Here is a 131443-nt window from a genome sequence, read left to right on the forward strand (position 1 = left end):
AAGGACAAGAAGACATCCTAAGGACTTGTGAAATACTGAATGCCATTGCTAAACTCCTGCCTAAACCAAGGGAAGCAGAGAAGAGGGTAGTGTCAATTAACACAAACTTCTGAATAGTTCTTTTCTCTTTCTTCTCCCGAGTATTCTAGGTCCCTAGGAGGCCACCCTACTATAGCTCTGGTTCTGGCCCTTTCTGTTTCTTGCAGATTCCACTGGGAAGTAACTTTTCCAAGGTTAGCACTCTGTGTACATGCAAATTCACAAGGAAACAATTAAGAGTGTGTGTATATGCACAGAGTTCACATAAAACCCATGTTAGAAAAATTAAAAGCCCAAGGCTATTAGTGAGGTTTGAGCACAATATGGGAACATTACAAGTATCCTCATAACCAGGGAGCATGGCCTGTGATGTCATTCTCTATGATCAGTATTGGGAATGTCTGAGCTTCAGTCCCAGCCAGGAAGTTGGGACTCATAGCATAAACATTCAAGAAACACAAAGTGTCTCAAGCATGACAGCCAGGGTAGCTGTATCAGTGAAGACCAGGGCTTCGTTGGGCTGGGCCTTAAAGAAATAAGGCTGCAGGCAGAGGTATGTTGGAACTCGCTTGACTAGGGGAGTAGATGGTTACATTTTCAGTGTGAGCATTTCTGCCTCAGAAATAGGTAGAAGCTATAAATTGGACTTGAGTTATTAATTTTTGTTTTTAAGGATTTTTTAATTGTCTAAATTTAAGAAAGCAATGGAGAAAATGTTAATAATTCAGATTATTATGTATGTGTGTGCCTTTTTTTTACCTGGAGAGACAGTTGTTAAACATTTACTAGCACACTACTCACTTTGGGACAAGTGAAGATGTAGGGGAACAGCTTTCAGTTTATGAAGCTGACAAATCTGTGTGTGTGTGTGTGTGTGTGTGTGTGTGTGTGTATGTGTGTGTGTGTGTGTGTGTTTCATTACCAGGGACACTGCCTAGCTGTGTGACCCTGAGCAAGTCACTTAACCTCTGCTTTCCTCAGTTTCCTCATCTGTAAAATGGGGATCAATAATCCTACTTCCCAGGGTTGTGGTGAGGATCAAATGAGACAATAATTGTAAATCACTTAGCATAGTTCCTGACACATAGTAGGAACTGTATAAATGTTAGCTACTACTGTTATTATTACTGGGAAACAAAGAAATAGCCCATGCTTTGGAGGCTGTGTTCAGTTATAAGATTAATAGATTAAAAATTATATTTGTAAACATGATACTTGGGGATGCCATTGGGAAATGTTCAGTTAGTTGGGGGCTCAGTGGATGTTTAGGGGCATTTTTATCATGCTCTATGTAAAAGGGATTTTTTTTTCCTTCCTGAAAGCATCATGCTGAAAGCCTAACATGTTCTGACTAAATTCTGTTGAGGTGAATTAGTCCCTCAACTCTCCCGGCATAAAGAAAGTATTAAATAAGTTACTTGTGTAGAAAGGGTCCGCAGTCATAGATACAGATCCAGAAGGGACTTTTAACAACCATCATGTCTAAACTCCCTCACTTTAAAAATGAGGAAACTAAGCCTCAGAGAAGTTAAATGACTTGCCCAGCTAACCAGTGTGAGAGGCAGGATTTGAACCCAGGTTTATCATAACTCCCAAATACAGAGCAATATGCACTCTACCTTGCTGCCTCTTCCTGAGCCCAATGTAATCTAGAGCTGAGAAACTAAAACTTATTCAGAAATAGATTTTACACTTCACATTTTGTTAGGGCAGCCAATCTCTGGGAACATAGCTGAGGGGATGAAGCGGGTGGAAAATATGATACTTTGTGGGCACCCTGCACCCAGGACATAACAATGCACTTAGAAATAGACTTTAGGGTATTCAGAACCATGGAAAGAAGTATGGGATCACAGGTTTAGATATGGAAAGGCTGTTAAAGTCCCTTTGTTTTATAGGTAGCCTTCAGAAGTCATCTCACACAGCCCTTTGCTTTTAAACTCTCCACTTTCCATTTGCTTGCTTGGGACCCCAGGAAACATGATCCCCTACCCAGAAGAAAAGCTGATCATCAGAAAGCTTGTTGTCATACTGATTAACTCAGCTTTGGATACTTAACCCCTCAGTCTCCTCTTCTGATTGGTGGGCTGGAGGATGGGACACTAAACTCCTCCCAAAGTTTTTCTTTATATCTGAACTTTCCTAACTAATATTCCACTTTCCTACTGCATCTCTGCTTGGTTTGGACTCCACAAAACATGATGCCCACCCTGGAGGGCATCCCCTTGTGATTCCCTGTGTTGCCTTGCCCCAGTAGATTGTAAGCTCCTTGAGAGACCATTTTAAGGAGACTTATCTTGAGACTGTCCTTCTGTTTCTTGCCTTGTATCCCCACACTTAGCACAATGTCTGGCACATAGTAGATGCTTAATAAATGTTAGCTGAATTATTGAAACAAAGTTATAATTAAGTCATTGCATATAATTCTTTTTAAAAATTCTTCAGAGAAAGATGTTCAACAGCTTCTCCCAGGAGACTAATCCAGAGGATATGTATCACTAACAAAAAGGCTTTTTTAGGAAAACAAGTTTTTAGCTTCTTCCAAATGAAACCAAATCCATGAAAAAAACAGCAGTCAAAGCTATTGGCAGTTAGCTCAAAAAAAAAAAAACCTGTTGTTGTGCCAGAATTCAACTTTTCAGCTGGTTGCTATTAGGATATACAGCCACAGCCTTAGAAATTAAGATCACATGTTAGCACTGGTACGTCTTTATTCAGGAGTGTCAATGATAAACAGACCTTGAGTCACAGTTGCCTCTTAAAACCACATCTTCCCTTAAAGAAAAGTTTGTTTAACAAAAAGTGATCCAGTTGTTCAGAAACTCGTATCCATGTGTGCTTCAACATGGTACAGGGAGTTTGGGTGTTTATTTCAACGGTTGTGTAACCTCCCCACCCCAAATTCAAATCAAACATTTTCAACTCATCAGACCTATATGGTTTCCATCTGTACAAGTGTCAAATGTGCTATTCTCTCTATTACTCTCTTCCCAGCAAGAGGCTCATAGTTGTAAGTCTTTAAAGGAGTTTCTAGGAAAATAAGAAACTTTTATTTCATCCCCCTTTTCCCCAGACATCCTCATGGTATCTTTTGGGAACCAAGTGGTCTGTCCATTTCTCAAAATGGCAGGACCAAGATGGGACCCACTAATCTAACAACTGTTTCAGTGGGCCATGGACAAGTAGAATCACTTTCAAAATTCATTAAAAATGTACTTGTACCAAATAGCAGGAAAGGCCTACATTAAGTTACAGGGAGAAAAAATGTTTTAAAACAACATATGTAAAAAGTGCAGCTTGACAGAAACAGAAGATTTGAGGACAATTCACATGCTATGGCAATAGACTTGCATTTGTGCAAGTCTAGGAGACATCTCAGAGCCTGGTTTAGGGAAGAAGTGTTGTATCCCCTGTGAGGTGAAAATCATGGAATGGTCATTTGCCTAATACTGCAAATCTATTATCACAAATAATTCCTTATAGATTTTCCACTTGATGACCTACAAAAGATAAGAGTTCATATCCTTGATGACTTTTTTTTCCTTAATGAATAGCTATCTCTCTATTGGAGCTCTTCCCCAAACGTAATTCTAAATATCAGCTCCTTGATTTCTCCCATATTTATTTATTTTTCCTATCCAAAGCTCAATTAATTTCACTGGAGGCTTTCTTAACAATTTGAAAGGCTAAAAAGAACACATCTTAGGGTTCAGACACAACACCTAGATTGGGTCCGTTTTGCTGGTTTATAATTAGTAATATCCACAGTCTGTGAAGGTCCCTCAGCTCTCTGGCGCAAAATTATTGGTACCATCATATCAAAAAGGGTTTCAAACACGTGGTCCACATTGTAGCCTGTCTTTGCACTAGTTTCAAAGCACATCTTTTCAGCAGCTGGCACCTCGTTTTCATCTAACATTCTGTATTTCAGAATCTTCTTATAAAGAGCCATGGCATCATCCAGGCAAACTCGTTTTGGGGCTCTGGCTGAATCACAGCTGCTGATGGTCTTCCCAGGGTCATTCAGATCTTTTGCACCATCCTTCACATTGACCTCATCAGTGAGGTCAATCTTGTTCCCCACGATGGCAAAGAGACAGTCTGTGTTGGCTGTGTCTGTCAGAAATAAGAACCTGTCTTCCAGTTCGGTAAGGCTCTGCAGGTGGTTCACATCATAGGTAAGGATGATAGCAGCAGCTCCTCGGCAGTACATAGAGCCAAGACCATGGAATTGCTCCCTTCCTGGCAGACAGAAAAAAGATAGGGAGAAGAAAAGAAACACCCAGTTACACCCAAAAACACCCAGAGGGTACCATTGTTGTTGTTGGTTTTAATTTATTTATTTTTAGTTTTCAACATTTACTTCCACAAGATTTTGAGTTCCAAATTTTTACCCCATCTCTCCCCTCTCCCCACCCCAAGATGGGATGCATTCTTAATATCCTTTCCCCTAGTCTGCCCTCCCTTCTATCTCTCCCCTCCCCTTTCTCTTATTCCTCTCCCCTTCTACTTTCCTGTAGGGCAGGATAGACTTCTGTACCCCATTTCCTCTATTTCTTATTTCTCACTTTTATGTGAAAACATTTTTTAAAACATGTGTTTTTAAAACTTTGGGTTCCAAATTTTATCCCTTCCTCCCTCCCCACCCACCCAGAGGGTACCATTGTTAAACAGAAATCCTGCTGGGAAGTGGAAAGATGAATGTAAACATTTCTCTTAGTGGTTGTTATAAAACCATCACAATGAGGCAACCCTTACTCATATTCAAGAGCCCAGGGAATGACTTTTACTATACTTTCCTCTTAAATCAATGAGATTGAATAAGCTGCCATAGATTATTTAGTAAAGGAAGACCTTAAATAAAATGACCTACATCATCACAGATCTTGAGGTCCCTGGTCACTATATCTATCTCATAACATTTATCAAATGCTAAAATAGATGCCTTCACTTCCTTTTCTCTCATTGTCTTCTTAACTCTTTACAGTCTGTCTTAGGACCTCATTATTTAACAGAAAATGTTCTCTCCAAATTCACTAAAGATGTCTTAATTGTGAAATGCAATAGGCTTTTCTCAAACCTCATCCTTCTTGACCTCTCAAGGTCAAGTCAATCGTCCACTTCTCCTTGATACTCTCTTCTTTCTAGGTTTTCATGATACTTCTCCCTCCTGGTTCTTCTCCCACCTGTCTGACTTCTCCTCCTCTGTCTCCTTTGCTGGATCTTCAGGTCATGCCCACTAACTGTGAGGATCTCCAGGGGTGTGCTGGAGCCAGCCCGAATTGGTTCATGAGAGAATTGTTACCTTTCTTCAGTGTATTTATACTTTAGAAATCAGCAAATACTACAAATGAGAGCTTGTTTATTATTTTGTTGCTTGCTTAGACTTTAAAAAGTGAATAATGCAAATAAAACTTAAATGTGTGCCCTGTATAATTTTTTTTTCTTTCTGAGAGCTAGCTGTTAAACATTTGCCAGCACATTGCTAGATGTCCCTTGAGGTTCTATCCTAGACCCTCTTTTCCCTCTACACTACTTTTCACTTGGTGATCTTAGTTTCAATGCTAATCTTTACGCAAATGACTCTCAGATCTACTAGTCCAGTATTAAACCCTCCTCCAATCTCCAGTCTTATATCTCCGACTGTCTATTAGACATCTCAAACTGAGGTCCCACAGACATTTTAAACTCAACATGTCCAAAGCTGAACCCATGATCTTTCCCCAAAAGCTGTCTCCTCTTAACTTCCCCATTATTGTGGAGGTTACCACCACCATCCTCCCACTTACCCAGGCACCATCCTAGACTGCTTGCTCTCTCTCACCCTCAATATGTAATCAGTTGCCAAGTCCTGTCATTTCTGCCTTTATAACATCCCTCAAATATGATCATTTCTCTCCTTCCATCACCCTAAGACCCTTATCACCTTATGCCTGAACTACTGAAATAGTCTGCTGGTTGGTTTCCCTGTCTCAAGTCTCTGCCCACTCCAACCTAACCTCCAGTCAGAAGTCAAATTAATTAATTCATAAAGCTCAAGTCCGACCCTGTCACCCTCTGCCCCCATTCAATTAGCTCCAGTAGCTCCTTATTGCCTCCAGGATCAAATACAGTATGAAATCTTCTCTTTGGTGTTTATAGTCTTTCATAACCTGGCCACTTCCTACCTTTCAATCAAGAAATTGACACAGCCACCCCAATCTTTAGCAACCACCACCCTGATCAATCAGCAGCCGTCAATGTTAAAGAAGAAAGAGCCTCTACCAACAAAAAAAAAAGTTATGACTTGCAGAAGTTTCAAATGATGGTTAGCATTTTTTTAAATGATGAAATATTTTTAATTAAGGTATGTAAATTGGGGTTTTAAAAAATATAATACTATTGCACACTTAATAGACTACAGTATAGTATTTAAAAAATAACTTTTACACACACAGAGAAACCAAAAGATTCATGTGACTCATTTTATTGTGGTAGTGTGAAACCAAACCTTCAATATCTCCAAGGCATACCAGACTCTTATCAGAAATAGCTGTGGTAAAATATTTCTCTCAATCAACATTTTCCCTTTTTACCCTGGCTGCATTAATTTTGTTCAGGCAAACAACTTTTCAATTTTGATAATTAATCCTATTTTATTTTTCTGTGTGATCACCTCTCTTCTTTGCTAAAGAATTTCCATCCTAGCCATAACTATGAATGATATCTGATCTACTCTTCTAAATTTGAAAAAAAAATCCATTTCAAACTTAGCCTAATTATTGTCGACTATATTTCCAGGCTTAATAGAAGTCTTGTCAAATAGGGAGATTTTGCTTCAATTAATTTATGCCCTCTCATTTATTGAACACTTGGTTACAGACTTCAATTGTTTCTGATTCTTTTTTTTTTTAACCTGTATCAAATAGTTGTGATGATCGCTGCTTCCTAACCTAAATTTGAGGTTGGGAAGTACTGTTCTTGGGATCCAAATGGAGAGCTGGAAGGAGCCTCGCAGATGATTTAGTTCAAAGCCCTTGCCTTCTTCATTCCTATGGTTTTCTTTCATTATTGCCTTGAAATTCTAGGTTTCTTGTTCTTCCAAAATTTACATTAAGTTGTTATTGTTCATTACTTCTTAAAATAATTTTGGAGTATTTTGTATTTATCTTTATACATTTTTGTATCTTCCCCAAAAAATGTAAGCTTCTTAAAGGAGCGTTGCTTCTTCTCCTTGCAGCCACAGCACTTAGCCTAGTGCCTAGCACATAGTAGGCCTTGGCAAATATTTATTGAAATGAATTGTCTTAGGGGAGGAGCATATTGGGAAACTTAGTTGAAATAAGAACAAAAGATTTCAACAACAAAACTTTAATTGGAAAAATAAAAATTGTCTCCCAAGTAGATAGTAAGTTCTTACAGGTCAGGGATCATATCTTATACTTCTTTGTATTATGATAGTGCCTGGGCCAATGACTTGCAAGCCATGTCAACTCTAGCATTATTAAATGTATTGATTTTCTTTTCATATATTTAGTTTCTTTAACTAAATCATGAGCTTCTAAAAAGTAGTTTTGTCAACTGTGCATACCTTTTGTTGCAGAAATACCACTACTAGGTCTGTATCCCAAAGAGATTTAAAAAAAAAAAAGGAAAAGGACCTATGTGTACAAAAAAAAATTTTATCGTAACTCTTTTTGTTGTGGAAAAGAACTGGAAATTGAAGGAATGTCCTTCAACTGAGGAATGCCTGAACAAGTTGTGGTATATGATTGTGATGGAATACTATTATTGTGCTATAAGAAATGAGGAGCAGGATGCTTGCAGAAAAACCTGGAAAGGTTTATATGAACTAATGCAAAGTGAAGTGAGCAGACCCAGGAGAACAGTATACACAGTAACAACAACATCATATGATGATCAACGTGAATGATTTAGCAGTATCATGATCTAAGACAATTCCAAAGGACTCTTGATGAAAAGTACTATTCACTTCCAGAGACTGAAGGGAGTCTGCATGCAGATTGAAAGATGCTATTTTTTACTTTATTTTTCTTGGTGTTTTTTTGGGGGAGGGGGAGCAATAGGGAGGTAAGACAATAGTGCACTAGGCTAGGTTAATGGTAACAGAGAATTGGGAGATTGGGCATAGGCAATAATGAAAGGCCAGTTGATAGGATCATAGCCTCAGGCAAATGCCAGAGATTTGGCAAAGTGGGAAAGCCCAGGGCTTTTCTTTTTTGAGGTCCAGATCCCAAAGCTATGGTCTTTTCCTTTTAAGGGTGCATATCCTATTCCTATCACCCCCCAAAAATCCTAGTAGAACATTCTACGTGTAGTAGTCAGTCAGCTAACATTTATTAAGCACCTACTCTGTGTCATTCGCTGTGCTAAGTGCTGAAGGTACAAAGAAAGACAAAAAAAAAAATCAGTCCCTGGTCACAGGGAGCATTGTTATAGAGGAGACAACATGTTAACAACTATGTACAAAGAAGATCTATATAAGACAAATTGGGAGTAGTCTCAGAGGAAAGGCATTAAGATTAAGAAGGGCTGGGAAAGGCTTCTCGCAGAAGGTGGGAAGTTAGCTAAGGTTTGAAGGAAGCCAGGAAAGTCAGGAGGTGGCAGTGTGGAGGGAGAGTTCCAGGCATCAGGGGCAGCCAGTAAAAATGTACTGAGTTGAGAGATGAAGGATTGTGTGGGAGTGATGAGGATGGGATCTGGACCCTGGAAAAACCCTGGACTTTCCCACAAGGTCAAATATCTGGTGTTGCCTGGGCTATAGTCCTATCAACTGGCCTTTATTATCAATGCCCAATCTACCTCCAGATGCCCCCACCCATTTCCTACCTGGTCCAGGTACCAGGAGTTCTGTTCACCCCAGCTTACTGTCCACTCCCATCCAGATCTTACTTAGACCTCTCCTCCAGTCACCCCAAACTATTTGGCCACTCCTAGATCCCTCCCACAGTCTTTCTGTATATAAGGTCCATTTTGTCTCTGTTAAGGTGCTCAGATTCTTAAAATCTAGCCACTCCTCAATTCTTAGCTAATACCTCAGTAATGTTCAGATTCCTTAAGAGTCTGGCCAATATGGTGGATAGTCTAATAACCCTGTCTTTGGCTCAAAGAAAGCTTGGGTGAATTCACAGGCAGGACTCACATGTTGTGATTTCGGGGTCCAGCACCCCTAAAGCTGAACAGGAGGATCAGCAAGAAAGCAGTAGCACCTGATCCCAGAATACAATGGAAAGAAATAAGGTATAAGAAGGCTGGAAAGGTAGGAAGGGATCAGGTTATAAAAAGCTTTAAAAGACAAAAAGAGGATTTTATATTTGATCCTGCAGGTAACAGAGAGTCACTGGACTTCATTAATTGGCTGTTAAGGGTGATGTGGTCAGACCTGAGCTTCAGAGTACACCTTCAATAAATATCTGCTGATTGACTAAAAGCTAAACTGTTCACAGTTTTTTGCCTCACTTCTCACTGAGGAGATTCATTCATCCAACTAAAACTAAGAAATCTATATATTATCCCTTGACAAGCTACAGAAGACTGTTTCAGAAACACTTTTCTATTACATCATTAATTTCACAGCACACAACCAAAGCCAATAAATCCTGGCAAGTCAGTAACATCATGAGCATCTGCCTGATTCCTGGGCTCCTACAGGAAAGGCAAAGTTCAAGGTAAGTAATAGTGATTATACCTTGTGATTATACCTTGTGCTTTTTTTTTTTGGCCTCTTCTGAAGATCTCAAAGTGCTTTCAATTATATCAGAATTTCCACATAAACAGAAAAGGGTACAGCTATTTCTAATTTTCCTGAGGGGACTTTCTGATGGGTAAGTGATAGCCATTAAAAAACTGAACAAGAAACTTGTCCAAAGTCATTAAAAAATAGAAAAGTGGAGCTGGGGTACATAAACCACGATGCTTATTTAAATGTTCCATTTTAACCACTACTCCAGAGGACTCATGCTGAAACCTGCTACTCACCACCTGAAAGAAGTGATGAATTAAGTGCAAATTGAGACATATTTTGGGGAGAAAAGCCAATGTGGGAATTTGTTTTCCTTGACTTACATGAGTTTGTAACAGGCGTTTTGTTTTTCTTTATTTCTCTAGGAGGAAGGGAGGGTGAGTAGGTAGATTTTTATCTTAAAAAAGGAGATTTAATTTTGATTTAAAAAGGGAGGATAAAGACATGTTCTGTAAAGGAATAAAACTTCCAGGAAAGAAATGCAGAGAACTCTGTGCATATCAATATGTACTCAAAGTCTGAAACTTTACAAAGAGACAATGCTGATATTTGTATATATTATATGCACATCCATGCCTGACTAACAAATCACCCTTTATAGCAGAACTCAAGCCACCAAGTGCTACAATGCTTCACCAAGGCCACTAGCTCACTGCAAACATGTAAATTTAATGATGAACTTTAGATGAGAATGATTTCTGATCTAGTTTTCTAACTTCTGGCCTGATGCATAAAGTATATAATATATATATGTATATATATATATATATATATATATATATATATATATATATATATATATATATATATATATATATATATATATGTATATATGAAGTCCCAATCAGAGGGTATTTGTAATGAATTTTTTTCACTTTGTTATAAAAACCCCAGGCTCAATTCAGAATTCCACCTGAGACTGAGCTCAGTGAATTCCCCTAACAAGAGTTAGCTGGGTCATAAAGAAATCACAGTTGTGGAGTGAGAGAAGAGATACCTTTATTAGCAATTTTTGTGAGAATTGGGTGTGTTCCCTCATTGGAATCACACACCTATACAGGAGCAGGGCAAGTGGTTATATAGGATCTCTTGGCTTTAACCCCCAACTTGTCCCAACATTCTTGCACATCCTATTTAACATCTGTGTTTGCAATGCAGTATCTATCGTTTCTATAGAGTCAGTGAAAACCAATCTCCCCCTCATCTTGTTTACATATTTGTGTAAACTAATAAACCAATAAACCAATCTCTTCCTGCCCTATTTACATATTTGTGTAAACCAATAAACCAAGAAATTAATTAATTAATAACCTGATCTCCCCCTGTCCTGTTTTCTTATCAATTCTGTGGGACCGAACTGTTAGCATTTCTCACAACTTAAAAATTAATTCTCTTTTTCTCCCTTCTACACTTTACCCCACATTGGAAAAAAAAGAAAAGAAATAAAACCTTTGTAACAAATATATATAGCCAAGCAAAACAAATTCTGTTACTGGCTACATCTAAAAGAAATATGTCGGATTCTGTACCCTGAACCCATTATGCCTCTGTCAGGAGGTGAGTAAAATTTTTTATCACAGGTCTTCTGAAATCATTAGTCATCGTACTGCCCAGAATTCTTAAGTAGGAGCCATATTCTTTGAAGATCCAAAATTAGGGCTGTGACAAGTGTTACTAAAAACATGAACAGTCCAAATCACAGTATAGTGTCTACTATATAAACATGCAGGGCAATGACATTTTCAGTCAGATTGCATCATTGAGGCTGGAAATTCCTTGCAAGCATGAAAATATAACTTTCAAGTTGATAAGAGTAGGAGACTTTGGACTCAGTTCTTTAACTTCTGGCCTGCTGAATAATGCAGGAGTGAACTAATTACTTAGGGGATATATTCTCAAAGAGCCAAATTAGGACCCATCATGACAGGTCACCAACTGATTTGGAGCAACACCAAACACAGGAAGTTAGACATTGGAGAGTTGCCTGGGGCACAGAAAAGTTAACTGACTTGTCTAGGGTCATACAACCAGTACCCCTCAGAGGAGAGACTTGAATCCAGGTCTTCCAAGCTCTCAGGCCAACTCTCAGCCCACTCTTCCAAGTTGTGGCTCACCTGCCTAGCTGCAAAGGGAAGGAGCAATTTTTAAGAGCAGATGAAGTCTTCAGTAGCTCCCTGCACTCATGAAGTCAAAGATCTGATTAAAGAAAATAATTTCAACCCTTGTTGGGGTCAGCAAGGGATGCTGCTTTTAGGGGTTCTTTTTATAAGTTTCATTTTTCTTTTTAATGTCTAGAAGCAACATAACTCTGTCACATATAGAACCCCATGCATCTGGATTCCAATCCCTCCTTGGTTCAGTTGTGAATGTACAGCCTCCTCCAAGCTGGTACAAGCTATAAGTCTAGGCAGCATCAAGAAAAATTACAATAATAATAGGTAGCGTTCATATAGTGCTTGCTATGTGCCAGGCACTGTGCTAATAGGCTCTTAAAATTATTTGATTACTATTACAATTCTTTGATACAACAACCCTGGGAGGTAGGTGCTATTATTATCCACATTTTACAGATGAGGAAACTGAGGCAAATAGAGGTGACTTGCTAAGGTTACCAGCTAGTAAGTGTTTGAGGCTGGATTTGAACTAAGGTCTTTCTGACTCTGGATTCTCTATCCACTGCACCACCAGAACAAATTTAAGAGCCAGGATGGGCCAGATTTTAATCCCAGCTCTGTTATTTACTACTCTGATCTACTGTTCTAATATCTATAAAGTGCTTTGTGAAATGTAAAGTACTACACAAATGAGGATGATGATGTTTAATATTACCTAAATTGAGTAGACTGAGTCATGACCCAGCCCATCAACCCATCACTGCTCTCTGTCTGAGTTTCAGTTTTCTGCTCTATAAAGTGAGAGGAATTGAAACTGAGAGTTCTTTATTGTACTGAAAGCTATGAATACTTTCTAAAAGCAAATCCTCCTTAACCAGCCTCTTAAATCCCCTTCTCTGGATCCAAGCCGAAAAGCACTGTCCTGAAAGTATTGCCTTATTTTTAGGCTTTCTTACTCCTTCTCTACACTGATTCCTTTCCTGCTTTTTTTGTGCTCTTGTGACCATCTAATCTTATCACTAATAGATTGAGTGATATGAGTGATCACTGAAGAGAGGGGGAGTTGGGAATGGGGGGTCAGAGGTGGTGTTACGTCTTTAAACACACTTAAAGAAAGTGACTTGAAGCATTGCAACTACTGACAGCAGCTCTGGGAAATAGCATCTATATGTTATCCCATGGTTTCTATATTTTAAAATACCAACATGCCTGTATACATGGACCCTGCATGTAAAGACCAACTATCGATTTCAGCCAAGCAAGCCAGGAAACAACAAACAAAACCATCCTGAAAACCGGTCACATCCATAATCGATCTGTCCGTCTGTCTGCCTGTCCTTGAAAACAGGTAGCCTGCCCAGTAGTGGATAGGAGTTGCACAATCTGAGCATCCTCTCTCCTCTACCTACTCCTCTTACCCCTACTGTCAACAAAAATTTCTAGCATTTCTGTTCCTCGGGTTTTTCCATTATAGAAAATATGAAGTGTTCTTATGATATGTGAGTAGACTAGGAGAAAGAGGAAGAAAGAAAAAGAAAAATGAGGAAGAGAGCGAGCGAGCCTGCCCCCTCACCAAGCATACAAACATGCACAGTGAAGTAATTCTAATGGTCTTGGAAGAGGGTCAAAGATTACAAGGGTCGCCTTCCACTTTTGCAGGCAGACTAGGCAAAGTTCTGGACTACTCTGTTGACTGCTCATAGACCTTGAAGATCCAGGAACTGACTCTTCCCATTTTAACACCACTGCCTTGCATTTCTTAAATATTAAAAGGCAAGGTTTCTAATCTAGTTACAATAGGCTACAAGTAATTTGTACTGTAAGTGAGCATTCTGATACTATGTAGTATTCTTCAGTTCTACCGTCTACTATCTGTCATCATCTATCATTATCTGCTATTATCTTTTAAGGGAAGAGATGATAAAAATCACAGAATTTAGGATTAGATGGGATGGTAGAGATCACGGAGTCCAACTCTTCCATTTTATAGACAGATCAAAAAGTGGAAATGACTTGGGTTAAGGCCACAAAGCTCCTTAAATTGGCAGGGCTGGAATTCAAACCCAGGGTGTCCGACTCTGACACCAGTGTTCTTTCCACCAAGAAGGAAGGGCTTAATCAGAACTCTTAGCAAATTTAATCCCACTAACAAAAAAAAATGACTTTTTTCCTATTGTTAGTTACCAACTTAAAGCACACAGTTTTTAGTCAGATGTAATCCTTTATGTATTAAGCTAAGAATCATGAGGTTTTCCAACAACTAAAATTATTATCAGGTCCTAAATGCTGTCCAAGATGTCACAAGGGAGTAGCTGAGAAGATTGGTCAATATACCAATCTTACACAAAGAATACTTTGCAATGTTTTATGGTTATTCACTTTTTTAAGACAAAAGAGGAACTATATAGTTTTCTTTCATAAATAAAATTTCTGCTTTCTATTTTAAAAGAAGAAGGAGAAGAAAAAGAAAAGGAAGAGGAAGAGGAGGTAGGGAGAAAGGCTATGGCAATTATAGGAAAAAGATCCTTAGCTGACAGACAGGAAGTTGAGGCAATAAGAATTAACATTTGATTCTAGAAATCTCTAGCTACCCTACACTCATCGAAACACCAGGAAATAGTGGAATAACTTACCCTTCAAAATTCCTGTAATTTTCCTACACAAAGAGTTAATGATTCAGTAAGTAGTTTTCATATTTTAAGGTTCTCATAGGTTTAAAGATTTGCACTAAAATAAGACTTTTCAGAGAAAATAGAGAAGGAAATGGCAGGCATCTTTGCCAAGAAAATCCCAAATGGGGTTATAAATAGTCAAACACGACTGCAATAGCTGAACAACAACAAGATTTTTTGAGTTCAATCAATTGTTTGTATTGTACTTTATAGTAAAATTGATACAACATTCTCAATCCACACTGACTTTGAACTGATTTCAAATCAATTTTTTCCTCCCCCATTTTCATCTTAGTTTCTTTAAAATTCCTCCTTTTTTCACTTTCTTAGCGTAATTTCAAATTGGCTTTCCAGAATTGTTGGACCAATTCACAGTGGTTCTAAAAACACAATTTCCATATCTAAAAAAAATTCTCCTCCCAGCAGCACTGTGAAATCGTTTACATTCATATATACCACTCATATCCATCATTTCTGCATTTTAAACCCCTGCTCATTCAAATAAAAAACACAGAAGGCACTGTCATTTCCAGTTAGTTACAGATTGATTCTTTCTCTTCGAGTAAGAGATACACTAAGGGCTTATTCTCAAAATGAAATGGATTGCCTTGGAAGGCAGTGGGGGTCCCCCTTTCTGGAGATCAAACAAAGGCCAGATGAATGCATATTGGGTATACTATAGAGAAGATCCTTCTTCAGGTAGACAAGATGGTCACTAAATTCCTGCCAGTTATGATTTCTTTTATATAATGATTTCACTTTTCTCACTTAATGCTCAAAAGCTGCATAAAATCTGCCCTTTAACAACACCATTGTAAGATGTTACAAAGACTGTCATTTAAAGACTTAAGATTTTGATACCCCCTACATTTGGATGTAGATAAAATAGCATTGGAACTAGAGGGAAAAGACCTGGGTTAAAATTGTCACACTTACTAGCTATGTGACCTTCTTATTGTTGTTCAGTCTCATCAGACTTTTTGTGACCCCATTTGGGGTTTTCTTGGAAAAGATACTGAAGTGGTTTTCCATTTCATTCTCCAACTCATTTTACAGATGAGGAAACTGAGGCAAACAGGGTTAAGTGACTTGTTCAGGGTCACACAGCTAGTTAGTGTCTGAGGCTAGATTTGAATTTGGGAAGATGAGTCTTCCTGACTCCAGGCCCAGCACTCTAACCAATGTACCACCTACCTGGCTTTGTGGGAGACTAAAATTTCTCTAAGCCTCATTTTCCTCATTAGTAAAATGAAATAACTGTTGCCTACTTCACAGGAATGTGATAAGGATAAAATGGAATAGCATGTTAAAGCACTGAGCCTATGCCAATATAACAATATAAATAAATTTCAACAAGCATTCATTAAGTGCCTACTGAGTACAGAGCATGGTACTGATGGCCTCTTCAAACCCTCTTAAAATAATTTCTGATGCTCCATTAAAGTCTTATTCTGATGTCTCATTGTGGTCTGGCAGTGAGCCTGGGAATCCAAGGGCCATCCAGCAAAGTGCCAACTCTGGTCCTACCAAACTAGAAAGGCTTCGAATAGGGAATCAGTGTCAAACTATATGCCTGTTGCCTCAGAATCATCCTAGCTAAGGTGGGAGAGGCTCATCATCAAAAGGATGGCTATGGTAAATCTCATCAGTGGAGGTATGTGAGATTGTTGTAGGCTGGGTCCAAACCGATGAAATCAGAGCAACTCCAAAAAGTGAGTACAGACACACCTCATTTTATTGAACTTCACTTTAGTGCACTTCACAGATACTGTGGGCATTTGCTTGTTTGGGGTTGTTTGGGGTTTTGTTTTTCGGGGTTTTTTTTTTACAAATAGAAGGCTTAAGTCAAGCATGCCTATGGGTGCCATTTTTCCAACAGCATGTCCTCACATTGTATCTCTATGTCACAGTTTGATAATTCTTGCAATATTTCAAACTTTTTAATTATTATTATATCCGTTATGGTGATCTGTGATCAGTGATCTTTGATGTTACTATTGTAATTGCTTTGAGGTGCAACAAGCCAACCCCATAAATGTTGGGTGTGTTCTGACTGCACCACCTACCAGCTGTTCCCGTCTCTCCCTTTCCTCAGGTTTCCCTAATTCTTGACACATAACAATATTGAAATTAGGCCAATTAATAATCTTACAATGGACTCTAAGTTTTCGAGTGAAAGAGTCAATAGATACAGTGAACCTCATTGTTATCTTATTTTAAGAAATTACCACAGCCACTCCAACCTTCAGCAACCACCAGCCTGATCAGTCAGCAGCCACCAATGTTGAAGAAAGACCCTCCATCAACAAAAAGATTTGACTTGCTAAAGATTCACATGATGGTTGGATTTTTTTTAACAATAAAGTATTTTTAAAATTTTATTTATTTGTTACATTTTAAGTTGGGAACTATCTCCCTCCCTCCTTTCCCATTCCACGCTAGAGAAGGCCATCATTTGCAACAGACATATATGTGTGTGTGTTTGTGTATGTGTGTGTAAAACCATACTATGCAAACTTCTATCAGTTCTTTCTCTGTAGGCGTATAGCATCTTCCTTCATAGGTTCTTTGTATTTATAATACTCAGAATAACTTAGTCATTCAGTTATTCTTCAAACAATAATGCTGTTACTGTAGACAACATTCTCTTGGTTCTGCTCATTTCATTCTTCATTATTTTGTACAAGTCTATCAATCTTTTTCTAAAATCACAGAGTTCATTATTTCTTATAGCACAGTAGTATTCCATCACAATCATATATCCACAACTTGTTCAGCCATTCCCTGATTGATGGGCATCCCCACAGTTCCTAGTTCTTTGCTACCATAAAGAGAATTGCTATAAATATTTTAGAACATATAAGTTCTTTTCCTTTTTTCCCTAATCACCTTGGGAAGCAGATCTAATAGTGATATTGCTCAAAGGGTATGCATAATTTTATAATTCTTTCTGCATTAATTCCAGATTGTTCTCTGAAGTATTTTTTTAATTAAGGTATGGATATTTTTTGGGATTTTTTTTATAATATAATACTATTGAACGCTACAGCACTATTATATCATACTATGATATAATACTATTGCACATTACAGGAGGGGTGGGCAACCTGTGGCCTTAAAGCCACAATATAGTGTAAACACAACTTTTATATACACTGGGAAACCAAAAAAATTGTGTGACTCACTTTATTTGAATATCCACTTTACAGCAGTGGTCTGGAATGGAATCCAAATATCTCCAGGATATACCTGTATGCTTTTACATTGGACCAAGAGCAGCACAGTGTAAGGATGATGATAGCTCTGTTCTCTTCTACCCTGATCTGTCCATATCTGGGGTAGAGAACATTTTAGGAAGGGTGCTGAGATAAGATTGAATGTATCCATAGAGTATGACTAGGATGATAGCAAGATTTAAATTATATCATAAAAGATTCAACTAAAGGAACTAAGGCAGTTTAGCCTGAAAAGAGAAAATGCAGGAAGAACATAAGGGTTTGGAGGGCTGTTGCATAGGAAAGGGGTTAAACATTTTGACAGAAGCAAGACTTAGGGGTAGCAATAGGTAGAAGCAAAGGGATAAATTCGGCTGATAAAGGAGGAAAGTTCTTAAATTACATCATTCAAAAGAGGAATAGGCTGCCTTACAAAGCAGTGGATTCAACAATTCAATAGATGTGTACACAACACATTTTGCCATGTCCTAGGATTTTCATTTTGTCTAGATCTGTGATTTCATCTCTTTATGGAACTCACCAATGAGTTTTCCCAATGCAGAAATACAACTATTCTGCAACTTAATCTTAAGAGAGTTGTCTGAGAGCATTAAGATATCACATGACCTGCCCGTGGTCAACACAGCCAATATTTTTGAAGAATCAGGACTTGAACCCAGGGCCTGGGTCCAAGGCTATCCTCAAACCACGCTGCCTCTCATGTCCTGGCATATAATGACAAAAAGGAAAGAGTCCCTTCTTTCAAGAAGCTTATTTGGGTTTTTAACGGCCTTCAAGTAGGATTCTGTTGTGTTCCCAATGACTTGAAACCTCTAAAAGGGTCCAATTGACCCCTTGTCAGAGATGTTGAGGAGGAAAGTCCTATGGCACCCTCTAGGATCCTTTGTAACTCTGAGATACCATGATTCTATAAGCCTTGAAATGCTTACACAGCATTTGAAATCCATTAGAAATAATTATTCAGTTCCATGAAATCATGTCATAACCACCAAAACAGATTTAATAATAATTAATGATGATAATAATAATAATAGCAGACATTTAAATGGTGCTTACTATGTACCAGGCACTAAGTGCTTTACAATTATTATTTCATTTGATCCTCACAACAACCCTGGAAGATAGGTACTATCATTATCTACATTTTACAGATGAGAGAACTGAGTCAAACAGAGGTTAAGTGACTTTCCCAGGGCCACAGAGCTAGTAAGTGTCTGAGGTCAGATTTCAACTTCTTGACTCCAGGTCTGAGACTCTATCCACTGTGCCATCTACATGCCCCAATATAATAATGCTCTGGATACTCTGCAGCAGTATTGGACTTACCTTTCATTTACTGAAAACAAGATGCCTGGGAGCCTGAAGGTGTCAAACATCAAAGAGAGAACAAAGCTATGATGAGGAAACAAAGCTGGACCTTCTTAGTAGGCCCCCTCAACCTCTTCACAAGTGACCCGAAACAAAAGAAGCTCACTACAGAGATCGCCAGAGAAAGCAAACTACATAAGGAAAGTATGGTGGTGGAATGGGAAAAGCACTAGATTGGGGGCTGGAAGAGCTGGGTCCAAACCACTGGGTCTCTGTTTCGTCATCCATAAAGTAGGAATTGGAGGGTAGGGCCAATCAATATCCCTTCCAACTCTAAAAGTCTATCATCATGTATGTTTTCCAATATAGTTTGAACAATAATAACAATAATTAACATTTATAAAGTGCTTACTTATATGGGATGCCTAGCACTGTCCTTTTTAATTATTATCCCATTTGATCCTCATAACAACCCTGGGAGGGGGGTGCTGTTATTCCCATTTTACAGATTAGGAGACTGAAGCAAATAGAGGTTAAGTGACTTGCCCAGAGATGTAATTGTCAAAAATAAACAAAAAAAACACCTTTGAAATTAAATTCTTTGTTTAATAAAAAATATACATAATTACATGTTGAAGAGATATAGAAAATTCTGTTACTTGCATTGCATGGGGATTTATCTAGGATTGAGCAATTTTCTGACCCAAATTCCCATAATACCAGGCTGCTATAAAAAAAGTTTCCCAAGCCTGACAGACCACTGTTGTTTTTTGTTTGTCCTTGGAAAAGTGTATAGCAACAGGTTAGCCCAGAGTCAGCTGACAAGACTGGTTGCCCTCTGGCCATGGTCCAATTCTGATAACATTTCAGCTCAACTTTGGTTCCACGCCATGATCAATGTGATTCCCCTTGCCACTTCTTAAAAGTTTCAGAAAACTATCTCCTATTTCCTAGAGGGAAGATAGAGATTCTCCTTTTTTGCCTTTGAAGGGCCCTAGGGGCAAGCCTGGGTGTATAAGTGAAAAAACAAGTTTTCTCCTATATGGTTACTGCTATTATAAGAAATAGAATTTTTCCCTCTTTACTCACATTGTCTGTGTTTTGTATTTATCAAGGCTCTTGGGTAAACAAAGACAAAAACTCATCAAATTCAGACCGTCTAGTACTATAAATGGGGAATTATAAATTATTCAAGGTACTTGAACATGGATGAAAAAGGCCAAAATGCCTCCAGCCTTCCCACCACAGCTTCACTTGAGACAACTGATAAATAGAAAAACTGACTTGAGTTTCATCATGATGGATATGCTCAAAAGCATGGAAATGGCCAAAAAGTCCAGCACCAAGGGAAAGGAAGAGAAACCATGAACCTTCATAATCCACAAAGAGTATAATAAAGCTCTAGATAATTGAGAGTTAACTCACTATGGCATGTGCTGTGATATGATATGGTATGATATGGTATGGTACGGTATGACACTCCATTGCTCAATCTTCAAACTAAATGCTAACAGAACCCTTTTTACTGATATTTCACAAAATAGATTTTTCTTTTTCCCACATGGAATTTATGATTTCCCCCAAAGAGGCAAACTAGTTCTTCTACATCAACAAACCCACCTAGTGAAAATGAGCAATAACATAAAGAAATGTATGAGGTAGAGGATTATTTCAAACTGACTGAAAAATTATACCTAGGAGTGTAGATGTATAATTGGAAAAGACACCACAGTCCAACCCCCTCCCTCATTTTGCAGCTGAGAAAACTGAAGTCCAGGGAAGTTCAATGACTTACTCAAGATCACATAGATAGCTTTCGGAAGTAGGATTTAAATCAATCAGAGATCTAAAGCTGAAAGGAATCTCAGGGGCCATCTCATCCAGTCCCCTTATTTTATTTTATTTTTATGAATAGCATTTTATTTTTTTCCAATTACATTCATTTTTTATAAGATTTTGAGTTCCAAATTTTTCTCCCTCTCTCCCTTCCCTCCCCCTCTTCCCCAAGACAGCAAGAAATCTGACATAGATTACACTGGTGCAATCATGTTAAACATATTTCCACATTAGTCATTTCAGAAAAGAAGAAGGAGAACTAAAGGGGAAAACCACGAAAAACAAAAAAAACAAAAAAAAGTGAAAATAGTATGCTTCAATCTGCATTCAGACTCCATAGTTCTTTCTCTGGATATGGATAGCATTTTCCATCATGAGTCTTTTGGAACTGTATTGCAATCCCTTTATTTTACAGATAAGAAAACTTTCAAATTCATACTCAGAAAGTTAAAGTAACTTTTTCAAACAAAATTAAGAGCTATGGATAATTAACAATATTATTTATGTTTCTTAATTTAAAAAAAATCCCTGCCTATAAATATAAGAAAGTAAAGATGTATTTATCAATTCTCTGACCAGCTCAAAGAAGCATTTTTCATTTTATTTTTAAAATCTAGATAATTTCTAATGTGAATTGATAAGGATCCCATTTTCTGTGGGCAAATAAGTTAAATCTGGTCTTATTCCATCTGAGCAAGGGCAGTCAATAGACTTGTTTTGTGATACTACCTTGAAACAAACAGTTTCACCTGAAAATCTTACTATATTTTTTTGCTATAGATAAAGAGTTTAACAAAGTAATATAGATTTGACTAGAATTCATAGCATTTTATTTACATAACATCTTTTCTTTTGCTATTGTTGTTATAAAGACAAAATGCCAATCTCAATTAGTGGTTAAAAGTAACAGTAGCCATATGGTAGCAATAGTATTATGTTTTGAGAAATTCAGTGCTGAAAACAAGCCCAATCTTATTAAATTTTATTATCTTAGTTATTTTATGATATAAATATGAAAATTATTAAGGTTGTATCAATAAACATCTGTATGTTATGTTGATTTGTATGTTTACAATTTTCATGTTATGAAAGTTGTAATACATTCTTAATTTTATTTGAATAAAATACAAAGTAAGAAATTTATTAATAAAGATTGTTTAATGACAAGGAAGAGTGACAATATTTTTGTTTAACAAGTGGCAGATATTGCTAAATGAACCTTAGAAACCACTCCCTTACAGATTTAATTTCTATAACTTTGCTCCTCATGGCTTCTTCCTCCTCCTGCCCATCAATGTTGTGCAATAGAATGAGTGATGGAATAGAAGTCATTAGACTTCTGGGTTTGAATTATAAATCTCTTCTTATGACTTCAGGGACTTGGAGCAAGTCATTCAACTTGTTCTGGATTTCAGTTTCTTCTTGTCAAATGAGGGAGCTGCATTAATGTTCTACAGAATCTTATAGCTCTAAAACTATGACTCCTTAAGCCTTTGCCGAGTACCCCAGCCACTGTCAATCACTCTTTCTTCTTAGTGCTGGTACCAGTTACTGTTAGTGCCATTAATTTAATACTTACTACATTGCTATATGTTATTAACTTTTCACGGGTTGTCTCTAACTAGACTGTAAATGTCTTGAGGACTAATTAGCTTTCTTACACTTACTTATATTCCTCCACAGTTCTAGCATTCTCTTTATATACATGTTCAGTATGCATTTGGTTGATTAATTGAATTCCCTCACTCAACAATATGTCTGAGAAAATTAATATCTCCAAAAGCCTTGGGGTAGAGGCCAGAATCAGCAACAGGAAAGACCTGGGGGTGAGGATATGGAACTCTTGTGACATGTGATGAAAAGGATAGTTAAAGGAAGAAATAAAAGAAGGCTACAAATTAAAACAATTAAGTCATATCTTAATCTTAAACCAATGCAAAGAGCCATGCAAAAATGCATGCATCTCAAACCAATCAGCATAACAGACAACTTCCTGAAGGGGAGTGGGGTAAGTGAGCCATAAATTATATAGATCTGCTGATTTTGACAGGAACATCTAAAATTGTTTTACCATTTGGACCTCAGCCTGGTGCTTTCTGTAAAGAGTGACTTTCCACCTCTAATCTGATTCCCAAGATAAGAAGTGAATCATCCAGTTCCACCCTGCAGTTGTCTTTCTTGAGAAATACAAGCAGTAAAAAATAGTTACCATTGAGAAAGATTTTAGGCATAATCTAAAGAGCCATCCAGCAAAGCAGATGAATCAGCTGAAGCTTGAGAAATTAAGCCATTATTAGATTGATGGGGCGGGGGAGAAGCATAAGGGGTACTTGGATTGGTAGAGAAGCTTCAGAATGACTGTAGCTTGGCTCCTGAAGTTCAGGACACCAACTCTACATAAATGCCTTCTGGCATACAAGCATATGATGTTGTAACAGATTTTTGTGTGTGTGTCTTTACAATCTCAATAGCCCTGGTTGATCAATCAAGAGCACAGATATACAATAAAATAAATCATAATAACCTGGAAAGACTTACATGAACTGATGCTGAGTGAAGTAAGCAGAACCAGGAGAATACAGTAACAGCAACACAGTACAATGACCAATTGTGATAAACTTAGCTCTTCTCAGCAATAGGATGATCTAAGGCAATTCCAAAAGACTCATGATGGAAAATGTTATCCACATCCAAAGAAAGAACTATACAGTCTGAATACAGATCGAAGCATGCTATTTTTTTCCTTTCTCATAGTTTTTTCTTTTGTTCTGATTCTTTTTTCACAACATGGTTAATGTGGAAATATGTTTAATATGATTGTACATGTATAGCCTGTATCAGATTGCTTGCTGTATTGAGGAGGGGAGGGAGGGAAGAAGAGACAAAAAAATTTGGAACTCAAAATCTTATAAAAGTGAATGTTGAAAACTTTAAAAAATGCAATTGGGAAATACTTAATGAAATAAATAAAGACAATGTAACAAAAATGAAACTCCAACATACTTCAGGCCAAACCAAGTAGAAATGATTTTCTGATTATCTACTGTTTTCGGTTATCCATTGTTTTGAATGACTCAAGCCTTTGATGTCCACAATCAAAATTGTACTGCAGGTACACTATAATACATATTTTATGAAAGATCATTGTTAAACACATTTCTAAAATATGAAGAAAAGTACAGGCCTCTCATGAAGAGACAGTCAGCAAAATCTTGACCTTTCACCTACAACAAGGAAAGTGTGCCCTCTCTACACGGTGAACCAGAAGTAAAACTTCCTTAATAAGGTCTTTGGCCTCAAAGAATAATACTGTAAGTACATTCCACTTTAATTGGAAGATGACAGTGGAAATGATTATGCTGAGGAAAATGTATAAGCTGACATCTATATATATTCAGAAATTAAGATCACGCATTTACAGCTGGAAAGGATCTTCTGAGGTCATTTAGTTCAAGGTCCCCATTAGTAGGCATTGGATTTTCTTAAAGGAGTCTGCACAAAGATATAGCTGTTTTTCTTGAGTCAACTGATATGAGTAAAACTATATTGCTTACTTCTGACAGATTATTCAATTATATCATTCCTTTATTGAGGTCACTAAGGTAGAGTAGGAGACACAGAGAGAGAGAGAGAGAGAGAGAAGAGAGAGAGAGAGAGAGAGAATGAGAATGACAGAGACAGAGACAGAATGAGAGAGAGAAAGAGAGAATATGAGAGAGAGACAGAGAGAGACAGAGAGAGACAGAGAGAGACAGAGAGAATGAGAGACAGAATGAGAGCATAAGAGTAAGAATAATAGACATGAGTGCAAATCCTAGGCAAGTCACTTAATCTGTCTCAGTGTCCAAATCTGCAAAATGGTAACAATAACAACACTTACCTGTCAGGGTTGTTATAAGGATCAAATGAGATAACATTTAGATTATCAATCCCCTTTATTTTATAAAACATGTCTCTATTATAATGTTTTCTACTAGTCATAGACTCATTTATAGAAATGAAGAAAAAATATAAACGAAAGCAACTAACTCTTTAGGTTATTCACAAGGCTATGCTAATGTGTTTAAAATTCACCTTTGCCCTAACTTGTAACCATTAATTCGAATAAACTTATGCTCAGTAGACCCCTCCTGGATTACTGCCTTGTTGGTGGAGGGGCTTGCAGAACTCATCGAAACTATGAGCTGTGCAGTGCAGGGTTATCCAAGACGGACAGGTCATAGTGAAGAGTTCTGACAAAAGGCGAACCACTGGAGAAGGAAATGGCAAACCATTTTTTATCTGCAAATCATGTTATTTCTCTGAAGCTATTTATTTATCTGAAAAATGGTGGTGGCAAGATTTGTACCACACACTTTTGAACAAATTGTTCTAGAAACCTTGAAGTACTATGTGAATGCAAGTTATTTTTAACTAGGTTAGTTGGCAGGATGAAAAACTGTAACTGTAAACCTGAGCCAATAAAATAGGAATTATAGCCCATGCTTATGGGAAGCAACTAAAATCCAAAGCACAAACATTAACCTACCTACTTTCATTGCATTGGTTGGCAGCACAGAGTAAGGTAAGGAATTTGGGACATTGATGCATAAGCATTTTGGAAGTTTGCAAAGATGTCATTGGAAAAAAATTGATTTAAGTAAATGTCATTCATATTTAATATTTTGAAGCCTTAAAGATTCTAGGAGTGTCATATGCTTTAATTCAGAGGCTCATAGGTCCAGAGCTGGAAGGGACCTCTCTAGTCAAACCCTCTCCCCCTAATTTTACAAATGCAACAAATGAAGCCCAAGGAGGTAAATGACTTACTCAAGGTCACATAAGTAGTAAGCATCAAAGGGGGGAATTGAAACTCCATCCTCTGACTCCACAGTCATTATTTTTTCCAATGTACCACATGACCCTGTATTTATAGACCTACATACTATATAATTCATAGAATATAAGATCCTTGAGGCCAGAGACTTTTGTTTTTATATCCGTAACACCTATCACAATGCTTGATTCATTTTGACCTCGGTCTGCACCTATTTTCTCACTTATGGAAGGAATACTCTCTTTACCAATATTAGGTTAACAACTTCTCTGCAGCCTTGTCTTAGAAAGTTGCTATGGTGCCAGAATGGCTGAGTGACCTGCCCCAGAGTGATTGGCCAGTATATATAACTGAATCCTTGGGAACTGTCCACTCTCGTTTAAGAGATTAATTTTAAATATGTTACATTCACAAATGCAATATATAGAATCTAACTAAACAATCCCCTAAATCAATTAAACTTTTTCAAGCATCCAATTTTACAAGAAAGCAGAAAGTCAGAGGAAAACAAACTTATTTCAAGGATACTTCAATGCTACAACGACCTGTGATTCCACTGGTGTAGTTACATGATCTGGAACACAGATCTAAATTTTTTCATGCCTCAGTAGAAGGTCTTTGAGAGTTTCTATGGTCTATTTAATACTCTATGTGCAGTCAATTTAATGATGACCTTCTCCAAATTATGCTAACTCTTTTTTTTTTGAGGCAAGTGGGGTTAAGTGACTTGCCCAGGGTCACACAGCTAGTGAAGTGTCAAGTCTGTGGTCTGAGACCAGTTTGAACTCAGGTCCTCCTGACTCCAGGGCCAGTGCTCTATCCATTATGCCACCTAGCTGCCCCTATCCTTTTTTTTTTTTAATGCTAACTCTTAAAGGACAGGGATCCAGTCCATCATTGGGCCCATAGTCTAAGCCTTTCCACCTTGGCTGGACTTGTCTAAAGTTCCTTTAGGAAATCAGAATCATCTCCACACCACAATGAGGTACCAGAGTATGATTTTACCCACTTTGGTGCCATCTACCTCCCTTTACCCTACCCTTCCCCCTTGCCCAACTGTATTGAAGTAAAGGTGTAATTTTTGCCTAAATTCAATAACTCCCCTCCCAAAATCTATCTCCTAGGTTAAGCAACCCTGATTAAAAAGAAGCATCAATGCTGAAATCACCAGATGTGTGGGCGGAAGTTGGCGTAGAGGGGAAAAAACCACGACTAAGCAGTAACCAACTGCAGTAACACTTTAGTAAACCAGATCTAGAATTAATCTACCTCGAATTTTGACCTCTGGCTAAGTAAGGCCGAAGACTGACAGAATTCAAAACGAAAGATTCACTAAAAGAACAAATGCTTTCCAAACATCTCAGTTAGCCATTGACTTAAAAACAATGTGAACACAACAGTGCTCTGGGTAGGAGAGAGTTTTGAAATATTAATTATACATCATTCTTATTTATTCAATTAAAAAGAATTCCAGTGACTATAAGTAATGGGTAAAGAAACAACATGATTTTACTATTCTAGAATTCAGACCTTTTTGTTGTAGTTGTTGCTCTGTCATTTCAGTCATGTCACACTCTTCGTGACCCATTTGGGGTTTTCTTGGCAAAGATCCCGAAATGGTTTACCATTTCCTTCTCCACCTCATTTTACAGATGAGGAAAACTGAGACAAACAAGGTTCATTGACTTGTCCAGGGTCACACAGCTACTAAGTGTCTGAGGTTAGATTTGAACTCAGGAAGAGGAGTCTTCCTGACTCCAGCCCTGGCAATCTACCCAGTGCACCACCTAGCAGATTTTTTTACCCACATCCCAATTAGTCTGAATTAGGGTATTTTTTTAATAGCAATCAAATAATAATAAAAAAAAGTAGATCTTTTACGTCAGAGTGATACTACCAAGAGACCTTTAGAGGTCATCTAGTCCTCCATTTTACAGATGAAGAAAAATGAGGTCCATAGAGATTATTAGACTTGTCCATGGTCATGAAAGGAATAAATGGTAGCAGAAGGATGTGACTACCGTCGTCTAACTCCAAAAACCAGCCCTCTTGCCTCATTCAGTTGGCTTGGCTTTCTAACTTAAAGAGGCTTTTAACCAGGATTGGGTGAAGGGCCTCTCCATCACCATTAACCCATTAAAAGCAATGTCTGTCGAGCATACTAAGGACTGATCACACAAGGAACACTCTAAACAGGGAAAACAGCAGAGATATAGACAATGAGGCCAAAACGGTAGTGCAGAAGTCTAAACTTGAGATGCTTTTACACAGATTTTTTTAAAAACAATTTTATCTCTGCTGTTAGCTTGCCTTTAGCTCTCTGACATGGATGCTGCCCAGGAAATAAAAGGTCTTCCCTAATGGTCCAAAGTGAGTTGATGCTCTGCTTTCATCACAGTTCCATTTCAGTGAGTGTTGTCTTTCTGGGATTTAATAAACTCATGTGGCAGACAAATTAGTGTAGAGAACAGAAATCAAAGGGCAAGGAAAGTCTGAACTATTCTACAATGTTGCCTAACGAGAGGGAAAGGCAAGGAAGCATTCATGCCTGAAAATTCTATAGAGAATATCACTAAATCAATGCTTAACACATTAACCACTTTCCATCCTGAAAGCCTGGTAGTAAAGGGCAACAATTTTTGTGCATCTGCTTGTCACAGGATTCAGAAAACCTTTCACACAATGATGCAATTATTCATTCACTTATTAATTGAGCCTGTATTGGTGTATACATCATATTTATGCTGTGTGCATAACAACACAATCACAGAATTTGAGGGCTCAAGAGAAACCATAGAGGATGTTAGAATTAAAATCAGGGGATGGGTGGAAATCTTAGCTTCAACCACTCCTATAGTGTTAGCTTTCCCCGCTAGTTGGGAATAATAATACTCCCACCTCACAGGAGTCATCTAATCTAAACCATTCCATTTTATTATCAAAGAAACTGAGGCCCACTGAGCTAAGCCCTATGTAGAAGACAAAGAAGTTGGGGACAAATCTCTCCCTTTGAGGAACTGAGGAATTTAGGAATTTAGAACTCCAAAGAGACATCAGAAGTCCCACAAATGAATATTAACAACATATGAAACATTGCAAAGCAACATATGAACTAGTGAACAATGATAAAATACATATACAAATACATATTAAGGGGACCTTTCTCACAAGATCCTTATTTTAACTACAGGACTTCAGTGACTTACAGGTGGTAGATAAGTATATTTGCACAGATGTGTAAGCAAACCCTATACAGAGAGAGGTAGGAGGGAAGGCACCTGACCTGGATTTGAAAAAGCCCTGGCTTCCTAGCTACAAAACCTTAGAAAGGCACTTAACCTCTAAGGAAGGGCCTTCATTTCCTGTATGACTAGGTAAAGCATTTCTTAAGCATTTACGGTGGTGCCAAGAATTGTTTTAACTGTTAGGAATACAAATACAAGCCAAAAACAAAACAAAAACAAACCAATCCCTACCTTCAAAAAGCCTACATTTGGATGAAGGAAGACAACATAAAAGAAAAAGGAAAAAGGAGAGAGGAGCAGGAGGAGGTATAAAAGTCCACAGGGGAGGAGAGTCAGGAGCTGAGCCCCAGTGGAAGTGAGCATGGCTGACCTGGACACTTCTTCAGTTTGAGGCTATGAACAGGAGATTGCCCCCCATCCTCAACCCATCCCAGGCTTCTCCAGCAAGAAAAGACAGTTAAGGTAAGGGGGGAAAGTCTAGAGAATTAGGAGTGGAGTTGGGATTTTGGGTAAGGTTGCCTCTGTAAAAATGGGGGGGGGTATGTGAGCTTTAAGATAGATATCTTCTAGTTTTCATATTCTTTTATTATACTTTTTTCACTTTGCAGTTTCTTGGCAAACTCTTGAAAAAATGAGTTGAATATAACAAGACAAAATTTAATCAGAACAAAAATAAACTCACACTTGAATGCAAAATATCTAGGACAAAAATACAGGATAAGGAAGATATGGTTCAACAACAGTCCAGGTATAAAGTATTTCTGTAGATTACAAACTCAGGGTGAAACGGTGAATTGGTCTAGCTATTCTGGAAAGCAATTTAGAACTATCCTCCAAAAACCACCCAACTGTGCACACTCTTTGATCCAATAATACCAGCATCCACATGTACAAAAATATTTATAGCAGCACTTTTTGTTGTAGCAAACACTCAGACACTAACAGGATAACTATTAACTGGGGAAAGGCCAAAAAAATATGACATATGAATATAATGAAATACTATCATGCCATAAAAAAAAAATGATGTGATAGAGAAACCAGGGAAGATTTATACGAACTGATACACACAGAGTTAAGAAACCAGAACCAACAGAACAATTTATACAATAACTATCATGTTATGTATTAAAACAACTCTCAAGGATTTAAGAATTTTAATCAATGCTACATTCAGCTGACAAAGGAAAGGGAAGGCTAAAGAGAGAAAGACTAAGATTTCATATTTTCTTGACCAAATGACCAAAGTGTGGATTTATTTTGCTTGTCTACAATTATTTGTTACAAGGGAGTGTTTTTCCCCCAATGATGGGGAACATTTGGGTAGGGATAGTGAATAGTGGTAGAGATGCCAAAGATGGCATCTTTAAAGGCATAGCATCTTTTAAAAATGTACAGAAAAGAACATAAACAAGTTCACAAGGAGACACATGAGCAGGACAGCTTTGAAATGGTGCCAAATTTATTATATGTATATCTATTATTTTCTTGCTCAGTTATTTTCAACTCTCAATGAACCCATTTGGATGGCATTTCTTGGCAAAGATCTGGAGGGGTTTACCATTTCCTTCTCCAATTTATTTTACAGATGAGGAAACTAAGGCAAGTAGGGTTAAGTTACTTGCCCAGGGTTACATGGCTAGTAAATGCCAGAGGCTGGATTTGAACTTGGGAAGATGAGTCTTCCTGAGCAAGCCCGGTATTCTATCCACTCTATCCACATAGCTGCTGACCTTTTCAGATAAGTTTGGCTAAGACACTGTGGATGTTATAAAACAGATTATTATGCTATAGGAAATAATAAACATGATAAATAAAGAAAAGCATAGAAAGACATATCAATTTATATAAAATAAAGTAAGCAGAGCCAGGAAAAGAATATACATGATGCATATTACCACCAATTACCACCAAACAATCAAAAATGAATGTTGGGAAATTACAATGAACAAGCTTGGCCCAAATAAGATATAAGGCAGCTCTAACCATTCTTTTGCAATAGAAGGAAGGGGGAGGGGAGTCTACAAATATAGAACATTGAATGTAAAGTCATATTAGTTTTGATGTATTGATTTATTTTGCTGATTTTTAAAAAAAATAAATTGTTACAAGTGATGACTGAGTGAATAGGCTAAAGGGAATAGATACAGTGAAAAAATCTAGTTGATATAAAAAAAGATATCAATATAAATCTATTTTTAAAATATTGCCTCATGGTCACTTTCTACTTACAAATTGAAGTCAACACTTCAGAGATAAAGATATATAGAATTCCCTCCCTCCTTTTTTTTTAGAGAGAAAAGGTGTTCCTTATGTTGTATATAATTAATATTATTCTATGCATCAGAGTCCTAAAGGCCTAAATTACTCCCTTTTTCTAAGAATTGTAGTTAGAGATTTACATTTAGTCTTTCAGGTCACCAGAAAACTTTTTTTTTTAGCACATAATACTTTAGTAAGTGAATCATCTAGATTTCATGTTAGTGCTGAAAAATTAATATTATTTTCATTAGGGAAAAAAAAGTCATTTTCACCGACACCTTTTTTTCACTTTTATCCTTTATAAGGCTTCCGTGAAGTGAAGGCCATTGAAGGGAAAAGTACTAAATCTTACCCTCATTTCTAAATTACTTACTTTCTCCCAAAGAATGACTTAGCAGCTTTGACTCTAAACTATAAAAGCCAAACACAGCTGAGGATCCCTGGTCATAAAGAGGCAGTAATAAACTCTGCACTTCCAATGGCCAAGGAAACATGGGGAATGCTAAAGTACCTATTTCAAGTTCCTAGAAGACTAGTGAAAGGCAATTACTGTGTCTTACATTCCAAAGATTTGGTATGACAACCTCTTTTTTTAAGAAAAATGCCCAGAGTCACATTGCTGGAGGACAAACAAAATGGTTGTGTATTAAACAGTAAGTGAAGAGAGAGAGTGAATGATGAGTTGGGGGAAGGGCAGAGTTTAAAAGGTCTATATATATAAGGGAGATTACTCCCATCCTCCCCCAAGCTCTCAAATTCCATCTCAATCACTACCTTCAGGGAAAGACAAATAAGCCCATCTAAGAAGGAAAGATCTGTTTCTCAGCTAAGGAAACCAATGTATATATTTTCTTCCTTCAACACAGAATCAATGTTCTATCAACATGAAATAGATTTTGGTTAAATGTGTTCAACCGATCTTGGCACTTTTAAAGATATACTGAGGTAATTCAAGAGAACCTCTCCACTTAACAAAATTGGAATTCACTCTAACCACTGTGATCAATGAATTTCTCTCTGCCTAACTACCATAGAGAACACTTAGGTAGTGTTTTGTAACGAAATAAAAATGAAGATTTTGAAGTATCATGAAGGATCATGGTTGAGGTTTGCAAACATTAAATCAAAATGAGCTTCTGACCCAGATCTCCTCCCAAAAGGTGCATGAGAACTAAGCTTGTTTGACAAGAATGTGATGGTTCCCATTTATCTCTGCCTTCTATCCAGACAAATCCTGAGTGTCCCAACAAAGGAAGTGCTTAATGACTATTAAACTGGATTACTTCTAATATGTTCTTTGAAGCAAAGGTACTATAGAAGGCAGTCAGTCAATAAGTACTTTATTGAAACAGTAGGTGTCAGGCACCATTCTAAGGACTGGAAATACAAAGAAAGGCCAAAAATAAAAAATCCACCCCATCCCTTTACCCCTGCCCTAAAAGGAGCTTACATTCTAACATGAGAAATAACATGCAAATTACTATGCACATCCATGATATATACAGTACAAATGAAAGTTAGTATCAAAGCCATGGGATGGAATGGGTAAGGGGAAAGCCTTCTGCAGAACAGATTATCTAAGACCTGAAGGAAGCCAGGTAAGCCAGGAGGAGGAAGTGAGGAAGTAGAGCATTCTAGACATGGCAGTCAGTCAGTGAAAAGGTGTGGATGGAGTCAGGAGATGGACTGTCCAGTGTAAGGAACCACAAGTCAGCCAGGGTTGGAATATGGACAATTGAAAGATAGGAAGGGTTGTGAAGGTTCTTAAATGCCATATAGAAGATTTTACACTTGATCTTGGACATAACAGTGAACTAGAGTGTGACATGGTCAGATTCATTTTAAGATCACATTTAGCAGGTGAGAGGAGGATGTATTGGACCTAGGAGAAAGACCAACAGATCAGCCAGAAGACTAAGCAGTAATCCAAACTTGAAGTAGTGAGGAATTAAGAGGGGTTAGGGAAACATTCCTGTAGAATAGAAGGTGGTGATAGGGTATGGGCCCAAGCTGAGACCTTTGCCCCCACCCCAAAAAAGAATTTGGGTCCCAGAAAACCCTTGAACTTTCTTTGAACTTACTTGGTCAAAGAAGTCTCAAGCAGTTGCCCAAGGCTATAATTCACTCAAGTGGCCTTTCCTTATCTTTTATTCTTATTCAAATCAACCTGCTCTTCCTTATCCTAGGCCCTATCTCCCTTTGATATCCTAATGAAGCCTAATATAGATCAACCTAGATCAATCTCTTCCTTATCACTGGGCCGTATCTTCCAGTTTTTTGTTACCCTAATAAAGCCTAGCCCTCCGTTGTCCATTCCCAGATGAGCCCATTCAGCCTCCCAGACACTCCCATGGAGATTCTCCCTAAACTCTTCCAGTCACCCCAAATTACTTGTCTGTACATAAGTTCCGTCCTGGCCCCCATTTAAACACTGAGACTTCCTCATGCTGGCTTGTCACAAATGTTCAGATTCCTTAACAGTCTGGCCTGTATGGTTCATCTCTAATAAACCTTGTCTTTGGCTGAAAGACTTGGGTCAAATTCATTCAGGCAGGACCCGTGTGTCTTGATTTTGGGGTCCCACTGCCCCTAGCATCTATACCTCAACAGTGAGATTTTTAATTGTGACTTAATGAGGAATTGAGGGGTTACCAAAGCCTTTCTATAGAAGGTGGGATTTAATTGTGATTGATCAAGGAGGTCAATAATTTGAGCAGAGAACATGCTGGGAGCTGAAGACCAAGGTGTCTTGTTTGTGGAACAGTAAGGAGGCCAGTGTCACTGGATTGAAGAGTACATGTTGGGGAATAAGGTGTAAGAAAACTGGAAAGGATGGGGAGGGCTCAGTTAAGGAGGGTTCTGAATTTCAAAACAGAGAATTTCATATTCACCTCTTTGAATCTCTGGGTTTCCTCATAAGATGAGGGAGTATATTAGATAATGTAGTTCTAAAATACAATTTATTCTGCATATATCTTCTTATATAAATATCTTATAATAGACATAGTTGTTTGAAAGTTGTTGAGAACAGGGAGACTTTCTGTACTTTTTTTTTCTATCCCCTTAGGATGTGTTTAATAAATTCTTGTTGATTTGACAATCATTTCTATGAGATAAATGTCAAGCACTCTTTACCCTACAGGTGTCAAGCTACAGAATCTTCAGGGTACCCATAATCCTGCAGAAGTAAGCCAGACCTGTCTGATAGCCAAAAGGGCAGAAACAGGACACAGGACAGAGTGACCTATTAATGAATGAGATTAACATTCATAAGTCAACCAAGCAAATCAGCAAATATTCACTGAATAGCAATTATGTGCAAGGTATTGCACTGGGTGCTGGATATGATAAAAAAAAAAAAAGAAAAGAGGGAAGGAAGGAAGGAAGGAAGGAAGGAAGGAAGGAAGGAAGGTAGGGAGGAAGGAAGGAAGGAAGGAAGGAAGGAAGGAAGGAAGGAAGAAAGAAGGAAGGAAGGAAGGAAGGAAGGAAGGAAGGAAGGAAGGAAGGAAGGAAGGAAGGAAGGAAGGAAAAAAGAAAAAAGGAAGAAAGGAAGGTGAAATCAGAGAAGTTATAAGAGATCAAGAAATAATTAAACAAAATATAAAGAATGAAAAAATAGAAGAGAAAGTGAAACATCTAATAAGAAAAATAACTGATCTGGACAACAGATTGAGAAGAGAAAACATAATAATCAGACTACCTGAAAGCCATGATCAAAAAAAGAATCTTGATACAATAATACAAGAAATAATTAAAGAAAATTGTCCTGAAGCATTAGAACAAGGGGGAAAGTAGAGGGAAGAAAATCCCTCAATCACCACTTGAAAGAGATCCTGTGAAGAATACTCATAGGAATATTATAGTCAAATTCCAAAACCCCAGCTCAAGGATAACGCAACAAGAAAGCAACAAGAAAAAAAAATTTAAATATGACGGTGCCACAATTAGAATCACACAAGACCTAGCTGTGGAGACATTAAAGGAACGTGGGTCTTGGAACACTATACATCGAAGAGCAAAAGAACTGGGGTTCTGGCAGAAAATGTCATACTCAGCAAAGTTAAGCATAAGCCTGAATTGAAAAAAAAATGGACATTTGTTCAACTGTCAGACTTTTAAGATTTTAGTAAAAAAAAAACAAACCTGAATTTAATAGAAGACTTGACATACAAGAGCCAAGAGAAACATAATGTACACACCAAAGACTGATCACAAGGGATTCAATAAGGACAGTTTACCTTTTATGTAGGTAAAATGTAAAACATATGTCTAAGATTATCATTAGTAATTGGGTAGTTTATAAGAAAGATTGGGGTACACATCAATGTGATATGATACTTTAAAAAGTAAAACCATTTAAGAACAACTAAAAAGAGTAATTATTTTATACAAAGGAGGTGCAAGAGGAAAAATTGACACAGAGGAAATAGATGGAGGAGAAGGGCTGGTAGTTCTGGTAACCTACTTTCATCGGGAATGAGTTCAAGAGGGAACAATATATAAATATCTAGAAGAGTATAGAAGTCCTCTAAATTCAGAAGAAATAAAACAGTAAGGGGATAGGGATTGGGGAGAGGATAAGGGAGGGATCTCTAGCAGGGAAGGGAAGGGAAGGGAATAGGTTATAGGGGGAGTTATATAGTTGGGTATTTAGATTTATGGGAATGGGAGGATAGGGGAGGGATCTTTGCAGGCGAAGGTAAGCTAAATAATAGGAGGGCAAGATAGTAGGAAGAAGTAAAGTAGAGGAGCCAGGAGGGATAGGAAACAAGAAGTATGCACAAACATAAAAACAAAGATCAGGAGTGAATTTGTTAGGGAAAATATATGTCTATATATGTACACATATACATATATATGTATGTATGTATCTATATATAAATATATCCATATTTAATTGTAGCCTGAGGGGGGGAGAGGAAGGGAGTAAAAAGAACAAAATTAAAAGTGCACAGCAGAGAGCAAAAGAAAATTTACAAGGAAGCAAAGAAAAGATGGATAGCTCTTAACCCAATATGTAGTATTTATCATACAGGCTTTGTTGAATGAAAATTTATCACTACGTGTTTTGAATCCTCTCTTATGTTCTGCTATGCATGTGACATGCTTTTTTTTCTTAATTACTTTGTATTTAAGTTTACGATATTTTTTTTCTTTTCTCTATTCTGTATTTGTGTTCTGGTATTTGAGACTACAATTAAAAAAAATAAAAATAAAAAGTAATAATTGTAACATGCTTAACCCAGGGCCTGGCACATAGTAAGTGCCATATAAATGTTAGCTATTATTATCCCTGCTAGTATCTCTTCCTCAGAACCTTCAATGTTTTCCCCCAGTTCCCAGAGTTTAATATCCTTTTAATGATATTTTCATTTGCATTGTTGTAAATATGATTATTATGTATATTGTTCTCTGGGTTTTGTTTACTTCACCCTACAATTTTTTTAACATCTCATGAGGAGAAAGTTTAGTTTTGAAATGATGACAGAGTCAGAATTTATCAAACAGTCAAGGAGAAAGTGATACTTTGAGATCAGCTCTAGGTCAGCAGTATACAATGCCTCTTCCACCCACTCCCCATCAAATCCGGGATTATCATAGTTGTCAAGCAAATTAAATACTTTATTCAGAAATAATCTTTCCCTCATGGGGCCTCAAATAGTACTTTTTCTTAGACTTCTCTGATATAATTATCACATTCTGTCTTTTATTGTAGTCATATATATGTATGTATGTATATATATATATATACACACACACACACACACACACACACACACACACACACACACACACACATAATCCCATACACTATAAGGTACAAAAGAAACCTTTTCTCTTCCTAGAATAGTACTGTGAACAATATTCTTAAGAAATACTTAATATAATCTGATTTAGAAAAGAACTCACAGACCATCTAGTCTAACCCAATCTGTACCTGGCCAAGAACCCCTTCTATGACATACCCCAAAATGATCACCATCCAGTCTCTTCATAAAGAATTGTACCAAGGGAGAACCCATTACCTCTCAAGGTAACCTATTGCGCTTTCATACAACTCCAGTTGTCAAGACAGATTTTATTTACATCAAGCAGCACAGTATAGTGGAAAGAGTGATGAATTTGGGTTTGAATACCAATTCTGCCACTTATTACCTTGGGCAATTCAATTAACCTCTCTGGGTCTTATTTTCATTATCACTAAAATGACAGAGTTGTTATTGGATGAAGTTTAAGGTCACTTGAAATCTTAAACCAAAACATGTCCCTGGAAATATCACCCCTGGATCTAGTTCTTCCCTCTAGAGTCACTCTTCCACGATTGTCCTTCATGTACTTACAGATGACTAACCATGTTTAAATCTTTTCTTCTCTAGGCTAAAAACACCCTCAGGTGTCCTCCAGTCTTATCATCATCCTGCTCTTCTCTTCAGTTCATGCTCAGAATGTTCTCTAAAATACGGTATCTAGAACAGAGTATTGTATTTCAACTGTTATATGATAAGGTAGACATAGTTTAGCAAAGCCATTATTACCCTCATTCTGGATATCATGTCTCCCTTAATGAAGCCTAGGATATTACTGTTGGATTTCTTTGTTTTCACAGATTTGCATTGAGAGTATAGAGTATTAAGCTTAAAAGTAGGGAAGACAGGGGTAAGTAGGTGATGCAGTGGGCTTGGAATCAGGAAGACTCATTTTTGTGAGTTCTAATCTAGCCTCAGATACTCTACTAACTGGAGAAGTCACTTAACCCTGTTGCCTCAGTTTCTCTGGAGAAGAAAATGCAAACCACTCCAGTATCTTTGCCAAGAAAATCTCAAATAGGGTTGTGAAGAGTCTGACATGCACGATTCAACAACAACAACAAAGGGAAGACAGATTCAAATCCTACCTCTGACAAATTATTAAGTGTAGAAACATGAGAAAGTCATTTAGCCTTTTCTCAGCCTTTTTCCTTAACAGCTAGCTAAATTTTTTAAATTAATTTCTCATCTGATCCTCACAACAACCCTGTAAGATAGGTGCTATTCTGCTATTCTTATCCCATTTTACAGATGAGAAACTGAGGCAACCAGAGGTTAAGTGATTTGCCCAGTATCACACAGCTAGTAAGTGTCTGAGGCCAGATTTGAACTCAGGTCTTCCTAAATCCAGGTCTAACATTCGACCTACTATGCCAGCTACCTGTAAAATAGGAATCTTACCTATAGTGTCTACCTCACAGAGTTCTGAGACTAAAATGAAGAAATTTATTTAAAATGGTTTAAAACTTTAATGTTATTTGTGTCTGTCATCATGATTATTACCACCATTACAATGATAATAATTATCATTATTATGCACCACGTCACAGTGTTGACTGTCATTGAGCTTTCAATCCACTAAAAAAAATTGGGTATTTTTACATGTGGACTGGCCATGCCGCCCTCATTTCTGTATTTGGATGGCTAATTTTTCTGAACCTGGGGGTAGCACTTTAAATTTATCCCTATTAAATTTCACCTTACTTCATTTTCCCCATTATTCTAGCCTGTTGAGATCTTTTAAAACTGAATTAGTTAAATGAACATAATTTTCTATTTATCCTGGGTGAATAAGCAAGGAATTATTTTCAAGGTTATTCTTGAATTAGCTGCCTAAATATTATACTCTCCAAATTAAGACCATTAAAATACAGGCACATTAAATATGCTGATGAAACCAGACAAAAAAGAAAAACTTCAAAAAATATTGTTTGGGTTGAAAAACATTTCTTACATTAACATGACAAAGCCAATAGCTTTCTTTTTTAAATGAATGCAAAAAACTCATTTTTCTAATTGATAATTTTAAACATTTTATATTATTAATAATATTACATATATAGTCCAGATGAAATGAAAGCATTTGCTCAAATAAAATTAATTCATTTAGAATAAGAAGGGAATCAATAAATGGGCGGCAAAAAACCTGTATGAAATACCTCTAATAAGGATCTAGCATTCAAGACATATAGGCAACTAACCGCAGGAAAAAAAATGAACAGTTCTCAACAAAATTGTAAGCTATTAATGACCATTTGAAATAATTCTATAAATCACTAATAATAAGAAAAAGGCAAATCAAAACAAATTTAAGATTTCACCTTAAAAAAATTAGTAAATTGGCTAAGATGGAAAAAAAGAGGGGAAGAGTTTTGGAGGGGTTGTGGAAAGACAGATGCATTAATGCATTGTTAGTGAAGCTGTGAATTGGCACAATCATTCTGGAAAGCAATTTGGAATTATGTAAAGAAAATTACTAAAAAGTACATATCCTCTGGACTAGAGATTCCACTGCTCAGCATACCACACAAAGATGTCAGTGGCAGAAAGAAAGGCTCCATTTACACCAAAATATTTATAGCAGTACTTTTCATGGTAACAAAGAACTTGAAACAAAGTAGATGTCTGTTCGTTGGGAATGACTAAATAAATTGCAGTATAAGAACGTAATGGAATATTAATGTACTGTGAGTAATAATAAACATGATAAATACAGAGAGGCATGGAAGGGAGAGTGAAGCAAGCAGAGGCATGAAAACAATCTACACAATGACTAAGGCGAGGCAAATGAAAAACAACAATAGCAATAAAGTAATAGAAACTAAATGTTGCAAAATTATGATGACCCGCTTGGCCCCAAAAAGGAGATATGAGAAGATACCTCCTTTGTAGAGGCTATTTTGTAGGAGTGGGAGTCCACAGGTATCAATACCGTGTTTAATGTCAGGCTTTTTCAGTATGTTGATCAGTGTTGCTGAATGGTTTTCCTTTATTTCCTCTTTTTCTCTTTTTTAAAAAAATTCTTTGTTTTAAGAGATTACTCTTTGGGACAAGAAGCAGAAGGTATAGAAAGGTAAATCTAGGTGATGTACAAACAATAGAGTTCAATTAAATTCTATTGTACAAAATAAACTAAATGCTGCAAAATTATAATGGCCAACTGGGCCCTAAAAAAAGATATGGAAAGATATCTCCCTGGTCCCTTTTCAGGAATGGGTGTCCATGAATATGGAAAAAAAAAATGCCAGAGTAATTAGATTTGCTGAAACCTTTTTTCTTTCTCTTTTTTATTCTTTACTCTAAGTAATGGTTCTTTAAGAGAAGACAAGGAAGAAATACAAGGGGAAATGTAGGTGCTGTAGCAACAAAATTCATCAACAGAAAATTTTTAAAGTATAACCTGTAGAATAAGCAAAAAGGACAAATCAACTTTCACTAAATATGAAGACATCCTTTGTAATTCACGTTTTAAAAAATAACTTTCACTGTGATAAATAGCCATGTATTCACATTGCTCATACATGCTTCATAATACATTTTAATGACATTGATATTAAAACAAATCAGAGCCACTAAAGTGCTGGTTTTATAAAGCAACCATGTAATACAGACTACAGCTCCAGGTCTGTTTACCATAAATACATCAGCACGTGCTAATATATGAGCAGTTTTGCAAGATTCACTGCTATGCTATTTTCAACATTAATTTCAACGTGCACCATGAATATGGAATTTGACACATTATCAGAGACAGTAAGACAACTAATTCTGTTCACTTGCATGCCCATTTTTTCTAATGCTATAAGCAATTTCATTCAATGAATATCTGAGAGCCAAAAAAAGTACAAAGCACTAGTGTATGCTAAGAATTATGGGGAAATGATACCCATCCCTGCCTTCTACAAATTCCATGAAGGAGCATGGAGCATTTAATTTTTTTCTATCTCCTCTAATGTCTCCTACAGTACCTGTGACTAAAGTAGAGAACTAGATTTGGATTGGAAGTCTTGAGTTTGAATCCTTATTTAGCCAATTATCTCTGTGTAACCATAGACAAGCCAGTTAAAGTCTTCAAAAGTCTTAGTTTCCTCATTTGTAAAATGAGGGTAATAATATTTGCACCCCTTACATCATGAGGTTTTATAAACTTGAAAGTGTATAGTGTCATAGTCAAAGTGTTGGACTTGAATTCTGAAAGATCTTGGTTCAAATCTTGCCTTTAATATTTATGATTTGTGTGACTGTGGGCAAGTCACTTGACCTCTGTCAACCCCAGTTTCCACGTTATAAAAAGGAGACAATAATACCTGTAATAGCTACTTCATAAGGTCATTGTGGATCAAATGAGATTTGCAAACTTTTTAAAGTGCTATAAAATATCAGTAGATATCTTGGTTGGACCTTACTAACAGCTTGTTGAATTTGAATCTTACTCTAATAGGAGATATGACAGATTTTGTTACTCTCACTATAACAATAGAAGGCAGTATACGATGTGTCATAAGAGAGACACAAAGTGAAAGAGTTGAGCAGACAAAGAGATTCTTCTTGCTGGGATGAATGCCACTAAATCAATGGCATTGAAGCTCATCTTTGAAGGCCAGTGCAGGATTGAGACAAGCAGAGATGGGAAGGAGGATATTTTAAGTGGAGGGAATGCATAGGCAAAAACAGAAAAATTCTGGAAGAAGAGACAAATACATTGGGCTTGAATATAAGGTCCATAGAAGAATAGTGGATGGAACGGTTGGAAAGGGGCTTGAAAAACCTAGAATTTTAATCTAAGAAATCAGACCTTATTTAATAAGCAAGCACAAGCCACAGCAAGTTCTTAGTAAGGGAACTGAGAAATCAATGCAATCAAGAAATTAATTTGTCTGTGATGTACACGATGACTTCCTCCATTAAAGTACTCTTGTGACACATTGCTTCATATAAGTTGGTGAGCCTGGGTTTGCAAAGGCTGTGTTAGTAGAGGACGAACTCTGTAAAACTTTTAAGTACCAGTCTAAAAACTACCTTTGCTAAAGGTTCACAGGGATTTATCACCAAGTGATGATTTTTCATTTTTTGTCTGTGTATGTCTACTCACAGACTAAAATACATTAGTGGAAGAAAAATACCCATTCCAGTGAAATCACAAATCAAAGTAAATACAAGATATATTAGGTAGGGTAGAGGAGCATGAAGAGGAGGAAATCACATAGGAAAACTATTTCAACAGTCTGGTCAAGAAGAGATGACTAAACTAATGGCAATGAGAGTGAAAGGAATAATTTTCAACATGACACTGAAATTTTACTCTAAGTACTAGTAGAAATGAAAAAGTACAGAATCATCCCTTTTCATACCCAATGACTTTGCCCATTACTCTTCTACTGCTCATTTGATGAAACAGTAGGAGAAAGTTCAAACTAGAAATTAAACCAACATGCATCATAATGCCTGTATTTCTAGGGTGGTTTTTTTTTCAGGCAATTGGGGTTAAGTGACTTGCCCAGGGTCACACAGCTAGTAAGTGTCAAGTGTTTGGTCTGAGGCCAGATTTGAACTCAGGTCCTCCTGACTTCAGGGCCAGTGCTCTATCCACTACACCACCTAACTGCACCTCTAGGGGGAGCTTTTAAAAAAAGTCTAATGAAGTATGAAATTGTCTTCTCGAGTGCATTAAATGTAATCCAGATATAAGGTAATAATCAACATACTTGATTAGTTGTTTCACATGAATCAACAATATGCTGAGTTTTAACAATTCTTCCTAGTTATGGAATACCTAAGATGACCAGGAGAGATAGGCCAATCAAGGTATGAGATTTCTTTGTATAGGGAACTGTTCTGGTTGTGACCCATTATCCTCTGAAATTAGCCAGACCTCATAAGCTACTGGTGTTGATTTCAGACTGTTCTATCCAACAACAGTAATGTTCTACAATATTGAAGTAAGAGGGTTAACAGTCATCACTAGGGAGATTAAAAATGACCTTAAAAACCATAGAGCATTGTGGTGTCCATTCAGAGTCCCAGGTATTTTTGTTCAAGGAGTAACACTGTAAGGAATCACTTTTACCTACAATCTTCAAAATCAATTAGCTTCTAGCACTGAAGCTCCCTAACATCTTCATCCTGGAATCCCTAAATCAAAGCTAATTTAAAGATTTTTATAATTATAGAAAGGACTGAATAATGGGAGTAGGAGTAGAAGGGGAGAGTCAGCATGAAAAATTTTTCCCACTCACCCAAGACACAGGAAAAAATAATCAAAGACAATTTGATTCAGAATACAACAAAGTAAAATGGGAAGAACTTGAGACTTCAATTCCATCCTTATTTTTAAATAATCACCTTATATGTCTCAGGCACTGTGTTGAGTGCTGAGGCTACAAAGACAAAACAGTCTTGACTTGAAATCAGAAGACTTGAGTTTCAGGTTTTCCAGTTACTAGCTGTGTGATTATGTGCTAGCCACTTAAAGTCTCTCATCCTCATCTTTCTGACCTATAAAATGGAAAAGCAAGTCGGCACTATGGATAGGACAACCTGGGTTCAAATTCTGTTTCTGTGACACACACATTCTGTGTGACCCTGGGCAAGTCATTTCACTTTCAGTGTACCAGGAAACTCTCTGAATCTCTAAATTGCAGACGACCCAACAATCTGTATAAGGACTGGCAATTCCCTATGGTGCAATCTAAAAGCAAAGGATGATAATCAAAGCTTTCACTACCTTGTTTTGAGGCAAGTCCTCTGCAAAGTACTAATCAAATGTGAGTTCCTCTTATGTACCAGTTGTGGTACATATGCATATGAAAATGAATAGAGGTGATCTAGGTCAACTCTGTCATTTTTTTGTTGAGAAAACTGAAGCCCAGAGAGATTAAGAGATTTAACCCAAGTTATAATTAACGGTAGCCTGGTACTCTTTTTAATTTTTTTGACTGACTGTGATTAAATTGGTATCAGGAATTCCTAGTGACAAAACTCCCTCTACCAATGCAGAAAAGCACTTATTCTGTCATTCTGGGGGCACTAAGAACTTAGGTATGTGTCAGAATGGGGACTTGAACTCAGGTTGTCCTGATTCTGTGGCTGCTCTGTAATGTAAATTACTACATAAACTGCCTCATCATCTAGTGCCCTTTCAGACTTCATGGTACGATGGAAAAAGGACGGGCTCTGAAATCAATGGGTATATAGCCAGTTGTGGATGCTTATTACCTACAAGACTTTGGGCAAGACTCTTAATTTCCCTGGGCCTCGGTTTCTCTATCTATAAAATGAAGGGGTTGGACTAAGATGGGCTTTCAGCTGTAGGTCCGTGGTCCTGTATTTCCCAGACAGCAAACCCTTAAAAGCCATCCCAGCAGTTTCACTCAGCAAAGGGCCTCCTTGCTAAGCCCCAGCATATTACATCTCAGCTCCACATTCTACACTGGCTCTGCACTGGCAAAGAATCGCAGTCAGGTTTTCCAAAGTCAAAGGTGTTAATTTTCACCAGTACTTGGGAGATGTCTAAATTTCTCATTTAAGAGAGAGAGCATGTATAGAAGCAAGAACAGTGGTAATGACTTTGAATTCTGCAGGCCTCGATTTAAGTTTCCGCTTCTTACCAGATATGTGGCGAGCAAGTCACTTCCCCTCCAGGGGCCTGATTTTCCTAATCAAGAAAAAATGAGGTAGGGTAGACTAGAGGAGACAGGAAGGTGGCTCAGTGGATAGAACACAGGGCCTGGAGTCATGAAGACCTGAGCTCAAATCCAGCCTCAGACACTTCCTAGCTGTGTGAGCCTGGGCAAGTCACTTAACCTCTGTTTGCCTCAGTTTCCTCATCTGTAAAATGAACTAGAAAAGGAAACGGCAAACCACTCCAGTATCTTTACCAAGAAAACCCCAAACGCGGTCACAGAGAGTGGGACACAACTGAAACAACTCAATAATAACAACAACAATAACAACACACTAGAGCAGGCAGGAAGATGGTTGAATGGATAGAGTGCTACCTGGAGTCAGGAAAACCCGAGTTCAAATTCAGCCTCAGACACTTGTTACCTGTGTGACTCTTGGCAAGTCACTTAAAGTCTGTCTGACTTAAACCACTGGGGAAGGAAATAGCAAACCTCTCCAAGCATCTTTGCCAAGAAAACCCCATGGACAATATTGGTATGATCTGGTCCATGGGGTCAAGAAGAATCAGACATAACTGAATGACTGAATAATACTAGATGATCTCTTAAGACTCTGCCATTTCAATGATTCTACCATTTTCCCCATTTGCAATACACACACCAATTTTAGAACAACCAAATTTGCCTAAGTTTACAGAACTTAATAATTCAATATTTAAATACCATAAATGTAAGTCAGGTCACAAAGTGGATAGAGCACAATACCTGGAACAAGGAAGGCCTAAATTCGAATCTGACCTTGGACACATCATCCTCATATTTATATAGCACTTAGTGTGCCAGGCATTGTGCTAAGCACTTTATAATTATTATCTCATTTGATCTTTACAACAACCCTTCGAAGTAACTGCTATTCTTATTCCCATTTTACAGATAAGGAAACTGAGGTAGACAGAGCTTAAGTGACTTGCCCAGGGTCACACAGCTAGTAAGTATCTTGGGCTGGATTTGAAATCAGATCTTTCTGACGCCAGGCCCGGCCCTCTCTCCACTGTGCTACCTACATGGCTAGATTGTGACCCTAGGCAAGTCACTTAACCTCCATCTACCTCAGTTTCCTCATCTGTAAAATGGGGATAACTATAGTACCTACCTCCAACAGTTATTACATGATTAAAATGAGGTGAGATTTGTAAGGCACTTTGCAAACATTAAATGTTATATTAATGATAGCTATTATTATTATAGTAATTCCTGTATGTGTCCTAGCTCTCCCTACTAGAGTCTAAGTTGTTACAGGGAAAAGATGGAGTCTTACTTATTTTTCTATCTCTTGGCTATTGAGAAGCAGCAAGACGGAGTTGTCTGAAAGTTGGCCTTGGAGTCAGGAACACCCAGGTTCAAGTTCTTCCTCAAATACAACCTGGCTGGGTGACCCTGTAGGTTGGACAACAGTTGTGGATTTACTCAGAGAGTGGATCTGCTTTGGTAGGAGTTATCCCACCAGGAGCTGCCTACAAAAATGAAGTCACAGGTCCATATATGTATGGAAATATTTATAGCAGCTCTTTTCTGGTGGCAAGGAGTTGGAAATTGGGAAGATGCCCATCAATTGGGGAATGGCTGAACAAATTGTGCTATGTGATTGTGATAGAATACTATTGTGTTATAAGAAATGATGAGCATGATGCTTTCAGGAAAACCTGGAAAGACTTTGCATGGGCTGATGCAAAGTGAAATGTACTGTGTACAAAGTGACAGCAATATTGTAAGATGATCAGCTGTGAAGGACTTAGCTATTCTTAGCAATACAGTGATTCAAGACAACTCTGAAGGTCGTATGATGAAAAATGCTATCCATCCCCAGACAAAAACTGATGGTGTGTGAATACAGAATGAAGCATCCTTTTTTTTTAACTTTCTTTTTCTTGAGGTTTTTTTGTGTGTATATATTTTCTTTCACAATATGACTAATATGGAAATATGTTTTGCATGACTATACATATATAAACTATATGGAATTGCTTGCCTTCTCAATGCGGGGTGTGGAAAGGGAGGAAGGGAGAGAATTTGGAACTCAAAGTTTTAAAAACAAATGTTAAAATTGTTTTTACATGTAATTGGGGGAAAATAAAATACCAAATAAATGTTTTAAAAAAGAAAGAAATTACAGGTCCAACCCCTTTCCTCCCCAAAATGGCTGTGATTTGCATCTTCGAGAGTGTCTAAAAAATGTTTGTGGAATTAAAGAAATAACGAAAAGAATATCCAACCCATTCACTCCCCCAAGACCCATCCCAACATTACGAAAATTTCAAAGACATATTCAAATCTCATTTAGGGCAAAAGCTGTTTTACTCCCTCAATCTGCTCTGAAGAAATCTGTCACCGCTTTTGGCATGTTTGTGGGAGAATGCATGGATGTATGGAGACTCCAAAGCGCACCTAATGATTTTTCCAAAGTACATATTGCTTAGATAGTTCATCTTTTTATGTCTCTCTCCTAGACCTCCACTTTACAAAATAAGCCATCAATGATCTCCTTTCTAAAACAACACCCAGTCCAATGGCCTGTACATTGTAGAATGTCTGTACATCTACAAGCAGCAGCAGTAGCTAAGGCTTTTGATCTGCTCTTAACAGCCTGCCAGCAATCACATTTTTCTTTCCCAGAACAGTTTTGGTAGTTCACCTGAGGTCACTGGAGTCAATGAAGGATTTCTTAGCCTAAAGCTATGGCTTGTTAAATATAGTATCCTCTTAAAGAATACAAATAGAAAGTCCCTTAAAAAGAGAAACTAAGGCAGACCAAATTCTGGCTGAAATCCAAGTCCGAGGCAATCCAGATGTAAAGTTTTAAGAACCAGTCAAAGCTTAGTACAAATATACTCTATCTCTACTTTATAGGCCCCAATTTGGGTTTGGGGAAGACTTGCCAACCTGATAAAAAATAATATAGCCTCAGGCCTTAAGCTCAGAAAGCTCTTTATTTACCCTTGTCAACTCTAGAGTTGAGATTCAATTCAACAAACAATTTTCAAGTGCCTCCCCATCACCCCCACTCCTCCTGAAGAAGTCTAGAAGTGTTGGGGTGCTGGAAACCCCAAATTTGCGGTACCGGGCCCTGTCTGAAAGAATTCAACCCAAATCTTCTTCAGCCAGAGGAAAAGTTTATTAAAAAGGATAAAACACATAAGCCAAGTAACATGGGTAAAAAACCCAGGCGTGAGTCTCAGCCTTTTCCCCTTGGGATTCTCCCCCTAATGAGGGCCAGAGGAGATCTTATATACTTCAAAGGACTCTGGGTAATCAGGGGAGGGTCTGGGAAAAGGGCGTGGGTGTGAACTCTCATTGGAATAAGATCAAACAGATGGAGCTAGGGCTCTCAAAGGGAAACCAAGGGATTCTAATTGGAATAGAATCAAACAGGTGAGATTAGGGCCCTTAAAGGGAAACAAGGGGATTCAAAAAGCTAAGTCAATAAAAACCTAAAATAGGAGCCAAATTTCCTTTAGGGCAAGGGGCATAGACCTCAATTTGGGCCACATCCCATCACTCCCATCCACAAACCTCAGGGACAGATAGGCTACCGATGGTAGTAAAGGTAAAAAACCTCAAAGCCCCTGCCTGGCCTGCAAATGCGAACTACTAAGTAAGGAAGGGGTCATGGACCCTTTGATAGTCTGGTCATGCTTTTAAATTCATAAATTAATATACATAGGAATACAAAGGAAAATAATTATATTAAACTACAATTATCAAATAGTATTTTTTTAAAAGATCATGGACCCCTGATTGAGAATCTCTATCCTAAGGAGTATAAGTAGACAGCAAAACATAGTAAAAATGAGAGAGCAGAGGAGATCCAGAAAAAAACTGATCTAGCAAAATGTAAGAAACAAAACACATTTGGTGGGGAGCAGCGAACCCTCATGGTAGAGCTGGCACCTGAGCTTAGCAGGAAATACATTCCAGGCAAGGGTGATGGCTTTTCAATTCAATCATTTCAATTCAACTCAACAAGAATTTTAAAGTGTTTGCTATGTGTCAGGCACTGTGGTACCCCTGTGGATACAAAGACCAAAACAAATAAACAAACAACAGAAATATCTAAGGCCAAAAATAGCTATTTCCTGATAGATTAAAAGGCTATGAAGAAGTATTTTTCAAAGTACTTGGGTACCTTGTGGCACAACAGAGAACTGAGCCTGAAGTCAGGAAGACCTGAGTTCAAATTTGGCTTCAGGATACTTACTAGCTATGTGACCCTGAACAAGTCATTGAAATCCCTGTTTGCCTCAGTTTCCCTGTCTGTAAAATGGGAATAATAATAGCACCTACCTCCCAGGGTTTTTGTGAGGATCAAATGAGATAATAATCAAAAAGGATCTAGCACATAGTAAGCATGGTATAAATGTTGGTTACTATTCTCTAAAGAAGAATTGCAAATTATGACTCTCCATACAAATAATGCTCCAAACCATTTATAATAAGAGAAATGCAAATCAAAACAATAGCCCCAAAATTAGCAAAGATGCTGAAAGGGGGCAATAGTCAATGCTGAAAGGATTATAGAAAGATGGACACACTAATACACTGTTGGTGGCCCTGCAGAGTGGCACAATCATTCTCTAAGGCATTTAGAATTATGCCATGAAAATGACTAAGATGTCTTTACCCTTTAAACCCAGAGATTCCATTCTTAGGTGTGTACCCCAAGGAGATCAATGATAAAGAGGAAGATTCCCTATGCCCCCAAATATTTATATTTTTGTAATACCAAAAGAACAAAATAGATGCCTATCAACTAGGGAATGGCCAAACAAGTTGTGGTACATTAACAAACATGTTCTATTGTTGTATTATAAAAAGATTATTATTATAAATATAGAAAGGTGTGGGAGGATTTATCTGAATTGATGCAAAGAAGAACCAAGAAAAAATATACACAATGGCTATCACAATGAAAAGGGGGAGGGGTAAATAACAACAAACCAAATGCAGCAAAATTATAAAGAGCAGGAACCTCCTACCTTCTTTGTAGAAATGAGGGGTTATGGATGTAGAACGGTGAATCTAATGTCAGACTTTTTTCAGTATGTTTGTTAGTTTTGCTAAGTTTTTCCCCTCTTTTTTTCCCTTTGTTATTAGAGATTGTTCTCTGGGAAGGGAAGGGAGTTGTTGGGAAATTTAGGTGACATAAAAAGGTTATCAACAGCCAGAACAATGTAATGCATGTCTGTCATCTCTGTTTCTGGGGAAGCTGCGGCTAGCAGATTGCTTGAGCTGGGGAATTCTGAGTGGCAATGCATTCATCTGATCCTATATCCTCACTAGTCTGGCATTAATATTGTATGCCCTTACTCTCCATATAGATAGAGAGAGTGAGCAGGAATGATATTTTTAAGTGGGCTTTTGTTTAAGGGAACAATTCAGAGTCATTAAAAGAACAAACTAATTTCCCAAAGGCAATCCAGCTTACTTCTGTTCAGTGTAGGAAACAGTAAGTTCATGGTTGATTTGTACCATGTACTGATATGTTAGAAGAGTTGTAAAGATTGTCTAACCAACCGCGTATCATCACCCCACAACAAGTTCCCTTTTACTCACTTGGTTTTTCCTGGGTGGTAGTTAGACAAAACTCTTTTGAGTAATGTTGAATCTCTTTTAAGAGGATCTGCAATGTTCTTGGTTTTGAGGCAACCACCAAAATGTCACCCTTAAACAGGAACACCTCAAGGACCTCACCATCTTAGAAATCAATCCTCTTGAATTTGAACTCTGCTAGATCTCTTCTATGATTATGCTTAATACCTTTGGAAAAGCATGTGTCTCTCTGTATTTTTCCTTGATTGATATTAATAAACAGAAGAGTGTTAAAGGAAATTTTTTCTATTGTTCCATCTTTCAAGGTATCTTGCATGATTCTGATATGTGTCTGGGAGACATCTTGTTGGAGGAGATCCCTTAAGATGGCATTTTGCTATACCAAATTATATGTATATGCACATATACATATAATTTATAAATTATGCAAATTATAATTGTATGTATACAAGATTAGATCTAGATTATAAAAGTAAAAAAAAAAACACAGTGGGATTGTATCCTCTACATCATTTAGTCAATTGTGTAATGGTAAAGATATAGAATATTACCTGCAAGAACCAGTAGAACAATTTATACATCATTGTAAAGGCAAACAACTTTGAAAGACTTAGGAACTCTAATCAATGCAGTAGCTAGCTACAATTCCAGAAGAACTGATAATGAACCACACTACCCACCTCCTGATGAAGAGGTCATGGATTCAGGGTGCAAATTGAGATATATTTCCAATGAGGAAATTAGTTTTGCTTGACTGTTCATATATATTACAAGAATTTCCTTGTCTTTTTGTTACAATTGAGAAGAGTTCTCTCTAGGACAGAGAGAAAATAAATTTTTGCACACTAAAAAGAATGAAATTAAATTTTTTAAAAAAGTACCATCTAATGGCATACAAAGTTTTATATAGAATGATTTTTATCTCAGTATCTAGCCCCTTAGAAAATTTCTGTTGTACAAGCAACTCTCATAGTCTGCCAATCTGAAACCTCAGCTGTACCCGATTACAGTTGGTATGAAACTGGACCTTTCATATAGAGCTTTCTATTTAAAAGCAGTACATATGGGGTATGCTATTGTTATAATGCCCCTGTAACAGTTCAACTTAGACTAAAGTGAGTTGTCTATCCAGATTCAAGCAAGCAACAATTTAATTGACTAATTATGTGATAGGTAGAGCACTTAAGGCTAGTTGTAGGTTAATGAATCTAAATTGACATATAGGGTTGGGAAAGCATATAGTTAATCAGTGCAATATATAGCTTAACTTCCATAATAGCTATAACTAGAGTTCAAATTTCCCTTTGACATTATGTTGTGGGGAAAAAAACTTCCCTTTAAAGATAAACCAAAGAACCACAGTATGTCTCATATGTCTTATGCTTCATTTTGTAAAGCATTTTGCAGATGCACTCTTCAGTTATTCCTAAACACCTGATTCACTGAAGAATTTCCTTTCTAATTCATCAACGCAAACTTAAGTTGGCTGAAGCAACCTAACAAAGTACCTTCATGTTCTGGTACTAAGGAAGTGACCTTTCAATAAAACTATTGAAATGCAAAAAAAAAGAAAGGCATCTACAAGCTTAACTATTCCATTCTGATACCCTCATTGTGCATGCCCTCCAAGTGCTTGTAGATTATGCTGCAAAAGATTTTGCATGAAGAAGAAAATAATCTTAAAGGTTATTAGTTACTAGTAGTCTTTCAGTTATTTCTATCTGGTAACAACTGGGAATTTTTCCCATACCTCTGATATCCTCCATACTTTAACTAGGGAATCAAGATCTCAATGCCTTCAAAACTGTGTTACCTCCAGTATAGACTTAAGACTTATAGTCCAGCTGTTTTTCGCATTTTGTTTTCTTCGGTGCTATTTCCACTTCCTCATACAGCCCATCAGGTATTATAATATATTCTAGTCCAAATGTGTTCGTTCCATTTTCCTTTATGATAAAGAGTCTGTTATATAAAGACTCTTTTTCAATTTTTCATCTGTTTGTTTTTCCCTTTCAAGCCCAACCTTAAATGATCTTGGAATAAGGTTGTTTAGCTGAGTCACCTGACAAGCTTCCTGTAAAATTGTTTTTCTCTCTATTGCTTCTCAATGTTTTATAGCGCAATACTGCTCATAATCTTTGTCTTAATGCAGTCTTAGAAAGGTTCAGAATACCAAAGTCCAGTAACATGAAATAAACATGGAGCTCATAATAAGACAGACTTAAGTAGAGCAAGCCAGTTTTATTGAGGAGAGATAATAATTGAGGGTGGTCAGGGATGAAGGACACAAGGCAGTCCAATGGGATCCTGAATGAAGTTAGGCAACCTGGTGGGGCACTGAAGGGAATGGGGTTCTTCAGTTAAGATTTGGTGGTTTTCACAAGTTCTGGGATGGGAAGGATAAGGCATTGGGGGAAGAGATTAAGGGGTCTGGACTTGGGGACTGGTGCTGGGAGGAAAAAAAGACTCCTGGGAGCTTGTTGACTAGTTGCTACCGAAAACTTCCCCACAGGTGAGGAAGGGCCTTTGAGTTATTACTTCTGATATTGCTCTGTCACAGTGACTCAGGGATTTTGAGCTTCAGAACCAAGGCTTTTTCATTTACGGGTGAGGTAGCAACCTCTCTCCTTCTCTGCAATATTCCTTCTCTGTAATATTTGACAAATGAATTTATAGTTCAATCCCATGCTGTCCTTGCTTGTCATGTTGTAATGCAGAACATTATTTTACCATTTAGGTAGTAGAGCCCTTTAAGCCATGGAAAGCAAAAGTTGGTGTTTAATCTTGCCCCAGACCTCTTTCCTCCTAAATCTAAACAATAGTGAAATGTACTCTTGCATAACTCCACACAGCCCATACCTCCAACACAAATGGATAAGACAGCTTGCAATATAATGGCTTTAGATAATTATGTTTATACCAGAGACCAGGACACCTGGTCTGGTTTGTGTGATCTCTGACCTGTAATGATGGGGTGCTTGGGTGCTTGTGCTTGTACTTGTACTTGTGCCCCAATTTCTCCCTAGTCTCAGAAACACTGTCTCTAACAACCACTCCTCAGCCCAAGGACACTGTGCCTAGCAGTTATTCATGCATGGGCCTCAGCATGACCCTTATCTCCAGCTACACAGAGCTGGGCTGCTCAGGCCCCAGCCCTCAGATCACGTCTCTGGAAGCCTCCCAATTCCTTAGGAAGTTCCTGTGTTGTGAGAAAGCTTTCCCTTGTTGCAGAGCATTCTTTCATCAAGACAGAGGGAGAGGGGTGTCCTTGGCCAGCCCAAGGACTCTTCCTCCTGCCAGACTCCAAAGATCCATCCCCCTCCCTGTCCAGTATACTCCCTGTACTTTCCCATCCATGGCCCCCAAAGACACCTGCACCTTTGGATTACCTCATCAGTGTTCCTGGCATTTCTTTCCCATGCTCTTTTCCATATAAACCCTAGCTCGGCCCCTGATGGGGGCTGCTTGATTTGGATGTGCATACCCCTTGCAGCTGCACACTAATAAATCCACATTTTAAATTATGTCTGGGTCTCGCTCGCTGATTTCTCAGTACAACAATATCTCTCAGTTTGTTAAGGAGATTGAGTGTTGGCAAGCTGGAGCAGTTTCTAGACCCTTTATAGTGACTGATTTATACTGGATAAAGTTCTGTTGGAAATTTTTGTTTAGAGTCATGAAGACCAATAATAAGTTGTAATTCCAGGCCAACTACCCCCAAGAGAGGGGAAGTTCAAAAAACTCTCCTGGGTTTGTTAACTGAATAACCTCTGATATCCATCTGGCTTCATCAAATAATGAATAGAAAGCTGGTCTTGGAGTGAGACATACTTGGAGTCTTTCACCAAACAATAGAATAAAAGAACAGAAATTCTTATAGAGTGTTCCCTTTGTGGGGGGGGAGGTCAAAATTACTTTCACAATAACACCAAAATAATACTAAAATTTTAAAATGGTAAATAGCAACCAATATAACCCATATCAAAAAACTATTTGGGAAGGGGTTCACAACAATATTTAAGAGCATAAAGGAATCCTGAGACCAAAAAGTTTGTAAATCACTTTTACAGAGGATACTGGATTTGGGAGAAAGGAAGATTTGAGCTCAAATCCTGCCTCAAACACTACCTATGAGGCCCTGGATAAATTACCTAATTTCTCTGTGCTTCAGTTTCCTCATTTACAAAATAAAGGGATTGAATTTGATGACCTCAGTATACTTCAAGCTCTAGAGTTGTGACTCTGTGACCTTAAGGTGTCTCTGGAAAAGATGTGAGAATCTACTTCCTTAGATCTCCACCTGCCATTCTCCTAACTTTCTAAACTAAAATACCCCTTTCAGGTTATCACTGCTCCATATCCATAGTTCCTACCATTAGAATGTAAGCTCTTTGAGGGAAGAAATTGTTTTCCTTTTGTATTTCTATGCCCAGTGCTTAACAGAGTACTTGCTTATTAAATGATTTTCATTCATTAATTCATTTACCCTTTGCTGATGAGCTTCTAACTTAACTATGCCAGTTCTCAGGAAACAGACACCACTGAGCCAGTACCTGAAGTTTTTTCAGTTTAATAAAACCTGCCAGAGCTTGTGCTCTTCAAGAAATCAGGGTCACTTCCAAGAAACAAAAGTATTTCTAAATTCTGGAAATCACTGATGCGGAAAGAGAGGAAGACTTTACTGACATTGCCTTGGCTTTCCTCAGTGCTCCTCCCAATACCCCTAAATCCAAACACTTGGCATTCCCCAAACAACAAAGAAAAAATCAAGCATCCAGGAAATCTGAGTGTGCTGCAGCAGGAAACTCTGCAAAACATATCTAGGGCATCATCACATCAGCAGTATTTCAAAATTCTCCGGTGATTAATATGCCTGCTATAGATTCTGATGAAGAAAATGAAAAAAGTAGTACTGAAATAAATAGAAATTACTCTACATACTCTCTCAAGCTCAGTATTACATGGACTGAGATATATCAGAATTTGAGTAATGTCTCCAGAAACATAACACATTATAAAAGTTTGATATTAGCCTCTGAGGAGAGTCCTGTTCCCTAACACCAGACCACAGAAGGGACTCCACTAAACAAACTTTTTTCTACTACCACCACCACCACTCCCAAGTAGAAAGTAAGTTCCTTGAGGGCAGAGACTGTTTTCACATTGTGTATTCTTATCTCAAGGCTTAATCTCAACACAATAGTGTGTTATTCCATTGTTTCAGTCCTGCCTGAATCTTCATGACTGCATTTGAGGTTTTCTTGGCAAAGATACTGGAGTGGTTTGCCATTTCCTTCTCCAGCTCATTTTACAGGTGAGGAAACTGAGGCAAACAGGGCTAAGTGATTTTCCCAGGGTCACACAGCTGCTAAGTGTCTGAGGCCAGATTTGAATTCAGAAAGATGAGTCTTCCTGACTCCAGCCTTGGTACTCTATCTGATGTACCTTACTTTGGATTGGAAGTTTACACCAGTCCCAGCAATAAGACAACTGAAGACCAATCTGAAAGCATTTACTTAAGGGTTGTACATAACAGGCTTTTCCAAAAATACTTGTTGGTCATATATGACCACCTCTAGAATTAAGACTGAATATTAAAGAAAAGAATAAGGAGAGAACATTCACAGACTCTGTGAGTCTGTGCATAAAACAAAAGTAATGTCATACCTTGAAACTTCAGTGGGGGGAGAGTTTTTATATGGCTGAGCTTGATTTTAAAGGATGGTTATGAAAACTGTCTCCCATTTTAATCAGAACCTTATAAAAAAAAGAAATGCAAATACAGTGTGATCTTGAACTTCATTAATTCAAATTCGTTTGGTTTAACCAATTTAAAAAACAGAATCAATTAAAATCATGTTTACTCAGCAGAACTAGGGGCACACAGTTGGCAATTAAAAACCTTGGGCAGGATCCTTGTGCATTTGTCACTCTTTAAAATGTTAGCATCAGAGAAGCTGCATCTTGAAGCTTCAGCCACAAAAAAAAAAAAATGTATATTATTTCTTCACTTACTGGTTTTATTCTTTTCAGGGGGAATGGGCAATTATCAGTTCCACTCCACAGACTTAGCAAATTGAGACCTAGGTTTAAACTCTAATAGTTACATCTAAAAAAGTCATAAATCCCACCAAACAAGGAAAATCTCTCTCTCTCCCCCCTCCCCTCCTCTTCTCTTTCCCCCCCCTCTCCCTCCCTCTCTCTTTCTGTCTCTCTCTCTCTCTCCTCTAAGGAAAAGGAAAATCTCAAATAGTCTCTTATCTTGCCTTATCAATTGTAAAAAAAAAAAAAGTTATACTTAGCACTGTCATATGGCATGTGGAGAATATTGTTACAATTCAAGTTCAAGGGCTATGTTTCCCGGGTGGCCTCCACCTAGGGCCAAAGAGGGGAATCCCTAGGCAGGCTCAAATGGAAGTACTACTTTAAAAGAGTAACTTGACAAAGGAATCCTTTAGCATAGTGATCTTTCACTTTCCCTGTGGTGCAGAGAAAAGGAAGGAAAGGAAACTGTTGAAAAATGTAGTTGAGAGGACAAGGAGGATGAGATAACTTCAGTTAGCTAGGAGACAGTGAGGAGCGAGGTAAGACGAAGGCTGGTGCAATGAGAAAAGATTTGGAGTTAGAATATCATAATTCGAACCAGATTCTGCTACCTGTGGGACGTAGAGCAACGTACTTCAGCTCCCCGGACCTCAATTTCCACGTCTCTAAAACGACTGGGCTGAACTAGACCTGCAAGGTCTCTTAACGAGCTCTAAATCCTATGGTTTCTTTGCAGAGCTCTTTTTCTTTTTTTAAGATCTTTTCCTGAATGGAAGCTTCCCTCCCAAATTCCTACAGAGTCGATGTCCCTTCTCCCAGAAGTGAGAGGGGCAATATTGGTGTGGAATCAAATCAACAAGCATTTATTGAACCAGGTACTGAGCTAAGCGCTGAGAATTCAAAGAAAAAGCGAACATAATCTTGGCCCTCTAAGAGCTTACCTTCTAAGGAGAAAAGACAACATAAACCCTAGGCTTGAACGAGGCAGGGACTACCCCGGCGCTGTAAACTTTACCTTTCTAATCCTCGGGGTTTGGACCAGATGACCTCTAAGGTCTCTTCCAGCTTCTAAAGTTTTAGAAAGAAAGAGAGGGAAGAAAGAGCTTCCTGGGGAAAAGCCCGGTCGAGGCAGTTACCTGCAGTGTCCCAGATGGAAATGTTGTAGGACCGCCACTGCTTCAAGTAGAAGGCTCCCCCGACCGTGCTGACAGATTCTTGGAAACGCCTCTCCATGTACCTGTGCAGCAGCGAGGTCTTGCCGACGTTCATGTCCCCTAGCAGCACAATCTTCACGTCTGGCTTCCTCATTTCCTCGAAATGAGCCCGGGACCAGCAGACGATTCCGGGAAGCTTCTGCCACCCTCTGCCCCTGGGAGTCCGACTCCCACTGGGCAGCAGCTGATCAAGAGGACCCGAAAGTCCAGTCCCGCTTCCTGAAGCAGTTCGGGGCTTCTCGAGGGCAACTTTTTTTCTCGTCTGGCAGCACCCCTACTCTCGGGATGTCCCCTCTTGGGGGGGGGTTTCGGGGGAGAGAGGTAGTCAAGGAGTTAGTCTCTCCCAACAGTCGCAGTCTGAGGAGTGACAAGTTCTGAGGTTCCCCCTGACACAGCCCGGACTTAACCTCTGGGCTTCCGAGGAGGAGGAGGGTGGGGGGAGGACGGAAGAGGAAGCGCGTTTCCACGCAGAAAGGGTGCAGGAGCAGGGGGAGATCCAGCCCCGAGACCCACGTGGGGGCCCCCAATCCACCCCCACCGCGGCCCTCAGTCTCCTGATTCCCTCTCGAGTAGCTTCATCCCCTCTTCTCTTCCCTGTATTCAGCCAGAGTCCACTCCAGTCGGCCCCGGACTGGGCTCCTCCCTCTGTCCTCTTCCCCAGCTGAGGCTGCCACTGCAGCGGCCCCTGGGGACGCCAGAGGGCCGCGCAATGCCCAGCTCTCCCCCAAACTCCCTGCTCCCAGCCCTGTCCCCAGACTCCCCCGACTCGCAGACCCTCCCTTCCCCCCACCCCAAACCCCGCGGCTGGAGTTTGCGTTCTCCAAAGATGAGTAACCTTCCTTCTTTAACCTGACTATGCAATGACAGGAAAACGAGAGAATCAAGATGGGGGGGGGGGTGGCCAGTGGCTGAGGAGAGGAGTTCCCAAAAAAAACCTCTAAAGATCTAAATAGGCTAGATTGTAAACTGCTTGAGGGCAGCGCCTCTTTGACTTTCATCTTTGCGTCCCCAGTGCCTGGCTATTTGTAGATGCTATTCTTATTGATTGATAGATTGATTAATTGATTTCTTTGACACTGTGGAATGGGGGGGCGGGCGAGAGTCTTAATTCATGCATGATTTCAACCATCCATTATTAAACTACTGATGAATGCAAATCGACGATGAGGGAGGCATCCCCCGATGTCATAAGAAAAGAGAAGATTCCCCCAGCACACAGAAATGGGACAGTCATGACAAGCTAATGGTTGCACTGGAAAGACAAGCTGGAATGGGTCGTGATCCGGGTAGTTGGAGGGAATGAACAGATGAGTTCACAGATCCACTGGATACCGAGAATTTAAATCAAATCAAGTTAACAAGCGTTTATTAAAGGTTTATGTGTGGGGCAGCTAGGTGGTGCAGTGGATAGAGCACCGGCCCTGGATTCAGGAGGATCTGAGTTCAGATCCAGCCTCAGACACATAACACTTACTAGCTGTGTGACCCTGGGCAAGTCACTTAACCCCATTGCCTAACTTTAAAAAAAAAAAAGGGTTTATGTGCCAGACCCTGAGCAAAGCACTGGAAATACAAAACAAGCTGAAAAAATGAGCAGTCCAGGCCCTCAAGGAGCTTATTTTCAAATGGAGGGAGACAACACATAAAATAAAAGAAAGGTGAAAGGGAAAGGAGGGAGGGAGACGATGAAGGTGCCTGACCTGGAGCGTGTAGAAAAAGACTAGAGTCAGGTATGCAGGCAGGAGAAGAATGAAGACCTGGCTAGCCTGGGCCTCCTTAAAACGGAGGTTCTGAGGAAACCAGCCAATCAGAGGAGAAGGCCCAGCAAGGTGGATACTTCCAGCATGTGAAGTCCAAAGGTGAAATGAGCTTCCAAGGTGAAAATGTTCCTAAGGTGGGGTAGAGAAACCAGGACTATTTGAGAATGCACAAGGTCCTCCAACACAGTGAGACACAAGCTAAAGCCAAGTCCATGAGCAGTTAATTTAGCCTCTCCTCTCATACTGAAAAAAGAAAAAAGATTACCTAATTGGGTTAGCAATTCAGTCCTAGTTCGTTTTGAAATTTTGTTTCCTTCTGTACCATGGAGAAAAATGGGTTATAAAAGTGCATCTAAGAATTCCAGAAGTATATTGTCCCCAGTAGAATGACAGAGTAAACATTTTTCTATCTTGGCCTTTTTCTGGGTTCATTTTTTTTTTCATTTTATCCCTTTGGATTCATAAAACTTACTTGTTTGGCTTATATTTTTAAGCTTTTTGAGGGGGAGAGGGGCAGCTAGGTGTCACAGTGGTTGGAGTGCTAGAATCTGGAGTCAGAGTCCTGTTCCTGAGTTCAGATCTGGTCTCAGACACTTGTGAAAATCACTTAATGCTGTTTGCTTCAGTTTCCTATTCCATAAAATGAGTTGGAGAAGGAAATGGCAAACCACTCCAGTATCTTTGCCAAAACAAACAAACAAACAAACCTAAATGGCATCACAAAGAGTCAGACACAACCTAACAACTAAAAATTTTTAACTTTAAATTATGTTCCTATGATCATAGATTTAGACTTGGAAATGACCCACAGGCCACACAATCTAGTGGTTCAGGTAAGTTACATGTCTTTCCTTGGGATACATAGTATCAGGATGATTTTTTTTTTTTGGTGAGGCAATTGGAGTTAAGTGACTTGCCCAGAGTCACACAACTAGTGAGTGTTATGTGTCTGAGGCTGGATTGAAACTCAGGTGCTCCTGACTCCAAGGCTGGAACTCTATCCACTGCACCACCTAGCTGTCCCATCAGGATGATTTTTAATCCAGTTCACCTGACTCCAGAGCCAGTGCTCCTTCCACTATAACATGCTATTATACTTACCATTATTTGATTTTCCTATCCATTTGAAAACATTTATCTGCAAAACAGGGTCACTGTAAAAGCAATTAGTAACTGTAATGCTTACTACCATTCACATTTATATAACGGCTTTTATGGTTTACAAAGCATTATCTTCTTAGCACTGTGAAGTAGTACAAGTGTTATACCCCTCTTTAAGGAAAACTATTTCAGTATAAAATACTAATATAATGGGAAAGGCACTAGCACTGCAACCCTGAAGATTAATCCTAGACCTGCTCCTAGCTTTGACAAGCATTCTGGGCCTCAGTTGCCAACAATTGTACAAAAACATTTCTAAGGTTCTTTCTAGTTCTAAAAGTGCTGTGATTGTATGCTTTATTAGTATTATAATTTTTTTTAGAAAGACTTAAAAGAAAGGAGAGACCATAGGAGAGGAACTTTCTATTCTTTTTGAAAAGATTATTTCATTTTTATGTAATACTTTATAACATCTTATCCCTGGAAAGTGATCAACCTTCATACTGACAACAACTTTAAGAGAAGATAATTCAGATTTGTTTTTCTAGAAGTGACCAGGAAACTGAATTCCTTTTATTAGGGAGCAATTACAAAAATGTTTTTCAGCTAAATTTTCAACAACAGCTGATGACTTTTTGAATGAAACTCTCCCTCACTTAAATCCAATTCGTGATCGCGTCAAGACATCATCCTTGTGATATCATTTGTTCTCTTTGAAAACAATAGGCAGCAACAGCAACAACACACTGAGATTAAAAAATTTGTTCAAATAGCCTAACAGGTTTTTAGCAAGTTTACAAACCCTACAGTAAAATGCTCTCAGACATAACAAGCCAAGTCACAAGGTATTTATGAAGTGCATACGGTGTGCCAGCCGCACTGTTAAACACTGGGAATACAAATAGGGTCAAAAACAGCTCCTGCCTGGAAGGAGCTCACATTCTAATGGGGCAGATAACATGCAAACAACTATGTTCAAACACTTACAGAATAAATTGGTAATAATCCTTTATGGAAGGCACATGGATTCAAGGGGACCTGGAAGGAATATTATGATTGGAAAACTAGGTGTTTTCTAAGAAAGCTGATATAGGAGAGAAAGCACTTTGCCTTCTTGAGCAAGTGCACTTCTCTGGGTCTTAGTTTCCTCATTTGAAAAATAGGAATACTATTTCCTGTCCCCACAAAATTGTGCTGAAATTCAAATGAGATCTGTATTTGAAAGTACTTTCTATGGTGTTATAGTAAGAGCCATAGGTACAAAAATATACATAGTAGCTCTTTTTGTGATAGCAAAGAACTAGAAACTAAGAAGATGACACCTATTTAATAAATTAAAGTGTGAATAAATTACATCCAAATAAATTATAGTATATAAGTGTCATGGAAAACTATTGCGCAGTTTAAAAAAGTGAACGTTTTGGAGAATGCTAGGAAGGCTCATATGGAGCTGATGCAGAGTGAAGTAAGCAGAACCAAGAGAACAATTTATACAACAAAAACGCTATAAAGACAAAGAACTTTGAAAAACTTAAGAACTCTGATCAATGACCAACCACAAAACCGGAGGACTAACAATGAAAAATGCCACCCACCACAGAGAGGTGATGGATTCAGGATGCAGAATGAGATATATTTGGGGGAATTTGTATTGCTTGTATTTGTTACACAGTTTTGGTTTTGGTTTTCCAGTATGAGGGGGGAGAAGCTGGAGGAAAAAAAACAGGTTTTTGTTTATTAAAAAAACAAATTTAATTTTAAAATGTTGGGGTTTATTTTTTTAATTCTGAACTTAACAAACATCAAATAAAATTATTATTTCCACATACAATGTAGAACAGAAAAGGATTATGTATAAAACTGAATTACACAGATTTCCTTTCCTCTTAAGTAGACAATAAATTAAGCATGTAGCTTTCAAATGTGATCTACTTCTCTGTGCCTTATTTTATCTTTCCTTCTCTTATATGCATTTTAAAAAAAAGTACTTCAGTGAAATCTTAGGGACTATGGTCTGTACAACAATTAATCACAATTCCAAAGGACTTATGATGAACCAGGTTACCCACCTCCTAACAAAGAGAAGATGGATTTGGTGCAGGTTGAGACCTCTGGCTAATGGGAGAATTTATTTTTCTTGACTACACATGTTTATAACTGGGAGTTTTGTTTTTCTTCCTTTCCATTGTGGGGGTGGGGGAGAAAAAGCAGATCTTCATTTGAAAAAAAATACTTCTATGATCCTTTATTCTTTCCTTTTTTTTTCTTCTTTTTTTGGCAACTGTCACTAACTACTCCCAACCCAACCTCCTCCTCACTGCAAAAAGAAAAACAAAAACAAAACCTTTGCAACAAATATGCATAGTCAAGCAAAAAGTTTCCACATTCACTGTGCCTAAATATGTGTGTCTCATTCTGCACAATCTGAGTATTATTAATACCTACTTTTGGTACCACAGTAAGGATAAAATTTCTCAGTTTATTCCCTACATTGTTCAGAGAATACAATAGATGGCTAAAAGAATATTGAACTAAGAGTCAGAAGACCTGGGTTCAAATACTATCCCTGCTACTAACTGATTTGCCATAGGCGAGTCACTTGCCTCTAGTCCATAGTTTCCTCCTCAATAAGTTGAGAGAACTTGAAGGTACTTAACAACTCTAATAGCATGTTCATCTAAATCAAAGGTTCCCAAAGTGGCTTATACTGCCCCCTGTGGGGAGCTAGAATAATGGGGGGGGGTAGTGGTAGTAGCCTTGGTGCAACTGGGGGCATTGAATAAAAATAAAGGGGCGATGGAAGTATTAGGAAAGAAGAGCAGAAGTTTTGAAAAACCATTCATACATGTTTATGTTGTGCAACAGAGTTAAAGTTGTAGTGATTACATTATTTTCCGAATAAACACACAAAATGCAAGTTATAACCTATCAGTGGGCAAGTACACTGACAGGTCTTAACGAGCAAGTATTGGAAGGCAAAATCCAGCATGCATTGGCAGGAATATGTGAGTGTAATTTACAATAAATTTACAATACATTATTAAACTTAAGATATGTCATTTTTTAAATACATATTTTATATTTTTTTGAAATGACACAAATTTCAAAAAAAAGGTTAAATAAAGTAGATTTCCAGGGGGGTGCCAAATAATTTTTTTTAAAGGGGTAGTAGGCCATATAAGTTTGGGAACCTCTGATCCCAATGCTTCTCTCTGCGCACCTACATGATCAGCCTCAGCTGCCCCTTCCTTTGGACAAAACAAAATATTTTTCCATGGAGTAGTGAATGAAAAAAGCTCCTGGATGTTGGCATAAGAATCACATTTTTTTTCATTTTAAGAGTTAAATGCAGTTATGATACTGCTGAGAATGACTTAAATTACAAGTGTCAAGACCTGTAGTGATAATGGAAAAATGTGTTCAAAACAAGTTGTTCCCTCAACACCAAATTACCTGGGAATAAAACTATACTGTTGACAGTCTTGAAAATTGTGATCCTTTGTTACAAGGGAAGGGTGAAGGAGTCATGGGAAAGTAATGGGGATATAAAAAGAAAAAAGAAAAGAACATCAATAAAACATTTTTTTAAAAAATGCATTAAAAGAGGTTCCTTCAGCATTTTTAATAAGTTTGATCTCCACTCTCTCAAGGTAACAATGACCCTTTACAGACCCTCCTACCTCATCTAACCACCATCATATTTCTTTCCATATTTTTACAGCCAAATAGCTCATACATGTGCCTCCACTTCCCCAACACCAGCTTCCTCCTTAATCCTGGATAATCTAGTTTTTCCGCATTCACAGAATCAACAAGCTAGAAAGTGCCTCAGAATCCATCAAGTCTAACAAGAATCCCATTTACAACATTCTTGACAAGTAGTCATCCATTCTCCACTTGAAGCTCTCCAAAAGGTGAAATCCTATATCTTCTTGGATAACTCATTCCACTTTTGGATCGCTCTAACTGTTAGGGAATTTTCCTTATATTGAACTGATATTCACTTTCAAGGGTCAAGCAGATGAAGTCTCCTCCCCTCCAAAACCTGATTTGGAGTCCCCGTGTCCTGATTAGTGGTATGTCTAGGCTGAGGTCCATCAACTCTGCATTCTCAGGCCAATTTCTGGCTAGGCACCACGTAGCCTGAAATGTACTCCTCCTCCCTTTCAGGTTCTGAAACTGAAATCAAACCATTGCAAAGGGTCATTGCAAAGGATATATCCCACTTCTTTTTGGCCTCATTCATCATCAGTTAAGTGTACAAAGCAAAATATCTGGGTTTTAAAAAATTTTAATAGTATTTTATTTTTTCTAATTACATGTAAAGACAATTTTTGATATTCATTTTTTATAAAATTTTGAGTTCTAAATTTTCTCCCTCCCTCTCTACCCTTTCCCCTCCCTAAGATGGTAAACAAATTGATATAGGTTATATGTATGCAGTCATGTAAAACCTATTTTTATATTAGTCATGTTGTGAAAGAAGAAACAGTTTGCAAAAAAAAATACAATTTAAAGCAAAATATCTTTCTGTGGTTACCCTTTCTATTTGTTGTTCAGTCATTTTCAGTCCTGTTTTACTCTTTGTGACCCTATTTGGAGTTTTCTTGACAAAGATACTGGAGTGGTTTGCCATTTCCTTCCCCAGCTCATTTTACAGATGAGGAAACTAAGGCAAACAAAGTTAAGTGACTTGAGTAAGGTCGAACAACTAGTGAGTCTCTGAGGCCAGATTTGAAATCATAATGATGAGTCTTCTTGATTCCAAGTCCAATACTCTATCCACTGCGCCACCTAGGTACCCCATCCTTTTTGTATTTATATCCTAAAAGCTTAGCACATTGCTTGGTACATAATAAACCCTTAATAAATGCTTTTTCACTCATTTTTTCATTCATTCCTTACAGTCATCATTATGATTTTTTTTTAAAAAGCAGTTGAGCATACCTACCTACAAAGTACTAAGTCTACAAAACATGCTCCCTCTGCACCTGTGGTCATGCCATGGTTCTGTTGACAAAAGCAATATGTGTTATATTCTCTCTAGCAAAAATCAGTCATTACAAATCATATGAGTCTAATTGCCTTTCAACAAAATTTAGTTTATTGCTGTCATTCAATCCCTTTTCCATATGGCTGCACAAGATAGCTATCATGCTGTTCCTAAGTCTTCTCTTCTCCAAACTAACCTTTATTAGTTTTTTTTAAACTGATTTTTGTACATCTAATCTTTCACCACCATCACCACCCACTCTTTCTCTCTCTATGACTAATCTTCTCTGAGATGGCTTCACAATAGTAGGTCAGGGTTTCCACAGCGGAAAGACAGCTGCTACAACTCCCTACTCTCAAGGTCCTAGGAGTAACTTTTTATGGGTGATTATTCCTACTAATGCGTTAGTCAGTAAGTCAGTAAACATTTATTAAATGCCTACTATGTGCTATATACTATGCAAAGGGCAGGGGATAAAAAAGAAGCAAAAGACTGTTCCTGCTCTCAAGGAGCTCACAATCTAATGTAAAAACAAACTATATACAGAATAAATAGGAAACAATTAAGAGAAGACAGTCACTAAAATTAAGAGGAGAGTTGGGAAAGGCTTCAGGTAGAAAATCAGATTTTCATTAGGAGCTGAAGGAAGCTAGGGTAGGCAGTAGATGGAGATGAGGAAAGAGCATTCTAAGCACAGGGCATTGCTGGAGAAAATCTTAAGGGGAGATATAGAGTGTCTTGTTCCAGGAATAGCCAGTGTCATTACATTAAAGAGTCCTGGTGGAGTATAAGGTTTAAGAAAACTGGAGAGATGTATGGGGAGGGAGAGAGAAGCTAGGTTATGAAGGGCTTTGAATGCCAGAGGATTTTATGTTGAATGCTGGAGATGATAGGTAGCCACTAGAGATTACCTGGGTGACATGGTTGGACCTGAATTTTAGGAAAATCATTTTGAAGGACGGAGGATGGAGGATGGGTTAGAGTGGGGAGAAACTTGAGGCAGACAGGCAGACCCACCCACAAGTTACTATAATAGTTTAATAATCTAGCTTGAGGTTTTCCTTTAAACAATCAGCCATTGACACTCAATTTACCTTAACCAAAACATTTACTGAAAAAAAGCAACAAAGTGGTGGAGGGATAGGAAAGGAAAAAAACATTTATTAAGAGCCTAATATGTGCCAGGCTTTGTACTAAGTGCTTTACAAATACTATTTCATTTAATCCTCCCAACAACTCTATGACGTAGGTGCTTTTATGATTCCCATTTTAGAGTTGAGGAAACTGAGGTTAAATGATTTGTCTAGGGTCACACAGCTAGTAAGTATCTGAGGCTGGATTTGAACCCAGATCTTCCTGACTCCAGGCCCAGAGCTCTATCTACTGCACCACCTAGCTGCCAAACACATAATATTTCTACAACATTCTACCCATAAACCTGGGTCACATTTTCCCATCAACACATGGAAAATGGGTACACGCACAAAGTCTCAGAATAGTTAAGAATGCATAGGGAATACATGTGACCAGGGCAGTGTACAATTCTGGGATTATAAACTTCAGTAATGCTCTTTTCTGTTTCAGGAATTGCTCCTAAAAAATTCCTTGATGAGTATAATTTCTAAGTGAATAAATGCTTCCACTGCTAAACAGAACTGAGCTATGCTCTGCTGGAAATCTTGCCAGACAAGGCCTCTCAGTTAGATTGATTGATCTGCTGGACCATAGATATTCCTCTTCTAAGCTGTTTCTCTGGTCAGCCGGCCTTCTTCAATGGTAACTCTTGCGTGTCCTAGATGATGCCTTCAGCTGAGGTAGTGGTATGATCTTTTAGGAAAAAGTAGGAGCCCTTATCCTAAATCAGAGGAAAGCTCTCCAGCTTTGCTCATTTGACAAGATGCTTATTTCTTATGCAAATGAAACTTTGGAGCATAAAACATTGAAGTTCACTTCATCCGGTATTCAATCCAAAGTTCTACGTATAGCTTGTCATTTGCAAATAAGCAACTGCTATCTCAGAAAACTGAGGCACATAACTTGGCAACTGTTTTCTGAAGCAGATTTATAACTCAGACAAGTTAATGGTGTACCATAGCTTCCAGTTATCTGAATATCCTGGTCATGTTCATCTAGACTTCAACTTATCAGTCTAAAATGTGCTTTCCAGAACTGAACACAGGCCTCCAAAGATGGATAAACAAGGACAAAGTATAATATAAATCACCTCCCTCAATTTTGGATGCTATACTAATAAAGCCAGCCTAATGAAACTGACATTTACATGCTGTTTGACCAATATCTCTGAGCCTCAGTTTCCTCATCTGTAAAATAGGATAACACTTCAAGTATCTGCTTTAACCAAACCAACCTGAGGATCAAATGAAATAATGCATGTACAGGACCTTGCAAAGTGACAACCATGATTATTCTGAGCTCCGATTTCATCTCAGAGGTGTAGAGGGAATTTGGATAAAAAGCACAATCCACAGAAGCATCTCCAGTGAAAAAAAGAATCAAACTCCTTGACCTGCATGAGGGACATTTAAAAGGTTATTCACATAGCTCAAGCTTTTGGTGATAAATGTTTCTACTGGAATGAAGTCAAGCTACAATTTTATATCAATAATCTGCAGAAAAAAAAATTCTTAGGTTTAATTTTTGTTCTAGCTTAGTCTCCTCTTTCCTTTTCTGGCTGGCTCATATTTCTGCTCAAAAGGGCAGAGGTTATCTCTGTTCTCAAAAGTAATTTGTAGAATATCTATATTTCCAAGAATAAAAGCAGAATATCATTTAAAAAATACCCAAGGATGTATTTGTGATGAAAGAACTTATTTTAGGCAAGCCAAAAAGAGATGAGGTGCTATAATCTAAGGCAGGAAAGAATGGATCAGGTTAATGTCCCTCCATGACTTCATTGTAGATCACCAGCTCCTCAACTACAGACTCCAGAGCTATCTTTGACTGGTTCCTATCCTTCATTTCACATAAACTGGTCCATGAACAAGACCTATGATTTCTTCCTTTACAGTATTGCTCATGCACGTCTCCTTTCTACCAAGAGGTCTAACTTCTGGTCATCCTCACACACAGACTATTGAAAAGTCTTTTTCTAGTGAATTCCTGAAACTAAGACCAGACTCTGGTCTTGGGGTGGGGGAGGAACTCAAGGTCCTTGAGCACAGCCTTTTGACTGAATCCAAGTTTTACAGAACAAATCCTTTTAGTAAGGGGATTTGTTCTGTGAAGTTTAGATTCAGCCAAAGGGCCACACTTGAGGACCTAGAGGGCCACATGTGGCCTCGAGCCTGCAGCTTCCCCACCTCTGGACCACACCCACTCAGATCTACGCTTAGAAATTTGGAATATCAGAAAAGGAAGGTGGAAAGACTTATATTTACTGATGTAAAGTGAAATGAACAGAATCAGGAGAACATTATATATAGTAACAGCAATATTGTGTGATGATCAACTGTGAATGACTTGGCTATTCTCAGCAATGCAATGATCTGAGACAGTTCTGAAGAACTTAATGATGAAAAATGTTATCCATCTCCAAAGAAAGAACTGATGGAGTCTGAATGCAGATCCAAACATACTTTTTCTTTACTTTCTTTATCTTTCTTGGGTTTTTTGCCTGTTTTCTTTCACAACATGACTAAAATGAAACTATGTCTTGCATGAATGCACATACGTAACCTATTTCAAATTGCTTCCTTTCTAAAGCAGGGGAGAGGGGAGGGAGGGAGAGAATCTGGAACTCAAAAATTTTTAAAAGAATGTTTAAAATTGTTTTTGCATGTAATGAGAGGGAATTTTTTAAAAAGGGAAAAAAAGAAATGAAAGGAACTTTGTATATTTAGCATAATGGCTTTACAGATGAGGAAATTGAGGCCCAGAGAAACTATGTGATTCATCTATGGTCAGCTAATTAGTGGCAAAGCTAGAATTCACACCTTCTAACTTCTAGTCTAATACTCTTTCAGGGGTGGGGAACCTGCAACCCCAAGGCCACATGTGGCCTTCTAGGTCCTCGGGTATGGCCTTTTGACTGAGGCCAAGTTTTACGGAACAAATCCTTTTATTAAGGGGATTTGCTCTACGAAGTTTGAATTCAGTCAAAGGGCCTCTATGCTATACTGATTCCTTTGACCACTACCAAAGCTGTCATAAGAATAGTAAGTGTAAAGCTGGGAGAGACCTCAGAAACAATCTATAGAGTCCATCTCTTCTCTTTCTAATCTATAATCTGACCTCTTTTCTTAGACAAATCTACTTTTTACCCCTGTGTTAGATGGGCTAATTTCTGTGTATTGTCAAGGTGCTGTTGTATGAGACTGCCTTATCTACATTTTATATTTCCCCTAGTGCCTATAAAATAATGCTTACTTACTGTGGATATTATTAAATATTTGGGGCACTGAATCAAATGTGTAACCCAGGGCTCAAGTTTAAGCAGTTGAGTAAAATTCTCCGTATTGGTAAAGAAGCATCCATGCCTCAAGAGGGGCAGAGTTGGTGACATCTTGGGAGTGGAGAGATCCTGGCCTTCTGACAAGAGCAGAGTGAGTCAGTCTCATGGCCCTAATCTCTTGCTTAGAGAGGGGCTGAGAAGACTCCAAAGATGTATCTACCCATTCATGCCTCCCTATGAGCTAGGGACAAGTAACTTAACGACTATTTGCCCTAGTTCCTCATCTGTAAAATAGAGACACACTGGAGAAAGAAATGACAAATCACTCCAGTATCTTTGCCAAGAAAACGTAGAGTCAGACACAACTGAACAACTGAACAACAAGTAGTTCATGGACCCTTGGGCTGTAGTAGGAGTGGGGAACCTGTGACCTCGAGACCAACTCTAGGTGTTCAAGTGAGGCCCTTGACTGGATCCAAACTTCACAGAATAATAGGACCTAGATGGCTACATGTGGCCTCCAGGCTGAAGGTTCCCCACCCTTGGGCTAGAGTGTCCAAGTGAGTCAGTCTCAGTTTGGGAATAGGGAAGTGGGTTGAGAAAATAACAGGAGGATCTTAGGCTAAGAGACAAAATTCTCTTCTGGGGTAGGAGTAATTTAAGCATAGTGGAGTGAGACCCTGGGCCCAGAGAGTATCATGGGACAAGGTAGGCTTGGAAAGCTCTAATTAGATAGGATAATTTACACTCTGAGACTAGGTAGATTTATTTTATTCCCACTTCTGAATACTTTACCCTGGCATAGTATTTTTTTTTAAGTGAGGCAATTGGGGTTAAGTGACTTGCCCAGAGTTACAAAGCTACTAAATGTTATGTGTCTGAGGCCAGATTTGAACTCAGGTACTCCTGTCTTCAGGGCCAGTGCTCTATCTGCTGAGCCACCTAGAGGCCTCACCTGGCATAGTATTGATGGATAGATAAATATTATTTATGTATGTATCTATATCTACATATGGATATATGTACATTTTCCCTTGTAAGTAGTCTGGTCTGAGGCTTCAGGTTCAGGATTGGAACAAAATTAGACACAGAGTTTGTTAACTTAGTGACAGCATAGAAAGGATATTTCTTATAGATTTGTTCAGGGAGAGGGCACCCCCTTCATCTTCATAAAACACCCGGTCATCATGGTTCTTGGACATGGTGATTTGCATGGCAATGGGACTTCTGCCAAATCTGAGGGTCACTGATTCTTTTATCCTTTTTTATGCCATAGGTGACTGGGAAGCTGCATCAATAACTCAAGTCTTGACCCCTGGATCAATCAAATTTTAGGGACAGATGCCCTGTCTTTTAGAGAAACTAGTCTATCCTAGGTGGCAAGGCTGTAAGCCACCAGGAAGCAGTTTCAATGGCTTGAACCTGTGTGCCCTGAATCAATCAAGTCCCAGGATAGCTTCCTTGTGGGATTGGCAGACCAGATATTGACTGAGAAGCTAGCCCCTCCAATCCTAAGAGTTTTTGAATAGCAGAAAACACAGGAGAGTGTATGAGTAGTAGAAGAAAGAAATGTATTGAATTGGGAAGCGGGAAAGGGTCAGCATATCCCACAATAAGAGGGGAGCCGGCAACAGGACAGCAGATGACGCAGAAGGAAGGAACACCAACTATGAGATCCTTAGCACTGGACTTCCAGAAAAAGGCTGAGTAGGTAGATCTCGCATGAGGATTGTCAGGATCTCCAAAATCCCTGAGACTACAAACCCAAGAAGGTTATTTCTCCGTTTTCCTATCTCCTCTTTCTCTTTTCCTCTCCTTGGGGGTGTTTATTTCTTGACATTTCTCTCTGTTGTTGTTGGGGTTTTTTTTTAAGTTTGTTTACCTCTCTATTTGCATTTGTCTTTTAAGGTAGCTAGTATAAACGTAGCTAACCATTGCATTGCTAATCTATGTGTCTGCATAAATGCAGCAGAGAGGGGCTGTTGGGGAGCATCTGGACAGACAGAGAGAGAGATTTACAGTTGTTGTATTTGTCAGGTTGGGACTGAGGGACAAGAAGAGGAGCAGGGAGGAAGGACAGTTGGGTGACTGAGAGCTTAGCACAGCAAAAAAAAAAAAAAGAGAAAGAATAATTTATTCTATTTTAACAGAATAATGGGTGCTTGCAAAACCTTTATTTGGGGCCAATATTCTATCTAGAATGTCCCCAGTAGAAATAAGGCCCCTCCTGGTTCTTTCTACCTCATCAAAATAAAATACTGTTAATCATTCCATTTCTACAAAATGGGAACTGGGAGCTTAATGAGAGATAACCAGTAATCAGAATCTAGAAAATGTTACGTGTTAAGGAATCATGAGAAAGTCCTTGACTATTGTAATGCACTGAGAGTAGGAGGAACAGGAACTTGTAACTAGAGTTAATTTAATCAATGTCCTTCAGAATGACATAGAATCTTTTGTCTAAGGCCTGGTAAGTGTTCCATGTGAGCTTTCTTTTTACCAGATCACAGATTTAGAGCTGGAAAGGTCAAATCCAACCCCCTTCCTTTTACAGGTGAGGAAATTGAAGCACCAAGAGAAGTGACTTATCCACGCAAGACAGGTAGGATTTGAATCTGGGCCCCAACTCCAAATCCAGCACACTTTCCACTATACTGAAATTTACTTATTACTACTTTAAAGAAACTGGATCCAATTAGATTTAATTTTGATGAATCTAAAAGTTTTCTCACTAAGACTGGAGGCTAGAAAGGCCAGACCAACATACAAGAAAGCTGTAATCAATCAATCAATCAATAATCATTTTTTAAGCATCTGCTATGTACTAGATTAGGTGGTGCAATGGATAAAGTGCTAGACCTGGAGTTAAGAAGACTCATCTTTCTGAGTTCAAATCTGGCCTCAGACACTTACTAACTGTGACTCTGGGCAAGTCATTTAACCCTGTTTGCTTCAGTTTCCTCATCTGTAAAATGAACTGGTGAAGGAAACAGTAAACCATTCCAACATCTTTGGTCTCAGTTGAATCAAAGACCTAATCAGTCTTCTTTGAATAGAAAATAACACATTTCAGGGAGATATCTTAATTTCTTGACTAAGGACATTAGAGAGAAGTTGTATTTTCCCCTCCCTCCTTTTTTCAATAAGGTCCAAACTAAGGGCAGAAATGTCTTTTTGATTAATACAATTTAGAGAGGTGTCCTCATGTCACTGCCCTTTTGCAGTCCAAGGAAGCCTGTTGACCTCTTCTCAGAATAAAGTTAAGTGCTTAAAATAAAATATATAGGATTACCAAGGAAAACATTTATATTAAAATACAGTTATCGATTTTTTTAAAAGTTCATGGATCCCATATTAAGAACCCCTGAGGGACTGGTTAAGGAGGGAATCAATTGCCCTCCGCCTCATTAGCATTACTATTGTTCTGTTTGATAATTAAAAATCCAAAACTTAAACTTTATAACTTTGCTTTACTTTGCTATGAAGTTTTATCTTTTGCTTCAAGATTGGAATTAAAAGTAAGATGGACATAGCTTGGAGAGTAAGGGAATTCTGATTAGCAAAATGAAGTTCTATCCATCTGAAGCATACAAGTGAAATTGCTTGTATGTTAATGATTGTTCCTGATTGGACTAAAATGAAAAGTATAAAATTTTTCCTCCGCAGCAGTGGTATATAATAAGCAGAAACACAAGTGTTGTGGTTGACTGAAGTGGGACAAATATTTGAACAAGCAAGGAATGAATAGCAGAGGTAAGATCAAGAGCCAGTGATTGGAACTAAGGTTAGGTCACGGGGAAGTCAAGGTTTAGGATGAGTGCAGTTTGTCCTTTGTTCTCAAAAAGGACCATGACATCAGGACTTTCAAGTGAATTGGATTTAAGTGAGGGAGGGCTGTGAAAAGTCACCAGTCTCACTTTCTCCTCCAGAGCCACTGGGGTCCAGTGGTAAGACATAGATCTGGATAACTAGAGATGGCCCCCAAAAGCTGAGACTATTCATTAGAGCAAGCAATCAAAGTGGGGATGAATAGAAGTCAGAGGAGGCGGAAGGTGAGTGCCTATTCTCTATGGCAAGAGGAGCAAACAGTTGCATGGCTGAGGAAGTGTGGAAATCAGCTAAGAAAAACCAGGAAGGCAAGAACTGGGTTATGGTCAGAAGTAGCAATGATATGTACAAAATAGGGTATATTTGGCTAACAGAGATTTCCAGCTATGTGCCTACTTTCAACTGTTGCTCAGGGCTTTGAGGTACACCATCTAAACCTTACAAGGCCTAGGATAGAATTTTTTAAAAATTTCTTTTCTGTTTCATACTTGACAATCATCAATAGACATAAACATATAGAAAGATTGGGAAAAGAGGATTGTGAATGAAATTGAACTTCTATCATGAAGTTTTTTTAAGTACATATTAAATTTAATACAACAGTACCAACCCTAGTCCTTCTCCTCTTTTCTTCATTGTCTTCTTCTTTAGAGGGGTACTTGAACTTTATTTTTTGGATGCTTGTAGTAGTTTTTCTTCCAACTGGAAGCTCTGGATTTTGGTTAGGATATTCATGAGTGTTTTCAATTTGGGGTTACTTTTAGGAGAAGGTTACTTGGATTTTTCCACTTTTTTATGCGCTTGACAAGCATAAAAAATGAATAATTCCGTATACAAAGAACAGAAAATGAATTTATGAAATATTTATGAAACTGTGACTCTGTGCTATGTGCAGTTTAGTTTTTTTATATTTCAAATTTAATCCAGTAGTTCCAAACTGCCCAACTTGTCGGTATCTCTAAGCTCCCGTCTGTTTTCTTCCATGTATTTTTTAAACATTTCATTGCTGTTCCTTTCTTTTTTTGGTTTAGCCATTAGTGCCCCTCCCAATCTCTCCCACCCAAATTAGATAAAGAAATAAAGGCCCTCCATTGTAACAAACAAATGTAATGAAGCAAAATAAACCCACTTATCAATTGTGTCAGAAAACATAAATCTCATCAAGGCAGGAAGCATGATTCTTCCTAAATCTCCTGGAGTTATGTTTGGTCACTGCATTAATGAGAATTCTTAAGCTTTTCACAGTTGTTTTCCTTTATAATGTATTTGGCATTATATAAGTTGTTGTTCTGGTTCTGCTCATTTCATTCTGCATCAGTTCATATAAATTCTCTTAATCCATCCCTTTTGTCATTTCTTATAAAGCAATAATATTCCACTATATTTATCTACCATACTTTGTTTAGCCATTGCCTAACTGATAGGCTACCCAGTCACTTTGTTTCTAGATTTTTGATACAACAAAAAGGGAGGTAGGGAAGGATGTGAAGGAGAGAGAAAGGAATAAACATTTCTATACACCTGTACATGCCACACAATTTGCTAAGTGCTTTTTAGAAATACTAACTCATTTGATCCTCAAACCAACCCTTCAAGGTATGTGCTATTATTATTCCTACTTCACAGTTGAGGAAACTGAGGAAAATCGAGTTTAAGTGACTTGTCCAGGATCACACAGTCAATAAGTGTCTGAGGCCAGATTTGAACTCAGAATGTTTGGACCACTCCACATTTCTCTACCAATAGTGTATTTGTGTGCCTTTCCTTCCACAGAATCTCCAACATTACAACTTTCTTTATCTGTTATCTTTGCCAGTCTGATGGGTATATCATAGAAGCTCAGAGATGTTTTAAGTTTATATGTATGTATATGTGTGTATATATATACATATATATATACACACACATACATACATATATACACATACATACATATATATACACACATACATACATATATACACATACATACATATATATATACACACACATACATACATATATACACATACATACATATATATACACACATACATACATACATATATACACATACATACATATATATACACACATACATACATATATACACATACATACATATATATATACACACACAAATATATCTTATTACTAGTGATGTGGAGAATTTTTTATTTGTTGTTGATACTTACTTTTCTTTTTTGAAAATTGACCTCTCATTATCCTTTGTCCATATGTCTATTAGGGAATGACTCTTGGTCTTACACATTTCTATTAATTTTCTGCATATCTTTATATAAGATTTTTATCAGACAAATTTACTACAAAGATTTTTTTCCCCAGTTAATCTTTTCCCTACTAATTTTAGCTACATTGATCTTGTGCAAAAATTTTCCATTTGTATGTAATCTAGTTGATTTTATTTTCACTTTGCTTTTCGGTTCTTTTTTTTCCCCTTCTGCTTGTAATAGATATGGGCAGTTTTCTTTAATGACTCCTTGAAATATAGTACTGAGGGTTTTTTTTGTTTTTTCTTTGGTGTGGGGTCATAGTTTTCAGGGAGTCTAATGGTGTAAGCTTAAATTATCTTGCTTTGACTTAATTTACAGGCTAGTTCTTTTTCATAATATATATTCTTCGAATTTTTCAGTATCATATTTATTTTGTTCTAATGTTTCTTATTTTCTTATTAAATCATTGAGTTCTGTGTGTTCCATTCAGTTTTTCAGTGAGTCCAATACTTGGGGCATGTTTTCCAATTTCTAAGCTATTTGTTCTCTTTCCATTTTTCCTCAAGAATTCCAAATTCATTACTTATCTTTTGCATTATTTCTTCTCTGCACTCGTGGAATCATTGTTTCCAAGGCATTTTTTTTCCCAAAATGTCTCCTTAGACTTCTTGCGGAAGCTCTACCTGTACTTATTTTGGAAGTACTCTTTTCTTCTGCTTATTTCTTGGCTCTTTTTTTCTGTTTACTCATATTTCATGCCTGAGGACTGGATTGGGACCTTTGTAACAGGGTCAGCCTCTACCCCCATCCTGAATTTTTGGGTGAGGTATGGAGGCCCTGGCTGAAGCCTTCCCTTTGTGGTCTGGATGTAGCTGCTGCTATACTTTCACAGTTTTGATGGGGAGCCTGAATCATATTCTCTCTCTCTGCCTTCTTTCACAGACCTGACCTGGGACTGGGAGGTAGGCTCAGATTTTGGACCAAATCCCACTCTGTGACTCAGTCTCTGTCTTCATTCTGCCTTTGTCTCCTGGAGGCTTTGGGTCCATCTCTGCCTTCTTCTCCTTATGCAGTTATCTACCAAGATTTGTATTTGTCCCTTGCTGCAGGTCTAACAAGATGTGGGGACTTGAGTTGGCCTCTGGCCTCTTAGAGATTCCCAAAGTGTACACACTCTGTTACATCTTTTTGAACAATTACTTTTTCCCCCCTAAAATGATTCCAAGAGGCCAGAACTGAAATTCTGCCGGTGTCAGGTCCTCCTGGCACACCCCAACCAGAATGCCTACAATCTTCTTGCTATTTTCTTATACAGTCCTTGACTGGGTAGAGGAGTTTGCTGGTGTTTCCCTTTGGTTTTATTGACCATTGTTTCATCTGGCAGCCTCTTTTTATCCTCTCTAGGGAATTTCTTAGGGGAGTTGGGCTCCATTTTAAACTTCTATGTCACTGTTTTTCACTTGAAAACAAGGAGTTTTATCATCTTTCTCCCCCAAAGAATTTAAGTTTGATGTCTTCAGTGCGGCCAGAGGGCTGTAGGGGGCAAGGATAGGAACAATCAGAAAGTTAGCACTACCTGCTTAATCCATGGCCCTAAAGGTTAAGAGTTAAGATTTAGTGGTAAGTCACCAAATATAAACTAGGGAAATCAGTAGTAAAATGTGACCAACCTTGATACATTAATAAAAGAGATATCTAAAAAGCACTCATTTATTCATCTTTTCAACCACCCAAGATAAGATTGGAGGAATGGGGTGGGGGGGGGGAGAAAACAAGCATTTATTAAATGCCTACCATGTGCCAGGCACTGTGCTAAGAACTTTGCAAGTATTATCTCATTTGATTTTCCAATAACCCTGTGAGCCCCACTTGAGAAGGCCAAAAACCCGGACTAGCCAATCAAGAAGATGATTTGAGCCCTTCTATATTGACATATCAATAATCCTTTGAGATGTTCTCTGAGTGAACCCAAAATCCTCCTGCCATATCAACAGCCACAAGACTGAATTAAGCTTGTGGAGACATCCTGAGTCAGGGCCACTTCCTTGCTTCTTGGCTTTATAGTCTGTGCACCCTAACCCCAAAGCAAGCTCAGGTTAAGACTACAGCTCCCACACATGCTTGCCCTCCCACTTTGAGAGAAATCGACACACATATAACTTAATTCTGTTTGTCTTTCTTAGAAATCTGGAGGTTGACATTTTGGTGTCGTGACTCGGACAGGACAGGAGACTGGAGACTGTAGCCTTTCTCCCAGTAGTGCGGTGACTAGGCGCTTCAGGACCTGTTCTCCTGAAGTTCTAGCCCTGAAGGGCAGGTGAGTCATATTCCAAAATCTCCACTTTCATTTCTCAGACTCCCACTTATTGGGTCGTAGTCCGCATTTCTCTGCAAGCCAACTCTAGGGGTGGAGACCACAAGACAGGTCTACTCTAAAGGTAAGGATATGCTCTATAATTTGGCTATGGGTCAGTCAGAATCCAAAGTTAGGGATCCAGCTAAGAAAACCACCACTTTTTATATGTCAAGTCACTATCAATCTGATGATCATAAATATTGCCAGCACTGGTGTCAGTTAACTAAAGATAGCCCTGAATTATGTTGGCCCTATTGAACCTCTTTTAACAGGTCTAAATCAATTTATTTTAAAAACAAACTAAGCTTAAAAGTCAATAAGATGTCTAGACTAGAGTGGGAATGTTTCCACCACTGGCTTGCTGAAATGGCAGAGTGAGAATGTAAGGCAGAAGTTTCTTCCTTTAAAATTTGTGAAGCCACCTTGGCCCTAGCACCTTTCTCAGTACCCCAACCCCTTTTGTTGCCATCTACCCCCCCTTTACCCTACCCTTCTCCCTTGCCCGATAGCCCCAGCCTGCCTTTCTCTTCCTGCCATTGCCCCTCCACCATATTTGTTACCTTCTCTTCCCCCTCCCCTCGAGGACTCCAGTTCTGATGGGGACAATATCACCCTGCCTATGGACCAAATCTCTGAACTTACCCCTATTGGGACCTACCCTTTAAGGTAGTCAACAAGCAGAGCCCCCAGACCATCCCAGTTCAGGAAGAGGAAGGCCATGCTAAGTCCGCTATCAAAACTATTTCCACCATACGGTACAACTTCAAGCCATGGGAATGGGGTGAATTGCAAGCCATAAAAGGGACTTCCTCAACCCTCATCAGGACCTCATAGGCTTTGTCAACCAATTCAGAGCCACTCTCCAGTCTTATCACTCGGGAATCCCTAGCATTTGCCTTTTAGTAGTGGCCTTGGTCCAGAAAGATGAAGTTAAACACTGGTTTAAGAAGATAGATTTAAAGGCCACCCTTGAGGAAATGCAAGAGACAGACAGAGTCACTGACCAGCAAAAGGCACAACCAGGAGGCCAGCTGAGTCTGTCCCAGCTGCTTTTCCTTGACCGGTAGATTTTTCAAAAATCAAGACCTCCATCCAAGGGCCTCACAAGACTGTGTTTCATTTTACAGTCACTGAGCAGAGGCCTTTGATGCCAACTCGCTTAGTCATGAATCAGGAAGCAGGGGGCCAGACCTAGTTCCTCTCCTGTTTTGTTAATAACCTCCTACTTTCTCTGTCACAAAATATTAAAATCACCCAGCCAGAGTGGCAACCTAAACACCTACAGTTTGTAGCTGAACTCACCTCCCAGATTGCCTAGACCTTAGCCCAGACAGAGGAAGACCTTAGAGTGAAAAGGGAGCTCCAGGCTAAAAAAGATCAAGTTTATACCATGCAGCTTAAACAGCTAATAGCTCCAATCCCAAATCCAAACCCCTTCCTGGAGCAGTGAGGGATCATAAGCCTGACACTTGTCGCTATTACAAAAAACGAGGGCATTGGAAATCTGAATGTAGGACTGCCTCAAGATTATACAGGTGGAAAGAGGCTCCAAGGCACTCCCCCACAACCTTAGGGGTGCTCCAAGGAAGGTCTGCAGGATCTGGTCTCCATCTGCTCCTCTTTGCCCCTCTCTCAACTAGGAGTCGTGTCCATGGTAACACAGGGCTACCCCATCTCCACTTTGGTGGATACAGAAGCCACTCTGTCAGTCTTGGATACTTGCAAATTCCCCACCCCCCTTTCTCAGAGCAATGATAGCCTCTTGGTGGTGAGGGTTTCTAACAAGCCCCTCTGAACTTTTCAGACCTCCTTTCTCCCTGTCATTCTTGGACAGGACCACTTTCTTTTTTTTTTTAATTTTCACATTAGTCATGTTGTGAAGAAGAATTAGAACTAATGAGAGGAACCACAAGAAAGAAGAAATGAGAGAGAGAGAGAGAGAGAGAGAGAGAGAGAGAGAGAGAGAGCGCACAAATAGTATGCTTCAATCTGCACTCAGACTCCATGATTCTTTTTCTGGATATAGATAGCATATTCCATCATGAGTCTTTTAGAGTCGTCTTAGATGCTTGCATTGTTGAGAAAAGCTAAGTCTATCAAAATTAGTCATCACACAATGTTGCTGTTTCTATGTACAATGTTCTCCTGGTTCTGCTCACTTCACTCAGCATTAGTTCATGTAAGTCTTTCTAGGTTTTCTGAAGTCTGCCTGCTCATCATTTCTTATAGCACAATAGTATTCCATTACATTCATATACCACAACTTGTTCAGCCATTCCCCAAGTGATGGGCATCCCCTCAATTTCCAATTCTTGGCCACCACAAAAAGAGCTGCTATAAATATTTTTGTACATGTGATCTCTTTGAGATGCATACCTAAGAGTGGTATTGATGGGTCAAAAGGTATGCACAGTTTTATAGCCCTTTGGGGACAGTTTCAAATTGTTCTCCAGAATGGTTGGATCAGTTCACAACTCCACCAACAGTGCATTTGTGTTCCAATTTTCCCACATCTTCTCCAACATTTATCATTTTCCTGTTTTGTCACGTTAGCCAATCTGATAGGTGTGATGTGGTATCTCAGAGTTATTTTGGTTTGTATTTCTCTAATCAATAGTGATTTAGAGCATTTTTCATATGACTATAGATAGCTTTAATCTTCATGTGAAAATTGCCTGTTCATATCCTTTGACCATTTATCAATTGGGAGATTACTTGTATTTTTATAAATTTAACTCAGTTCTTTATATATTTTAGAAATGAGGCCTTTGTCAGAGACCCTGGCTGTAAAAATTGTTTCCCAGCTTTCTGCTTCCCTTTTAATCTTGGTTGCATTGGCTTTGTTTGTGCAAAAACTTTTGAATTTAATGTAATCAAAATTATCCATTTTCCATTTCATAATGTTCTCTATCTCTTATTTGGTCATGAATTTTTCCATTCTTAATAACTCTGACAAGTAAACTGTTCCTTGCTCTCCTAGTTTGCTTACAGTATCAGCCTTTATCTCTAAATCCTGAATCCATTTTGACTTTATCATGGTATACAGTGTGAGGTGTTGGGCTCTACCTAGTTTCTACCACACTATTTTCCACTTTTCCCAGCAGTTTTTGTTAAAAAGTGAGTTCTTATCCCAGAAGCTGGAGTCTTTGGGTTTATCAAACAGTAGATTACTATAGTCATTGATTACTGTGTCTTGTGTACCTAACTTATTCCACGGATCCACCACTCTATTTCTCAGCCAGTACCAAGTAGTTTGATGATTGCTGCTTTATAATACAATTTAAGATCTGGTATAGGTAGGCCACTTTCCATTGTATTTCTTTTCATTAATTCCCTTGATTCTGGATCTTTTGTTCTTCCAGATGAATTTTGTTATTATTTTTTCTAGCTCCATAAAGTAATTTTTTGGTAGTTTGATTGCTATGGCACTGAATAAGTAAATTAATTTAGGTAGAATTGTCATTTTTATTATATTAGCTCGACTTACCCATGAGTGACTGATATTTTTCCATTTATCTAGATCTGACTTTGTGTGAAAAGCATTTTGTAAATTGTGTTAACATAGTTCCTGGGTTTGCCTTGGACTTCCAAATATTTTAGAATGTCTACAGTAACTTTAATTGAAATTTCTCTTTCTATCTCTTGCTATTGGGCTTTGTTAGTAATATATAGAAATGCCAGTGATTTATGCAGGTTTATTTTATAGCCTGCAACTTTGATAAAGTTGTTTATTATTTCAAGTAACTTTTTACTTGATTCTCTAGGATTCTCTAAGTATACCATCACATCTGCAAAGAGTGATAGCTTTGCTTCTTCTTTGCTTATTCTAATTCCTTCAGTTTCTTTTTCATCTCTTATTGCTAAAGCTAACACATTTCTAGTACCATATTGAATAACAGTGATGATAATGGACATGCTTGTTTCACCCCTGATCTTATTGGAAATGCTCCTAGCTTATCCCCATTAAATATAATGCTTCCTAATGATTTTAGATAGATGCTGCCTACATTGTAAAGAAGACTGCATTTATTCCCATGCTCTCTAGTGTTTTTAATAGGAATGAATGTTGTATTTGGTCAGGACCGCTTTCAACACACCTTCCTCCTTGTCCCAGAGGCCCCTTGTCACCTGTTTGATTGTGATATCCTATCCTTCCTCTCTGCTGTTGTTTCACCCCTACTGGCTTTTGGCTGGATCATCGCTCTCTGTAGCTGCCCAATCCCTCCTGCCTAAGTCTGAGGCACCAGGGACCTTTGAGGAGCCACTGTCCCTGACCAAGGTCAGGTCACTGACCATACAGACATTGAGTGCATCTCTTTAGCCACCCTCATAGAAGTTCAAGTTGACCCTTCTCACCCTCACCCAGTACCTGCTTCCCTGTGCCACTGTAGAAGGTGCTAGGTCCCTACTCCAGAGATATATTTCAAAGGGATTAGTTATTCCCTGTACCTCTCCTTGCAACACCCCCCTCCTCCCTTTCAAGAAGCCTGGTAAGCAAGGCAGGTGCCTCCTCCAAGACCTTCATTCCATTAATGCCATTATTCTACCTCCCTCACCTGTGGTCCTTAATCTCCGAACCCTGTTATTCCTTATTCCTCCATCTGCTACTGTTTTCACTGCCATTAATCTTTGCAGTGCCCTCTTTTCTATCCCTGTGTACCCCTCCAGCCAGTACCTTTTTGCTTTTACTTAGGAAGCAATACACCTGGACCATCCTTCCCTTGGGGTTTCACTGAATCTCCTTCATCCTTCTGCCACATTCTGCATGATAACCTAGCCTCTCTTGTCCTCCCTTATTGATGGGCACTCCTCCACTGTATAACCTGCTATTCCACTCCCCTGATCTAACCTGGAGGGGCGGGGCACCACAGCACTCCTCACGTTTCTAACTTTGAATGCTCACAATGTTCCCAAGATAAACTCCAGTTTTGCCACCCTTCTGTAAAGTTCCTCAGGCACCTCATATCTCAAGGAACTATCTCCCTTGATCCTGCATGAACCCAAGCTATTCACAATTTTCCCCTCCCATCGTCCAAAAGGTAACTGCAAGTTTTCTTGCCAATCCTGGATACACAAATTTTCTGTCCTAGCCTGCCCCCTGTATGAAGCCTTGCAATGCCAAAGTCCTGAACCCTTTGCCTCTCCAAAGAATGGTATAAGGCTATGAAGTCCATAAAGTCCTCCCTCTCTGAACCCCCTGCTCTGGGTTTTCCCAATTATTCCCTGCTTTTGTGCTCTTCACCATGGAAAAAGGATTGGATGCAGTAGGAGTCTTAGCACAGAAACGTGGGGATCGATACAGACTAGTAGGGTATTATAGCAAACAAGTGGATGTGGTAGCCAGGCCTACCACCCCCTGCCTAAAGGATATCATTGCTATAGATGAGACTCAAGCAAAGTGAGGACGTCATACTTGACTTCCCTGTAACTCTTCTTGTACCAATGTGGTTGAGGCTCTCCTAAATTCACATCACACTCAACACTTATCAAAGAGCTGCCTGGCAAAAATTGAAACCCAGCTACCGACGCAGCCCCATGTCACCATCAAGAGGCTTAATGTACTAAACCCTGCTGAGTTTTTAGAAACTATCCCTAGCTTTAAAGCAGATCAATCTGTAAGTGACCATGAGTCTAACTCCACCAAACATGACTACCTAGACCACCTGCTGACTCCAAGAGTTGACCTCTAAGAGACACCCCTCCCAGATGCTGACCTCATGGTTTTCTTTCTTTTTTTGTTTTGTTTTGTTTTTTGCTAGGCAATGGGGTTAAGTGACTTGCCCAGGGTCACATAGCTAGTGAGTGTTATGTGTCTGAGGCCGAATTTGAACTCAGGTCCTCCTGACTCCAGGTCCAGGGCTCTATCCACCTAGCTGCCCCATGACCTCATGGATTTCACAAATGGCTCCTGCCTAAGGAACTCCAAGGGGCAAGTGGCTGCAGGGTATGGCAATGGTAACTGAGGTACTGAGGTATTCAACCCCTCCCAAAAAAAATGGCCCTACCTACATGGGTATGGTCCCACCATATGCTCAATTCATGCAGCAGTCAGAGCTAGAAGCAGTGTCAAGGGCCTATGAACTGGGAAAGGGACTGAAAATTAAAATCTACATAGACAACGGTCTGCCTGTGAGGTTGTCATGACTTTGGAATGTTGTAGAAGCAACTAGGATTCTTAACCTCCACCAGACAGCCCAAAAGAGCAGTAAGCAGGTCCCCAGGTTACTAGAATGCCTGCTACTCCTCAAGCAGGTGGCCACTGTGGAAAATGCTGGTCACTCTTGTGAATCACACCTGAGGCTCAAGGGAACCAACAGTTGAGTAAAAGCCACGTACACCTAGCCCTTAACAGACCTCAGGGTCCTGTCTTCTCTGAGACTGCCTAGGCCTTCTCAGCTCCCCCAGCTGCGTTTTGCTATTTATCAAATCACTTCTCTGGAACCCCTGTAGGGAGACTTGATCCTACCTGGTGTAATTATACAATCTGGGTTCATCCAGATAAACCAAGCCCAATTACGGGGAAGGTTTAAATTCATTCTCTAGAGCCCTGTCTTCTTCTCAGATCCTAGGAACTAATACAACCAAAGTTTCCTCTGACTCCCAGTCCTGCACAGATCAACTCACTGGGGTTGGTATCATTCCCTGCACCAGTGACTGGTTCCTTATCATTACCACTTTCTCTCCTGGGACCTGCTTAAAACTCTGGCCTGACAAAACATGGAATGAAATCATATACTGGCATTGCTACCGAGGGTACCTTTGGGCAGAACATGGTTATGGCCCTACCTATGATGGTACGGCCAACAACCCCTGCCTAAACCCTTCTACGAGCACGCTTCTCTCTCAGTCCTGGCTCTTGTACAATAATACCTCTAAGGACCTGAGAGGGAAGGGATTATTTTATTACCTAGGGAACAGAGTTAAAATCTACAGGCCCCTGGGTACCCTTACATTTTCCCCTACCCTACCATCATCCCTGGGAATGTTCTTCCTGTGTGGCACGTCCATTTATCTCTTCCTCCCCATGGATGGGGCTGTGCACCATTGTTCAACAGAACTCTGGAGGTTGACCCCTACAAGGTAGATGCTATTGATATCACTATTTTACATTTGGAGAAACAGAGGCAGACAAAGGTTAGGTGACTTGCTCAGGGTCACACAACTAATAAGTGTTTGAGACTACATATGAACTCAGGTCTTTCTGACTCCAGGGCCAATATTCTACTATGCCACCTAGTTGGGAACATGAAAAAAAGCAAGTTGCTTAGAGCTTGTATGGATAAATAACAGACATATACAAAACAATTCCAAAGCAGCATACAAGTAAATGAATCATAAAATGTAATGAACTGACTACATAGGCTTATAGCTATACTCAAGTGCTAAGGGTATTCAAAGCAAATGAAAAAGGGAGAGAAATGTTGCCATTGATCATTGTGGATATCTGAAAACCAGAGCTCCTAAGCCAGGAAGAAAAAAACAGCTTTAAAAATGCTGAAGTAGTAAACAGAAGGGTTCTGAATGGGTACCTCTTCCCCCACAGAAAGGAAGGAAGGAAGGAAGGAAGGAAAGGAAGGAAGGAAGGAAGGAAGGAAGGAAGGAAGGAAGGAAGGAAGGAAGGAAGGCCTCAGACATTTACTAGCTGTGTTACCTTGGGCAAGTCACTTAAGCCTGGGTGCTTCAATTCCTCATCTGTAAAATAAGCTGGAGAAGGAAATGGCGAACCATTATAAGTATCTTTGCCAAAAAGAGCCCAAATAGGGTCACAAAGAGTCAGAAACAACTGAAATGACTCACAACAACAATGTTACCGGAAAAACATATCCTCTCTGAATTCATGTGGGAGAAAGAAAGAAAGAGAGAGAAAAAAAAGAAAAAAAGAAAAGTCCAAGAGAACACTTTAGCAGGGAATTTAAAAACATTTCCATTTTCACCCACTTACCACACACAATCAAATTCCCTTAAGTGAATTCTTCAAGTAAGGGTTGAAATACTAAAAAGATATTGAGTAATGGGAGAATGATGGTTAGATAAGTTACTCTTTTTGCCCCCAAAACTTAATATTTCTTCATTCCAATTGCTGAACAACTGGGAAAGATAATATCAAAGCTCAGGACTATATCTGCTTCAGGGAATGGAGTTTAAGATTTAGGACTATCTTTAAAATAGGAAGTTGAGTGGCTTAAAAAGAAAGAAGATTAAACCTAAACATTGGAAGACCATGATAATAAAAGAAAAATTGCCAGTGTGTAGAGGGATTGAAAGGCCAAATAAAAGGAACCAACATAATATAGGAAGCTTTGTATCAAGTGAGTTAGCAGAAATCTTATGACTGAAAGGACCAAAGATAATAAACATATACAAGTGGGAATTTTTTATTAGCAGAGCACATACCCAAGGGATGTTAAAGCAAAGTTCCCAGACACAAAGCTCAGATTAACTCTCTACTCTGAATATCTTGCCATCTATCCTGCTGTAATCCCATTGAAAAAAGTACCTCATTATTAGACCTCCAGAGATTATGCCCGGGGGAGTAAGTCCATTCAGCTTTGGAATTCTGTCTGAGATGGAGCTGTCCTTGATGGTTAAGTGGAGTGAGTGCAAACACATCTAGTAATCTGCCATACTGTCATGTGTGTTCTCACACCCTACCCCTCACCCACCACCCATCCTCCAATGCTTTTTAGCTCTTATTCTAAGGAGAATCATTAAATTAATATCAATACTTCCAGAAAGGATGTGCCCTATAGCTCCATTCTCCATTCCTGTGGTCCTTACTAGACCAAAATTCCCTTCTCTAAGGTGGTACAGTGGATAGAATGCTGTGCCTGGAGTCAGGAAGTTCAAATCTGGCCTCAGACACTTATCAGCTGTGTGACCTTGGGCAAGTCACTTAAGTCTGCTTCAATTCCTCATCTGTAACATGAGCTAGAAAAGGAAATTGCAAACCATTCCAAGTACCTTTGCCAAGAAAAACACAAATAAGGTCATTAAGAGTCAGACACAACTGAAATGACTCACAACAACAATGTTTGGGAAAAATATATCCTCTCTGAGTTCATGTGGGAGGTAACTGCTGCCAGGTATATATTAACCACAATACAGAAATTATAAAGGCAAAAACGTAGGTTTTATTATTATGCTCGAGAATAGGTTCAGGCCTCAGAGAAAACCTGAGGTTAGGTTAGGATTCTAACAAGCTTTGTTGTAGGCAAAATTATATCAGAGTAACAGAGAAATAATTCCTTTACATATTGCAATCATGTACATTCCTCTTTAGTCATAAAAGTTAAAGAAAAAACAGATTAGTAACAGCGTGAAACCTTCCTTCACTCTCATAAAAGTTGAAAAAATTTAAACAGTCATAACCTTATACATCCCTTAAGGAGACAAATTTTGCCAAACTCTATAGGTAAACTAAATCATGTTAAAGATTATATTTAAAGGGTTCACTAATAAGCTGATTGAGTAGGAAGATTTACATGTCATCAAAGAGTCAAGGACAGTTGAGATTTTTCCTCTTCCTTTTTATCCAAGGAATATGTAAAGCTTTAAATAAACTTTTGTATCCCATGGGACAGGTTTGGGTCATGTGAGGTTAATATTAATAGGAAACAGAATTTCAGTTAACCAAAAATTACAGGAGGAATAAAAGGAAATAAAAAATAAAAATTTCTCATATTAACTGCCCTTCACTTATATATATTGCCTCCTCCATTAGAATGGAGGGTCCTTAGAAAAAAAGAGACTGTATCACTTTTGGATTTGTACTCCCAGTGCCTAGAACAATGGAGGAAAATAGATAAGTGCTTAATAAATGGGTTTTTTAATTCATTTATTGATGAAATGCTAACAGGAACAGGGGACCCTTACATTGCCAAGATAAGCATATCACAATATTTCAAGATAGAGCACCATAAATATTGAGAAATAGAGCAGAATAAAAGAAAAGATCTAACAAAAGTCCTAGTGTCTGCATGAGTTAAGTGACATTTGGGACTTTCCAGGGTTTCATATCTGCAAATGATCCCACACAAAGATGGGAAATGTTGATGTTAATGCAGTTCACACACTTAAGGCATTTGTAGCATGGTTGGGTGGATAGAATACTCAGTTCAGAAAGAAACCATTTCTAACACTTGCTAGTTGTATGATCATGGACATGTCAGTTAACCAATTGTGAGCCTCAATTCTCTCATCTGTAAAATGGGAATAATAGTACCTGTAGGACTTACCTCAGAGGGTGTTGTAAAAATCAAATGAAAAGTCTTGTATAAACTAATACAGAAGGAAGTGAGCAGAACCAGGGGATCAATTTATATAATGACATCAATATTATAAAAAATAAGCAATTTTGCTGCAATAAAATGATCCAAGACAATCTCAAAGGACTAATGAAGCATACTATCCACCTCCCATGAAAGAAGTGATACTGTCTGAATACAGACTGAAGTATGTTATTTTTCACTTTTTTTCTTTCGTTCTTTTTTTTTTGAGTCTTCATATACAAAATGACTAACATGGAAATGTTTTACATGATTGCCCATGTATAACCTATATTTGATTGCTTACTATTTCAGAGAGGGGGGAGGAGAGGAGAGGGAGGGAGGGATAGAATTTGGAACTCAAAACTTAAAAAAAAACCAAATGCTAAAAATCATTTTAACGTGTAATTGGGGAAAAATAAAGTATTACATATTTTTTAAAATGAGCAATTTTGAAAGGCTTAAGAACTCTCGTCATTACAATGATCAACCACAATTTCGAAGGACCAATGATGAAGAATAATTCACACCTCCTATCAGAGAGGTGTTATATTAATTTGCAGCATGACACATTTTTGGGCATACTCAGTACAGGGATTTATTTTTCTTGATTATACATATTTATCACAAGGGTTTTTTTTCTTTTTTTCCTTTTCATGGTAGGGATAAGGGAAGAAGGAGTTGAACTATACAATCTTTAAGGCTGCTTCTAGCTATAGATCTATGTTCCTATGAGCCTGCTCTACATCCATCACTGTCCAATATCATGATTTCATCATTAGCAACAGAGGGTGAAATCACCAAAGGAGAAGAAAATATGAGAACCAGTCTTCCATTTTTTCTGGTTTCATTTATAGTGAGAATGCCAACTTGGATGTAATTCTATTAATCCAATCATATGCTTATTTTTGGTGACTAAACAAAATTAAATATTAAAATTACCAAAATTTATGACTTTATAGCTTGTGTAAGAACCATGTGATTCCTCTACCTTCTTCTTGGCCGCTACTATATTCGAAGAAATGGTAGAGGGCCACATCAGACTAAGGGCAATTTTTTTATTTGCCAAGATGTCTACACTTTTGCTTATGGCACACTTATTGCTACCTTTGTCTCATAGACATGATTAAAGAATCCTTGGTAAAGAACTTGATTCAGAATCTCAACATTTCTGTCATAGTTGAGAGTTTATTCACATACCCAGGCAAGGACTTTGCTGGACAATGAGGTTATACTGTCCCCATTTAGTTGGGGAAGGGCTAGTTAAGAACATTATTTCTGATTGGATGTCAACAAACTGCTATTCCAGTGATAGATTTCACATATTGAAAGCACTTTGTCCCTGCACTTATATTAAGATATAACCAGCACATACGATGAAATGTACCTTCTTTGTCTACAGTTTCCTGCAGAGGAAGACATTCCACAATTTGGGTAGGGTTGTGTATACTGGGAAGGGAAAGATTCACTTTTAGTGAGGTTTGGTTCCCGCTTCTAAAATTTTGTGTATATATACACACATATGTACACATATCTATATCTATATCTATATAGATATAGATATAGATATAGATATATACATATATACATACATATACATACACACATATACATATACATATATATTCTAATATTTTGTCTCTAGAAATGGTACAGCACCCAATTTCTGATCTTATTATAAGGATGGCTGAAGGATTTAAAGCATTCACTTGGAATTGCAGCACTGTAGGCAGTCAGGTGAAATGGTCTAGAATTACAAAGGATGATATAAACCTCTTCCAATTCTTAGATTCTGTGAGTCTTGGAACTTGAGGAGGGAAGGAACTTTAGAGATCATTTTACTAGTCTCCTAATTCTATTTTACTTTTTCAAATACATTTTTGTTAATTTTTTAAAAAAATCTTTCCCTCGCTTACTACCCCCTCCAGATTGAACTTTTCCATGCAAATAAGCAAAATGACTAATCAAAAGCATTCTATATAGAGACGCTATCTGACAATGCATACAAAATTTTTTCTTAGTTGTCTTTCACTTCTTTGCCATGATGGAAAAGGTATGTTTCATTATCTGTTCTTTGTTTCTTCACTGAGCAATCCCTCATTTTACAAATAAAGAATCTACAAATAAATCAACAAAAAAATTTAAAATGTCCAAAGAATGACTTGTTCATGGTTTGCCAGTAATGGCTAAAAGGAAAAAATGGATATGATCATATTACTCAAAACAATAACAACAAAACAGCCCATACAATATTAGCTCATTGTATAATTGTCCACTACTGAATTGTAAATATTTTAAGTGGGTTTTGGATCATGGCCAGATACCTAAGATGGACCTATCCTTATATAAGATACCAGAGACCTCCTTTTGGAAGAAGATACCTTGTGTTCCCCAATCATATAAATGAGAGCACTCTTTTTCTTTTGGATGTATAACCAAAACTCGTTCCTGCCATATGGGGACCAATTGTTCTCTCTCTCTCTCTCTCTCTCTCTCTCTCTGATGGCTTTCAGGAGTAAAGGTCTTGTTCACCTACATCATGGGCACAATGCACTAAGATGTGTGTGTGTGTGTGTGTGTGTGTGTGTGTGTGTGTGTGTGTGTGTGTGAGGAGACAGGAGGACTATGCTTGGAGTTTTGGTCTGTTTCATTTGTCCTTTCAATTTTAGGTGCAGGGGATAGAGCTCTGGAATGGGGAGCTTGAGCCATGGTGTCCTTGGTGCCAGGATTCTAGTCCAGATGTTACCATTAGGCTAGCAGAGAAGCCCTAAGAAGTCAGGATCCCAGGACACAAGCTGGGATTGGGGGAGGGGAAGGAATTAAACTTGACACTTGATTGGATCCATACTACATAGAATGGAGCTAACCTGTGACTGTAATCTCCCTACCCTTCCCAGAGACTTGGAGGATATAGAGTAGTTACGCCCCGAGGCAGTAGGGAGAATATGTGTATATTTGTTTTTGCTATGCCTTTGAGGTCGGTATTCCTTTGTTTAAAAAAAAATTAACTGGATTGTTAAGTGGTTAAATGGTGCTAGGATGTTTGGACTCCTAAATTTTGGAGAACATAATTGGTGAAAAGGGCAACTAGGTGGTGCAGTGGATACAGTGCTGGGCCTGGAGTCAGGAAGATTCATCTTCCTGATTTCAAATCTGGTCTCAGGCACTTACTAGCTGTGTGACTCTGGGCAAGTCACTTAACACTGTTTGCCTCAGTTTCTTCATCTATAAAATGATCTGGAGAAGCAAACAGCAAACTACTCCAGCATCTTTGCCAAGAAAATCCCAAGTGGAGTCATGAAGTCTTGGACATGACTGAAACAATTGAACAACAAAAACAACAATTATTGGGAACTTGATCTTATGGCAGAGACCAGACCCTGCCCCCAAACTCTGTAAAACTACTGGAGTACCCTGGGGAAGGGGTGGAATGTAATATACATGGTCTTTAGGCAGTGGAGGCCAAACTACTCACTTTTACATAAGTATCAAAGTATTGTTGCAGGAAATTCAAAAGCAAAAGGTGCTGCCATATTCGTGGCTAAAAAGCTCCCTTATAATGTTGTAGAACCCAAAAGCAATTCTAATGGGAACTAGTTCCTTAACCTCAGTGTGCTTTGATTTTCTCATCTGTAAAATTAAGGAGTTAGACTAGATGACCTCTGAGATACTTTCCAGCTTTTGATGAATGTATAATTCTATATCCCATTAGTAATTAAATTAAAAATCATTAGTGTTAGTCTCATTTTATGCCTTTCAAACCCAAAAAAGAGCATTTACATCTCAAACCTTTTTTAAAAAATCACAAAATTTGGAGACAGACAATGCCTAGTTGGTGGAGACTTTAAGGCAGCAGTGATTATAATAACAAGCAAATCATCCCATCTGCAACTCCTAAGACATAAAGGCATATTTCAGTAAGTGGAGAACTATATTTGCCACCATCTTCCAGATAGTATGTGAGTATAATACCGTCCACAAGAGATTGTACTTTTTATTTATATTAGATCATATTTTTATTTACCAAAAAAAAAAAAACTTACTCAAGATTGAATCACATTTTAATTCATTTGGGCAAGTTCTGTTTAGTCCCTAAAGATAGAGCCAACAACACAGACTATCTACAAAATCAGGGGCTAGGGAGATTAGGATTGACTTCATTGGCTTCATCAAAGTTATAAATGGTACGTTACTCACTCTGAAAGACAGAGATGGGGAGTGGAATCGTGATTTCATCGGCATAGGGAACTCATCCAGGTACCACCGTTTGAACGTTATATTCAGTGCCAGCCACAGCTACAGATAAGCTGGAGAGTGTCCAGAGAAAGGCTACCAGGCTGATGAAGATCATGACATGTGGAGAACAGTTGAGCTAAGAACATTTACCTAGGAGAAGAGAAAATTTGGAGGAACAGGAGAGCGATTTCAGATATTTGAAGGGCTGATTTGCAGAAAAGGGAAAAGATTTTATTCTGCTTGGCTCCTAGAACTAGGTAGGAGTATTGGGAGGAAATTGCAAAGAAGCAAATTCAGCTTAGTAGCAAATTTAACAGGAATACAAGGGGATTTTCTACCTACCAGAGGATATAGACTTCTAAGCGTTCTGTCAAGGAAAAACATCCTCCCAATTAGAATAGTACAAAGATACCTTGGAAGGTAGCGCACTTCTGAAGGTCTCCAAGCAAAAACTGAAAGACCAGTTGTTGGACTCTGAGGGCACTTCCAATAATGTGATTCTGTGAATACTTATGTAAAAGTGGGAGGGAGTCAGTTGAATCAATCCCTTACTATTGTTAACCCTGATACACTTATCAAATGAGAGTACAATTTATTGGAATGAATCAGAAATGAGAACTAGCTAGGAGTGTGAACAAGGTGTAGAAATTTCTAATTCAATCAATCAAAGGCATTTCAACTAGGTATAATAGAAAATCTGTTCTTATCAGTTGAGGGACCACATCTGTAGGGTGTGGATAAAACCAACAAAATAATACGGACTTTGGGATTTGAATGTTTAGCAACTAAGGCTGGAAGCCTTCTAGCTAGTCTCCAAGAAGGAATAGCTTATGAGGAGAAGAGACCCAGCCTCAGTCTTAGCTTCAATCTCACTCTCCTTCCCTCACTCCCTTGTGCAGAGGAGGATCTTGCAAACTTCAAAAGACCGAAGGATGTCTTTTTTTTTTAATCAGCACCTTAGCAGTGCCCCGAGGACAGCAGAAGCTAGCCCAGTGTCTGCATTGTGAGCCAAGGACAAAGTAAGCACATTAAGGAAAAGCCACTTCAGGACTCTACAAGCAGCTCACAGAAAAGCTATACTATGCCTAAAGTATCTTATGAGTATCTCATGAAGGAAAGAAAAGGGCTTCTAGCAACAAAAAGCTCCCCCTTCATTACATATGCTCCATGCTTCAGCCCATTTTCCCTTGGATTCCATATTTACTGGTAGGAGAAAGTGCCAGAGATTTTTTCAAAGAACGTTTTGTGCCAACTGTTCTTACTATATGATCTTAGTAAATACCCTTTTCTAAAAGTGAAGTCTAGATGACTAATTGATATCAACTGATAATCATGGAGGGGAGAGAATATTGGTAGGGGCTCATGAACTCCTACTGGGGTATTGGAAGGACACCCCAACTTTTCTACATTACCCCTAGAACCTTGAGAGGGAAATATAGAAGCCACTCTCTGGGCATTGTCAATGTGAATGATGGCTGGGAGAGCAGCCCCAGAGTATATGGTATACTTCAAACTTCATCATAACATCAGAATTTGTACAAAGGCATTAACGACTTTTGGGGATTTGAGAAACTACCACTGGATCGAGCAAATACTGGAAAGGCACTATGTTTGAATTGTATTCATGTCTGTAAACCATGTAAATGAAATTTCACATTCATTGTTATAAAATGTCAGCTACTAATTACACACTTGGTTCAATGGTCCATTATCTTTCATCCTTTATCATTAAAGAGTTAGTCTTTAAGCTATTAGCCCATGACATAGTATATCCAAAGAACTGTCCCATAAAAGTCCCTCTCTATCATCAAATTGCAGAATTGTAACCGAAAATTCTGTCTCATCCAATATGGCGGCAACGTCCTTAAACAGTTAAGTGGGTGTCAGAGTACTTCAGTGTGTGACATCCATTCCTGAAATAGCAGTTATTTCAATATCCAATTAAACACTTACTAAATGCACTAAGCCAAAATCTATGTTCAGTTTTAAAGGAAGAAGGGATTACTTTTGCATTTCCAAACAATGGAATCTGAAGACTCTGCCCACAATAACACCCCAGTTTCATAAGCTGGGAAGTGGGAAGGGAAGAAACTAAGTATATAGTGTTTGCTAGGTTCAAGGCACTGAGCTAAGCACATTTCATAAATATCTCATTTGACCCTCAAAACAATCATGAAGTTGGTACTATTTTTATCCTCATTTCAGAGTTGAGGAAACTGAGGCAAACAGAGGTTAAGTGATTTACCCAGAGTCACACAGCTAATAAGTGTCTGAGCTGAATTTGAACTCAGGTTCTCCTGACTCCAGGCCCAGTGTTCCATCCATTGTGCCACCTAGCTGTCTGGAAATTGTGACATAAGATGAGTTATCATCACAGATAAAAGCAATTTTGTACTCCAAAGATTATAAGTCATTTCTTAAAATACTGGAAGATCTTTTTAAAACTAAACTGACATATATGTTTTGTATGATTGCACATGTATAATTATATATTTTGGTTGCTTTCTCAGTTGGTGGGAGAGGGACAAAAGGGGGGGGAGAATTGGGAACTCAGTTTAAAAAGAAAAGAATGTTAAAAATAAATAATAATTTTTAAAAAAGAAAGAAAAACTTTACTGACAAGGAAAAAAGAATCTGAGACCAGATTAGCTTGTAGATTATTGTTTTCAGGTAATTAATATCCTATAAGCACACCAAAGGGAAATGTAACCAAGGTGACATGACAAAATAAAGTTAGGTACAATTATCTTTATGGTTATCTTTAATATGTTAAGATGTATAACAATTGCCAAATCAAATGAAATGAAGCATATAAACTCCTCTGTAAATCATAAAGTACCATATTATCCTAACACTAAGTTAATAACTCCATTATATGTTTTTATTTTGCTTTTAATACGTAAAATTCAAATTAAAAAGTTGGTTTTTGAGGTATAGAAAACTTCCATTTCCTCAAATAAATTGTGACATATACATGAAATAGAATGAAGAATATGAGAAATTCGAAGAAACATGGAAAGGTTTGTAAAGTTCATGCAAAGAAAAATAAGCAAACCCCCCCAAAAAAACCCCAATATTCGTAATGCAAACAACTACATTGTATTTACATGAAAAAAAAATCACTGAAGGAAAGTCAAATTCAGAATACCTGAAAAAAAAAACTGACCTCAGAGAACAGAGTATGAAACACATCTCCCTTGAAGAGAGGAAGAGGCCAACTGGGACAGAAAATTCTATAAATTGTCCAATGGAGTCATTGTATAAGATACTATTCCTTGTTTTCTGTTAGAAAAAATCATTCAGTGGGGCAGGTTGAGGGTGAGAGGATTTCCAGAAATGATGCTGATGTATAAAACAAAAGGCATCAATTTTAAAAAAAAAAAGGTTAAGCAAGGGAAACATCAATTGGGGAATGGCTGACTAAATTAAATAACTGTTGTTTATTAATGTAAAGAAATATGTGAACTCATCTTACAAAAAAAACCCCAACAACTCAACCTTCACATTTCTTTAATGGCACCATTGTTCTCCTAGTTGCTCAAGCTCAAAACTTCATAGTTATTCTTGATTCTTACTTCTACCTTATCCTATATATTCAATCAATCACTACACACACACACACACACACACACACACACGTGAGTGTGTGTGTGTGTGTGTGTGTTTGTGTATGTGATACCAACTACTGGAAGGAGAAACATGAAACTGGATAACCAAATAGGAAATTAGTGCAGTAATCTAGGCAGGGATGATAAAGACTACTCCGATAACAGTGGAAATGGAGAAGAAGTAATGAATCTGGAAAACATGAAAAAAGATTCAAAAGTGCATAGTGATTGATTGAATATATAGCGTTAAGGTAAAAGAAAGCGTCAAAAATAACTACAAAGTTTTAAGCTTGAACAACTCAGAGAATGATAGTGCCACTAATAGAAATGGGAAGGGTGACTTGGGTGGGACTGTTGTTTTGTTTTGGTTTGGTTTTGGTAAGGTGAATTTAGCCTTAGAAATGTTTAAATTTGAGGGGCAGCTAGGTGGTGCAGTGGATAGAGCACTGACCCTAGAGTCAGGAGGTCCTGAGTTCAAATGCAACATCACACATAACACTCACTAGCTGTGTGACCCTGGGCAAGTCACTTAACTCCAATTGCCTCACCAAAAAAAAAGCCAAAAAAAAGGAGAAATGTTTAAGTTTGAAAATGTTTAATTTAAATGTTTACATTTAGAACATCTCAATGGAAAGGTCATAGGATCATAGATTTAGTACCAATGTGGACCTTAGGGAATATCTAGATGTACGTATATGTGCTATACATATATCTACATACACATATATACACACACACACATTAAGAAATTGCTAGATTAATTTTCCCAAAAACTAACTTGGTCATGTTGCTTTCTCTACAAACTAGATCATCCAGTGGATAGAGCACTTGACTTGGAGTCAGAAAACCTAATTTCCCTTCTGGACTCAAACATCTACTACCTGTCTGACCTTGGGCAATTTTACTTAATCTCTATCTATCTCAATTTCCTTATTTATAAAAAGGAGATAAAAACAGCAACTGACTGCCAGGATTGTGAAGATCAAATGAAATAAGGTTTGTGAAAGAGCTTTGTAAAACATAAAGCTGTATAAATGCTGACTATTGTTATGTATTATTTTCCAAGAGGTTACTATTTTTCACTATTTATAGCATCAGCTTCAAAGTACTTTATAACAGTGAAATGACATATAAATGTGACAATCACAGTATAAAGAGTACAAGCCACTGGCTCAGAAGGTTGTGGGTTCATCTTCATTCTTCAAACAAAGTTAGAATGACCACTTCCATGTGTTGTAGAGGGGACTTTTATTCAGGTGTGAGTTGCGCTAAATGGCTTCTGATGTCTCTTCCAACTCAAAATTTAGAGGCAGCTAGGTGGTGCAGTGGTTGGAGCACTGGCCCTAAAGTCAAGAGGACCTGAGTTCAAATCCGGCATCAGACACATAACACTTACTAGCTGTGTGACCCTGGGCAAGTCACTTAATCCCATTGTCTAGACCAAAAAGAATTTTAAAAGTCTATTTCCAACTCAAATTCTATGAAAACTCTAACTTACCACTATAATAGAATTTAGAATAGGTAAGTTTCACTTACTAAAGAGATGGTGGGGGGGCAGCTAGGTGGCACACTGGATAGAGCACCTGCCCTGCTGGATTCAGGAGGACCTGAGTTCAAATCTGGACTCATACCAAACATTTGACACTTACTAGCTGTGCGACCCTGGGCAAGTCACTTAATCCCAATTGCCTAAAAAGAGAGAGAGAGAGAGAGACAAGGAACTGGCCAGAGGTAGTCATGTGAGAATGCATAAGGGTCAAGGAACTGAGATCCAGGCCAGGACCAAGGGACACGCAGATAGCTAGGTGGTGTAGTAGTGGATAGTATGTTGGGCTGGGAGTGGGGAAGAACTGAGTTTGAGCCTTACCTCAGGTACTTAGTAGCTGTGTGGCTCTGAGCCAAAAAGACACAAAAATAGCAGTTAGTTACTTTTAAAGGGTTGTTGTGAGAATTAAACAAGATAATGTATATAAAATACTTTGTAAACCTTAAATCCCTGTATTAATTCTAACTATCATAATTATTATAAGGGAAGAAAGAGGGAGGAAAGGGTACCAAAAAATGTGTGTTAGAGATGAGGAAGTGCATAAACTTTGTCTGTTTTTCTAAATTAGATCGTACCCAATGTTTCACGGAGGCAGGGAAAAGTTTATCCAAACTTTATATATCACTTAATATAGTATTCCACATACAGGTTCATAATAACTGTAAAAAGAAACTTTATTGAATACCTACAGTAATTATTCAATTCAGTCATTGAGAGTCTACTTCATGACTAGCTAGCCCTGTACACTGTACTAGGCACTCACTATTTATGCCACTCATTCTGGATTTAATTTTATATAGCCTTGAATTTAACTGCCTAATTCTCTCTACCAGACTACATACTCCTTGAGAGCAGGATTCATGGCTTATATTTCTCTTATATTCTCTACAGAGCCTATCATAGTTCAAGGCCATATTAGGAACTTGATAAAAATTGTTGAATTGAAACAAAATTTTCTATGTCTTCTAGGTTTGCTATAATTCACCAGTTCACTTAGTGTGGATTTCTAGAAAATGGAGACCATTTCTATTAATAGTATTTTTTCCACTGCATTACTCAGTGTAATTTAGTTTTCTTTTGAAAGCTTGAAGATGTTCACATTTTCTCTACCTAAAAAGAATGAACAAACTTTTTTGTACTTTAATGCAATTCGAGTGGTTATAAGAGTTCTGGGATCATAATAGGCTTCTTTTTTACAGCATCACCACATGGTAGCCATAAAGAATAATCATATTATTCTAAGGCAAGTTGAAAAGATGAAAAGAGTGCCCCAAAATATGTATTAGGGATGGAGAGATGTTTATCTGCCCCTGCTAACTCAAATTTTAGATAGTGCTTTGCATTCCTTTGAAGGAGATTACTATGGAAATTTTCAAAATTAGCTGATATAATAATAACCGATATTTAGATAGATAATAGAGACAGAAAGAAAGAGAGATGGAGAGAACTAAAGATAGAAAGATAGCTAATAACTGTCTAAGTCAAGATTTCAATTCAGATATCCCAGGTCCAAGTTCAATGTGCTTTTCCCTAAGCCAAACTACCTCCTAATTATACTAGCTAATACTCCTTGGAAATAATTCTTAAATATTTTCATATTAAAACTACTAGATAGGGCTGTGCTGACACTGAGACTTTTGGCCTCATTTCCCATACACCCTTATCTGGATGTCCCTAATTCTTCCATATATAATTATATTTTGATGGACACCATAGCTATTTGGGAGGGGAGGGGAAAAATTGATACAAAAGTCCTATGTATTCCTTTGCCATTGGGCAGGCCTGCTTATTTAAATTCTTCCCTTTATGACCCACGTACAGTGAAGTGTAAAAACTAACAGATTTGGTAAGAAAATCTGGGTTTGAATCCTGGTTCTACTACTTAGCAGTTGTGCGATCTTAAACAAGTCACTTAACCCGTATACTTCAGTTTCTTCCCGTATAAAATTAGGAAAATAAAAATGTATGTAATACCTTCATCACAGGGCTGTTCTGAGGAGCAAATGAGCTCCTGGATAAAAAGCACTTTGTAAAAGTGTTGTAAACATAAAGCACTACATACATACCTATATATATGTGTGTGTATATATATATATATATATATATATATATATATATATATGTGTGTGTGTATATATATATACACACACACACATATATACACACATATGTTTGTGTATATGTGTGTGTATACATATATATACATATACATACATATATACATATACATACATGTATACATATATATATATAATTATCAGCTATTATTATTATTCGTGCTCATTTTCCACCCTCAACTGCAGTTTTATTTTGGCTAAGGGGCAGTAGCAGTAACTCACCATCAATTCCCAATTGTTCCTGGTCCATGGAACACAGTTTGAAAGCCAATGACTGAAGGCATTCAGCTCTGCATTCTAATAGCTTTTTACTCTTACAGATAAGCAGGACATCTAACTATGCCTCCATTCCCTTTATGGCAGCACTGGGCAAATATCCTTTAAAGAAATGATTCAGGGTTTGAGGGTTAAGGAAATGATTCATATTTCAAGTTTCTAGAATAAATATTAACTCAGCTCTTGAATGCTTTGGAGGAGCAGTGAAGAACTGCCCATAACCTAAAGTCAGTTCTTTCAATTATTAACTACTGGCCTGAATCCTGGGTGAGATGAGTGTGTTAAAACGTGAACCAAAAGTAAACTTGCATTTTAACCCAGAAAAACGAGTTGATAACTGTAGCCGTAACAGTTTGGGGGAAGGTAGGAATGAGGGAAAAAAACTACTATTTTAATTTCTTATTGCAATACAATTTCTTAATCATATTGCAGGTCTTTTAATGCTTCTTTCTGTGGTCTGTGAAACCTAATTAAACTGTAGAATTATTACAGCATTAATATATTGAAGTATTGTAATTGGTAGCTCCTAACAGCCCCATACTAAGGAGGGTACTCAAAATATGAGCTGGTGATAATGAAAATAGAAAACAGGTTAGAAGATTAGGGGATTTTCATCAGAGGGTATCTATCAGCATGTCAAATATGAAAATTGAATAGAGCTAAAACCCATCATAGGGACCATCTACTACACCTCCCTCATTTTCAGGTTGGAACTAACCGAGACCTAGAGAAAGGATAGGAAACTGGAATCCAAATTTCCTAACTACACAACCATTGCTTTTTCCAGAAAGTTGCACCATCCAATAATGTTGTCAGTCTATTCTCCCATTGTCTAACCCTGGACCAAAAAAGGAAGAATATTTAGGCAAGGATTCATGGCTACTGTGACCCTTAAGTGAATATTCATGCCCTTGTAGATATTCCATGAATACAGATTCTCCAAGAAGCTATAGCATGCACAGCAGCCACATATGGTAAAAAACCATCTTGGCAGATGGCTAAACCAGATTGAGGGTAACCGACAGGCCTCAAACCTGTCAATGAGTTAGAGGGATGTCTACCCCAATCATGTAAAGATTTTCCCTGGCAATAGAAGTGGAGACATTCTAAAATATTTATAGCAGCTCCCTTTGCGGTGGCAAAGAACTGGAAATTGCAAGGATGCTCATCAATTGGGGAATGGCAGAACAAGTTGTGGTATATAATTGTGATGGAATACTAATGTGCTAGATAAGAAATGATAAGTTTGAGGATCTTAGAAAAACATGAATAGACTTACATAAAATAATGAAAAGTGAAGTAAGCAGAACCAAGAACATGTTATATACAGTAACAGCAATATTATTTTAAGAACAATTTTGATCTAAGCCATTTTGACTATTATAAATACCCAAATGTACTACAAAGGACATATGAAGGAAGATGCTATCTGCAGCCAGAGAAAGAACTGATAAATAGAAGTATGTATAGAATGATTTTACATATATATACATATTTGTGTCTACTGATAGCTTTGGGAGGGGGGTAGGAAAAAAAAGGGAAAAAATTAATTTATATGATTACTTTATTATGTATTTAGAAGAATTATTTATATTTATATATTTGTTCACATATTCAATTATTTATATATTTATTTATATTATGTGTTTGATTATTTATTATTTATTATATTATATATTATTTATATTATATATTTAAAAGAAATAGCAAGTTGTACATAATAGATTTACCATTTCATGTGCAATCGTCTTTTTAAAATTATACTGTTATAGAAATGCTTATTTTATTCCATAAATTAAAAATAAATTTATAAAAATTAATAACAATAATTTATAAAAATAAATTTAAAAATAAAATAATAAAATAATTTTTAAAAAAAGAATAATTTGTTCCAATGGTCATGAAAGCAGCTGAAGCAGGGGCTGTGGAGCACTTAGAGCTTGGCATTGAAGACGCCAAGGTCATCCATGGCACCCCAGGCCATCACCAGTTGTCTTGACTTTTGTCTTGCCACCAGCCTTCAATGACTGCAGAAGAGAGAGTGAAGCTGACAATTCTGTGCAGCTCTCCCTCACCTAAATCCAAATCCCAAGCAAGTCAAGACATCACCCATGATGGCATTGGTCCTCTTTGTAAACGAAGGACAAACAACAACAGGAAATAATGAAATCTGAGGGAGTGGGGAAGGAAGATTCTAACACTATAAGTGTGGGCCTCACAGCTTTAAGATACTATAAGGAAAATTGACTGTTCCCTCAGCAAGCACTGTATAAAGGGGAAGAGAAGATTACCTAATCTCCACGGAATCTCAGTTTCAAGGGACTTTTGATATTACCTACTCCAACCAGGGCTGACAAGCAGTAGGGAAAATATGCCTTTGTTACTAAATCCTCATATGTTCAAAAATATTTATAGCAGCTCTTTTTGTAGAGGCAAAGAATCAGAAACCAAGAGGATGTCCGTCAACTGGGAAAAGGATGAACAATTTATGGTATGTGACTATAATAGAATATTATGGTGCCATAAGAAATGATGAAGGGGATGGTTTCACAGAAACTAAGGGAAGACTTGTATGAACAGATGCAGAGTGAAGTAGGCAGAACTAGAAAAATTTATCTAGTAACAATAATATTGTAAAGTCAAATAACTTGAAAGACTCAGAAATTCTGGTCAATTCAATGACCAACCACAATTCCTGATGATGAAATATGCTACCCATTTCCTAGCAGAGAGGTGACAGACTTAGAGTACAGATTGAAACTTTTTTTGGACATGAACAGTACAAGAATTTATTAACTTTAGTATACATATTTGTTATAGAAGTTATGCTTTTCTTTCTTTTTTCTTTGGGGGTGAGAGAGTGGGAGGGAGAAAAGGTGGATTTCCCTTGATTGAAAAAAAAAATTTAATTAAAAACAGCAACAACAAAAATTGCCAGGGCCTGGAAGTCCAAAAGGGGTCTGGAGCCCCTTTAGCTGCCTATGGTTTGGGTTTTTGTTAGTTTTTGACATTAATTATAAAACAGTGAATTTCAAAGAAAACAATAATGACATACAAAACTCTGGCAGTTATTGGCCAATACGGATTAATTAACCATAGAACAACTAATTGCATCTTTAAATCAAAATAATATTTTAATTTAATTCTTAATTGCATAATATATTTATATTCACATATATTTCATGTTCAATGTACATATGATTTTGAATAATAGCTTGCAAAATTGTCCTGTTAATAGAATATTTATGAGTATTTCCCAGTCTACATGAACCTTAGCTTCTGTGTTTTGACTATATGACAATGCAGACTCATTTTATTGTGCAGTCACAACTTTCCCAAATCAATTCTTTTTTTTGTGTGAAAATGACATTTTTCTTTTTTTCCAAATGTTTTTTCCAATTACACGTAAAAAAATTTTAACTTTTTTTTAAACTTTGAGTTCCAAATTCCCTCCTTCTTATCCCTCCCTTCCTTCTCATTAAGGAGTAAACAATTTGATATAACTTTCCCAAATCAGTTCTTTTTTTAAATGATAATGATATTTTACTTATTTTTTCAAATATTTCATTTCTAAATTACATGTAAAAGAATTTAACATTTTTTTAAATTTTGAGTTCCAAATTCTCTCCCACCCCCTCATTGAGAAGGGGAGCAATTTGATATAGGTTATACATGTGTAGTCATGCAAAACATTTCTTTATTAGTCATATTGTGAAAGAAAACACAGCCAAATTAGTTCTTTTTAAAATGTAGCCTTTTCTGATTAAAGTTACAATTTGGAATAGTTTTATTTTATAATGTTAAACTGCATATTTTTTAATTTTTAGTTATTCTTTAGCCAAATACAAATACCAATTTTTGCCAAATATATACCATATATATTTTACCCAAAATTCAATTTATTTAAAAATACTTATAACTATATTTTCTCAATCATGTCAAAATCATTAAAATTTTGAAAATTAACATTCTAATGAAAAGAAAAGCAGTAGTATTTCGAAAATTGTTCATTTTAAATATATTGCAAGTGTTGCAATTCATGAAAAGTCACATTTTATGAGGTTACAAGCATTTACTGAAATGTGGATTATAATAATGTGATACATCATTTGATTTTTATTTCTTTTTCTATGTTCTTTGAGAATATTTTGCTTTTCAATTCTATTTTTTCTTTGTCTACAAAATAGGATGTAGTGGAAGTTTTTTGCACATTGGCAATAGTTTTCGCACATTACATCCCATGTAAAGCTCTTTTAGCCAGTCCTTTCCTCTTCTCTCCTATATCCTCTTTTTTCCTCCTTTCTTTTTCTCTTTTCTCTTTTCTACCCTTGGTTGGAACCTTGAAAAAAAAAATCACTAGATTCAAACCCACTCTTGGCACTGTCCACCTATCTCTCTACATCTCTTAAAGCAACAAATTTCATTTTTGCGTATCTTTAATTTCCTTTCCTCAAGCCTAAATCTGCCTGATTGCAACTTTCCTCCTTACTCTGCCCTCTGCCCTCTGGGGCCAAGCTGAATAAGTCTTATCCTTCTTCCTCTTGGTAGCTTTCCAAACACTTGAAAATAGTTATCACGAGCCCTCTTCTCTACCTTCCCAAGTCTTCTTCAGGCTAAATAATCTCATTTTTCCCTACTGATCCTCATGAGTTGGATGGCATCAAAGAATCATAGATTTAGATCTGGAAAGGACCTCAGAGGTCACCTAGTTCAAGCCCCTCAATTTTTAGATGAGGAAAATGAGTCCCAGTCAGGTTAACTTGCCCAAAATCACACCCATGGTAATTCGCATAATCTTAAACCTCTTCCCCATTCTGGTTGTCTTTCTCTGGATACTTTTCCAGTTTCTTAATATTACTAAAATTTGGTGCTCAGAAATGAACACAGTACTCCAGATAGAGTATGACCAAGGCAGAGTACAACAGGACTATTGCCTTCATGACCTTAATAATCCTAAACCTTTCAATGCAGCATAATTTTTTATCCACCATGTAATTAATATTGACCTTGCAATTCATTCAAGACTCTGGATCTTTTTTCTTTTTTCCATACAAACTATATAACAATTTGTCTCCCATCTTGGATTTGTGAAGTTGATTTCTTGAGCCCGATTGTAGAACGTTACATTTATCTCTATTAAATATTATTAAATTGAGTCCAATGTCCTAGCATTGTTGAACTCTTTCTAAATCCTGTCACCATAAATGTTTGTTATCCCTCTTAGCTAATTCAACAAGGCTGTCATATCTGCCTTTAAGTCATTTGTAAAAATTCTCATTCTGTTTCTCCCATTCTCCATCCCAAATGCTTTGGAAGACAGAAAATTCAAAGAATCTAAGCCACTGGGAACTTGGGCATGTAGCAACAGGAAGTGAGTGGGTAGGAGGAAGAAGAGGAGGAGAAAGAAACTTGATATGTGAAAGAGAGGGTGCTCAATTTCTTGTTTCCTTCCATGCCTCCAGGAATGAATTTGCTTTAAAGCAGAAGTTCCCAAACTTATTTGGCATACTGCTGCCTTTTAAAAAAACTTATTCAGCGCCCCCCTGGAAATCTACTTTGACCCTTTAATATTTTTTAAAGTTGCATTATTTCAAAAAATATATAAAATTTTTAAATGACACATCTTAAATTTAATAATTTATTGTAAATTTGTGGTGGGGGGGTTTCCTGCATTGACATTTTGATGATGCAATATTGCATTATGTAACCATATAGCATTATATTGCAAAGAAATCTTTACACACACATATTCCTGCTGATGCATGCTGGACTTCCCAACGATGCATAACATGCTTACCTGCCAACACTTGCTTGTTAAGACCTATTAGTGGACTTGACCACTAATCTAACTTGCTTTTTGTGTGTTTATTTGGAAAATAATGTAAGTACTAAGACTTTAACTCTGTTACCCAACAGATGAAACATGTGAGAATGGTTTTTCAAAATTTTCTTATCTTCTCTTCTTTCCTTATGCTTCCACCACCCCCTTATTTTTATTCAGTGCCCCTCAATTGCACCTGAGGCTACTATAGACCCCCTGGATTGCTCTAGTGCCCCTCCAGGGGGCGGTATTGCTCACTTAGGGAACCTATGAAAGGCTAAGTAGCAAAAAGCTCAAAATGATATTGTAGTCATCTCTGATGAAGCATGTCCCTCTCTAGACAGAGTACTTGATATGTGACAACCAGATTATTGAGTCAATGCTTGAATTGTGGAAGCCAGAAGGAAAGAAGCTCATCTGTTGCTTGTCTTTATTTATGTATTAGAAAGAGGGGGGTCTTCTATGGAGGAAAGAGGTGGGCTGAGTCAGTGGATAGTAATAATGATTCAGGAGGAAAAAAGAAAGAAAAGAGAATCAACAAAATATTTAAAAGCATATATGAGAAAACAAAAAATTTCAGAAAGGTTCACAAACAAGGCAGAATGAGGAAAGTCTAGTGAACGATGTGGTACCCAAACTAAAGATGCTAGACATCTTGGAAGCCAAAGGTCAAGAAGGAGATAATCCATTTTCTAACTTTTTCAGCCCATGATAACTTCTCCTTTTTCTGAACTACTGCATTTACAATTTATGTCTTGTAATTTAGCACTTAGTGTTTGCCTGCCAAGCGTGTATTGCTTCCTAATACATTCTTGTTCCTTCAATTTGATGGCAAATCCCACAGTGCTAGGTCCATTGTGGGTGCTTCATAGGTAACTTATTGCCAGAATGATGTCATTTTCTGAGCTCTTTTTCATAGTAAAGATAGGGGCTGGGGATGGCGCTGAAACTATTTTAATTTCACTATAGATTCAGGAAAAGTAGGCAATGTATTCTGTCCAGGAAGTTAATTACTTAACAATCATTCATTAATTCAGCAAGCATTTTACAGGTTCCCACTAGGCTGTATGGGGAGGATGCAAAAGCGAAAGAATAAATTACCCAAACATTCAAGTAATGTACTGTCTGCCTCATCTCTTAATCTTAGTTACAGCTTCTACATAAGCAGGTGTCAGATCCTAGTAGAAGTATTTGTGTGTGTATTCTTCCTTTACAAGTATATTTACTATACTTACAAAGTCAGCAACATTGTACTACAGAAAGAACTGAAGAAATTGTTGACTGAAATGTGTGTTAATTTCATTTCCTACCTTTTGTGGTTGCTGTTGAGTCATTCAGTAGTGTCCAACTCTTGTGACCCCATGGACACATGGTCCATGCACACCAGGTCTTTCTGTCCTCCACTATCTCTCAAAGTCTGTCCAAGTTCAAGTTTGTTGTTTCTGTGACATTATCTATCTCATCCTCTCCCATTCCCTTCTCCTTTTGCTTTCAGTCTTTCCCAACATCAGGGTCTTTTCCGACAAGTCCCATCTTCTCATTATGTGTCCAAAATATTTAAACTTCAGCTTCTGTATTTGACGTTCCAGTGAATAGCCTGAATTAATTTCTTTAAATATCAACTGATTTGATCTCCTTGCTGCCCAAGGGACTCTCAAAAGTCTTCTCAAGCACCACGGTTCAGAAGCACTGGTCTTGCAGTATTCAGCTTTCCTTATGTTCCAACCCTCATGGTCAGAGATTGCTACTGGAAAAACCATAGCTTTGACTATGGAATTTTGTCAGCAAGGTGACTTCTCTATTTTTCAATATGCTGTCTAGATTTGCCATAGCTTTCCCTCCAAGGAGCAAGCATCTTTTATTTTCATGGCTGCAGTCACCGTCTGCAAGTGATCTTTGAGCCCAAGAATATAAAATCTGACACTGCTTCCAATTCTCCTCCCTCTATTTGCCAAGAAGTGATGGAACCAGTTGCCAAGATCTTGGGTTTTTTTGTTTGTTTGCTTTGTTTTGTTTTTTTAATGTTAAGCTTCAAGCCAGCTTTTACACTGCCCTCTTTCACCCTCATCAAGAGGTGTCTTCATTTCTCTTCACTTTCTGCCATCAGATTAATATGAACCAGCATTTCTAAAATTGTTGATATTTCTCCCAGGAACCTTAGTTCTAGCTTTTGATTCATCCAACCTGGTATTTTGCATAATGTACTCTGCATATAAGTTAACATCTTTACATATGCCTGAAATACTGTCTCTTTTCATCTCTACCTATTGAAATTCCTAACTTCACCTCCTTCAAGATTTTCCCTGATTCTTCCAGTTCTTATTGCCACCACCATCTCACCCTGAAAACACTTTGTATCTACCTTTATTTGCTTATCTGTGAACATGCCATATCCTTCCAAATGGCTGTAAGAGGGAAAGGACTTCCTATTTTTGTATTTGTAGGCACGGTACCTAGCATGGCAACTGGCAGACATTATATGAAAAGCTCGTTGATTGCTTGATTAACAAAAGTACTTCTAAGTGCAGATGTTTATCAATGAAATACACACGAACTTAAAGAAATTGTTGCTGACTTAACGACAAATCTCAGTTTGAGGAATCATTGCCAGTGAATGGCATTGGTAATATATTCCAACTTCCTTCTGAAAACAAAAGCACTTATTGTAGAAGTCTTATTTGCTTATTAGCCTATTCTCTTTCTGGTTAATGATTTCACAAGTGAAATCCCCAGAAGAAACCACAGGAAAAAAAGTATTTTGGCTGAGTCAATCAGGGCTAGCATGGTAGCTCCTAAAGGAAGGAAAGTTTTATTCAATTTAAAAAATATATTCAATCCTATGATTTCATTGGGTCAGGAGACTCCTGGTAGGAAAATTCCTTTTACCCTTGCAGTTTGGCAGTTGTTGTATAATTTATAATCTTAGAAAGTTATTAGGTCCTTGAAAGGTTATGTGCTTTGCTAACAGTCACCATGTGTCAGCGACAGGATTCAAAACTAGGTCTTTCTGACCTCCAAGACCTGCTCTTGACCTTCTATACTATGTTGCCTCTTCCTAAACAACTTTAAATATATGCAATTATGGTTGTCTTTTCTTGATAATGACAGGAAACACCATAGGTATTTTTTTAAAAAGCCTATTTGTAAATACATTATTTCAGATCCATAGTCACGCCTTGCATAATTTTACCTGTCTCCCTTGCAGAATAAGTATATCTTTGTGGCAGGTAGGTGACTAGACCAGAGTTCAAATCTAGTCTTAGACATTTGCTAGCTATGTGACCCTAGGCAAGTCATTGGACCTCTAATTACCTCAGTTTCCTCATTTATCAAGTGGGGATAATAATAACACCTATCTGCCAGGTTTGTTGTAAAGATAAAATGAGATAATGTTTCTAAAACACTTCGAGAATTTTAAAGTACTTTTTAAACCCTAGCTATTGTTATTATTACCCCTACTATTGGGTAGGGGTACCTACCTAAATTCACATTCACTTGCTTTAACAATTCTTTTAACTTTAATATTGTCATTTTTCTTACTCTGGCACAATAAAATTGTTGAAATATGACAACTTTAGAATTAATTCAAAGTTTTATATAAGATGGCTTATCCACAAATCTGTCTCTTATTATTCAAATGCACATCCCTGAAAAGCAGAGATTATGGGTGGGCTAAGAGAGATTTCCACTGTTTTTTCATGGAGCTTGTGTCTGGTCCTGGACATTATGCCTCTCTTAAAATTCAGACTGAGATGCCATTAACCATGTCACACTGCTGGCTTATTTTAGGCTTGAAGCCCCCTGAAATCCACAGATAGTTTTGGTTTTTAAGAAAGACAGACAGACAGACAGACAGACAGAGACAAAGAGAAAGGAACCGGATAGAGAGATAGACAGATAGAGAGAAGTATATAGGATATATATTTGGTAAATGAGTTGGATAGATATAGCTGTAGATACATAGATCTATCAGCTTCTAAGACTTTAAAAAACACGTAAATGTATGTATGTGTGTATATGTATATGTACATGTACAGTATCAGTTCCTAAGACTTTATCAAATTGCTTTCAACTTCTGTGTTACAGCTAATGCTCTTTTTCTGTCTGATTCCATTCTGGTTTGCTTTGTTCCGATCACTCTCTATGTGTCTAAAATGGCCCAAATAAGCCTACTTTCCTGTCCTAGAGGCTACCCAACTATAAGATTCTTCTTCAGACTCTTTAAATATGTCTCCTTTCTTTCTAATTAGTTTGATTTTTCTCACCTTCAAGGTTCTAGACCTCTTCCCCAACACCATTGTATCCCTTCTTTCCTTTCATCACGCTCTCTTACCTCCATCCCATTTACCATTTTAGGTCTTCCCATTTTACAGCTTCCACTGTCTTTATCTCTCTCCTTCCTTACATATACATATATAGTACATAAATACATATACATATTCAGTCATTTTTTTTCAGTCACGTCCAGCTTTTTGTGACCCCATTTGGGGTTTTTGTTTTTGTTTTGGCTTTTTTTTTGGCAGATGCTTCTGCCATCTCCTTCTCCATTTCATTTTACAGATGAGGAAGCTAAGGCAATCAGGGTTAAAGTGACTCACCCAGGGTCATACAGCTACTAAATGTCTGAGGCCAGATTCAAACTCAGGGAGATGAGTGTTCCTGACTGCAGTCCTGGCACTCCATCCACTGTGCCACCTAGCTGACCCACATATACATGTTTGTCAAGCTGATGTATCTATGTATCTATAGCTATATCTATCCAGCTCCTAAGAATTTAACAAATATATATTTTATCTACCTATACAGCTCTCTGTCTCTCTCTCTGTGTCTCTCTCTGTCTCTCCTGTCTCTGTCTCTGTCTCTCTCTGTCTCTATCTCTCTCTCTCTGTCTCTCTGTCTCTGTCTGTCTCTCACCCCCCCTACTCCCCCCCGTGTCTCTCTCTCTCTCTCTCTCTCTCTTTCTCTCTCTCTCTCTCTCTCTCTCTCTCTCTCTCTCTCTCTCTCTCTCTCTCTCTCTCTTTCTCTCTCTCTCTCTCTCTCTCTCTCTCTCTGCTTTTCTACCCCTCCCACTCTCTGAAGTCTGCCTTCTTACCTACTACCCTTTGTGTCTGGCCATTCTCAGCTTCCCCACTTTTCTTTCTACTCCTTCTTGAAAGTTCTTTTTCCCTGAAGTAGCCTATCTCTTAAAAAAAATAAATAACTCAAGCTTGCAATCACTCTTTACTGTCTCATCTAGAATATTGCCATGTTTATTATATTTTTTTGAAGACAGATGATATACCTTCTGCCTGGTATCAGAGGCCAAGTCTTTTCATGATTTCTGTAAAGTGAGATATACACTGGCTGCTAGCAGCAACCTTGGATACTGTGCAATCCCATGAGAAATTAAAAACAAAAAAAGATGTATTATTGTTACAGATTTCCAAAAGTGCTCCAAATATCTCATAAGGACTCTAGGCATGTTTCATTTAAAACAAAACAAACCAATCAACAAAAACCAACCCAGACAACTCATTTATCACAGTGGCTCTGGAGAGAGAGTTTATTGCTATGTATCTTAGAGGAAGTACAGTATACTGAAAAGGGCACTCAACTGAGATAAAAAATCTGACTCCCCAGACTCATGAATGACCTTAGGCAAGGCAGCAGAAAGGCTGTTTGGTGATAGGTATAGAGAGGACCTTAAGGCAGCTTTACTGGAGATTTCTCCTCCAAGCCCCTTGGATTCCAAGCCTCAGGGTATACACTGTAGCTGGAGGACATCACACTGCTTGTACTGGGGAGAAAATACTTCCTTCCTTGACCTTCTCCCCATGTTTATTAGCACAGAGGGTCTATGTCAGAGAGTGTCAGAACTGGAAAGTAACTTAGAGACCATCTGCTCCAATATCTTATCTAATGAAATGATTCTGTATCCAATATTTTAAGTGATCAGCCCTGGCATAGGGTCATCTAGGGTCAAGCACTTCCATTTACAGAGAATTCATGAATTCGCACAAATGGAAGCCCAGAAAAGAGTTTCAAACGACCAGAAAGAAAAAATCTAAACTAATTGTCATTATATTATCAACTTTAGGCGGGTTTTCCTCACTTATGAAAGGACACTTTGGAAAAGGGATGGTTGAGATGATAGGGTAAGAACTATGTGTTAGGGGGACTTGGAAACAGGTGTGGCAGAAGGCAACGTGGTATAATTATTTAAGGCACATGGGATTTGGGGAGTTCCAGGAGAAATGGGTTTTATTCACACCCTGGTATACTAAATAGCTAGGACATTTGAGGGGCACCTAGGTGGCAAAGTGGATAGAGCATTGGGCTTGGAATCAGGAAGACTAATCTTCATGATTTCAAATCTGGCCTCAAATACATGCTGTCTGTGTGACCCTGGGCAAGTCACTTTAAACCCATTTTCCTGTTTCCTCATCTGTAAAATGAGCTGGAGAAGGAAATGGCAAATCACTCCAGTATCTTTGCCAAGAAAACCCCAAATGGGGTCATGTCTGAAAAAATGACTAAACACCAACAAAGGACATTTGATCTTCCTAAGCCTCAGTTTCTTCACTTGTAGAATGATGGCCTTAGTGAATATGATCTCCAGGTAGCTAGGTGGTAGAGTAGGCAAGAATGCTGGACTTGGAATCTAGAAGAACTAACTAATCTAAGTTCAATGATCCTTCCTCCCCATATCCCATCAGACATATGATTTCCCTCATGTTGACCCTTGGCTGTTACTCTGTGTTGTTCTATCTGGATCTGTTTGCCACAAATATCACCCAGACCTATGGGTGCCAATTGCCCATCAAATCTTGCCTGATTTCTGTTCTATTTCTTCTAGATCTAGTTTATAGGATCATAGATTTAATGCTGGAAGGGACTTCAGGGGTTATCTCATCCTATCCCCTGATTTTACAGATGAGGAAACTGAGACTTTCTACATAGCAGACACTGAGACAAATCAATTGGCTGACTTAATATTTCATTTTTATAGAAGCACAAGGATTCATAGAAAGACAACGAGATGATGATAAGACCAGCTAGCCACTGACACAACTTCCTCCCTCCTGCCTATAATATGGAAATATTGAGGTTTAGAGGTTTAAAGGTGCTGGGATCCCAAAATCATGACATGCTGGTTCTGCTCAAAAGAATTTGGCCCAAATCTTCTTTCAGCCAAAGACAAGGTTTGTTAAAGATGAACCATATAGGCCCGACTTTTAAGGAATCTGAATATTTGTGACGCTCATAAGGACAAGCAAGCACTTCCTCAAGTGTCAGCCCCTAAATGGCAGCCAGGATGGATCTTATATACAGCCAAGTAGTTTGGAGTGACCAGAGAAGGGGCTGGGAGGAGGATCTTGAAGCTGGGGTGACTGGGGGAGGAGTTTAGGGAAAATCTTGAAGCTGGGGTGACTGGAGGGAAGGGTCCTGGGAGAATCCCCATGGGAGTGTCTGGGAGGTTGAACTGAGTCATCTGGGAATAGACAATGGAGGGCTAGGTTTTATTAGGGTAACAAAGAAGTGGAAGATACGGCCTAGGGGTAAGGAAGAGGTTGAATGGGGTCTGGATAAGATCAAGGATGGGAACCCAGGGAATTAGGGTATCAAAGAACCAGGAGGTAGAGCCCTGGCCATAAGGAAGAGCCAGTCTATCAATCAGAATAAGGATAAGAATGACTTCAGGGGACTGCTAGACTTCCTTGAACAGGTAAAGATTCAAATAAGGTTAAAGGATTTTCTGGGGCCCATAGACAAATGGGACCCAAATACTTTTTGGGGTGAGGGGCAAAGGTCTCAGCTTGGACCCATACCCCATCATTAAGACTCTACTTAAAAGAAGACAAAGCTTTCTTGGGACCTGATTGACCTTGACTTCCCTGATGCAGTCATGTTGTTGTCTGACTCTTCGTGACCCCATTTGGGCTTCTCTTGGCAAAGATATTGGAGTGGTTTGCCATTTCCTTCTCCAGCTCATTTTACAGATCAGAAAGTTGAAGGAAACAGGGTTAAGTGACTTCCCAGGGTCACATAGCTAGTAAGTATCTGAGGTTAGATTTGAACTCAGATCTTCCTGATTCCAGGCCCAGCACTGTGCCACCTAGCTGCTCCTCCTAGTCATATAGGAGCATAAAAAGTCCCAGCCATATGGAGTCTGAGACTCTCAGGTTTCACCTTGTGGGTACCTGAGACCCTAGGAGCCACCATATTCTGATGAGTCACTGATGGAGGCAAGGGGAATCAGGTCCAGAAAAGCTAATTGTATCCACTGTATCATTGCTGCATATTCTTACTGTGTTAGTAAACCTCCTTTGTCATATGTTGAATGATTTACTCATACCTCATTTTGCCATAACATCAAACATGAACTAAGAGGGTCCTGACATTAGAGGTGCACATCCAATAGAGATCATGTGGTTCTTTCTTTAAAGGCCTGACCCTCTGGAACAGGACAAATTAGAGTACTGAATGTCTGGAATCTCAGGCCACAACCTCAAGAAGAAAAAGGCTAATTTTTCAGGTGTTTCCTAGTCTATGAAATGTCCTAACTCAGTAGAGGAGCTCACTGGCTTCACTTCCTCAGCTTTCGGAGAAGTCCACTAGGGGGCAGCAATCATTCTCTTCTCTCCGGTCAGAAAGAGGTATAAGACTAGCAGGCAGGTAGTTTGTGATGTGAAATGATTAACTGCAAATCTGAGTTTTGTCTTTGGCAGCGCTGGATGCGGGCCCTGAGCCCTGCTGCTGTCTAAGCCTCTTTAATATTTTAAACTATAGGCTTTCAGACTCTGTCCCTGGCCTGTATTTGTAGAAATCAAGTTAGCATGTCAACAGCAGAAATATTAATGTATCAGGTTTTCAAAATGAGAAATTCAAACTGCTTTTAAAAAAAAGTGCCTAAAATCTCCAGTTCTTTCTCTTTCATCCACCTTCAACTTACCTATTTCTTTTTCCACATTTATTCACCACATTGAAAGACCAAACCCCTCACGGTAGCTAGGTGGCGCAGTGGATAGAGCACCAGCCCTGAAATCAGGAGGACCTGAGTTCAAATTTGGCCTCAGACCAAACACTTAACACAGACTAGTTGTGTGACCCCGGGCAAGTCACTTAACTCCAACTGCATTAAAAAAAAAAACCTCCTTAAACATTAAAATCTTTCTATAGCCTGGACCACTTATCTCCTTCACCTAACCTCTCATAATTCTCTGATATGAGCCCTTTCATTCAGCCAGATTGACCTTTTCACTGTTCCAAACTAAGTTCAACCCTAAGTTTTACAACACCGGAACCTTCCTGAACTGCACTGAGCCCTTAGGCATCACTCTCTTTTCCTCCAGGACTACTACTCTATAGCATTCAGTTGGACTTCAGTATATCTCACCTTATATTTTTATTCATCTTTTTATGCATACATCCTATCTCCCAAACTGTATAGATGAACTCCTCTCAGAAAAGTGTCTGGTCTTAAACCTTTTTGTATGCTCAGTGACTGGCACGAAGCCTGGTATTCAACAAATTTTTTGTTGATTGTAATATTTTCTCTAATTCCCTTATTACTACTCAAATTCTTTCCTTCATTCTATTGTCCCTCATTCTTTAGCTCCCCTCTACTGATAAAGTAGAGACACAAGGACTGTCAAATGTTTCGGAGAAATGATTTGAAGGAGAGGTGTGGGGACCCTGAGAAGATAACCAAATATCCATCCCTAGTCACCTTCAGCCAGTAAGTGTTGCTTCCCTTACCTTTAGAATGTGATCCTTGAAGGTACAGACTGTCTAGACCTTCATTTTTGCATTTGTATCTCTAGCACAGAGTTTAGCACATTTTAAGTACTTAATGTTTTTTTATTAATTCCTTTGTTACTTCATTCATTCATTCATCCATTCATTCATGTTCAAAAGTCAGATCTGAAGTGCTTTGTTTTGTTTTGTTTTTGTTTGTTTGTTTTTTCTGCATTGGAGGTTATTATGATGGATCTGACTTGACAAAAGAGCCAGAATAACCCCAAGTCTATGATCTAGATCTGGGGTTCTTAACCAGTGGTCTATGAACTTGCTTTAAAATACATATATATTTAAAAATAACTATCAACATAATTGGTTTCCTTCCTATGCATTCTATTTTATTCATTTAGTGACATTATTTTGAGGAGTTCATGAATTTCATCAGACATTCAAAAAAGCACATGACACAAAAACAGGTTAAGAGCCCCTGGTCTAGATGTATTTTTTAAAAAAGAGAGAGAAAACTGAAGCTCAGAAAAGTTAACTGGCTTGCCTAGAATTGCATAGTTAGAAAGTGTCAGAAGAAGGATTTGAACCTAGATTTCCTGACTCCAAATACAATACTTTAATCCACTCTATTATGCTGACTGCTACATCAATAACCTATACTAGATTTCTCCCAACACCATATTCAGGTGTATGAAATAGGAATGGTGTAAGGACATTTACACAGTTATTCTCTTATATGCCAGTGCAACATTATCTCAGGTAATTTTTGTTTTAGAATATCACTATTGCAATCTCTAAGAGAATCATTTCTTCATTTTTCTTTTACCCATTATCGTTAAGCAATTCTTCTTCACCATAAATACATTCAGCCAAACTTGCTTATTCTGTTCCTAAAACTTGGCATTCCATTTTCCATCTCCATATCTTTGCATGGGCTATCACCTATGCTGGAAATTCCTTTCCACCACCTTACCTCTCCGGTTTGAATGTAAGCTCCTTAAGGATGGGCTTTTAAATTTTTTGTCTCAGAATTCCCAGCACCTAGAACAGTGGCCTTAAAAACTGCTTGTTGACTGATTAGCTTCAATCAAAGCTCAGGCCAGGACTCACTTCTCTATGCAACACTTTTCAAGATATGTCAGTTCTTACAGTTTCTCCCTCCCTGTGTTTACTTATCTTTATACACATTGAATTCCCTTCTAATAGAATATGACTGACTACACCTTCAACAATTCTTACAGACTGAAGCTGACTTGGTCTCAGTTCTTGGGCCAATGAATTGCCTGGAGCTTTCCAGACTTCCTCACTCCCAGCCTCTAATTATTTTGTGAATCTCCCAAACTCTCCCCTCCAGAAATTCCCCAGATTTCCTTATGGACGTTTGCTTGTTATGCAAAATAACTTAACTAATGAAACAGTGAGATGCCAACCCCTCCCACCTGCTGCCTAGTCTTTCTCTCCGCCCAGTCCTCAGGTATCCCAGCACTTACTGTTTGTGGCTTCCCATGTAGCAGTTTACTTGCCCTGATTAAAGACTTCAATTTTGTTATTTTGTTGTATTGACTGTTTTCTTTTAAATTCAGGTTGACAAATGTAATTTCTTGTCTTTATATTAAAGTAGTTTTCTGTATTGGATCATAGATAATATATCAGTAATAGCAAATTCCGGTATACTTGTTGAAGACAAGGTATAGATGTGGAAACCATTTGAAAGAAAGATCTTTGAGGGTTCACAGAGACAACGAAATGAGATTTAAAAGACAAGTGCTTTGTTTTCCCTTTCCTTAAGGGCTATTGTCAATCTCCATGCTCCTCTGGAAGATAGAGAAAGCAAGAATTTCTGGGAGTAAAATTGATCCTAATGCTATCTAGGTTGTATTTTCCAAAGTAATAACATTTTGACTGATTTTTCACTTTTTTTCATTTTTGTCTTTATATCCTCAATTCTTAGCACATTTTCTTTCCTATAGTGAATGTTTAATATTTGCTAAAATGTTGAATTTCTACAATCTTTCATGTCATGATTCTGAGACCAGGATCATGAATTTGATCCCTGCTGAAGTCATTTAACCTTGAGCAGAAAACTAAAAACTAAAAAATGCCCTATAACCAGTGATTAGATACTAACACTTTCCTTTGGTCACAAAAGAGATTAGAGAGAGTCTTAATGTCTCAATCCAGAATCACTACTATTAAAATAATTCGTCTTGCAGATAAAAATTAGGAATCTCACTTTCACTCAAGGTGACTGAAAGTTTACCCTATAAACATACCCTGGGGAGAGGGGGAGGGGTGTACTTCTCTCCCCTAGGCCTTAAGAAAGAGGCTGAACCTTAGCTAAAATCTCTAGGATTTAGAGCTGTAGCTCAGTTTCCCAGCAGAGACCTGGAGATTGTAGAGAGATTACTTTAGCCCACTACTTCTGGGCAAGGATTATAAGGGAAGAGGAACCTAAATTAGATGGCCTGTTACACTCTACCTCTCATTTTAGTTAACAAAAGAGGGGAAGAGATGTGCACACAATAATGAGAAGGATGAAAGAAGAAAAAAAGGACTTTCTATACTAGTCTCAGTTTCCCTACTTGTCTCAGAACCAAAGTTTTAGAAGTCTTTCACTAGACTTTGGGGAACTGAATGAGGATCTAGGATAAGTTCAGGACCAATGGCTCACAACAGCATCATTCTCCAAAGACAACTAGTTTTTAATGAGCATACTAAAGATAACCCTAATAGTGAGGTTGGTAGATGAGCTTCATTCACTGGCTTTTGCCTTTTCATAGTGTCTGTTGAAGTACTCTGAAGAAAAAAAATGTACATAAAAATCGGTCAAAATGTTATTACTTTGGAAAATACAACCTAGATAGCATTAGGATCCATTTTACTCCCAGAAATTCTTGCTTTCTCTATTTTCCAGGGGAGCATGGAGATTGACAATAGCCCTTAAGGAAAGGGAAAACAAAGCACTTGTCTTTTAAATCTCATTTCGTTGTCTCTGTGAATCCTCAAAGATCTTTCTTTCCACATCTACACGTCATCTTCAACAAGTATACTGGAATTTGCCATTACTGATATGATATTATCTATGATCCAAAACAGAAAACTACTTTAAAAAGCTATACTTTTTGGTGTTTGAACCAGAATCATCTCCAGGGTTTGCTTTTCTGAGTATAAATTTTTTTTAATTTTTATTTTAAAACTGGACTTTTAAAATTCTGAACTTAAGAAACATTAAGTAAACTGGACATTTCCACATACGTAGTAGAACAGAAGAAGAGGATTGCATATGAAACTATTATATTAAGCTTGCTTTTCTTTTGAAGTATGTAATAAATTCAGCCTATTGTTTTCAAAGTTTTACAGCTTGTTTGTGATGCTTTCTGTCCTCTCATGTTCTTTCCAAGGAATTGGAATTTCTAAGGATCTCTTAAATTTACAAAGAATTTACAAGGATCTCTTAAAATGTTGCCCCAATGATCCTCTTTTCTTCTTTTTCCTCCTCCTCATTCTCCTTCTCCTCCTTCATCTTCCTCCTATCCTATTCCTATCCCCTTTCTTTTCCTGCTCTGTCCCATTGGAACAAACAAGCAGAGTTAATCAAAACAAATCCCCACATTGGCCATGTCCAAAAATATGTCTTATTCTGCCTCTTTATTACATTGCCTCTCTATCAAGAGGTGAATGGTATGCTTCCTCATTGATCCAGTCATGCTTGGTAATTGCATTGATCGGCGTTCTCAAGTGTTTAAAAGTTGTTTTTCTTTAGGATATTGTTATTATATAAATCATTCTTTTGCTTCTGCTCACTTCACTCTGCTTCAATCACTTCATATAAGTCTTCTTAGTTTAGTTTGAAATTGTTCCTTTTGCCATTTCTTAAGTCACAATAGTATTCCATTACATTCATGTACTATAATTTGTTCAGCCATTCCCCAAATGATGGACACCACCTTAATTTCCAGTTCTTTTGCCACTACAAAAAAAAAAAGCTGCTACGAACATTTTTGTACATATGTATCCGTGTCTTCTTTCTTTGACCTGTTTTAAAAAAAAAAAGATTTAGTAGAGGTATTGCAGTGTTAAAAGGTATGCACGAGTCAGTGACATAGCTCCAAATTGATTTCCAGAATAGCTAACCCAAACTGGTTGTAAAAAAATGAAAGTTTCACACCTGAGGACATCAATTTTCCACTCATCATGCTATGAAGAAGCAGCCTATAAAGGATGTGGGTTCAAGCTTTGACTGTCACACACTAGCTGTGTGATCATGGGCAAAACATTCTACCTCTCAGTGCCTTGGACAACTCTAAGACTAGAAATTGCAGAGAGTTCTATATTTGTGAAGGGAATTTCTGCACCAGATATCTATATCAGTGAACTCATAGGGTCATCGATTTAGAGTTGGAAGGGACCTTTGAAACCATTCCATCCAACCCCTCATTTTACAGGTGACTATAAAGCCAAGAGATTAAGTGATAGCAGTAAATGATCTGGGGTTTGAATACAGATTTTCTGACTCCAAACCTCCTGTTCATTCCTTTGCATCTGCTATTACCTTTTGGTTATAATTTTTTTTTAAATCCTACTTTCACCCTGATACACTAATTGTTGGGTGAGGGAAAACCTCATATGATCCTGAAATAAGCTGACTGGTGTTTAATCAATACAAACCACCCCAAGATTTGCGTCCAATGGTTCGCTCTTGTGGGATAATGATAGGATGACCAAACCACTTAGGACAGTGCTAGGGTTCTTTACATCCCTGTTGCATCCCTGCATCCTATAATACTCTTTCAGACCATGTGTATCTGAAGGTAGGCCAATATTAAGAATGCTAGCTAGCATTTGCATAGAACTTGAAGGTTTACAAAGAGCTTTACAATGCTGTTTTATTTGATCCCTACCACCATCCTTGTTGACTTGACATGACTTGATCATTTTAATGTGCCTCATTTCCTCACCTATAAAAGGAGGCAACATACTAGGATCACCTCTGAGACTCCTTAAAGCTGTAAATCTATGATCCTGTATTTGAAAGACTGAGGGAATTGTTACCATTATCCCCATTTTGTAGATGAAGTGCCCAGGGTCACATGGCTAACAAATGTCTGAGGCAGGATTCAAACTTAGTTCTTTCTGACTCTAAGTCCAACACTCTGCTCACTGCCACACAGCTAGAATAAGCAGTAGCCTCTGTTGTGTGATTTTAGGGGCTCTGGGAAGTCTACTCCCCTCCCCCAAATAAGTCCCTTCTTCTAGGGAAGTAAATGCCAGAATGTCTAAAATGCCTTTGTGTTACACATTTCTCCCTAATCCTCTCATAAAAATATGGTGTGGTCAAGAGTGGAGATATTAAGTCATTGGTACCTTAATATGATTTTGTCTGAGCCTTTGTGAAAGGAGTGCCACTGGAAGTTATCATGAGATGCCAGCTGAGAATGAGGAGAGGAGGCAGAGTACAAACAAGGGGGCAAACGAGCTCAGATCAAACAAGGGAGCTGTGGAGCACAGAAAACAAGCTTTGCCTACATACCCAGTGTTATCTAGAGTCCTTCTCATCCCAATGGGTCCTTAAATTTTTTTATTGGCATCTTTTATTTTTATATTACAACTGTGAGAAATGATTATTTCTCCTATATTAATAATTAATTATTCCATCAGAACCAAGGGTTTTTCCCTTTCCTACTTCCTCATCCAGAAATCAACCAGTGTGAGAAATCTCTCTTAAATATTACTCATGCCAAGATCTAATCAAACAGCAAAAGAAATTCTAAGTTTAGAATTGGTGGATTCCTGAATGCATTCCTGCTCATTGTGTTTACTCAGACAGGTCTGGGAAAGTATTGATTCTCTCTTTTGTCAGGGGATAGGGAAATTGATAAGTCTCTTTGACCAAGTTTTGGATGATCCAAGTCATGTACCCCCAAGACCCTCATTGTAACATAGTCCAGCTTCTCATTGTAATATTCATTTTCTCATTAACTGTGAACCAGTCAGAGTTGATTGCCACCTCAGGAACACATACTTTTCCAAGAGCATGTAAACTGTGAGCCCATCACTATGTGGAGTTCTTGGTTTAAGACAGAGGTGGCCAAATGAGCATCTTTTTATTAAAATGCTGGCATTATTAATAAAATGAGTAATTACCCAGAAATTGTCTCTCAGACTTTTTATATGCCACACAACCATTTCTACATTTACCCTGTTACCCTCCCCTCTCTCCAGTAAATCCCTCCTTTGTAACAAAAACAGTTAAGCAAAACCAACTCCAGGAGCCACAACTGAGAGTACCTGCAACATTCCGTACTTGCAGCCCTTCAATTCTCTAAGGAAGGTGTATAGCATCATCTGTTCTCCAGGTACCTAAGGTCATCTACCTGAACAAGAATCTGCCCTAAAACAGATCTAACAAGTAGCCATCCCATCTTCATTTGGAAAGGGGATTGCCAACTACTTCCTTAGATAGACTCTCCATTATTGGAAAGCTTTCATTATTAAGAATTTTTCTTTACATCAAATTGAAATCTATTTCTCTGTGACTTTCCCCAGTGTTCAGAGGTCTATCCTCTGGACCCAAACAGTGTGTGACAACCCTTCAAATACCTGAATGCAGTTAATCAGTCTAGGATCACAGGAACACAGCTTCAGAGCCTGAAGGAGTCTAAGTGATCTAGTCTGATGCTCTCGTTTTTAGCTGAGGAAGCACAGGAATCACATCAATCAATAAGCCTTTATTAAGCATCTACTGTGTTCCTGCCCTCAAGGAGTTCCCAGTCTAATGAGAGAGACATACAAAGGAGAGATATAGAAATTAGAGATAATCTTAGAGAACAGGCACTAAAATTAAGGAGGATTGGGGAAGGCTTCTTACAAAAGGTAAGACATAAGCTGAAACTTGAAGAAAACCAGGAGGCAGAAATGAGGTGGAATGATCCTTGACCATCTGGTTGCCCTCCTCTGGACACTCTGAAGCTTATCGATGTTCTTCCAAAAATGCGATGTCCAATGCCTTTAGTCCCCTGAGTCTGTTTTGATTCATATTCTTATTTATCTATTTAATTCTAAATATCTAGGCAATTTAATTCTAGATATCTAGGGCAGTTAGGTGGCACAATGGATAGAGTGCTGGGCCTGGATTCAGGAATACGTGAGTTCAAATTTGATCTCAGACACTAATTGTGTGACCGTAGGCAAGTTACTTCACCCTATTTGCCTCACTTTCCTCATCTGTAAAATGAGCTGGAGAAGGAAATGGCAAACCACTCCAGTATTTTTGCCAAATAAACTCCAAATGGGGTCACAAAGAGCCAGACATGACTGAAACAACTGAACAGCAACAACCTAGGCAATGTCACGTGGTAAAAAGAGCATTAGATTTCAAACCAGAAAATCTGGATATTGTCACTGCCACTAATCAGTGTGTGACTTCAGGTAAGTCATTCAACCATTCTGAACCTGAGTGTCCTCAGTCATAAAATTCAAATGGCAATATTTGTTCTAGCCACCTGGTCAGATTATGGTAGGACCATGTGAGATAATGTCCAGGGGAGTTCTCTCTAACCGTAAAATGTCATGTATCTGCAAGCTACTGTAAGGAAGAAGATTAATTAAATTGGTTAAGTGGGACATCCCTTTTCTGATGTTATGTTTTATTTCTTATGTTCAATAAATATGAAATAAAATGATACTGTAACCAAGTATTATTAACAAAAGCATTAAGAAAAGAAGACATATGAATTGATGCAAAGTGAAGTGAGCAGAACCAGCATCATTTATACAATGACTATAACATTGTAAAGGAAGACTTGAGGCTGAATGGCTTAAGAATTCTGTTCAATGTAATGCCCCACCAGGATTCCAGGGGATTGCTGATGAAGAACGATTCTCACCTGTTGGGAAAAAAAGTAAGTGAACCGAAGGTAAAGAATGAAACTTGCATTGATAGGCATGGCCAATGTGTGGAATTGCTTTGCTTGGTTATGCTTATTCATTATAAGAGGGTTCTGTGTTGTTTTGTTTGGGGGAGGGAATAAGGGGAAAAGGAGAGGGGACATAATCATAGTGAGTCAGGATTTTCTTTTTAAAAATGACAAGAACATCAAAGAAACATTCTTAAAAAGTGTATGGAACAGAAGGAGGCTGAGACGGAAACACAGACAATTGGGGCCATTTTATTATTATTTTTTAAAGCAATTGAGGTTAAGTGACTTGCCCAGGGTCACACAGCTAGTAAGGGTCAATCCTTTGGTATGAGGCCAGATTTGAACTCAGGTCCTCCTGACTCCAGGGCCAGTGCTCTATCCGACACCTGCTGCCCTAATTGGGGCCATTTTAGAACAGAAATCATGAATATATTCTATGCTTTAAAAAACCAAGCTGATTCAAATAAGACCTCAGACACACAACACTCAGTAGCTGTGTGACTCTGGGCAAGTCACTTAACCTCAATTGCCTCACATAAAACAAACAAACAAACAAACAAACAAAACAAAACAAAACAAAAAACTCAAGCTGGACACGATGGAGAGTCACAGTTTCATGAGCACTTCTCTTGTCCTCTTATTTGTACATGGAAATGCTCATTTTTGTTAGTGTTTGCCAAGTTCACAATAACAAAAAAATTATTTAATTTTTTTTTTAAAGAGAAAGAACAGCTTCCTATTGGTAAAGGAAAATCTTTTTTTTTTTTTTAAAGTACCTAAAGCTATTGGGTGGATAAGAAAATCTTAGAGCCCATGGTCAAAAAAAAAAAATGAAAAGTGAATTCTGAATAGAAGGAGAACTATAGTGAGGAGAAAAAGGCTTTTCAGGTTATGGCAAGAAGACACAAAGCCAAAAATGCATTTTTGCAACAAAATGTAGGCCCCCCTTTAAGGTATTTTGGTACATAATGAGAAAGAATAGAAAAAAAATTCAAAACACATTTTTGGCACTAAGTTGTACTAAAATCAGTGCATTAGATATTGAACTATAAGTAATACAGTATCTTACACAAAGTAGGTATGTAATAAATGTGAATGGGATTAGAATGAATTGGATTGAATAGCATAGATTCACCCTAGGGCAGGAGGCAGCTAGGTAGTTCAGTAAAGAGAGTACATAGGTTGGAGTCAGGAAACCTAAATTCAAATCCAGCCTCAGATACTTAGCAGGTGTGTGACCCTGGGCAAGTTGCTTAACCTCTGTTTGCCTTAATCCATTGAAGAAGGAAATGGCAAACCACTCCAATAATCTTGCCAAGAAACCCACATGGACAATATGGTCCATAGAGTTACAAAGAGCTGGACATGACTGAGTAATAACAAATGTAGGAGATCTTTATAATGGCTGCTGGATTTATCCTGCCTCCTCCTGTGTTACTAACATAATCCTGAGGCTTCTCTAAGCCTTAGGGAAATTTGCATGACCTGGTGCTAACCAGGGGAGCAGCTGGTTAGTAGAGGGAGAAGAGATTCCCGAAGATGGAAAGACAAATGGAAAGGGATAAGAATGTTTTTCCCCAATTTTAAAAAGACTCCACGAGAGGGATTTGCCATGGGGTGGAAGGTGGGACACACCTGCCTGAGTCCTCAGGAAAAAGAACCAAACCACCCTAACTCTTATAGGGGGTTTTTGGTTTCCCCGCCAAGCAGGGCAATAGTCCTAACTAACAAAGGCTTATAATTGTATTAACTAGACATTCCTCGTTAAATTCTGGACCAAGTGGGGCAGTTCTTTAATCACTCTGAGGAGTTTCTATTGCAAGTTGGAGCCAAGGATCAGGAGGAAGGATGTGGAAGGGCAAACCTGGACCCTGGCCTTTGTTTAATGGTACTGTGAATCATATGGACTGTCCATGTGGGGGGTGTGGCCAGTTCATTAACCACTCTGAATTCTTTTTCCCATGGGAGGTGAGGAAGAGAGGGAATGTGTGGTCGAAAGAGTGCCAAATTTGGAGTGAGAGGCCTGGCCTTAAATACTGGCTGTATTATTTATTTCCTGTGTGGCCCTGGGCATATAACTTAACTGCTATAGACCTAAGTATCCTCATTTGGAAAATGAAGGGCTTGAATGAGGCCCCTTTGAAGTCTAAATCTGTGAATTCAAGGTGGCATTCTGTTGTTGTTCATCCTTTGTATTTGAAGAGGACCAAAGACATAAGGGGTGATGTCTTGGGAGTAAATAGGATTTGAGTGACCCAGAGCTGCACAAAGTCATCAGCCTTACTCTCTCTTCCACAGTCATTGAAGTCCAGTGGCAAGACAAAAGTCAAAATGACTGGCAATGGCCCAAGATGCAGCAGATGACCTTGGAATCTTCCATGCCTGACCAAGCTCTAAGCGCTCCCTAGAGCCAATTTCAGCCTCCTTCACGGCCATTGGAACATAGTTCTCATCCATCTGTTCTGTCGGAGGGAGTCTTCACACGCTTGGGGTAGACCTCTCCCTAACTCACCGATGGATTTGATGCCCATAGGTCACTTTCAACCTGGTTTAGCCAACTGCCCAGGTGGTTTTACCATGGCATGGCTAAAGCTTCTTGGAGCCACAGGTGAGAGCTGGGTGAAAGGCGGATACCAAAGATGGATGAGAAACCCTGAAAAGGGATCAGCAAGTTGCTATCATCCTTGATCACCCCATACACTCATGGCACTCTGAGTCTGGTGTCACTGTATACACACCTTGGGGAGAATGGGGTTTGTTAGAGGAGGAAGTATGCTGGACTTTGGGCTAGGGTGTGGATATACCTGGTTTTTTGTGTATAATAAATCAGTTCTATGTTCCATGACTTGTTAGCTTGGTGTTCAATGGAGGAACACAAAGATAGAAGCTAAAATGGGACACTGAACAATTATGATGAATGTGATGATGATGACTAATATTTATATAGTGCCTTAAGATTTGCAAAGTGCTTTACAAATGTTATCTCATTTTATCCTTACAAACATTATTTCATTTTAACCTTAAACCTGAGAGGTAGCTGTTATTGTTATCTCCATTTTACAGATGAGGAAACTGAGGCAGAAAGTGGTTAAGTGACCCAGCGTCTCCTAGTAAGTGTCTGAGGCAAGATTCAAGCTTAGGTTGTTGTTGAGAGGAGAAATTATTTTGAGGAGGGGGCCTACCTTCTTCACCACCATTAGCAACAACTACTAACCAACCTCCAATGGGCAGATAAGCACAGGGACCTAGGAGGGGCAGTACTTCCCAGACCACTGGTCCTGCTTCTAGCTCAGACCCTACAACCATTATGAGGGAAGCAACTCCTATGGAGAAAGGGCCAGCCTTCCCCACCAACTCCCAAGCCACAAAGTGGGCAACCTAGCCTAGCTGAAGTAGCAAGGCTACTGAGGGAGACAAAGGAGATAGCATTGCACCAGGCAAGTCAAGGAACTGCCATCTCCTTGACAGCTGCTTCCCTTCAGACCTTGATGGAGACAGTCCAAGACCCTGAGCCCGCTAGCCTTTGGAATACCAAAGAGCCACGTCAGTGCCTGCAGCCATCATCCTGGGGAGCAACCCCAGTAAAGACGCAGCCTGAAAACTGCTCCTACATGTGCTATGGCCACAGCTACCAAAGACCCAGAAAAGAGTGTTCTTGACAGCAAAGTCCCCAGCACTGCCACATGACTCAATATCAGAAATTAATATGATTTTATCAATGAAAATGGCATTAAAAAAGCAGCATTACCACCTGATGAGGTACTATAAGGCAGGGACTTTCTTACTTTTCTATTTGTATCCCCAGTGCTTAGCACAATGTTTTGTACACAGTCAGCACTTAATAGGTGTTTTTTACTCATTCATTCATTCATTCATTTATTCATTATTCCTGACTCTAAATGCCATACTCTATCTGCTACATACCTAAAGAGAGTTCATATAGAAGAAAATAACCTTCACACTTGACCCTGGGTCTATTTCATTCTAGAGGGCTGGCCCTGGATTACAGGTTATATTGGTATTACAGAAAGAAGAGAAAGATCAAAGGTGACTTTGTCCGGACATTTTAGATCCAACTGCTTCCTGCCTCAGACTAGGGCAGAAATCTCATTTTGCAACAATCTAAGTCCCAGTTTCATGTTTTCCCATGTTGATACACTTCCATAACAAAGCAGAATTTTAAACACTTTCCTCAAGGCTAATCTTGAGCATTCTCCAGAAATCTCAGCTTGACTGATTGATTACACCAGGCCATTAGAGACAGACCCCCGAAGCTGCTTAAAAGAACACAACTGAATCCCATCAATTTTCTGGAGTGAATCTCATCTTTACCAGGAGTCTAGTTACTGCAATGCAGCAGAGAGATGGAGATTAAAAAAAAAAAAGGGAAAGTTGACATGTTACCCTTAGTATTTTGGGATAGCTCGAGAAACCACCTTTTTTTTTCCCCTAAGGATGACTATCTTTCCTTTTATGAGATCCTCTGTAACTCTCAAGCTGTGTTTGTCTCAAAGGACTCAAATGACCCACCCAAACTCCACGTTGTCTCTCTACTCAACAAACATATTTTGCCTTCTTTTAGCATAAACTCAGGAAGTGATGTCTAGTTTATTTCATCATATAAGCATGTGCTGAAGGCAACATGGTGTTGTAGAAAGAGGAATAGGGACGGCTAGGTGGTGCAGTGGATAGAGCACGGGCCCTGAAGCCAGGAGGACCTGAGTTCAAATTTGGCTTCAGACCAAACACTTGACACTTACTAGCTGTGTGACCCTGGGCAAGTCACTTAACCCCAATTCCCTAAAAAAAATAAAAAATTTTAAATTAAGAAAGAGGAATAGATTTATAGAAGCCCTGAGTTCAAATTCCTTCCCTTCTACTTGCTACCTATGTGACCCCAGACAAGTCATTTAGCCTCATTGGGCCTCATTTTGCTCAGTTGTAAAGTGAGGGAGGTTTCCAAACTTATTTGGCCTACTCCCCTTTTCAAAAGAGAAAAATTACTCAGTTTCCCTCTTATTTCCCCCCCTGAAATCTACTTCCTTTGACCCTTTAAAGTTTTTTTTAATTTTCATCATTTAAATATATATATATATGTATATATATATAATTTATTAATGATGCATCTTAAATTTAATAAGTTATTGTAAATATGAGAGGTTTTTCCTGGATTGAAATTTTGATTACATAATATTGTATCATGTAACCACATAGTATCATATTGCAAATGAGGCATTCCGTGCACATATTCCTGCCAATTCATGCTGGACTTCCAGATGATGGACTTCCATGACCAGCTCACCTGCCAACAGTTGCTTGTTAAGACCTGTTATCGGAGTTGGCCACTAATGGGTTATAATTTGTATTTTGTGTGTTTATTAGGAAAACAATGTAATCACTATGACTTTAACTCTGTTACACAACAAATGAAATATGTACAAATAGTGTTTCAAATTTTTCTTATCTTTTCTCCTTTCCTTATGCTTCTCCCGCTCCCCCCCCCTTTTTTTTGGTGAGGCAATTGGGATTAAGTGACTTGCCCAGAGTCACACAGCTAGTAAGTGTTATGTGTCTGAGGCTGGATTTGAACTCAAGTCCTCCTGACTCCAGGGTCAGTGCTCTATCCACTGCGTGGCCTAATTGCCCCTTGGCTTCCTTATTTTTATTCAACTCTCCCCACTTGCACCCCAGGCTGGATCGATCCAGTGACCCCCAAAGGGCAGTATTGCCTCTTTTGGACTAGATAGTCTCTACAATCTTTTACAACTCTTTCTCTATGATTCCATGACCACAAAACAACTGATTCTTTTTTGCTTTTTTTAGTGAGGCAATGGGGTTAAGTGACTTGTCCAGGGTCACACAGATAGTAAGTATCAAGTGTCTGAGGCCAGATTTGAGCTCAAGTCCTCCAGACTCCAGGGTAAGAGCTCTATCCACTGAGCCACCTAGCTGCCCCAAAACAACTAATTCTGGGTAAATCCTTTCAGAAGTGCTTCTTAACTTCTCAGCTGAACTTGGCATCATAAAGGCCAGATTTCAGAAAAACACTGATAAGCTGGAGAGTGTCTGGGGGAGGGCAATCACATTGGTGAAGATACTAGTGTTCCTGACATATAGAGATTAGTTGAGGGAAGTGGGTATATTTACCCAGAAACAAATACTGGGGTGAAAATATGATAGCTGTGTTCAAGTATTTGAGGGGTGGTCTGTTATATGGAGGAAGGATCAGATTGGTTCTGTTTGTTTGGTCCCAGAGAATAGAACCAAGAATAGCTGTATAGAAGTTGTAAAGGGACCAGTTTAAGCTTGAGGTCAAGAAAAACTTCCTGATGGTTAGGGTTGTCCAAAAGCAAAATGGCCTGTCTTGAGAAGTGGTGGCTTCCCTCTCCTTGGAAGTCTTCAAGAAGGAACTACATGACCACTCATCAGGTATGTTACGGTGGAGAATCCTTTGAGTGTGGGTTGAATTAGGTGGCTGCTGAGATCCTTTCCAATTCTCAAATTCCGTGATTCTAGGAGTCCCCATTTCAGCCCCTTAGTTATGTGATTCTGGTTAATTCATTTGGCCTCTCAGGAAGGAACCTTAGAGGTCATCAAGACCAACTCCCTCTTTTTACAGATAAGGAAACTGAGTTCCTGAGAGGCTTCAGGGGAATCTTTGATTAAAAAAAAAATTAGATATTTATTTTCACTAGCCTCAAGTGAAATTTAGCATTTCCTTCAATTATGAATTCTAAACAAAACAAAAAACTTTTATTATGAGAAAGCATCCTAAGACTTCACCAGATTTTCAAAGGGAATCTATGACGTACAAAAATAGCTAAGAACCCTGTCCTAGTCCAATCCTTTCCTTTTTACAAATAAGGAAATTAAGGTATAGAGAGGTTACCAGTTCTACAGGAGGTAAGTAGATGAAATTAATTTCAAATCCATATCTTTTGATTCTAAATAGATTGGGTTTTGGTGAGGGTTTTTTTTTTGTTTTTGCTTTTTGGTGAGGGAATTGGGGGTTAAGTGACTTGCCCAGGGTCACAGAGCTAGTAAGTGTAAGGTGTCTGAGACCAGTTTTGAACTCAGGTCCTCCTGACTCCAGGGCCAGTGCTCTATCCACTAAGCCACGTAGATTATTTCTTCAAGTCACAGCTAGAATCCTACCCTCTAAAAGGAAGCCTTTCTGATCTCCCTTAATTCTTCCCTCTATTGATTATCTCCAATTTAGCCTGTCTATAGCATGTTTGTACATAGTTATTTGCATGTCATTTCTCCCATTAGACTGTGAGCTCCTTAAAAGCAGGGATTATCTTTCGCTTTTCTTTGTATCCCTAAACACTCAGCACAGTGCCTGGCACATAGTAAGCACTTAATAAGTGTTTATTACTGAATAACTTTCTATTATGCCATACTGTCTCTTTGGAATTTCTTCTAAAATCAAATTGCATTAATCTGTTTCTTTTCTCTGTACTGAAAGCTACTTATGAATATCATTTCTTCAGTCCTCACTAGGAGACTTGACAAGGTGAGATACAGAGCATGGAGTACAGAAAAAGGAGTTATTGCTTACTAACATGTAGGGTAAATGCATTATGGAATAATTAAGCAATTCACTTTGTGCCAAGAAGTCAGTCAACATTTGAGTTCAGTCTTCAAGCTACTTAAATGTTCAGATAATGGATAGACTACATGCGTTTTCTCAGAAGAC

The 131443-nt window shown here is 38.2% G+C and overlaps 1 protein-coding gene across 2 annotated transcripts; it reads right to left on the reverse strand.

Moving 5' to 3' along the window:
- Positions 1-2725: 2725 nt before the first annotated feature.
- On the reverse strand, positions 2726-107751 carry LOC110193413 (ras-related protein Rab-20-like). Of its 2 annotated transcripts, none has more exons than XM_078147318.1 (2): positions 107407-107751; positions 2726-4281 (listed from the first exon to the last, which is right to left on the reverse strand). In XM_078147318.1, the coding sequence occupies exons 1-2, from the start codon at positions 107465-107467 to the stop codon at positions 3749-3751; spliced, it is 594 nt and encodes a 197-aa protein (XP_078003444.1). In that variant the 5' UTR covers positions 107468-107751; the 3' UTR covers positions 2726-3748. The 2 variants fall into 2 exon arrangements, with proteins under 2 accessions (XP_078003444.1, XP_020820847.1); XM_020965188.2 differs by lacking the exon at positions 107407-107751 and adding an exon at positions 57488-58255.
- Positions 107752-131443: the final 23692 nt, after the last annotated feature.

Source organism: Phascolarctos cinereus, unplaced genomic scaffold (assembly GCF_003287225.1).
Source record: "Phascolarctos cinereus isolate Bilbo 61053 unplaced genomic scaffold, phaCin_HiC Scaffold_7;HRSCAF=346, whole genome shotgun sequence".
Taxonomy (NCBI): domain Eukaryota; kingdom Metazoa; phylum Chordata; class Mammalia; order Diprotodontia; family Phascolarctidae; genus Phascolarctos; species Phascolarctos cinereus.

Coding starts and splice junctions, on each gene's coding strand:
- LOC110193413 (XM_020965188.2), bottom strand. CDS start 57,659: ATGAGGAAGCCAGACGTGAAGATTGTGCTGCTAGGGGACATGAACGTC. Junction 4,282..57,487: donor TTCCATCTGGGACACTGCAG/GTAACTGCCTCG, acceptor TCTGTCTGCCAG/GAAGGGAGCAATTCCATGGT.